The sequence below is a fragment of the Astyanax mexicanus genome, chromosome 6 (genome assembly GCF_023375975.1).
Source record: "Astyanax mexicanus isolate ESR-SI-001 chromosome 6, AstMex3_surface, whole genome shotgun sequence".
Lineage (NCBI taxonomy): Eukaryota > Metazoa > Chordata > Actinopteri > Characiformes > Acestrorhamphidae > Astyanax > Astyanax mexicanus.
The window spans coordinates 17,358,742-17,502,920 of record NC_064413.1 but is presented as its reverse complement, the minus strand read 5'-3'; the positions used below and the strand labels follow the sequence as shown (position 1 = coordinate 17,502,920).

General features: G+C 38.6%; 4 protein-coding genes across 5 annotated transcripts in view; 2 read left to right on the top strand and 2 right to left on the bottom strand.

Annotated features, from left to right (window-relative positions):
* Positions 1-38,466, top strand: part of lars2 (leucyl-tRNA synthetase 2, mitochondrial) — a 109,208-nt gene extending 70,742 nt beyond the window's left edge. Inside the window, exons 13-21 of the mRNA XM_007239512.4 lie at positions 7,526-7,624; positions 12,097-12,234; positions 13,542-13,645; positions 16,822-17,004; positions 19,280-19,449; positions 23,480-23,557; positions 24,733-24,844; positions 29,204-29,331; positions 35,152-38,466. Coding sequence (XP_007239574.3) covers positions 7,526-7,624; positions 12,097-12,234; positions 13,542-13,645; positions 16,822-17,004; positions 19,280-19,449; positions 23,480-23,557; positions 24,733-24,844; positions 29,204-29,331; positions 35,152-35,331 — 1,192 coding nt within the window. The 3' untranslated portion in view covers positions 35,332-38,466. The remainder of the gene's footprint in view (positions 1-7,525; positions 7,625-12,096; positions 12,235-13,541; positions 13,646-16,821; positions 17,005-19,279; positions 19,450-23,479; positions 23,558-24,732; positions 24,845-29,203; positions 29,332-35,151) is intronic.
* A 409-nt stretch (positions 38,467-38,875) lies between these two features.
* On the bottom strand, positions 38,876-43,510 carry LOC125802437 (piggyBac transposable element-derived protein 2-like). Its single transcript, XM_049480523.1, has 3 exons — positions 43,361-43,510; positions 40,319-42,052; positions 38,876-38,971 (listed from the first exon to the last, which is right to left on the bottom strand). The coding sequence occupies exons 1-3, from the start codon at positions 43,508-43,510 to the stop codon at positions 38,876-38,878; spliced, it is 1,980 nt and encodes a 659-aa protein (XP_049336480.1).
* Positions 43,511-65,852: 22,342 nt separating this feature from the next.
* limd1a (LIM domains containing 1a) lies at positions 65,853-131,382 on the top strand. Of its 2 annotated transcripts, XM_007239513.4 has the most exons (8): positions 65,857-67,824; positions 84,678-84,779; positions 109,031-109,098; positions 110,179-110,241; positions 113,767-113,897; positions 124,381-124,432; positions 128,507-128,575; positions 130,489-131,382. In XM_007239513.4, exons 1-8 carry the CDS (start codon positions 66,507-66,509, stop codon positions 130,603-130,605), a joined length of 1,920 nt encoding a protein of 639 aa, XP_007239575.3. In that variant the 5' UTR covers positions 65,857-66,506; the 3' UTR covers positions 130,606-131,382. The 2 variants fall into 2 exon arrangements, with proteins under 2 accessions (XP_022529856.2, XP_007239575.3); XM_022674135.2 differs by lacking the exons at positions 113,767-113,897; positions 124,381-124,432; positions 128,507-128,575; positions 130,489-131,382 and adding an exon at positions 111,350-113,760 and having other exon boundaries at positions 65,853-67,824.
* A 2,622-nt stretch (positions 131,383-134,004) lies between these two features.
* LOC125802436 (uncharacterized) lies at positions 134,005-140,298 on the bottom strand. Its single transcript, XM_049480522.1, has 3 exons — positions 140,190-140,298; positions 138,524-138,600; positions 134,005-135,064 (listed from the first exon to the last, which is right to left on the bottom strand). Exons 2-3 carry the CDS (start codon positions 138,550-138,552, stop codon positions 134,005-134,007), a joined length of 1,089 nt encoding a protein of 362 aa, XP_049336479.1. The 5' UTR covers positions 138,553-138,600; positions 140,190-140,298.
* Between the last annotated feature and the right edge of the window lie 3,881 nt (positions 140,299-144,179).

Below are 144,179 nucleotides of genomic sequence, written 5' to 3'. Positions count from 1 at the left end.
CCCTTGCAGTAAAAACAGCCAATCAGCTACTTGTATTCATTTCTCCATTAAAAGTCAAACTTGGATTAAAGAGCTGCAGTTAGCAGCGGTTAGCAGCTAATGCTAATGCTTATAACGCTGCACTTCAGCGGAGTGGCTTTACTGCTCCCTAATACCTGATTGGTAGAATTCATAGATAAAGTTTAAATAGAGTAGGTGTTAGAACTCTAGCAGTTGTCTATAGTAATGGCATGTTCATCTCTATTCAGATGATATTCAGTTTTAAAGTGGGTTTCTGGGGTAATACTTTCTTTTACACATACATCAGTGATTCATAAAAGTGTTTTTCTTTTTCTTCACTGAAAAATTGCACTCTATATTACTTACTGTGTGTTTTACTGGCTCAGTGGTGGTCTGATAATGTGTCAGTTTGAAAAACAACTCAGTGTTTTTTCCACGCTGATTTCATCTTGTTAGGAGAAAATAGGGCTTTTGGCTGCTGCTGTGTGCTGCAATTTGTCGTCTCTGAGAAAACGTATCGACCAGACATCTACCAGTAGATAGTAAAAAGGAAAATTAAATCAAAATGTTGTTGAATCTGTGCTTTGATCCACAAATGAAAGTATGAGCCAGCGTTTCTATTTTGACTATTTGGCTGTGGGGTGATTTTATTGCTGTTAGTAATCATTTTTGTTATTACAGATGTCCTCCAGAGAAATTAATTCAGTTCAAATAAGGGAATAGGGCTCTTTTTATGCCCTTTTTCATTCAAGATAATGTGTTATTCATGTTTCCTGTTTCCAATCTGACTTAACTCACTGTATTAAAAAAAAAAAAAAACATTTTGTTTTTTGCAACTTTTGGAAGAACATCTATTTTAATTGATTTCCATTGTTTGATGGCAACAATTTAACTTAGTCAAAGGCAAAGAAATGTTCCAAACTTCAACCATGAACGCTCCTTTAAAGGTGGATCTAAAGCTGGTCTAAGCTGGATTTTGATGTTCAAGATAGTTGAACAGCTGGTAATTCTAGTGAAAACATATACATTTTTTTTTATCTGCTCATTTATGCAGTTTTATACCAAACAACACTGAATTTTAACTGAGGAGAGCTGAGAAGCTTCAGGGAGCATAATAAGAGTCCTTATAAAATATTCTTTTATTTTATCTAGATTCATCTGCAGAAAGGAGACCACAATTGGAGGTTTTTTGAGCATGAATCGCCTGTTTAAGATCATGTCATAACATCTCAATCACACTTTGCCTTGACCACTCCAAAACCATTCAGAGGTGGACTTGTTTGTGTGCTTTGGATCATTGTCCTGCTGCAGAACCCAAGTACGCTTGAGCTTGAGGTCACAAACAGATGGCTGGACATTCTCCTTCAGGATTTTCTGATAAACAGCAGAATTCCTGGTTCCATCTATTACAGCACGTTATCCAGGCCCTGAAGCAGCAAAGCAGCCTCAGATCATCACACCACCACCACCATGTTTTACGTTCAGTATGATGTTCTTTTTCTGAAATTGTTTTTGAAATTGTTCCTGAAATCTTCTGTTTTTACACCAGATTTAACGGGGAACACACCTTTCAAAAAGTTCCACTTTTGTTACATTAGTCTAAAGAAATATTTACTTCCTTTAATTCATGGGGATCATCAAGATGTTTGTTGGTAAACATGAGATGAGCAATAGTGTTCTTTTTGGTCAGCAGTGTTTTTTATCTTGGAACTCTCCCATAGAGACCATTTTCACCCAGTCTCTTTCTTATTATTGAATCATTAACACTGACCATAACTGACGATCTGCAGTTCTTTAAATGCTGTTCTGGGGTTTTTTTGGACCTCCTGGATGAGTTGTCCATGCCCTTTTGGAATAATTTCAGTCTGCCAGCCGGCCACATTTAGGGATGGTTCATCAGTGTTCCATGTTTTCTTAATTTGTGAATATTAGCTCTCACTGTTGTCTGCTGGAGTCCCAAAGCTTAAGAAATGGCTTTGTAAAGTTTTCCCGACTAATAGATGATCAATGACTTATTTGTTGTTGATTTTCTTCAGCTCGGGGTATAAGGTGTTGCTTTTTGAGATCTTTTATCTGCTTCATGTTGTCAGACAGGTTTTATTTAAGTGATTTCTTGATTACAGATTTTCAGACAGTGTGATTATCCACAGTTCATTTACAGAAGGAGAAAACACTTTTTCACACAGGGCTAGATTGTTTTGGATATTTTTTTTTTCCGCTAATAAATAAGGTTCTAATTAATGATTATTTTGGTAGTCGACTAATCTGCTGATTATATCTTTGATTAGTTAACGAATATTTTTGCCATGTCCTCCATCTCTAAAAATGATAGAAACAGCTGAACATTAAATTTGAAAGGCATTTAAATGTCTGGATGTTGTTCAAACATGTAAAGTACTGAAATTTAGTAATTAAATATGTAATCTGTTGTCTTTGGGCACTTTGAGTGTGAGTGAGCACTTTTGTCTCCAGCACTTTGTTTAATGCGGTACTGTTACTGTTACAAATGATCAATTAGTCAACGATGAAATTTGTAGTCGATAAATAAAAAAATTCAACATTGTCGATTATATCGACAAATCATTGAAGCCCTACTATTGAATAAAATCGTCATTTTAAAAGTGCTTTTTATATTTACTCAGGTTACATTTGTCTGATTTTAAAGTTTGTTTGATAATCGTAAAAATATCAGTATGACAAAAAAGCAAAAACAATAGAAATCTGTAGGGGGGAAATGCTTTTCATGCCACTGTATGTATCTACAGGGGTCGGACAATGAAACTGAAACACCTGGTTTTAGACCACAATAATTTGTTGTCTCGACGGACAGTTCTGGTGGAAACAGGAGAGTTGAGGTGCACATTGAATTCTGCCGTGATTTGAGCAGCCGTGGTTTTATGTTTTTTTGGATACAATCTGGGTTAGCACCCGAGCATCCCTTTTAGTTAGCTTCCTCTTGCGTCCACAGTTAATCCTGTTGGATGTGGTTGGTTCTTCTTGGTGGTATGCTGACATTACCCTGGATACTGTGGCTCTTGATACATCACAAAGACTTGCTGTCTTGGTCACAGATGCACCAGCAAGACGTGCACCAACAATTTGTCCTCTTTTGAACTCTGGTATGTCACACAAAATGTTGTGTTCATTGCAATATTTTGAGCAAAACTGTGCTCTTACCCTGCTAATTAAGCCTTCACACTCTGCTCTTACTGCTGCAATGTGCAATTAATTTTAAAGATTGGCCACCAGGCTGCTCCAATTTAGCCATGAAACCTCCCACACTAAAATGACAGGTGTTTCAGTTTTATTGTCCAACCCCTGTAGGTCACCAGAACCAAATGAGTCTTCTCTCTCGTGTCGTTCCAACTTTCAAGATTTCAGCCATTGTAGTAATTGAAGTAAACTTTTCTCTCCTGCAGGAGTTTCTGCTTAAGTTCATCCACTTAGTGCTTGAGTAAAACTAGATCACTCTAAGACCAGCTTATCACATCAGATTGCTGTAATGAGTTAGAAAACGCTTTCGAGCAAACCCGTCAAAGCTGAATTTGGCTCACTCCATAGAAGCACCACTCCATCCAAGTGCAAGCAGTGTGGGCAGACACACACACACATACACACACGTACAAACCCAGTCTCACAATTGTTTCATCTCCTCTAGAACAGGCCTCAGCTGTTACTGGCTGTCTAATGGCTCTCTCATCTCCTCACTGGACAAATAGCGGCCATTATCACAGCCAGGTACCAACACAATGCTCCAGCGCCGAGCCTGCGTACAGTGAATCTATTACCGACTCGGATCTGAATTGGAGACCACTTACACGTTTCAGACGCTTCAGACCGGCTTAAACAAGAGACAGAACGACTCGGAACGAGATCAAGAGGAGATCAAGAAAAAGACCTGTCGCCACTTTTCCCACGGATTGTCGCTCTCGCACAACTCTCACGCAGCCGTCTCCGCCGTAAGGCACTTCATTATGGCTCGTATCGGGGGGTTTCATCCTCTGAAATGGCACCTGGCTTTCAAAGAATTAACCTGCTACACCTTAGCCTAGTTGCTAGGCAACGTTGAGGCGCTGTGCTCATCCTGTTGAGCGAGTGAGCACGAAAGCGCGAGAGCGGGCAGGCTTCTGTGTGTGAGTGTTGTGCTGATCATCAGGGCACCAGAATCCCCAGAGAAAATGACACGGCTGGCCACTCACTGCAGGCTTCCCTGCAAGATGGAGCAGAAATGCCAAGACCCTGTGGTTATATGCTTTCGAGTGTGTGTGTGTGTGTGTGTGTGTGTGTGTGTGTGTGTGTGTGTGTGTGTGTGTGTGTACGTGTGTGCGCTTGTGCGTGCTTGTGTGTGTGTGTGTCTGAGAGTGTGATCAAGGTCAGGTCGTTAATTTTCTATATTTATACGACTATGTTTCTAGGCCAAAAAGATTTTAATTTAGTGACACAATAAGAAGAAATCCAGGAGGAACCTACTAAGCTAGAAGCATCAAAAAAGTTCTGACCTTGTGGAGTGCGTACTTATTTTTTATTTGTTATTTTATTATTAAAGGACATGTTTTATGTTTAATTACTTTATTTTCTTTATTTACACAAATTGAACATAATAAGCAAAAGCGCACACAGCTCTGTACATCATATAAACTTAGAAATGAAGTCCAAGTCTCAGAAACACAAAAAAAAAGAAAAGAGGAAACACATTGATTAAGGCTCATGTAGTCCCTTTCAGAAAGACTTTTCAGGAAAAAATGTACAAAGATCCATTATTCAGTGACAATAAATTGAGATAATAAGGTGTACAAACATCTCTTTGTTCTAGTCACACAATCATGCTATCAATAAGGAGTGAGATTAAGTCCATTAAGTAATCCCAAATTTTCAGTTCTACCATCATCTATGTAAGATCTTGGTGAAAAATGAATGCAACACTGGACTGAAATAAATCTTGTAAGATTGTAGAAGCTTATTAAAACAATGCCACAGTGACTGGCAACCTTTTTTTGGCCAGGCAGTGTAAAAAAAAAGCGGCATATACCCTTAAATTTGGGCTTTAACCTCCCAAAAGGCACAAACAGGGTGACCCCGGTAGGGCTATTCCCACCCCAAAAACTTCAGCACATTGTGCCAAAAATAGTTTGACAATGGGGCATTCCCATATGAGATACAATTTTTTTTTATTTTTTATATACACTTCCAACATGAACTCCTAATTGTTTCTAGCCTCTCTGACATATTTGCAATTTCCTGCTATGATTTAACTCCAGGGATCCCTATTAATTTCATACTTAAGGTACCTTTGCCAGATCATTTCTTAATTATTCCATATGCTCCTAATTGAATAAATTGAGTTTTTATAATATGTTGATGCCTTATGATTGAGAGTTACCATATTTTTTGCCGCATTAGGCACAGTTAAAATCCGTTAATTTTCCAAAAAAAAAATGTCAGTGTGATTTATAATCTGGTGCGTCTTATTTATGAATTTTACCAATCAGGTTGTAAGGAGCAGTAAAGCCTCTCCGCAGAAGTACAGCGATATACAGGAGTTTCAGTTTAGTTCTCCAGCACAGAGACTCGAAACTCTTTTGTCTACTCAGAGCCAAGTATATCTTCCTGTAGCCTGCTACTAACCCCAGCTAGCACTGCAGGAGCAGTATTAGCATTAGCCGCTAACCACGGTAAGCATTAGCACTTTCACAGTTCAGAGGTTTATGCAATATCGAAAAGTCCACTAAAGTATCAAAGCCTTAGAAATGACTTTCTAAACCCAATGACTTTTTCTAAACTGATAGATGTGAATGACTTTATTTTCTCATCTGTTTTTTAATTTCTTCAGATCGCAGCATAATGGGTTGCATTTTTAAATCTTTTAGGTGCTTCATGTCGTCAGACAGTAATCAGACCTGGTTGTGATTAGTAGGTAAATTGAACTCAGCTTTCCAGAAAGTGTGATTAATCACAGTTAATTAATGGGGAGGCAAACACTTTTTCACACAGATCTAGCTTAGTTTGGATTGTTTTTTTTTCCTTTAATAAATATATTTTTTTAGGTTATACCCTGAAGCTGTGTGCGTACAGTGGCAGCTGTTGTGTTTTTGTTTTTTTTCTCGGGTAAGAGATGAAGGATGGCACTCAAACAAACGCATGGACACACATGCAGCATTTTGGGGGAGCATGTGGTAACCGCTGCTGTGGCCAGCAGTGGCCGGTCTGTAATCAGCACACAGGAGCAGAGTGGCAGGGACTGAGCAGTCCACGGAGATGTGCCATACAAGTCCAGCCTTCTGACATTTCAAACTGCAGGCAGGAAAGCCTTTATGGCTGTTAATGAGAAATCTTTGGTGTTGTACATTTCCTTACAGTGCTGTGCTCTAATATATACCATATTTGTGGCACTCTATGGTGCTTTGGATTACAAGGCGCACTATCAATGAATGTCTATTTTCTGGTCTGTTTTTATATATAAGACACACTGGATTATAAGGCGCATTAAGGCATTAAGTGACACTAATAAGGGACAGGGGTGTTGCCATGTTTTCCTTGTAATTCAGCAGGTCTCACCACTGAGCCGGGGGGGGGGGGGGTAAACAAAAGTGTGCTTAAAAAGACTTTCTTTTTTAGTCAAACGAGCGCTGGATGTTAATCTATACAGATTTCTCCCCTGAGTAACACTCTTTTGTTTATTTACAGTAAGCTTAGATTTGCAGATTTCCACTAAGGCTGGGTGCAACAGAATTAGCATTAGCGGCCTACCACTAGCGCTAGCCGCGCTACACTGAGGAACCTAGAGTGTTGTGGTAAGCCGGGGTGATATTAGCTAGCGGTTTGTCCCACGTAGCTTGTTTTAACACAGTAATTGCGCAAACTACAGTCCAATATTACTCACCATAGCAAAAGAGCTAGCTCTTACTGTGATTAGCGGCTAATGTTATTGTTGCTCCAACAGCCCTAGCAGGGGTTAGCAGCAGGCTGCAAGCCAATATACTCACATCTGAACGGTAAAAGAGCTAGCGCTTAGCATGGTTAGCGACTAATGCTAATGCTGCTTCAACAGTGCTAGATAGCTAAATTGGTTAATCAGATGTACAGTACAGTATTTTAGACTATAGTGTGAATGAATGAATGAATGAATGAATGAATGAAGTTACACTTTTGGTTGAATTTGCCCCCTCCGCACTCCCCTGCTGGCCTGCACTCGCACTACGTTTAAACAATCCGTGCCTGATCACACTTAAGTCATTACTCACTGCTCAGTGGGCTTGCCGGTGTTGTGCTGAATTCAACACCCCCACCATGAAAAGCACCCTCTTTCAGGAGCGTGTCTTCTTGATGAAATCTGCTTTAACATACTTAGACACAGATAGGGACTTGAACCCAGGACTAAGCCACCGTGCTGCCCAAATGAGTGTAGTTTGTTAGTAAAGTTTAGACCTGATATATGTGTGTTTTGGACTTATTCAGCCATATAGCTGTATTCATCCTTCCTCTACTGTACGCTTGACTTCTCTCATCCCACACTTTTCCTGCTCAGGTGTAAAGGCCCCGCTCAGAGAGAGACGGACACCATGGACACGTTTGTGGATTCTGCCTGGTACTATTTCAGATACACAGACCCACACAACAAGCTGAGGTAAGGACACACACCTGTGACTCCTCTTTCACCCTGTTCTCTCTGACTCTGATTGGCTGGTCTGACTCTGACTGGCTGGAATGTGTGTGGATTTATAGGGATTGTGTCTGATGGCTGTGGCCTTTCTGACCTGTTATGAAATAGGAAATCTCAGAGAAGAGGAACGCTCAGGACACACACACACACACAGAGTCCATCTGTCTACAGCTGCTGCTGCTGCCAAAATACAGAACAGATATTCAAATTATTTAAGTATTAGAAATGATATAATTTTTTTTCTCTTTATTTCTTTTTTTAACTCTTTATTTTCCTGTTTTGCTCTTTCTCTTGCTTTCAATTTTCAATCGTCTCTTTCCTCTTCTTCTTTTTTCTTTTTCTTTTTACTTCTACTTCACTGTGTAGCTGCATTTGTAAAGGAATATGCATTTAAGTATATTTTTTTAAAAGTATACTTAACGTGAAAAAGTACACACTTTTAGCATTAAAATTAATACATCCTTAAATACATGCTAAATGTACTATTTGTACTATTTTATTACAAGTTACAGCAACTTAGGTATGTTTCAGTTGTAATTAGGCTATATTTAAATACAGTATAAAAGCATTAGGTTGTGCTTTTAGTACTTTTTTCATATAAATTCTGTGAACTTATATAGAGTTAGGTATATGTTTTTTAAACATATTTTTTTATACAATTGAAGTATATTGTAAATGTACTACTTTGCGTATTGATGCAAACATTGTGCATACCTTAATGCTTTTGAAAAAAACTACTTTTTTCAGCAACCTTTTGTGTGTGTGTGTGTGTGTATATATATATATATATATATATATATATATATATATATATATATATATATATATATATATATATATATATATATTTGTTTACATATGCTGCTGTAACATCGCAAATTTCCCCATTGTGGGATTAATAAAGGATTACCTTATCTTATTTTATCTTAAGTAATATTTAATGCCAAGATATCTATTTCTATTAACAAAATGTGCAATTTAAAGCATATTGCTTAAAAATACATATTATGGAAATACAGAGAAAGTATATTTAATGTGTATTTTCATAAGGTATATACAATAGAAAATGTACTTTTAGTATTCTTTACCTAATTTAAACATACTTTTAATGCTCTTAAATATACTTCCTTTTCACAAGGGTGAAAGCCTTCCGACAGCCCGTGCACCAACAAAAATCTTTCACTTTTTATATAAATACACATGATGCAGAAACATTAAACTTTCATTTAGCTTCAGTGCCTTCAGTGAATTACAGCCTTAAATGGGAAAATGTAGATACAATCATTTCATTTTGTTAATAAACTGTAACTGTACAGCCGTTCTTGTGTTTCAGGCAATCAACACATTCCATAAAAAATGAAGATTTGGAACAATAAAGCATTTGCCCCTTTGTAATGTTGCCAGTCTTTCTCACTACACTTACAAGATGATTTGGAATCAAGGATACCAAGTGCTGACGTTTTTCAGGACTTATTTCAGGTGTTATTTTGCAGAAACGCTATGTCTCCAATAGGTGGCGCAGTGTATCACACAATCAGACTTTTAGGTGCAACAGATTTTAAGGCACATTGTCTGTTTAAGAAAATTAAAGGATTTTAAGTTCACCTTATAGTCCGAAACATACAGCATTTTCAAAACAGCAACTTAACAGGACTTTCAGTGGGAGTCAAAGTAAAGTAGCATTTTCCATACTGTCCAAACTGGTTAGCAAATTGTAGAAATGTATAGATTTGTACATTTTCTTTGGGCCAACACAACATTTCAACATTTTGTTCTCTTCAAAGTTATCAGTGGCAAAAATATATACTTGGACAGTTGAAATGTAAAGGTAGAAACTTTTCTCAAGGACATTTGGACAGTTGGAGTGTTTCACTGTGCTATTTTAGTGACATAATTACATTACAAATCAAAAGGGCCACACTTTGGTCCGGATTTATTAAATGCATTGCCTGATTTACTATGATAGTTAGAACAGGTAGCTTTACGTTACCTCATTTGCTCGTAATTATAGAAGGATTAACAGTCTCTCTATTTATCTCTCTGTATCTGTATCTCTCTCTCTCTGTCTCTGTATCTCTCTCTCTCTCTCTCTGTCTCTGTATCTCTCTCTCTGTATCTCTCTCTCTCTCTCTCTCTCTCTCCCTGTATCTCTCACTCTCTCTCTTTGTGGAGATTAGAGAGTGTTGGTCAGCACCTGCTGTGGCGATGGTGATACAGAGAGCTTGACAAAAGAGATTAATTTGGCAGCGGCGGGGCTCCGGCTCAGGCTCTGACCTTGCTGCGCCGCTGCGCTGGTGCTGTTGTCCCCGAGCCGGGCAGATTATCCTCCTACTGGAAAAGCAATTATGCTGTTTACAGTTCTGCACTGGTCTGTGGCCCGAGGCTAACAGACAGACAGCGATAGTTAAAGATAAGGGGGCTAAAAACTAAACGCTGTTATGAGCCTGTGATGCTTTGTGTGTGATTCTGTGTTATTGATGAGTGATAAATGATAACAGCTTAAATCAATTGTTCTACACTGAATTGATCAGAGGTTGTTGTGCCAGTAGAAGCTATAGGGAGCATTTAGAGGCTGATATTTCTGCAAAAGAAGGATCTACTAAATATTGATGTCATTTTTCTGTTGGGTTGCCCAAATTTTACACACTTTCTGTAAATCCTATAAACTTATTTTCACTTCTCGAATATCACTTTGTTCATCTGCTATATGATATATTTAACTGAAATTGCTGATCTGAACAACCAATGATTGTGCATGATAAAACCTTTTTTTTTTTTTTTTTTTTTTTTTAGGAAATTACACATCATGTATATCAAAATGCTTCTGCTGAATGCATTTAGCTACTTTAAGTTGCACCCACTGCTGACACAGATGGGCAAACACGCACACACATCATGTCTAGTCTCTGGAGAGAAGTACTGCCAATAGAGTAGTACTCTCAGGAGCAAACAAACATGAACCAATAGCATCCTCAGCACACTCAAGTCATCTAATCTAGGAAAAAACATATAATTATAATTATACAATAATTATAATATTTAGTTGACAAACCAGAATATGTTTTATGTTTTAGATTCTTTAAAGTAGCACCTCTGGCAGCTGGGCTGAACTTGTCAGGAGTTAATTACTTGAATTTATTGTCCTCTTAATGTGTCAATGTTCTCTGATGAGAGCATCAGTTGTAAAGCTATAAAGAGGTAGAGTTGGTATACAGGGAATAGCCCTGTCAGAGGAATGTTCTAATCCATATTATGGTAAGAACTACCGAACTAAGTAAAGTAAAAAAAATACTTGAAGGTCAGTCAGGAAAAAAAACAAAATCCACCCCAGGAAAGAAAGAACAAGAGTTACCTCTGTTGCAGAGGATATTTTGCTCAGTTTACTACAAGATTCCTTATGTGTTCCTTCATAGTCTGAATGACTTCATTATTCATTTACAAAGTGTTAAACAAACTAAAATACTATGTGAAGCATTTAGATGCTCTTATCTGGGGTGCCCTGTTAGCTTGTGGTTTCTGAGGCAGGTAACTCTAATGAACTTATCCTGTGCAACAGAGGAAACTCTTTCTATTGGTCTTTTTTTCCTGGGTCATCCCGATGAGAGCCAGTTTCATCATAATGTGATTTGTGACTGGACTTTGCGACTGGACTTGAGGATCCTTTTAAAGTTTTTGAAATGTTTTGGATTTACTGTACCTCCTTTCTTATAATATTTTTTTTCTTTACTTAGTTGAGTAGTTCTTGCCATAATATGGATTAGAATATTACTCAAATAGGTCTACTCACTGTATACCAACCAGCTCTACCTCTTCACAACTTCACAACTGATGCTCTCAAACACATTAAGAGGCAACAATTTACCTCTTGACAAGTTCAGCACAGCTGTTAACTGAAAACTGTGATTCCAGTTGACTCTACCTCATAAAGCTGCCTGAGAAAATCCAGCCAAGATGTGAAAAACTGTCATCTAAGCAAAAGATGCCTACTTTGAAGAATCTAGAATTTAAAATATAAAAACATATTCTGGTTTGTTTAACACTTCTTCATAGTTTGGATGACTTTAGTATTAGTCTACAATGCAGTCCAAACTTTTGACTGGTTCTGTATATTATATATATATATATATATATATATATATATATATATATATATATATATATATATATATATATATATATATATATATATATATATTTAATATATATAACATATTGTGGCCACTCCAATGTCCTTCTTTGAAGTGGACAGAGTGACCAAATTAGCCTAATGTGAAACAGTAATCCAGCATTCTTCCTCTCTCTCTAAATACTCTGAGCTCGAGATGGTTGTACAAGGACGCCCCCTAGCGTTGCTCCAGGTCTATGTTCACACTGCAGGGTGCTGTGTAGCTGAATGCTGTGTTTCTGATAATCTGACCCTCTCCTGTCTCCTGCAGGCCTTTCCAGCGCTCTCTAGCTGATCACTGGATGCCTGTAGATGTTTATATTGGAGGGAAAGAACATGCGGTCATGCACCTGTACTACGCTCGCTTCCTCAGCCACTTCTGCAAGGACCAGGGCATGGTCTCTCACAGGTTATTACACACACATACACACACACACACACACACACACACACACACACACATTCAAACACGTATGTGCACTAGGGGTGGAAATCACAGGGCATCTCACTATACAATATTATCACAATAACGATGATAACACGATATTTTTACTATGTGATACTCGATATATTGCAAGATATACTGATTTTTCAAGATGTACTGACGAAGGTAAAATACTCCCAAATAAGAAAATGCCAGAAATTATAGATTTATTGGTGTCCATTTCCCAGAACTTCACAACCAGTATTCTTCACTCCCGATTTACTATATTCATTTGATCAGCGCCACCATGTGGAGTAATGAAGCAGTATCTTTAGTAAGTCAAAACAGTACGATATAGCACAATATTAATATTTTGTCCCAACCCCCTCTTTTAATAACCTTCAATATCAGACAAAAATAACCTGAGTAAACATAAAAAGCACTTTTTAAATTATAATTTTATTTATTAAAGAAAAAAAAAATACCCAAACCAATTCAGTCCTGTGTGAAAAAATATTTGCCCCCCAATCCTAATAACTTGTTCAGTTCAGTATGACATTTTTTTTTAAATATTGCCGTGTTTTTTTGCCTTGGAACTCTCCCCTGGAAACCATAGGGAAACCACTATTTTTCTTATTATTGAATCATTACCACTGATCTGCAGTTCTTTAAATGCTGTTCTGGGTACTTTTGTGACCTCCTGGATGAGTAGTCCATGTCCTTTTGTATTAATTTCACCAGTCTCCGTTAGTGAATAATAGCTCTCACAGTGGTTCTCTGGAGTCCCGAAGCTTTAGAAATGACTTTATAACCTTTTCCAGACTGATAGATTATCAGTGACTTCAATGTTTTCTCATCTGTTTTTCAATGTCTTTAGATCGTGGCATAATGTCTACAGGTCCGGCAGTAATCAGGCATGGTTGTGTTTAGTGAAAAAATATACAGATTTGTATAGTTTTTTTCCCTTAATAATTTAAATCATCATTTAAAAAATGCTTTTAATATTTACTCAGGTTATATGTACTCAGGAAAATCTGACCTTTGGGGACGTTTCAGTTAAAATATCCTACATGAAACTAGGAAATTTAGGTTTAAATGGAGTTCCATATATATTTGTTTTTTTAATATAAATATTAAATATAGAGTGCAATATGTTTAGCTGAAAATATTGTTTTGAAATTGTTTATTAGCTCTAAATACTGTGTTACTACTTCTCATTACAAAAGCAGAGTGTGTCAGTGTGTGCTGTGTTGGGGGTGTGTGTTTACTGTGTGTGTTCTTTTCTCCTAAAGGGAGCCGTTTAAGAAGCTGCTGGTTCAGGGCCTCATTAAGGGCCAGACGTTCAGAGTGTCCGAGAGTGGACAGTACCTGAAGAAAGAGGACATTGATTTCACAGGTATGACTTTATTACTGCTTATCACTTCATCTGGCAGACCTCTAATTCTGAGACTAATCCAGTGTTAAGCTGAGCTAAAGGCTGGTGTTGCCATGTGGGTCAGCCAGACATGACTCTTACAGTACCAGTTTTCACCCGTTTCCAAGAGTCGTTTAAAGGTATAGGAAACAGTTCTCATCACTCTCTGGCTTCAGCTGTAATTTGTCTAAACAAAAGACTTACACTTTTAATAGTTACAGAGTTCTCTGTGTTTCTGTGTTTGTAGTTTTCTAGTTATTATCATGAAAGTGTGAATGTGCTGTGTGTAAGTGTGTAAATGCTGCAGTAAACACAATCTGTTCCAATATTGTTTTACTACTGACAAAGGCTTTGTAAATTGAAAGCAAGGTGGTGGTAATGTGAGTGGTAATAAGAGACCACTTCAGTTTCTGAATAAATTTCTCTGATTTTGCTATTTATAGGTATATGTTTGAGTAAAATGAACATTGTTGTTTAATTCTATGAACTACAGACGACATTTCTCCCAAGTTCTAAATAAAAATATTTATTTGCAGAAAATGAGAAATGGCTGAAATAAAAAAAAAGATGCAGAGCTTTCAGACCTCAAACAAGTTCATATTCATAAAGTTTTAAGAGTTCAAAAAGCAATATTTGGTGGAATAACCCTGGTTTTTGATCACAGTTTTCATGTATCTTGGCATGTTCCCCTCCACCAGTCTTACACACTGCTTTTGGATAACTTTATGCCACTCCTGGTGCAAAAATTCAAGCAGTTCATTTTGGTTTAATGGCTTGTGATCATCCATCTTCCTCTTAATTATATTCCAGAGATTTTCAATTTATATGCATTTTGACCCTCAGTTTTTGGTTCATTTATTTTTCTTAAAGGCTCTGGCAGTTTAGTGTAAAATGTTTGAACTGTATTTTGTACCATTTCTGGTTATTGACTGGACCTGAAAAGCTTCAATGGCAAAAATCAAGTGGAAAAATGGGGTTATCTTAAACATTAGACCTGTAGTGTTTGTGCAAATGTTTATGGACACTCATACTAATGAATGCATTTAGTTACTCTGCGTTGCACCTATTGCTCAGACAGATGTGCAAATGCCCACACAGAGCTTATCTAGTACTTATAGGGAAGTACAGCCGCTACAGTATGACTTTATGTATAAAAAAAACGTGAACCTCTGCATACTTGCACAATGCTTCAATGTCAGCACTAAGTTGTGAAACTGTGTTCTCTGGAGTTCTCTGAGTGATTTAAATACCGTGATCTCAAATAAAACAATCCAAAAAAGGGTGTCCCAATACTTTTGTCCCCATATTGCATGCGGTCTGGTTGAGCTGCTGTGAGCTGAGCCGGCTGTGCTTCACTTGTTGCTGAGCACTAAAATAGATCATGCCTCTCACTGCAGCTCGACAGCAGTCAGCTTAGTCACAGAAACCACTCGAGACAAATGCTCTACAAATCTCTCTCTCTCTCTGATTCCACCTCTCTTTCTATCTTTCTCTCTTTACCTCTTTCTTCCCGCTTTCTCTCTTCTGTTCTCACACTCTCTCTCTCTCTCTCTTTGTGTCTCTCGCTCTTGGTTTGTTGCCAGGCAACAGGGTAAACAGGGAGTTTCTGGCTGGACTTTGTGTGTTATAGGTATCAAAGGGAATCTTTTTAAAAGCTTTAGTGTCAGTGAGCACACAGAGATGATGACTAATTTGTGTGCTGGATATGTGTGTGTACTGTGTGTGTACTGTGTGTGTGTACTGTGTGTGTGTACTGTGTGTGTAGGGTTCCTTGACTGTGCCCACATTTTTCAGGGGGATTACAAATGGCCCCTCTTTCCCTCTTAGCTGTACAGCACATCAAAAGTTTGGGGACACTTTGCATTCTTGAGAAATCTGTTGTTATGGTTACACCTGGTTTAACCCTACTTGATTAAGAAAAATGTCTGCAAATATTGGTAAAATATTTAAATGAAAAAAGCTTTTCGTATATTTACTAATTCACTGATTAACTCCACTAATGTGACATTTTGACTATAATTGAGCAAACAGTAATAAATGTGAGTAAATCCCAGATTGACACACATTGGCAAGCAACAACTGTCTTCCTCTGTAGCTGATCAGTAAATACATACACTTGCACTAGTAGACACACTAGTGGAGCTAAGGTTAGCAACCTTTCTGAAGCTCAGTGATTACCTGTTCAGCAGAAAAATACCCAGCTCATTCATTTCCACAGCTGCAGCAAACTGTTTGCATGCTGCTGTCTATACCTGGGAACCCAGAGTGTGGAAATGTGACTAGGCAGTACTTGTGGGTGGATCACAAAAAAACCATCTGAAGCTCTGCTGACAAAAGCTGCCAGTGATTAACCTTAATAGGTTTCTGTAATACCTGTTGATACATCCTGATCATGTTATGAATTACTATTATTACAGAAAATATAATTGTATCAGTATCGGCCAATAATTGCTTTTTATTTTAGAATCATCAACATAATATTTACAGAAAATGTAATTGTATTGGTATCGACCGATAATAACTTTTTATTTTAGAATCATCAACATAATATGTGCAGAAAATATAATTGTATCGTATCGCCCGATAATTGCTCTTTATTTTAGAATCATCAATGTAATATTTACAGAAAATATAATTGTATCTGTACCAGCCAATAATTGCTTTTTATTTTAGAATCATCGACATCAGTTGAACTGGCCGCATTACTTTACAATTAATTGATTTAAGTTACTTTTAAGTTAGTAGTATTAGTTTTAAAGTTATGAAGTTATACCGGGGATTCTAGCCTTTCTGTAAGTTATAAATGTGTATATCGGCATCAGCAGATATATAAAATTGGTATCTGCCCAGAATTCCCACATCCATGCATCCCTGTTTTTCAATACAACTTTGTACATTATATTTAAAACATGAAACAAGAAATTTGTGTATGATAGATTTGTTTGACTGATATTTAATTGTTGTAATAAGGCTTCTTGGTAATAAGTCTTACACTGGTCTTTAATAAATCTTATAAAGGTGTTGTAGTTCATTGACAATTGGCAGATTTCGAATTGCTAAGTGTCCCCAAGGGTTTGATGGGCAATTTAATGTGTTTTAATGTGTTTTAATAACTAAATGATTCTTTAAGTAATGCTTTTTAATCCCACCCTCTACAGGTCCAGAGCCGGTGCAGAAGGACAGTGGGAAGCAGCTGCAGGTGACCTGGGAGAAGATGAGTAAATCCAAGCACAACGGTCTGGACCCTCAGGAGGTGGTGCAGCAGTACGGCATCGACACCGTGCGCCTCTACATCCTCTACGCTGCCCCGCCCGAGCAGGACATCCTCTGGGATGTGAAGAGTAAGTCACCTGTAGTTTATAATGCACCTGAAGGTCAGCTGAAGAGTGAACTAAAATAAAAAACAGCAACTAATTCAAAGCAATAGTCTGTGTTTTCAGTTGCTACAGCACTCCTATCTGACTGACAGCGGTACTGACCAATCAAAGCTTTTTAAAATGGCTTCTGCTCACGTGTCTGCGTGACCCTTCTCCTGATTTTAAGAAGGGTGTAGTAATGAGTCTATTAGCAAAGTCGCAGGACAATCTAACCAAACAGAATCATGATTTTCACTCCGGGGGCGGGTCCATGACTGTCTAACCCCTTCTCAGGGCTGTGCTGAAGGGGTACATGCTGATTAGTCGTAAAACAGCGCGCATGCTGAATTATTTCAGTAGTTAGCTAACTTTCACGGAAATCAGACAGATATTGTGTCACATCATATTAAAAAGCCTTTTTAAAGGCTGTTCTTCAATGTGAAACTAATTCACAATAAAAGGCTGCCTGACTGGTGAGTTTTTGTGTGTACTTAATGTTTTGGCTGCTCTGGCGTACTGTTGTCATACAAATGAGTGATATTTGTTAAACGCCTATACTTGTAGGAAAATTAAGCTTTGATTGTTGTGTTCTATTGTATATTTTTGTGTTTTGTAGCTGTATTTGTGGGCTGTTGATGTGTATTAAGTAAGTTCATACAACTCAGTCAAGACAGAGAATATGTAGTTATTGTAATGTTTATCTATATGTCGCTTGATGGGCGGTGGTGCTGCGTGCGGGTTGGGGGTGAGGTGGTCTTTGCAGAAGGGGTACCCACTATATTCACTGCATCCCACTGCCCTATTTCTTTCAGAGTAACAAGAATAAAACAGCAGCAAACAGCAGCAAGCATTGGATAACCTGTATGAAAAATGATAGAGAAGAAAGAGTAAAACTGTTAAGCTTTAATACCATACAGGCACTGGTTGGCCAAAAATTTTCCATACATCTCCATACATCTCCATCTGGCAGAAACATTTTTCCGCACAAAGTGAAGGCGGAAAGAACTGCTCAAGGTTCACTGCATTCCACCTTATCTGTAAAACGTGGTGGTGGGAGTGTTGTGGCCTGTGCCTAGATTCTCAATGCTACATATACTGGCTTACTCATCATCTTTGGTGTGATGTAAGTGACAAAACAGGAGGAATATCAGTTTATGTTCAGGAAAATGTAGCAGATTTTATGCAGTCATTGCATGCCAATAATCTGCAACAAGATATTAAACTTTGCAGTGTTTTCTCTGCCTTCCTAAAATATTTCTTATTTAGAGAAGTGTAGGTAGGTTACTTTATTTATATCCAAAGGTAAATTAGATTTACAGTATGTGAAATTAGCACACCGTTAAAAAACAACAACCAGACAAATAATAAATAAACATAAACATTTCTATGCCCTGTTAGTCCTGTTGAGTACTGGTTGCTGAAAACACTTCAACTGTTTTTCACACATGTATTGGCATGAGTGTTGGCTTATAAATCATTTTTGTCTTTAAAATCAGAGAATGTTAACTTTAACCATGTATTTTTTTTTTTATAAAAAAATAAATAAAAAGGCTTAAATAGGTAATAAGCTTTCCAGAAAAAGTCAAATATGCTTGTATCCCAAACTTTATTAAAGGCCTGTCATGGCTGGACAGTACTTAGACATGCACAGATGCAAGGAATGTACTTTATTAAATAAAGTAATGGGCAGAATAGCAGTCAAAGCCAGCAAGGTCAACACCAGTAAATGACAGCAAGAGGAAGTAAACATACCACACATAATAAACACAATAAACAGTCCAAGAATCATACACAGGCAATGCAGAATCAGGGTCGGAAAATACAAAAAAAATAGGTTGGGAACGAGAAAGTCAATACAGAAAAGAGAAAATGCTTTGTACAAGAAATAATCCGTCAATACTCTGCAATGAGTAAGTGCAGTGAGGGGGTATATATAGTGAGTGTAACAGGTGAAATCAATATTCAGGTGACTGACTTCCTGGTAATGCCGTGTGTAGTGTCATGATCGTAAACGTGAGTAATATCTCTGTGTGGTGCATTCTGGGTGTCGTATTGCCGAGGCTGGAGATCACAGGGAGAACTGAGTGTGGGGAAGACAGAAGCGCTTTCGGTGAAGGGTGTGACGAGGCCCTTTATATATTTTTTGTTGTATTTTAATTGTGATTATGCGTTCAGGCTAAATTAAGAGATCTTTGAGACTATTTTACACTAACTGTGTGTGTCTGTCTGTCTGTCTGTCTGTCTGTCTGTCTGTCTGTAGCGGATGCTCTCCCTGGCGTTCTTCGCTGGCAGTCTCGTCTCTGGGGTCTTGTCACTAAGCTGAGAGAGGCTCGGCAGGCCGGAGAGACCCCCAACCCATCCTTACTTAACAAGAAAGAGCGTTTAGAGGCCAAGAAGATCTGGGAGTACAAAAATCACACCATCATGCAGGTAAATATCAGCAGACTTAGTTTTAGATTTATATATTTGCGGATGTATTTTTTTTGTTCTCCTAAAGAAGACCTTAGTGTAAATGCAAAGGAATAAGCTTTGACAGATACAGTATAAACAACAACACATTAGCACACATTAACTGCTAATAATTTCCTTAATAATAATTGATATTAACTGTGGGGATAGAGATATGTGATCATAAAAAGACTCCTGTTCATGTCATTTGCACTTCTTTACCAGCTGGTGTCACTGTTGTAAGCATTCTTTAGGAACTAATCTTGGATTTTTGTTTAGGATTCATAAACAGTTTTTAATCATGTTTAAGTAAAACCTGAACTTCACAAAGAGAGAATATTCTAATTCTAATATAATCTAATATTACATATAAGTGTATGACAAAAGAGTGTGAATCTTAGTTTTCAGATTTTGGTCACCTCTAATCTTAGTAATATCCAGATTAAGGGATAATAAAATCTGGATGCAACGTTTTTGCTGTTTGTAGTAAAAGGAAGATTCACACTGTCCTAATTTCCCATTAAATATCTACTAGTCTTTTTTTTTTTTACTTCAATCCTGGATCTATCTATTTCTTTAAAAAAATATATTTTTTCTTTAAAGGCAAATGAGCACTGGATGTATATCTACAGAGATTTCTCTGTTTAACAGTTTATTTGGGTGAGTAAAGCTCTTATGTTTATTTACAGTAAGCTTAGATTTGCAGAATTTAACTAAGGCTAGCTGCGGTTAGCGGCTAATGCCAACCGACAGCGCTACACTGAGGAACCCTGAGTGCTGCGGTAAGCCAAGGCGATACTAGGCAGCAGTTCGTCCCACGTAGCTTGTTTTAGCACTGTAAACACGCAGCTTACATTCCAATATATACTCACCTTTGAACAGTGAATTAGTGTGGTTAGTGAGTAATGCTAATGCTACTCCAGCAGTGCTACCCGGGGTTAGCAGCAGGCTACAGGCTGAAAGAGCCTGAATAGGCTGAATAGACACTGAAAGAGCTAGCGCTTAGCGCAATATGCAGCTAATGCTAACACTGCTCTAGTCTCAAGTCTTTATTGCTCCTTACAACCTGACTGGTAAAATTCTTACATAAGACGCATCAGATTTATGGCGCACTGACGATTTTTTAGAAAAAATTAAGGATTTTAGGTGCGCTTTGACTGTTAAAATCTGGTGAAATGATTAATTAGGGATGTGCCATATCATATTAATCATATTTTTTTTGCAGTAGTATGTTTATTTTTTTTTTACATTTTTCTTATTTATATATATATAGCCCCATAAAAATTATATCTATTTATATATAATAGATATATAATTTTATGGGGCTAAATCGCCTACCCCTTACACAAAACAGAATGATAAAAGTCAAAGTAAATCCTGAGTAACATCGGATGTCGGATTTCTGTCAAAGCTAAAATTCCATTACATACATTTTTTTTACCCCATACTAGTTTGTGCATTTTTTTTTGTATCTTTTATATTAAAAGCAGTTATGTAATACATGTTCATTACTATATAAGAACCAGAATCACAGTCACCACCAGTGCGGTTCTTCCTTTTGACCTATGCTTAATGTGGTAGGTTAATGTGTTACAGTAACAGAAATGAGTGAAACCCAGGGACACAACTAAAATGTGTACTTAAATATTATGGATTTATTATGATAAAAAATATTTTAAAATCATAGATGAGATTTAGAGTCACACAACAATGCAAATACATCTCTGAAGGATTTTAATAATTATATTTCATGGTAAAGTTTATAGTTAGAAAGTAGGGACAAGTATTTCTTCTTCTTTTTTTTTTTAATTACATATCTTACTTTTGCAATTTTATTTTAAATTATTTTGTGTGCAGATTTTTTTTTTGTATCTTTGATATTAAATATTTTTTTGATATTCATTACTGTATCAGAATTAGAATCACAGTCACCACCAGTGCTGTTCCTCCTTTTGACCTATGCGCAGTAATCCGATCTGTCCTGATGCCTCTGGGAACAACAGAGGGGGTGTGGAGAAGTGATGGTAAATGGAGCAGCCGATGCTTTAGTGCTTTATAAATAGCGTTCTCCTGCATCTGGTAGTCGAGGCCGAGGTTGATTCCTCCAGGGGCCCGGGCTGGTTAAGGGAACGGGCCTGTGGTAGATCCATCCCGGAGCCTCTTAGCCACAGCGTCCCTTTGATCCACCATCTGGAAAATTCTCTATCATCAACCGTGCCCTTCCTTCTGACCTGCCACTGCGGGCACCTGCGTCCCTAACCCAGACCCAAACCCCAACCCCAACCCCGGTCTTACCCAACCCAGGAGAAGATGCCCTGCTCATGGCCCCTTTCTTCTCAGCTGGATTACAGGAGGAATGTTTGCATGCTCCGTGCTCTTTCATTAACAAAAATATCTCTAGCAGCAGAGCATCATGGGGCACGGTGGAATTATGCGTGCCATGCCCCCACCCACACTGTAACATGTGTTCTCCATATGTTTCATTTGAAGCACTATTTAGATGAAATGCGTTTTACAGTTAGAAGTAAAGTAGAGTAATGTCTTTATTGGTGGAGTAATTAAGTGATCTCAGTTAGTCCAGCATAATTTTACAGTGACGCGTTTTTCCCTTCTTGTGCCATACTGTCTGTACTGTTTGTATATAAATTTATGAAGATAAGATTGATTAATCATTTATTAAAGATTTAGTTTGTGAACATGCTTATAAAATGTAACCCCCTCAACAAGTCTCTAAAATTTTGTTCTTGGTTGTTTTTAGTTTAAGCACCTGGCTTATTGATCAGAAAAAATAATAGTATTTGGACGTATGGTTCAATATCATCATCATCAAAAAAAAATAAATAAATAAATAGTTGCACTCAGTAGGAAGTTTCAGATTGCAAGTCTTATTCATAGGGATCATAAAGGTTACACGGTTACCACAACCAGAGGTTTTAAAAAGGTTATGTTTCAGGTGACTTTTTACTTCTACATTACATTTTTACAAAATTATCTAAACTCTCTACTTCTTATATTTAAAAAATAGCTAAACAAGCTCATATTCATAACGTTTTAAGAGTTCAGAAATCAATATTTGGTGGAATAACCCTGATTTTTAATCACAGTTTTCATGCATCTTGGAATGTTCTCCTCCACGAGTCTTACACACTGCTTTTGGATAACTTTGACACTCCTGGTACAAACATTTAAACAGTTCAGCTTGGTTTGATGGCTTGTGATCATCCATATTCCTCTTGACTATATTCCAGAGGTTTTTAATTAGGTAAAATGTGATTAATCACAATTAATTAGTGCATTTCTTTGTATTGATGGGCATTTGATTTTATTTTGTGAATATTACGATATATAACTCTTCTAGTACCAGAGGTGCCAAATACTTAGTTATCTATACTTTGCTGGACTTTTTACTTGGTCTCCTTAAATTTCCACGCAATTCCCACACAAATCTGTAGTGCACTACAGGCTCCTGTGGATCGGCCCAAGCTTTTGTCCTAAATGGGATTTTTGTCTCCTTAAATTACTTTAACTTTTATGTTTTAGGTAGTTATGAAACCAGTACTTTTACACTTTTACTTGGGTAAAAAGCTTGAGTTCATTCTTCAACTTCTACAGAAGTATTTAAACCCTAATATCTAAACTTCTACCAGAACATGAGTATTTTTGACACCTTTGCGTGTGCACACTTTATGCTTCCCTCTGCTGACAACTTTTATAAAGATGAGGATTTCATTCTCCAGCAGGACTTGGCAAACTACCCACACTGCCAAAAGTACCAATTGGTCATTTTTTGGTGGGGGGATTTCATTGGCTCTAAGCCATGATCATAAACAATAAAAGGAATGCATGCTTAAAATAGATCACTCTGTGTTTAATACATCTATATAATATATATTATTATTAATATATAAGCATTTCCTATCAGAAGAGGGCAGCAGAATTGGACCACGGACTATAAATAACGAGGAAATCCATATTCAATGATATTTATCTGCTGTTTTTGTTTTTGTGTCAGGTCACCACTAACTTCACAGAAGACTTCCTGTTGAATGCAGCAATCTCGCGCTTAATGGGACTGACCAATACGCTCTCAGTGAGTCTCCCATCTCATATCATTTTAAACATGTACAGCTAAATTTTCTAGAATTCTTTTTTTTTTAAACAAGTAAGTGTTTGTTATTTGGTTTCTAAGCTGAAGATGGTTACAAAACTCATGTGACATTTAAAGAGCATGTTTCAAAGCATGACCACTAATTCTTTTGATTTTCTCTCAAGAAAGTCTTTATTTTAAAGAAATGATTGACTGCATGTTCAAATAATTAATATTTATGACAAAAAAAAATCACTCCTGTTACTGGCACTCATTCCTGTTACTTTTTATGTTTTGAGTAACAGGACTAAATTAACAGGAGTAAGTTTTTTGCATAGAAATTAGCAAAAACTTGAAAAAACTAAATGGAGGCTATGCTAATAGCATGAGGACACTGAGCACATCCTAATGATTTTCCCAAAGTTTGTATTTAACAAATGAAAAAATAAGATGTAAGAATTAATTTAGGTAACAGGAACGACTGTTGAGATTGAGCTCCTCAGTCTTAGTTACAATAAGATCAGATATACACAAAAACTAATGAGGGAATTTAGTTTTGGTCTTCCCGTGATCTTTAATAATTTATATAATTGAATAATTTAAAGCATAGATGGGATTTAGAGTCACAAAACAATGCAAAAAAATATTTTAATAATTATATTTCATGGTAAAGTTTATAGTTAGAGGGTAGAGACAGATATTTCTTCTTATTATTTTTTTTAAATACATATCTTACTTTTGCAATTAGATCAATGTACAAGACACTATGCTTATTAATAAAATTTATTTTATTTAAAATTATTTTGTGTGCACGTTTATACATGTAATTTTCTGATTCGGTGGAATGGTTTACCAAAAAAGAAAATAAAAAATCATTAATCATCCAAAAGTTCCCAATATATAGACAGCTCATTCATCAGTTATATATTTGTTGATCTGCACATTCTTAATTCTTTATTGCAGTTATTCCACAGCTTTACCTCACTGTTTTTAAGCTTAGTCCTTGCTCTATTTCTTTTAAATCTACCTATAACCCCTAAGATCATTGTTGCTATCTTTGGTTTCAAATTTCCCCTGAATACAGTTTCATAAGTGATAATAATATTTTGTCCTTAGTTGATTAATTTTGGGGTTAATGGAGCTTTATTCTGATTATAATCTCTGTTATATGATCACAGCAAGCATCACCTCGTGTGGTTCTGCACAGTGTGGAGTTTGAGCAGGCTCTGGCTTCACTGTGCCTGATGGCAGCTCCCATGGCCCCTCACCTGACCTCAGAGCTGTGGGCAGGTATGTATCAACCCGTGGTGTTGGGGCAAGTGATGAATGTGATAAAATAAAATCACAGATCTAATTAAGTGCATTTCAATGCCAAGTTGGAGGCAGTTTTGTGTAAATTAGATGATGCTGTATTCTCAGTTTTGCTAGATTTGTGTAGGGACAAACTTTTCCAAAGTTGTACAGGCATTTAACATCACTCAATCCGCAACATCATATCATAGACAATACCACTCATACTAGACAATGTGAGACAAAAATTGTGTCAGGTAGTGTCTTTTTAGGTTTGGCCAATGCAAAAAGGCAAGTGTCTGTGACATCAATCCCATTATACAGGTCGGTGCAGCGTTCTTTATTATTATTGTCTCATAAAAAGCACCGCTGTTGGACAAAAACATTCAAATTATAGCTTTTCAGGTAAAGGCAACATTTTAACTTCCAATAGTTTATTTTAGTTTATTTCGGTTTTGAAAAACATACACACACATACGAAAAGGTAAAAAAAAAAAGTCCTATATCTTGCGTTTAAACAATCAATACAAACCTAAAAAGTATATGCTGAGACTTTTTTTTTTTTTTTTTGCTTATTTTGCTTATTTTGCCTTCCCTTTTTACCTAACCTAATATATGTTTATGTTACAAAATGTAGTGACACAAAACAAAACAAAAAAACAAACAAAACTAAAAAAAATCAAACAAAACAAAATACACCCAAAAAGAAAATAAAAAATCATTAATCATCCGAAAGTTCACAATATATAGACAGCTCATTCATCAGTTGTATATTTGTTGACCACCCTGTTTTTAAACATTTTTTAAAATGTATAGAGCGACCTACACATTCTTATTTCTTTATTGCAGTTATTCCACAGCTTTACCTCACTGTTTTTAAGCTTAGTCCTTGCTCTATTTCTTTTAAATCTACCTATAACCCCTAAGATCATAGTTGCTCTCTTTGGTTTCTAATTTCCCCTGAATACAGTTTCATGTAAACATAAAGTAAACATAAAATATGAAGTAAACATAAAATATTGTATTCCAGTTTATTGGAATAAAATTTGTATTTATATACAAATGGTTTAAAAACGTACAATAGCCTACCAGGAAAAGTCACAAGAGTAAAGTCGTAAAATTAAAAGGTCGTAATATTACAGGGCTGCTGTGATTACCATCAGTTATCTACATTTATAACCTGCTGCTTATTGATGCTGTAGTGTCCAGATTTTGTGAGGTGTCACTACAGAAAGCCAAGCCTATATCGTGCTTTGACTTTGGCCCCCCTGCTGCAAGCTGCCGTGGCGAGAGAGGTTGCAACGCTTTATGGAGGAGTTTCGCTGCTTTAGTTTATTCATTGCAATCAAAGGAATGTGAATACAAACAATGTTAGTAATCAGTAAAGGAAATAAAGCTTTTACTGATGCAGGAGGACTGCCGTGTTATATAAACCATATCAATAACAAATATACTGTGCGTATCATGATTTTAAACTAAAAACAGTTATTCTTTTCATAGAATAGAAATAATTTGTAAGCCTAATCTAAATTTATAGGAGTTTAAGGGCGTTTTCACACCAGCACTATTTGGTCTGGTTAAAACAAACGGTCCGTTTGTAACTTTAGTGCGGTTCGATTGAGCAGGTGTGAAAACAGTAATCGCACTCGGGTGCGGATCAAAAGAACCGGACCGAGACCACCTCCTCTAGGTACCAAACGAACTCTGGAGCGGTTCGCTTGTGGTGAGAACGTGATCCGGTCTCGATCGGATCCAGCAATTAAATATAGTCCATTTATTTGAGCTAAACTGCTGATAAAGCAAGCACAGTTTAAACTGATATATTAGCCAGATAACGCTAATTACCACAGCTGTGAACAAACACTGTGTCCATGCACGCGCTGCATTCACTGCTCACAGCTGCGTGACTGTTTATTATGTAGAAATCTGCGCTGCACATAGAAACGCTATGTTTAAAAGCGCAACGTTTTAGCGTTCAGTGTAAAAACACATATATGCGCTGTAACACAATCTTCTCGCTATATTTACTTTTTTGTATATGTATATTTACTTCCACGCCAGACCACGCTCTGACCAATCACAGGACACAGCCTGCTCGCGTGTTTATTGGTGCGCATTTTGGTGCGTTTACATTTATGCCTGTGTGAAACCAGAACAAACAGAGGGAGATAACGCTCCAAGTAAACAAACTCATTAACTGATTCGGACCAGAGAAACGAACTACAGGTGTGAAAACGCCCTAAAAATGGTGCTTTTGAATGTTATTTCTTTAAAACCAGTTACAAAGAAAAAAAAACAAAAGCTAAACAGGTAACAGCAGAATACCTTTGCGAGGCACCGTACACTCTGCTGACCCGGGATATATATATATATATATATATATATATATAATACACATATGTATTAGCCATACCTTTAAATAAGCCGCCTGTTTAAAGCATGTCAAAAAATAGCAACTTATAGCCTGGAAATTATGGTACATATATTCAAATAGCTATTATTATAATAATAATACAATGTTCTGAAATGTTTGAATGAACAATTTATATTATACTTTCGATCAATCTGATCATTTATACCAATATATATATTTTTTAAATGTGTTTTAGATGTGACCGAATGTAATTGTAACTTGTAGGACCTTAATATCATGATATTACTCTAGAAACAGTTCATAGAATTTCATAGAATTATTTTGTAAGCCTAATATAAATTTATGGGAGAGTAAAACTGGTGTTGTTAATTAAAATTTCTTTAAAACCAGTTACAAAAAAAAAAAGAAAGCTCAAAAGCACCGTGCACTCTGCTGACCTGGGGTACTCTGCGCCCCACTTTAAATGCACGATTCGGTGTGATGTCAAGTAGCTGCAAATAATTCATTGTCCTGATGATCCCTGGATTAATCTACACCCACTTACAGTATCTCTCATGAAAACAGTTTATTTGGGTGTGTAAAGCACTTCTGAAGCTCATTAGCCCGTAAACAAAAACAAAACCTATATTAGCTGCACCTTTATATAAGCCGCAGTGTTCACAGCGTGTGCAAAAGGAAGCAGCTTATAGTCTGGATATTATAGGACATTTTGTATTTATTAACATGAATGTTAAAAAAAAAAAAAAGTATTGTGAAATGTGTGTTTGACAGTGAGACAACTCGCTCTATTTAAAAGTGAAAATGTGTGTGTCAGGAGTTAAGAGTTGTGGAAAAAACACGGGAAGAAGCAGAGGAAGCAACTCTCCAGAACTCAATCACATCCAGCTATTGTCAGATACACACACACACACACACACTATTTAAACTTGCTGTGTGGACAAAAAAGACCTGAGGACCTCGCAGGAGAGATGAAGGACGAGCATCTACCTCCTCATCCTCAAGCTGATAACACACAACCACAATAAGAGATTATAATGAAGAGAGACCGGACATGTACACAGGATATATGTGAGAGTGTATATTTATAGGTACTATAGGGTTGCATTACAACAACAACAAAACACACAAAACACACTGAGGATCATACTGTGAGCGAGACCTCTCCGAGGGTCCACACACACACACACAAACACACACACTAACACAAAGGCCTGGAGGAAACGCATATCCTTCCTGCAGGCATGTGCGGGTCATACAGCGATTGCTAATTTTACCAACTCCCAGGAGACAGTCTCTTTCTGTCTCTTTCTTTCTCTCTTTCTCTTTCTTTCTCCCTCTCTTTTTCCTCTTACTCTCTCTTTCTCTCACCCACTTTTTCCCACACACTCGAACCGATTGTTCTGATCTCCAGTTTTGTTGTCTTTAACTTCTTTCCCACATCATTTAAACATTGTATAAAAATAAGTCCAAAAAATGATCCAAAGCTGGAATAAAATGTTTTTTAAAAAGGGTTTTTGCGTGCCAGCAAAAATAAACAGCTTCAGCTATTCGTGGCATGGATTCCACCAGACGCTGGAAACATTCCTTTGAGATTGTGATCCGTGTTGACATGATTGCGTCACAGAATTTCTTTCATGCTGAGAATCTCCTGTTCTACCACATCCCAAAGGAGTCCTACTGGATTCAGATCTGGTAACTGGGAAGGCCACTGAAAAATAGATATTAGCCAGTGTAATCCTCTTTAAAGTATTTGTATTTTTCGCACTGGCACTGTAAGATGAATTTTCTTTATTGAGCCATTCTGAGAAAGTTCTAGAGACTGTTGTGCTGTAAAGCCAATGAGATCATATGAGCCAGCACAAATATTTTGCCATGCTCAATGCCGAGTATCAGCTAAAGAGGTTTATAGCCCCCAGCATTGAACTGTGGAGCAGAATCTTTATGCAGAATCACCACCACTTTCTCTGTATCTCTTGCTCTTTCAGGTTTGTCTCAAGTAAAGAATCCTCTCAGCTCTTCTCTCACGGCGGATGGAGATGTGAGGCAGCAGCCTTGGCCCACTGTAGACCCAGAGTTCCTGCAGACCCCCGACACTGTGGAGGTCACCATACGGGTGAGTGACAAACACCAACATTACAGCAGTTTCTGAATCAGTTTCTCTGATTTTGCTGTTTATAGGTATATGTTTGAGTAAAATGAACATTGTTGTTTTGTTCAATAAACTACAGACAACATTTCTCCCAAATTCCAAATACAAATCTTGTCATTTAAAGCATTTATTTGCAGAAAATGAAAAAATGGCTGAAATAACAAAAAAGATGCAGAGCTTTTAGACCTCAAATAATGCAAATAAAACAAGTTCATATTAATAAAGTTTTAAGAGTTCAAAATTAATATTTGTTGGAATAACCCTGTTTTTTAATCACAGTTTTTATGCATCTTGGCATCATGTTCTCCTCCACCAGTCTTACAGTCATATGAAAAAGTTTGGGCACCCCTAATAATCTTAATAATTTTTAGTTCTAAATTTTTGGGTGTTTGCAACAGCCATTTCAGTTTGATATATCTAATAACTGATGGACACAGTAATATTTCAGGATTGAAATGAGGTTTATTGTACTAACAGAAAATGTGCAATATGCATTAAACCAAAATTTGACCGTGCAAAAGTATGGGCACCCTTATCATTATATTGATTTGAATACTCCTCACTACTTTTTACTGACTTACTGAAGCACAAAATTGGTTTGGTAACCTCATTGAACTTTGAACTTCATAGCCAGGTGTATCCAATCATGAGAAAAGGTATTTAAGGTGGCCAATTGCGAGTTGTTCTCCTATTTAAATCTCTTCTGAAAAGTGACATCATGGGCTCATCAAAACAACTCTCAAATGATCTAAAAACAAAGATTATTCAGCATAGTTGTTCAGGGGAAGGATACAAAAGTTGTCTCAGAGATTTAACCTGTCAGTTTCCACTGTGAGGAACATAGTAAGGAAATGGAAGACCACAGGGACAGTTCTTGTAAAGCCCAGAAGTGGCAGACCAAGAAAAATATCAGAAAGGCAGAGAAGAAGAATGGTGAGAACAGTCAAGGACAATCCACAGACCACCTCCAAAGAGCTGCAGCATCATCTTGCTGCAGATGGTGTCACTGTGCATCAGTCAACAATACAGCGCACTTTGCACAAGGAGAAGCTGTATGGGAGAGTGATGCGAAAGAAGCCATTTCTTATTATGCAAAATATATATTCTCATTATGCAAAAGCATACCTCAGGCGACCTCATACCTCAGATGTTTGTGGCGTGCTTGCAGAAATGGCTTCTTTGGCATCACTCTCCCATACAGCTTCTCCTTGTTCAAAGTGTGCTGTATTGTTGACCAATGCACAGTGATACAGCAAGATGATGCAAGCAGCTCTTTGGAGGTGGTCTGTGGATTTGAGACATTTATCCTGCCTTATGTTTTCAGACAAGTTATTTTTAGGTGTTTTCTTGATTCTACAGGTAGTCAGCAGTAGTCAGGGCTGAGTGTGGCTGGTGATTAATGGGGTGCAGATTTGTTTGGATACCTTTTTTTCTTAATAAACAAAATCAAATGTTAAGAACTGCTTTTTATATTTAATTGAATTTATATTTGATGCACTGTTACAGTAGCAGGCTCCAATGTCCTCTCATGCAAGTGCCTTAAGGAGAAGTGACAGGCAGCGTCCCCGGGCCTCTCAGTACCAGTGATCTTCTGTCAGCAGTGTCCAGCTTCATCAGCGCTAAGCTACTGAATATATCTACAATCAGTCAGTAACTCAGGAGTGTGTGATTCTCCACAGAGACTTCTGGAATCCAGGAAAGGAATGTGTCTCCTCCTAACGAGAGTGTGCCTTCTTCCAGCATGTCTGTAATGAATCTGTATGTGTGTGTTTGTGTGTGTGCGTGTGTGTGTGTGTGTGTGGGTGAAGAGTCTGACCTTTGGCTCACTCTGACGGCTGAACAGCAATTAGAAGCTGTTTTAATGTCCTGAGAGACAGATGAGAGGATTCCTTTTACGCAAGACTCCATTTGAGGCATGCATATATTTTGGCGAGTGTGTGTGGGGGTATGTGTGTGTGTGTGTGTGTGTGTGTGTGCGCGCTGTGCGCTGTAGGCTGGTTTCTTGGGCGGTCCGAGAAAACCGCTTGTGTGGGTTGGTCAGTGAGTCAGCTGTACAAAGATCAAAGCTCCTCCATGAAGACGGAAAAGTGAATCAGTGATGCAATGATTCAAGAGCCTCCTCCTTCTCAAGACATTCTGTAGGGAGAAGATCTCAAGCGTCCAAAATGTACCAGTCACTCCTCAGTCCACACAAGGAAACAGCTGTCAATATATCTTTGGATTCATGTGTTTTATTGTTTTATTTAACAACAGATTGTTCAAGAAATACTCATATTGGTAAATTACATGTGTCTTAAAGTCAAGCTCTTGAGACGCAGCAGTATGTGGACGAGCATTGTCCTGTTGGAATAGTGAATCAGAATGTGCCTTCAGAAAAGGTAGGGTCACTGGTTATAGGAACTCATTAATTAAGCAGATAAGAACAGCAGTGCCAATATTACACGTTATAGCACGAACCTCGTGTATTATTGCGATTATACCACAGTTCCATTATTGCTGTTATTTGAAAGATTTTGAGTTTAAGAGGACAGGTTGTTTGGTTATAAAAACACAGCAAGTTATAATAGTTCCATTGGTGCCCTGTTTGTAGCTGCGTTGTTTGGCTTGTAAGCGCTGCATCGTTGCTAGGTTACCTGTATGCGGCAGAGTAATTTATAGAGAGCTTTGGTTACAGTGCATTACTGGCTGATAATGGCACTTATAGAACGCCTCTCAGCCAATCACATTGCAGTCAAATTGTCAAAGTGCCTCTAATAAACACCAATGGCAATCTTCATTGTACAGATTGTACCCCATAGTGCTGTTTTTAGACACGTTTACACTGGACAGGGCATAGCACTGGTGCTCTGATGGGTAAACAGCTACACGGTCCAATACATACAGCATTGTATCCCCTATATAAGAATTAAGGGCCCAATCACATTTGATGATGGTGAGGAAGAGGAGGAGCAGAAGGAGGATGATGACGTTACACAGCTTCAGAACAAAAATATGAGACCACTAAAAATGATTACTTGCTTTGATTTTACCAACTTCAAAACCTCTGCAATATAATCAAGAGGACGATGGATGATCACAAGCCATTAATCCAAACTGAACTGCTTGAATGTTTGCACCAGGAGTGAGTAGCATAAAGTTATCCAAAAGCAGTGTGTAAGACTGGTGGAGGAGAACATGCCAAGATGCATGAAAACTGTGATTAAAAACCAGGGTTTTTCCACCAAATATTAATTTCTGAACTCTTAAAACGTTGTGAATATGAACTTGTTTTCTTTGCATTATTTGAGGTCTGAAAGCTCTGCATCTTTGTTATTTCGGTCATTCCTCATTTTCTGCATATAAAGGCTCTAAATTACAATATTTTTATTTGGAATTTGGGAGAAATGTTGTCCGTAGTTTATAAAATAAAACAGTAATGTTCATTTTAATCAAATATATCCCTAAAAATAGCAAAAGAGAAATCAGAGAAACAGATTCAGAAACTGAAGAGGTCTCTTAATTTTTTGAAAGCTCTATATATTGTTGCACCTTTCAAGGAATCCAAAGAACCCAGTAATGATTTCCAACCCAAATCTGTGTGCAGGAAACCTGTACAAGAACAAGAAGTACATGGAAACTTCACCCAGATAGAGACTTGAACCCAAGACGCAATTCTTCACTTTACTGCTCAACATAAAAGAAAGCCTAGAAAGCAAGCATAGACAAACTCACCAGAGCTGAAAGACACAAACACTTCATTTTGATAGTGACCCACTACTTTTATGCTCTGGCGCACAACTGAGAAGCTTACTCTTCATCCAGATCCTCCAGATCAGCTCTACTCACGCCTACTCTTTAAAATAGAAACAAACATTTCAAAAAGTCAAATTCCACTGTGGTTAAAGAAAGATGGGTAAACAGTAAGGCTCTGTTCTTCACAGAGTGCCTCTATATCTGCTCAGATCACTGTGTGTGTGAGCATAGCTGTGTGACCTCTTCAGTTTTGATCAGATCAGCCGCTGTCTGTGTGCATCCTATATGTTAGGTTGAGCTCAAGGAGCCTCCCATCTTGGGCTGAGCCGTGTGGGTGAAACTCCACCCTGTTATTATGGTTCCCGAATTTCTCCAAGCTCTGCCACGAGGCAGGGGATTCCCAAAATACCGCAGCACACACACCCATCAGCCTCTGATGCCAGCTTACCTCACCCAGCAGGTGCCAACAGGGCAGAGTGCTGTGATGAGAAAGCTTTGAATCGAGCAAAGTGAAGGATTAAACATGCAGTGCCTTGCAAAAGTATTCGGCCCCCTTGAACTTTTCAACCTTTCGCCACATTTCAGGCTTCAAACATAAAGATATGAAATTGTATTTTTTTTTGTAAAGAATCAACAAGTGGGACACAATCGTGAAGTGGAACGAAATTTATTGGATATTTTAAACTTTTTTTTAGAAATGAAAAACTGAAAAGTTTTTCAGGTGGTGCTACAAAGTATTAACGCAAGGGGGCAGAATAATATTGCACGCCCCACTTTTCAGTTTTGTATTTCTAAAAAAAAAGTTTAAAAGATTCAATACATTTAGTTCCACTTCACGATTGTGCCTCACTTGTTGCTGTTTCTCCACAAAAAAATACAATTTCATATCTTTATATTTGAAGCCTGAAATGTGGCAAAAGGGCAAAAGTTCAAGGGGGCTGAATACTTTTGCAAGGCACTGTATGATTCCTTTCAGTGAATTAACACACATCAACCATTTCTCTGTTTTAGGGAAAATCACATGTTCTTTCTATTTTTGTATATTAAACAACCTTTACATATGACATATTTACATAATAATGGAGCTGGAAATATAACATTTTATTATATCATAATAAATTTGTTTAAAAAAAACATAAATGATAAGCATCTCTGAGAACCGCATTTTACTATTATTTGCAATAATGTGCACCATTATAAGGCACACTATCAATGAACGTCTATTTTGTGGTCTATTGACATACATGAGGCGCACCAGATTATAAGGTGTATTTTAATTTACAATAGTAAGGAAGGCAATGTTTCCAAGGGGGAGTCTAAGTAAACAATGTAAACTGTAATTCTTAAAAATAATAATAATTTTCTTTCAAAGTCAAACGAGCGCTGGATGTTAACCTACACAGATTACTCTCCTGAAAACTGTTTATTTGAGTGAATAAAGTGCTTCCGTTTAATTACAATAAGCTTAGATTTCCAATATTTTTGCAGCAGCACTAGCTGTCCGACAGCTAAGTGGGATGAATCGCTAGTGTATATCACCCTGACTGTCGGACGACATTTACTAGCGCTAACTGTGGCTAACCGCTTGCACTAATGCTGCTGCACCCAGCCTTAGTGTAAATCTGGAAATCTAAGCTTACTGTAAATAAACAGAAGCGCTTTACTCACCCAAATAAACAGTTTTCGGGAGAGAAATCTGTATAGATTTAGTCCAGCGCATTTTGACTTGTTTTTAGCTTTACTTAACTTATTTACCCCCCTACCACCCAGCAGCGAGATCTGCTAAATTAGAAGGGAAACATGGCGACACCCCTGCCCCTGATTAATTCATTGTGAAAAGTGAATGATTTACAGTAGGTACTGAATCTCTTTAGTGGGTATTGTTGATTTTTTATTTTTTTTTTAGTTCATAGGATAAGTCCAGTGCGAAAATATAAAAGCTAATTTCAATGACCAAACTGCCCATCAGCTGTGTGTGTAAGATAAATGTATACATTTACAGTATGTTTTTATTATTCTAGAAGTTATTTTTGTCTCTTCTCTCTTTCTTAGATTAACAATAAGGCCTGTGGAAGTGTGACGGTGCCTCGGCAGGTGGCTCAGGATGCTGAGAAGGTGCGTGAGCTGGTTCTGGGAAGTCCACTGGGCCTGACTCTCCTCTCTGACCGCGTCATAAAGAAAGCCTTTCTTTCCCCCAGGACTGCTCTAATAAACTTCCTGGTAGAAGAATGAACAGAGAGAGCACCTTGTAGCTGAACATTAAAAAAAAAAAAGAGCAGAGCTGGCAGGTCAGATCCAGCAGCAGGTGAATGAGAAGCTGAGGATGTCCTGCCTGGAGAAAAAAAGACAGACTCTTCATAAATACTTTTTTATTTATTTTTTTACATGTATGAGTGCATGTTTGTCAGTCTGAACTTTCTTTTTTGTGGAAAAAAACATCCTCTATCCTCGAACATCTCTATAGTCACATCAGCCTGTAACCCACAGGCTATTTCAGGCAAATTAAGGCATTTTCAGACCATTTCATACGATTTCAGGCTATTTCTGCACCTTTTGATGATATGTTCATCCCCAATGAACACACACACACCTTCTGCCAGTCTTATAATGGTATGTGTCCACTTACCATTTTTTTATTGACGCATCCTATATTCATTTTGATGGTGAGATCTGCCATACGCCATGGTGCATGACGGGTTGCATAGTGTTATGAGTAGCCTCCATGTTTCTCAATAGCAAGAACATAAAGAATATAAATATATACTGTATTTTTTGCACTATAAGGTGCACTTAAAATCCTTTACTTTTACCAAAAAACGTCAGTACAGCGTTATAAAGGAGTTTTAGTGACGTTTTTTTCCAACACCAAGACTGGAGTAGTATTAGCATTGGCTGCTAACTGCTATTTCCCCGTTCAGAGGTGAGTGTTATCGGCCTGTATCCCGCTGCTAACCCCGGCAAGCACTGCTGAAGCAGCATTAGCATTACACGCTAATCGCGTTAGCTCTTTCTTTGTTAAGAGGGGAGTATATTGGACTGTAGCGGGTGCGTTTACCAGGTTAAAACAAGCTACATGGCACGAACTGCTAGCTAATATCACCCTGGCTTACCAGAACACTCAGGGTTGGGCAGCATTAACCGCTAACCACTAGCGGTTAGCTGCTAATGCTAATGTTCCAGTTTTAATGCTAGAGAAATTTGGGAAACTAAGCTTACTGTAATTATACTGAAATGCTTTGCTCACCCAAATAAACAGTTTTCAGGAGAGAAATCTGTGTAGATTAACATCCAGCACTCTCTGACTATAAAAGAAAGTTTTTTTTATTACAGTTTTGTTTACTTAGCTTAGCTTTACTTAACTTAGTTAGCTACTTCCCCTCCCCTTATAGTGTCTCTTAAAATGCACCTTATAATCCAGTGCGCCATATACTGCGAAAAATACAGTAAGTGTATGTACGTTTACTATATACAGTATGTGTAATTTTGTGATTTCAGGTGATGTCAACAGATCATAAAAGCAGGTACACAAAAACAGTATCCATGAAAGACAAGAGTTTTTCAGAAGCAAAAATGATGAAAGGATCTCCAGTGTCTCAACAAATGTGCGAGAAAGCTCGTTAAAAAAACAATGTTCTTTGAATAAATAATGTAACAAATTTGTATATTCCTATTTCTACAGTGCATAGTATCCATAATAAACCATTCAAGGAATCGGGATGAGTTTTAGTGTTTAAAGGGAGAACACCCGTGATCTCTGATCCCTCAGAAAGCACTGAATCAAGTACCATGATTCAATAATAGCTGATAAAACCACACAAAGCTTTATCAAGAACAATGCTTATTTATATTCACAAACGCCACTTAAACTTTACTGTGCAAAACAGAAGCCTTGTGTTACCCATGTCTGAAATCAGGCTCCACCACTCTGGGCTTAAAGCTGACCAGAAAAAAACAACATAAAATCTCTTCAGTTCATAGGCTCTGCAATAAAAAATGTGTAAGAAAGACTGTGTTTTTTATTATTTTCATTTCCCTTTACAAACAGCAATAGAAAAAAATAAGATTTTGCTATTTATAGGAGTTCAATATTTGGTGGAATAACCCTGTTTTAAAGCAGTTTTCATGCATCTTGGCATGTTCTCCTCCACCAGTCTTACACACTGCTTTTGGATAACTTTATGTCACTCTTGATGCAACAATTTAAGCAGTTCAGCTTGGTTTGATGGCTTGTTATAACCATCCATCTTCCTCTTGATTACATTCCAGAGATTTTTTATTTGGTAAATTCATGGAAAAACATCATTATTTAGTGGTCTCTTATTTTTTGTCCAGAGCTGTATGTGTATATATACTCAGAGAACACTTAATTCTTATACTAGATCTGATTTTCAGGTTCTTTAACAGTACAAGTCAGTGTATTAATCTTTGTCAGATGGCCTGCTGTTCTGCTGACCAGTGCATTTAAGTCATGCGATTCCTGTTAGGGAGCATAAGGTAGATGATGAATATTTGTTTCACTAAATCCATTACCTTTAAGCAACATAGACAAAGGAAAATTGGCTTTGAAAAGGTCAGCGAAGTCTCTTAACTCCTGAAGGGCAAAGAGAAATATGATGTGAAATAGACTTGGATCGTAGTAAAACATCATAACGAGCAAAGGCGTAGGAGCGTAAAATGATGTGGGGCTGATGCTGCAGTTGGTCAGGTTTAGGTTCACCAACAGTATGTGCTGAAAGAATGAGGTCAGCTGACTCCCTGAATATACTGAATATAGACCAGGTTATTCCATCAATGGATTTTTACTTCCCTGATGGCACGGCCATATTCCAAGATAACAGTGCCAGGATTCATGGTGCTGGAAAATGTACTGTCTGGAGAAGACTTTGTGCAGCGGTTGGTCAGACTCTACCATCATCAATGCTGCAAGATCTTTGTGAAAATTTAATGCAACACTGGATTGAAATAAATCTTATGACCCTGCAGAAGCTTATTGAAACAATGACACGGCGAATGCATACCTCAATCAAAGCTAAAGTTGGTTCAAACGAAATATTAGAGTGTCTGACATTTTTTTGTTGTTGTTGGGGACTGCCAATGGGGTAGGATTTTTTTTTAATTGTTGTTAGTTGAATTGCTTAAGATAAGCGATTGCAAAATTTGTGAAGATAGATTTAAATCCAGCAAAAATCACTTTTGACTTGAATTCGGATATACGAATCAGAATAACTTAAAACGATTACAACTTTTACAACTTTAACTAATGACTTAAAATAAGATGAAAATTCTAAGTAGGACTTATTAAGATCACTATTCCCAAAATAAGCAAAATAATCTTAATCTTACAATTATTAGTAAGAATACTATTATAAGTCAGCTCATCATGATTAGCAGCGTGAGGACGCTGGCGCATTTTGGCTGCCGCTTCTCGCTGCTCTAACCTCCAACCTCCAACCTGTACCTCCTTTCCGCCAACAAACCTACCACCTACCTGGACTACCTGCCGTAAAACTTCCATCTGAGTCTAGGCTAAAGTTCCAGGAATCTCCTCTGTGATCTGTGCATGCTGGCTGGATTTCATCTTCATCTTTTCATCGCCGCTCGCCGAGGGTGGAGATCCGGGTGGACATCCATCTAACCCCGGTGCGGTTGGCCCTCGTTGGCTGGACCGCTACCCTCGTTTTTGAGCTGGCTTGGCTAGACAACCACGCCGGCTAGCCGCTACCTCGCTCCTCATCATCCACCTTCTCCACATGGCTTGGCTAGACAACCACGCCGGCTAGCCGCTACCTCGCTCCTCATCATCCACCTCCTCCACATGGAGCTTCACCGGTTTTTCCCCTTGTCCTCCGCGCTGCTGTTGCTGCTCTCCTTTCTTCAACAGTTAGACCTTCACCTACATCCAACACCACCACCCATCTTCAGGATCTGCCATTTCTCAGTATCGGCCATGGTTTTCCGTTACACACCAACCGAACTTCTCCGGCTCATTCCCACGCTGTCTCCTCCTGCTGAACTGCTAGAAAATCTGCGGAACTCTGCACTTTTACGCTGACTTCCCTACATGCATCGTGGATCTCGCCGAAAATTAATCTACACTCCAAGCACTGAGAACTCCATTCCAGCACTATGGACCGATCGCATCTTACACACTGGCTTCCGCACTTCCTCCCTACGTCATCAAAACAACACACGTCATCAGAACTCCTCCTCTGCGAACCTTTTCAATCTCCGGACTATCCCAACTTCCTCCTCAACTGCTTCAAAACAAAAGCTCCTGAAAATCGCCCTCTTCAACACACGATCTCTTAACAATAAAAGTCTTATTTTGAATGAATTCATTATTGACAACAAACTTGACTTGTTCTGCCTAAATGAAACCTGGCAAAAACCACAGGACTATTTCTCACTAAATCAAACCACCCCTACAGGATACTCTTATCTTGACAACCCACGTACTGAGGGCAGGGGGGGTGGCATTGCTGCTATTTTTAATCAAAAACTTAAACCCTGCGCGCTGTCCCTCCCCTTAGCCCCATCATTCGAACATCTGGCTTTTAAACTTCCTGGACCTAAACCTCTCATTTGTGCTATTATTTACCGCCCCCCCAAACCTAACCCATCTTTCATATCAGACCTCTCTGAGTTCATCACCGCACTTTTTTCAATTTCATCATCTATTCTGCTTCTTGGTGATTTTAACCCTCTCATGCATGAATTATAAAAAATTCAGTCAGGATTTTTTTACTACGTGTTTTTATACATCCTTAGGGATGTAAAACAAGTTTTGAAAAAAAAAAGTTTTTATCTTTATTCAGTAAAGAAATATTTATCTGTCCACTCAAATGTACTTCATGCATTTTTTATTGTAAAAAAAAAATCATCAATGTAATAACTTGGTAGTTATATAGGCATATTTGTAATTTAGTTATACAGTTGTAATGTGACATTCTGTTGAAATGGTGGTTCCTCTAAACTGAGGAGGATAGTGTGACACAAGTAACAGTCTCTGAACTGCGGAACCTTGTATATTCTTGACTGTAACTGGTATTTATCATACTGTATTCTTGGCAAGTCTCTGAACTGTTAAGTCTCTAAATTGAACATATCATCTCATAGTATCTGATAGCATGTGTCATATTTCCTGTCAAATCATGCTTGTTGCTCATTTCTGAGACTATTTTCTATGATAGTTGCCAAAGCATCCAGGGCATAAAGCTACAAGACACTGCATGCAGATGTACTTGGTTCTTCGTGTGCATGCTGCATCTTGGCATCTGCTGGCATTTTTTGTTTCCTTGAGCTGGGGCCAGTGGTTTCCATGGGCATACCGGATCTCGGGGGGGGCCTTAGACACTGCTCTCCGTTTTGCCGGTGGTGGAGTAGCACTGGGTCTTCCTCTGGTGTGTATCTTCACGGATCCTGCATTGATAAGAGCACGAGCTATTGACGCCTTGAAGTGCAGCAGATCCTTTGCTTCATTTCCAGACATTCTATAAAGGAGCCAGGCATTCACAGTTGTGACATCAAGGAAGTGAAAGAACACTCTGATGTACCACCGTTTGTTTCTGCGTCGGTGGGGATACATGGCAACACATTGATCCATGAGATCTACTCCACCCATATGCTGATTGTACAACTTCACGGAAAATGGCCTTTGGATGTTGAGCATTCGCTTTTCTTTTTTGCTCCATCTCTGTGCCACATCTGTTGGGGACAGGCCAGTGCAAGAAGAGGCCATGTGAATAACTGAACTATCCAACCAGCGTGTGATAGTGATGTTTTGAGCATTGGTCACGACAGAGACAGATCCTCTTCCTTCTTGCTTCATTTGCTTTTCTTTTTTCAGCTTTTCTTGAGCTCCATGGAGCCTGTTGCTTCTACATGTGCCAGTGCCATAGATCCCTTGGTGTTCCAGTGCCTGAAGGAGGGGAATAGTGCAAAAGAAATTGTCAAAGAACACCTTGTGGTTCTTGTCCTGAATGTCTTGACAAAGGCGCATGATTACATCTCCAGCCATTCCCAGCTGACTGATCTCACCTCGTCCTCCAGCTGGACCTTGATAGGGTTCAAAGTTGTACATGTACCCAGAGGATCCTGCTCGGACCCACACTTTAATTCCCCAGGGCTTGGGTTTTTTGGGGACATATTGTTTGATAGACAGGCGTCCCTTGTAGGGAATCATCATCTCATCGACAGACTGAAATTCTTCTGGGTCAAGTGCTGACTGGAAGGTTTCCTTGAGTGCATCCAAAACTGGTCTGATTTTGACAAACCTGTCAGCATTTTTGGGGTCCAGTGAGTAGTTGTCAACAAAGTGCATGTACCTAAGAATTTGCTCGAATCTGTTCACTGGCATTGCATCAGCTATCAGTTCAAGACGAAGTCCTGTCTCTGATGACCAGTACATTCTGGATCTAGGATATCTGACATATGACATTACCATATTAATTCCAAGAAATGTTTTGAACTCCTCTGAGGTCAATGCCAGCTTGTCTTTTCCTTTCTGGACAGCGTACAGGTTTGTATTGTGCACAATGTCATTGATCATATCCTGGGTGAAAAGATGCATGAAGAAATCTATTGGATCTGCTCCCTCAACATTCATCTTGCTCTCCCCTAAGAAAGGAGGCAGGTCTCCCTCAAACTGGTTATCCTTAGCTCTCCAGATATTTCTGACACTCTTTTCTTTTGCTTTTTTCCCCTGAGCCCTGGAAGGTGGTCCCTCAGGTTGAACAGCCTCATCTCCCTCATCAGCTTCATCTCCTTCCTCAGTCTCAACTCCCTCAGCAACATTTACAGACTCCTCAACTTCACTACCACTGCTTGACCCTACTTCTCTGCTTGCACCTGTCTGTACTGGCAGCCATTCCTCATCACTGCTACCAGAAGCACAGTCTTCCTCACTTGAGTCTGGAAACTCCTCTATTACCCTGTATGCCTGTTTTTTTGAGCTCTACAAAATATAAGGATTTAAAGAAAAAAAATCAAATTACATTATAAAAACATAAAGAAGTTGATTTACAGCCAAAACATTAAATGATATGAATTATTTTAAGAACAACATTGGTAGTAATTGACATTACATTGAAGTTGAAACATAGCTAGTGATGCATGATGTACAACTGAGTGGACACATGATTAAGCCGCATTTCCTCCAAATATAAAATAAAAAAATTGAAAATCTGTACATAATATGTCACCTTAGATGTTACTTGACTTAATTATATTTTTTTTACCTGCAATGGTAGCTTTTTATAGAAGGTAGAAACAGAAATAGCCGAGGTGTTTGGTCTTTCTCCCTGCCTGTCATCCATCTTGGTTTCACTGACTACTTTTTCCCATTGCAATGACCAGCCAATGGGATTTTTTTGTATAGGATGATGCAATAGCCTTCACTAGAGTGGACTATATGCAGCAGTGCCCAAAATTGCAAACATTTATAGAGAAAAAACACTTTTAAACAGCTGTACACTGTAGTGACCTCTATGCATGAAAGGGTTAACCTGCACATTGACTCCCCGGACTGTAAACATGCTATGGACTTCATGGACTTCCTAAATTGCTCCAGTTTCACTCAACACATAAATTTCCCAACCCATACTCGCGGACACATCTTAGACCTGGTCTGCTCTACTGGCGTCCATATCCATAACATTTCCAGTTCTGACCTTACCATATCCGACCACGTAGCCATTATATTTGACATTGACATTCCCACCCCAGAACCAAAACAAAATCGCACAATCAATTTTCGTAACTTCAAGTCCATCTGCCCAGTCGCTCTTTCTACCTGTATATCAAACTCTCTCTCCTGCTCCACTCTTCCTGAAAATCCAACCCTCACGGACCTTGTCAACACTTACAACAACATTCTGTCTACCTCCCTCAACACACTAGCTCCTTGGAAAACCAAAACAGTCACTTTTACCCACTCAGCCCCATGGTTCACCCCAGAACTTCATAAACTCAAGAAACAACTCCGACAGCTAGAACGATTATGTAAGAAAACTGGTCTCACCGTCCATACCCTCGCTTACAAAGATCACATGCAACATTACAAATTAGTCCTAAACAAAGCCCGTTCAACTCACTACTCTAAGATTATTCACGCTGGTTCCTCAAATCCACGCTCCCTGTTCTCTACCATAAACAAGCTCTTTAAACCCCAGGACAACACTTCATCATCAATCACCCCAGAGAAATGTGATACGCTTTTGACAATTTTCAATTCAAAAGTAGAAACCATCCACCATCTGCTTGCATCCTCCACCTCCACTACCCCACACCATGAGCCCACGCTTTTTTCTTCTCCATCTGACACTCGGCTATCAACTTTTTCACCCATAACCTCTGTCGACCTTTCCAAAATACTCTCCACTATGAAATCCTCTACTTCTCCCCTGGACCCCATGCCATCTCAGCTTATCAAAGACTGCCTCACCCCCCTTGCTCCACTCATTATTGACATTATAAACTCCTCCCTCACCTCTGGGATAGTCCCGTTACCTCTCAAACTTGCAGCCATCACTCCTCTCCTCAAAAAACCTGGTCTTGACCCCGAGGATCCGAACAACTACCGACCTATCTCAAACCTCACTTTTCTGTCAAAACTACTGGAAAGAGCCGTTGCAAATCAACTTAAGATCCACCTTCTCTCAAATAACCTGTATGAAACTTTCCAATCTGGATTTCGCACCCACCACAGCACTGAAACGGCCCTACTCAAAGTTACGAATGATCTCCTGCTTTCCTCTGATTCTGGTTCTCTCTCCATCCTCCTTCTCCTTGACCTCAGTGCTGCCTTCGATACGGTAAATCACTCCATTCTTCTAAACCGTCTAGAATCCATTGGCATCACCAACATCGCCCTCTCCTGGTTCAAATCCTATCTGTCTGACAGATTCCATTACATCACCATTAATCAACACAAATCCCACACTACCCCTGTTCTACACGGTGTTCCTCAAGGTTCAGTTCTGGGCCCCATCCTCTTCATTCTGTACATGCTTCCTCTTGGACATATCATCCGCCGCCATGGGCTAAAATTCCACTGTTACGCTGATGATATCCAGCTTTACATCACCACTAAAACCATCTCCCCTGCCACCCTCTCCACCCTCACTTGCTGCCTCATGGATATCAAAGACTGGATGAACCATAATTTTCTCAAACTAAACAGTAATAAAATGGAGATTATTATCTTTGGTCCAAAATCCAGCCTCTCCACCTGTCAAAATTTCACTCTCTGTATTGACGGTCACTCTGTCACTCCTTCCCCACTTGTCAGAAACCTTGGAATCTATTTGGACCCTACACTTTCCTTCAAATCACACATCAACCACATAGTTAAAACATCGTTTTTTCACTTACGTAATATTGCACGCCTGCGACCCACTCTTCCCACTCCTGCTGCAGAGACATTAATTCATGCCTTTATCACCTCCAGACTCGACTACTGCAATAGCATCCTGTATGGTCTCCCCTCTACTGCTCTTCAAAAACTCCAATATGTCCAGAACTCTGCTGCTCGATTGCTCACCCGCTCCCCCATTAGACAGCACATTACCCCTGTCCTCCGTCAACTCCATTGGCTTCCCATAAAACAACGCATACATTTCAAGATCCTCCTTATCACCTACAAAGCCCTTAACAACCTCGCCCCCCCATACCTGTCTGACCTCCTTCACCGCCACTCCCCCGCCCGTCAACTCCGCTCTGCTGATGCTAACCTCCTCACCCAAACTACCTCCACCAAATACCGGACCCGTGGGGACAGGGCTTTTGCCGTCGCTGCCCCCACCCTATGGAACTCCCTCCCCCTTACCATTCGAAACTCTGAGTCCCTGCACTCCTTCAAACGTCATCTCAAAACCCACCTTTTCAAGTTTGCATATGAACATTGACACATGTGCATATTGTACGTATGTATGTGAATTTTTCTGTAAAGCGGCTTTGAGTACCAAGAAAAGCGCTATATAAAACTGATTTATTATTATTATTATTATTATTATTATGACCAGAGGCAAAAAAATAGATATATTGTTTTAAAATGAGAATTTTACTGTTTATTTCAGAGATATGAGGTTTTTGAGGAAAAGCAAAACAATATACTTCTTTTTGCACATTTTTAAATATGTAATTTGGTGCCTGTTCTGTTGTATAAATGTAAGCTAGTGTTCAGTCCTAGAGTAGTTTTGCACTATCGGGTCCAGTGGGCTCAAGCTGTGCTCTTGCACAACAGCTATTTGCGAGTGCACAGATGTGGTTGTGCTTTTAGATCAGCTGAGTTCCTGTTTGTGAGCTTTGTGAAAGAGCATCAGCAGTTCTTTTTGTTGTTGGCAGCAGAGAGGCTAAAGTCATCACATTGCAGCAGCAGCAGTATGATGATTCAGTGTCACACTGTCACTGGCCCAGCGACAACCAGACCAACAGCAGTGGCGCCAGTGCCAGAGATCACCATCCTCACCGGAGCCGGTCTTCATCTCTTCAGCTCTTCAGCTGTCTGACTTCACTGACAGCGTATGAGAGTAATTCACTCGGCTGCTGCGCAGGACCAAAGTGGACAAAGCCGAACAAAAGCTGCGTAACGACATAAAGCCTGTCTTTCATCTCAGCAGAAGAACTAGGCCTCCTGGATACTGAAGTCCAGGGGGTTTGAGCATCTGACAGTGGGCCCATTGTGTGGGGAAGTTCCCTAACATAGCTGGATGTCATTCTCTGACCTCGCATAGCTTTCTCAAACCAGCAAATCTCCAGGCTCTGAAATCTACCCGTCCCCTGTGTGACACTGCACTGACTCACCCATCTAATTATGCTGAGTAATAGTGCTGAGAGCACCTTCACATTCCTCATAGTGTAGGGTGTGAAAGCTTGTGAACGCTTTACAATTTTCTATATTTCTGCATAAATGTGACCTAAAACATCATCAGATTTTCATCATAAGTCATAAAAGTAGATAAAAAGAACTCAGTTAAACAAATGAGACATACATAGTACACTTGCTCTTTTATTTAATGAGTAAAATTATCCAATATTATCGCTATCTACAACTATTTCAATTAGATTATGGTCTGGACTTTGACTTTTTTTATTAACTTTTTTTGTTTTTCAACCATTTTTGGTAGAACAATTTGTGTGCTTAGAGTCGTTGTCTTGCTACACAACCCAGTTCGTCCTGTCCTAGATGCAGCAAAACAGGCCCAAATCATGATACTACCACCACCATGTTTTTCATTTGTTTAACTAGGTTTTCTCTATCAGCTCTAATCTAATAATGTTTACGCTCATATACAGCTCTGAAAAAAAAATTAATAGACCAACATTGTTGTTTCATTCTATAAACTACTGACTGATGACATTTTTTCCAAATTCCAAATAAAAATATTGTCATTTAGAGCATTTATTTGCAGAAAATGAGAAATGGTCAAATTAACGAAAAAAGATGCAGAGCTTTCAAACCTCAAAATAATTAAAAGAAAACAAGTTCATATTCATTTAGAAAACAACAATATTACTAATGTTTTAACTAAGGGATAGTTCAGAATCAATAATTGGTAGAATAACCATGATTTCAATCACAGCTTTCATGCGTCTTGACATGCTCTCCACCAGTCTTTTACACTGCTTTTGGATGACGTTATGCCACTCCTGGTGCAAAAATTCAAGCAGTTCAGTTTGGTTTGATGGCTTGTGATCATCCATCTTCCTCTTGATTACATTCCATTGGTTTTCAATGGGGTTTAGGGCTGGAGATTGTGCTGGCCATTACACTGTCTTCGTCTGGTGTTCCTTCATCCATTGGACTCATCAGAGAAGATGATCTTACTCCAGTCCCCTATAGTCAAATTCTTATGATATTTTGCTAACTTTAGCCTGGCTCTTTTTTGCTTCTCATTGATGAAGATCCTTTTTCTAGTGAGTCCTGCCTTCATGAGATTGTTTTGAGATGTTCTTTCCATGCACTTCACCCCAGCTGCCTTTTGCCATTCTTTAATAGGTCTCTTGATGTCATCCTGCGGTTGCTGAATCACATTCAAATAAGTTGACGGTCAATCTCCAGACCTGAACCCTATTAAAAAACCTCTGAATGTAATCATGTAAGATGTAAGTTGAATGGTGACAAGCCATCAAACAAAGCTGAACTGTTTGAATGTGTTGTGCCAGGAGTGGAATAAGGTCACCCAAAAGCAGTGTGAAGGACTTGTGGAGAGCATGCCAAGATGCGTAAAAGCTGTGATTAAAAATCAGGGTAGTCCAACAAATATTTATTTCTAACCTTTTACAATTTTACCATTGTTGTTTCTAAATAATTATGAACTTATTTCTTTGCATTATTTAACCCTTTTGTTGTGTTCGGGTCTGTGGGACCCATTTTCATTTTTCATCAAATGATACTAAAAAAAATATTTTTTCTAACTCAAACTCATTGCCATTGGCTTATTTTTTGTGAAAAACATATATCAAAACACTTTTTCGATAAACACACACTGTACACCCCCACCCCCCACCCCCCCCCACCCACACACACACACACACATTTATATCACATACAGTCTGTTAGGCCAAGGGCTAATAAACATTGCTTCATTTGTAAATTTAAAACTAAACAAATTTTCTACTCATATCTTCAGTTAAATTAATTTTCTTTTACATTTTATTAAAAACTAATAAAAAAAAGAGTAGCACTTCTTGAAAGAAATGTAACATAAGAAAGGTAAAGGGCAAATATTAACCATGTAAGCTGTTTATATTGCTTGCAATGTAGGTGAAGCAAGCATGTGTAAAGCATTTTAATGTAAAATTACTTAATTTCGCTGAATTAAATACAAGTAACAAAGTAAACGAGTAACAAAAATATGAACACCACACAAGGGTTAAGGTTTAAATGCACTGTTCCTTTGTGGTATTATTATGGCTATATCTCATTTTCTGCAACTAAAAGCTCTAAATGACAATATTTTGTATATTGTATATTTTGAAGTGGTCTCATTTTTTCAGAGCTGTATATGCAATAATATAGAAAATTCTAAGGGGTTCCCAAACTTTCAAGCACCACTGTTCTTTCCAACTTCCCTCTTCTTCTTTAATACACTTACTGAAAACCAGGAATCTGACCGGGCCAGCACTGACTGTTCTCCTAATGTTACTTATTATATCCTTTCCTGGGGATGGTAATGTATTTATGTCTCCACATTTTGTACTCTGTCCTTTTCTCATTTCCTTTCAAGGAAGTGTTTCCATTCCCCTTTTCACCTTTTACAGCTTGTTTTTTTAAGTTCTGTTCCTCTGAATTGTAAGTTCAGGTTATTTACAGCTGTATCTGGAACATGTATGTATTTTCATGATGTTGTTTAATTAACATATATATGTGTATGTGTATGTGTATGTACTTAGAGAATCTGGTACTAGACAAGAACCCCATGCTCTTTAACAGTATATGTGAATGTATTAATCATCATCTTTGTCAGATGATTTCTCAAACAGATGGCCTGCTGTCCTGCTGACCAGTGCAATTGAGTCATGTGATTCTGTTTGGAGAGCATAAGGTTGATGATGGATGTTTATTTCCCTCCTTCCTTGACCCTTAAACAACATAGACAAAGGAAAAGGCTTCCAATGTCTTTTTCTTAATTCTGAGACACCTAACTTACAGGGGTCGATACTACATACATGTGCAGTTCTTTTAGGTGAATACTTAACCCATTTGTACCCAGTTTGGGGGTTCAATTAGCCATTCCCAATTCATATAAACTCCCTTTATCACTTGTGATGCCAAGGCTACGGCCAGCGTGCAATATATGTGAAGTCATTTACCTCGTTTTTTTCACAGGGTTTGTACGGTCATGAAAAACTTGAAAAAGTTATGGAATTTGAAACTAGAAATTTCCAGGCCTGGATAGGTTTTGAAAAAATAAAAATACCCAAAAAGTTTTGAAAAAGTAATGGAAATTTGGCCTTCAGATCTTTGTGTTTCCGTTTATCGACAAAGAAAGCTAACAAATACCTCAGGTCAGAGTTAATTCAGTAATATAGCTCTACACAGTGGAACTCTCAGAATCTGACACACATTTTATCATTAAAGATTGTGTGTCAACATTTTTATTACATTCATTTTGGGCCTACTATAATACATTTTGATTATAGTTTTAGTTGATTTTTGGTTTTATTGTCCTTGTTTTCACTGATTTTTAACAATCGTATGGTCATAAAAATGTATTGGCTAAAAAGTGTATGAACGCTGTTTTCAACAGCATCACTAAGCAGCCAATGCGATTAGAGGAAAGTGCTGACTCCCCAGCTTCAAAATATCAGCCAACAGATGCCTGTGCTGACCAACATCACTCTAGAAATGATACGCTGAGGAAGCAAAGCTGATGTCTGCTGATGGAGCACAATCCAGGATTCAAACCAGCGATCCTTAGATCATAGAGACATAGTTCCTTAATGAATTACAGATACTTGAAAGGTTCTTTCTCTTGAGCCATGCCATTAAAAGTTGATAAAATACAGTTTTTACTCACCCACCCACTCACTAGAACCCTGGGCCTTGTACACTCTCAATGTCAGTGGGCCCCTATCCATGCCAGTACACCAGGAACGTGAGCGAAAAAAAAAATCGGAATTTTCATGGGCCCTTCTCCCTCTTTGGGCCTTGGGTAGTCAGGTCCACTTCCCCCCCCCACTACCACGCCTATGACTAGGACTCCTCAATCACATAAATGTTCCCAACATTAAGAAACCGAGCTTCACTAGGCCTTGGGAAGAAAGTGCTGGATCCCCAGCTCTGATAGATCAGCCAACAGATGACTGTGCTGGCCAGCATCACAATGGGAGTGATGAGGAGCTAGAGCTCTACCCACCGAGAGTGATCAAGGCTAATTGTTAAAAGCACAGTCCAGGTCCTTGGACACCATGCAGCACCCAAAAATTCTAAACCATTGTTTTAATTGAGACACAATGCTTTGTTCAGTTCTTTGGCATTTGTTTTTAATTTTCAAATTAAAGCACAAACAAAACTATACCGTATAAATTATTAAGTAGTGACTCGTGAATTGAAATGTAAAATCCCTTTATTTTTAGGAGAGTTTTTATTTAGTATAGGCAATCGATGAGCAGAAACTGATCAACAAAGTGATATTTTAAAATAATAAATATACTTTTTATCTTCACAAAATGTTGCCGGATTGCTTTATATAAATGTCTTCAACATAAAAAAAAAATCGATATGGCGCCTTTACTTCAGTGCTTTATTATTTTAGTGTGTCTAGGGTGTGCTGGTTGTTTTAGCAGGTTTTTTTAAACAGGTTTAATGAACCTAAACTTTTTGTCTAGTTCTTTAAAAAGCTAGTCACAATTGCTTCGTCTCATTTATTTGCATTATTTAGTCATTTAGAGAACAAAATTGTACCAATTAGTCATAGCTTGAACGCAAGGCCTGTTTGAGTATTGGTGCTGACCATGTGCTTCCCTTCATGACCACAGTTTCTTAGTATCATTTTCTAACAAATACTTCCAGCAAACTGGTTTTATTCTGATTCCACAGGGTCTTAAAACAATTGAACGTCTTTGGGATGTGATAGAAGGGGAGTTTCCCAGCATGACTGTTTGCAATGACGTCAACATGGACCAGAATCTCAAAGGAAAGTTTCCAGCATATTGTGGAATCCATGACAATAAAAACTGAGACTGTTTACACATAAAACAGAAGCTTTACCCAGTATTAGTGCAGTGTTATCAATAAATTGCTAGGTGAGTGTGTGTGGAAAACAGATGAATCTCTGCCACATTAATGTAGTAATCATCACGAGTGTGTTTTGGTATCTAGACTCCGTAATGCACTGTTTGTTTTGGTTGGGAAGAACACAACATTAGCTTAATCCTTTTCTCAGCACTGCTGGCTGTCTGATCTAGTCTCTCATTTCACAGCTTTAGCTCCCATCTGATCTGAAGCCGTAAATCAGCTTTATTCCAGCACTGAGAAGATGCTGGAGTCAGAATAACAAAGACAGAGGATAAGCAAGTGTGCGATAAAGTTAGGATAAAGAAAAGTGTGTGTAAAACAGCAGCTAGAGATTCATTAATATAATCTGTCAGAAAAATAGGTATTTTACAGATTCTCCAAGGTAAAAACAATGTAAATATCTTCTCAGTGGTACAAAACAGCAATTAAGGTTTAATTTGGTACTTTTTGTAATATGCACAATAATAATTTTCTTAGGGAAAATGTTCTAAAAACAAACACATTCTCTCACTGACTGTAGCTAAAATTCCTAAAAACATGGCATTGATTATCATCATTAACACACTGACAGGATATTTCACTACAGCTGCTCCCCTGTACTGTCCCAGCATATTGTGTACTTTCTTTCATTTGAATCGATCCTATTTATTATCACACTTATCATAAAAAAATTGTTTTCCCCAGAAGGCAATAAATGATAAAAATGTATTGAGGTTAATAAATATTGCCCATATTCATCTTAAATATGAATAATTTATTAGCACTGCAGTCATGTATATAATAATCAAATTTTCTGAGACACTGATTTTTGTGTTTTCATTGGCTGTAAGCCATAATCATCAACAATAAAAGTAAATAAACTCCTAAAATAGATGACTCTGTGTGTAATACACCTTTTTAATATATGAGTTTCACATCTTAAAATCCTTTAATCTTCCCAAACATCATCAGTGCGTCTTTTAATCTGGCGCATTTTATGTATAAATATTACCAGTCAGATTGGAAAAAGTAGTAAAGCCACTCCACTGCGTTGAAGTTTACTTCTCCAGCTAGAGAGTGGAGCAGTATTAGCATTACATGTTAACTACGCCATTTAGCTCTTTCACCATTCAGAGCTGAGTATATTGGAGTGTGTATATATATGTAGCCTGCTGGAGCTACCTGCTAAGCACTAGTTAGCTGTTTTGCCATTCAGAGGTAAGTATATCGGACTGTAGCCTGCTGCTAATCCCGGCTACCACTGCTGGAACAGCAGTGCATTAGCATTACCTGTTAATCGTGCTGTTTTGCCGATCAAGAGTTGAGTTTATCTGACCGTAGCCTTCCCGTTTACTTTGTTAAAACAAGCTACGCTGGACGAACCGCTAGCTAATATGACCCTGGGTTACCAGAACACTCAAGGTTCCTCAGTGTAGCACTGTTAAGCTAGCCTTACTGGAAATCTAAGCTTACTGTAGATAAACTGAAACGCTTTACTCACCTAAATAAACAGGTTTCTGGAGAGAAATCTGTGTGGATTAACATCCAGCACTTGGTTGACTTTAAAAATAATGTGCCTAGATGTTTATTGATAGTGCGCCTTATAATCCAGTGCGCCTTATAGTGCAAAAAATATGGTAATTGTAATGTGTCATACCACCATATTTTCTATATGTAAAACTACATGCACTGTGCAAAGCAGCACGATGCATAAATTGCTGTATATAAGCTATTGCACACCTACACCCCCTCCCCCGACACTTGTCAGTAAACGTGGACCCCTGTCTGTGAGCAGTGAGTTTATGAAGCTGCTGGGAAGCTGCATGCATGCGTTGGTGTGCTGTGTGCACTTTGAGTGTGTTTTATCACAGGCAGGCATTCCAGCCCTCCTTCACTCAGCAGATAGTGTTGCTGCAGTGGAATGTGCGGCGCGCAACTGGAGCGGAATGTGTTTTCTCACACACGGCATGCGGGGCTGGAGTGATAACGGGGGGAACATGGGCCAAAGCCATTATTCGCCACCCAGCTCTCCTGCAAACACACACACACACACAGTCCTATGCTTGTTTTTTTGGTTGTTTCTCTAGGAACAATTCTGAGACCCGGACTTTTGCTTGGTGTGCATGTGTACACTGCAAAAAAATCCATTGGCAAAAACTAGACAAAATATAAGACAAATATATGTATATTAAGCAAAAAAAATCTGCCAATGGGGTAAGCAAAATTTTCTTAGTAAGATTTCTTACAAAAAGCAATGGCAAAGTCTCAAAATGAGTGAATTAACACCTAAATCAAGCCAAAAAGTCACTGTTTTTGGACACAAGAATCAGAATAACACGATTGCTGCTTGATTGTGCTTATTTTAAGTTCAAATTACTTAAAATAAGGTACAAATTCTAAGTATAAAATGATTAAGATAATTATCCCTAAAATAAGCAAAATAATCTAACACTTACAATGCTTAGTAAGACAAAAAGTCTCATCAGAGAAGAAAATACGTTTTATTGCCTTAAATGTAGAAAATTTTCACTTGCTAAGATTTAGTTTTTTTGCAGTGTAATTTATCATAGCTATTTGGGATTAGTAGGACCTAACAATTATAAAAGGGCAATTTCACCGAATGAGTGCCATTTGCTTGTTGTAACTCTTCCAAATTAAACATTTATTTAAAAAAATCTTTTTTCAACTCTGAATAATAATACATATATTTAACTATTCAAAACATGTACAGGTCAATCTCACTCCACTTTACTGAATTTTTTACAGGTTTCTAAGCCGAAGATGGTTACAAAACTTTAAAAGCAAGTCCACAAAGTGTTTATTTCAAAGATATTGTTGACTGCATGATCAAATAATATATATTTATGACCAGTGTTCTCAAGTCTCACGCTTTGAGCGTGTGACACACGCACCTCAGCAATTCACGCACCACACATGGTATTTCTCACGCTTGCCAATTCATCGGCTGTATATTATAATGTACTCTCGTTGAGCCAATCAGAATATAGATCGCTCTGTTTTTAGGCAGACCTAGTCAAAGAGGGTGGAGTTTCAGCCAGAGTGTCAGGCACGAAGAACTGTCGGATTCGAAAGTTCTGAAACACACGTCGGTGAAAACTGAATAAGAACTGCAGGGTTGTTTCACAGCTTTGATGTAATATTCAGTTTCTTCATGGGCATTAATTTACAGAAAATCAAGCTTTATTGTTCTCCAGCTAGATTTATTTAACTTGTTCCCACAACTTAATAAGTTGTGGCCACTCCTTAATTATTTTGTTTTCACACATTAATTATCTTGTTCCTACGCCTTTGGATCTCGTTCCCACGCCTTACTAAGACGTGACCATGTTTTTTTTATATATATATACTTGATGCCACCTTAGAGGCTCCGTATAAATGTAATGTTTTAGTGGTTTTGCATTTTATTTTGGCACATATTCTACATAAAAGTGAGGAAGGAAAAGCAATGCATCTTGTGAATTGCATTTACATTTTTCCATGGTAGTGTTTGCTTTTTAATTTGGCACTAATTCCTCTACATATTTTAGAACACATATTTAAGTTTTCTTTGTCCTTCCATCTGATCTCAGTGTTGTCTAGAAGAAACTACAGAGATATTAAGGTGTTCTGCTTTTTTCCTATTGGGTTCTTTTAACATGTTTTAAATGTCATATACTGTATCTGTATATTACAATTGTGTTTAAAGGCTAGAAGAACAGAAATAAACATTTCTAAAGAATGACCCGTTTAGCAAATGTTCACTTCAATGTTTGCATTACTTTTTTTATAGCTTTCAGACCTCAGACCTTTCAGACACATTAATGAGGGTGAGCTCAGCAGTAGCATGTCTGTTGTCACTGTGGCTAAAGTTAGAACAGTCTGGATTGTTTCATAGTTAGTAAGCTTACCTTACTTACCACAGGCCAGACTAGACTGCGGACTAGAATAAAAGAACTGGGCAGGGTGGTTTTAGCTCAGTCACTGAGTATCTCACAGTTAGGCTGCCACAGTGATTTAACTGGGTGGGGGAAAATGCAGCATTATTAGAATGGAGCCACATCTAAGCTGGGTAATTTGGCGAGTTTTTCAGAGACGTGATTGCTCAGTGGGAAACTGTAATGGGAAAACAGGCTGCTGTCTAGCTGGCCACCTTAAAGGAAATTACGCTTTGTGACATAGTGATATTGTTTTATTACTCATATGAGATGTTTTCCTGACAGCAGTAATTTTTCATCATGTTATGATAATTATTAATAGAGGTGTGCCAAAAAATCGATTCACATAAGAATCTTGATTCTCATTTACTACGATTCAGAATCGATTTAAAATGTCCCAAAATCGATTCTGAGGGGCGGGTTTTAGACTGATTTTGGGCTGGGTATTTTTGTTGGACCTGGCAACCCTGGGGATAGCGCTTGTCCTTTCAAACGGAGATCTTCCAGACACACACAGAGCGTAGGTGTTTGAGAATCACCGGTAAGATGGCAGAACAAGCACTATATTACATTAGATTAACGTGTAGTTTCAATGTTTTATGGCAGAATGCTTCATAACAAGCATAAAAAAGATCGCTAGTAGTTAGTTTCAGTAACTGTTAGCTAGCTAACTAGCTAACTTTCCAGTTCCACCTTAAATAACGCTACAGGTGGCAGCGGGCTGCAGCATTTAAGGCGGAACGGAAAAATACAATAAGCTAATCAGAGCTAATTTCAGCTCCTCATCACAGAGGAATTAAGGAATGGACCATATGAATTAATTTCTCCACCTCCTGCCCCCTTTCTGAAGAAATACAACGACCTTAAATTAACTAGTTAATCAGCAGCTGCTCCTGAACTTTAGCGCTCCACTGCTATCATCACATCAGCCCAGCAGCGTCACCTACACACCACCGCTAGTAGCCTGGTAATAAAGCAGTGTTATTTATTATTTATTTATTGTTCATTAACGTCATTGTGATATCCCAGTGATTCCTCTGTCACTGAGGACCCACATTCCTGCACATTTTATTGTTTTTGTAACACATTACCTGCTCCAGGACCAGTGTATATTATGGAGGGTTTTTTTTCAATAAGATTCATAAGCCAGAAGCAGAAATTTTTATAATTCAAATCGTTTTGAATCAAAAATCGATTTTGAATCGAATCGTGGCCCCCAAAATCGGAATCGAATCGAATCGTGAGATAGTAAACGATTCCCACCCCTAATTATTAAGCTATTTATTTAATTGAATAACCATGAGCTTTTAATTTAATAATGCTGTGGCAGAACATCAAGTATCCTCCATTACATACAGTACCCCAGTTTTTTATGCTACGTATTCAGGTATTTGCTGAAGTGCAGTTGGGCCATGCAACAAGATATTGAACCATATATCCTAATAAAATGTTGTGGCAGAACCAGAGATATGCCTTCTCTTTCAGCTGAATTGTTCACAGACACTGGGTGATGGAAACACACTTAGTGTTCTCAGTTCTAGCAGAGATGTGCAAGTTGCTTGTATTAAAATGATGCTTCTTTTTTTTACCAAAAACAAACAAAATGCCCTGTTTTCTCTTATGTATACAGTTGCAAGAAAAGCTATGTGAAGCCTTTGGGATTACTTGGATTTCTGCATAAATTAGTAATTAAATGTGTTCTGATCTTCATCTAAGTCATAACAATAGACAAACACAGTCTGCTTAAACTAATACCACACAAAAAATATATATGAGTCCAAACCTGGAGTCCAATCAATGTGATGAGATTGGATGTGTTGGTTAAAGCTGCCCTGTCCTACAAAAAACACGCACCAGTTATGAGTTTGCTGTTCTTAAAGCTCACCTTCCGCGAAAATCCGATTTTTCTTGTTTTTTTGTGGAATACAGTAGGTCTCTCCGAGTTGAATGTGTACACCTGCACATTAAACTGTTTTGCAGCCCCCATTGTCTGCAGGAGCTAAGCAAAGAAATCCTCCCTCCCCCCCTCCGAAAAACGGGTGAATTTTGAATTATCTTTCTGCCTACGTAGGCAGAAACTCACAGACCAGCCCACCTTGGCTCGAGAAACTCCCAGAGGCGGAGCTGAAGCGACGCAACATCACCGCTCATCAGTTAGGAGGTGGGAGGCAGTGAGCCGCAGAGCGGTGGAGGGGTGTCGCAGTGCTCCTAGCCAATCAGAGGAGAGATATTTGCATGCTGTTTGCATGTATGAATATTCATGAGCAAAGCTGGAATCCGGTCATTTTGGACACACCCCTAAAACAGTCCATTAAAAAAGAGCTATACAGAGACACCTGAGCACTTTTTTTTTTACAAAAACGGCTCACATGTCATTCATTCATACTAGAGACCCACAACTAGATATTTTAAAATGAAAGAAAAAACGACGGAAGGTGAGCTTTAAAAAACATTGCTTGATGTGAATCATGATCTCTCAGAAGACATACGTTCAAGAATTGTTGACTTGCATGAAGCTGAAAAAAATGACAAAAGTATCTCTAAAAGTCTTGATGTTCATGTGTCCACAGTAAGACAGACGTGGACAGTCTACAAATGGAGAAAGTTCAGCACTGTTGCTACTCTCCCTAGGCGTGGTAAAGTCCTGTAAAGATGACTGCAAGAGCACAGCCCAGAATGATCAATGAGGTGAGGAAGAATCCTAGAGTGTCAGCTAAAGACTTACAGAAATCTCTGGCACATGCTAACATTTTTGTTGACAAATCTACAATAAGGAAAACATTAGACAAGAATAGAGTTCAACCGAATGGCTTCATCAGAAGAAAATACACCTTCTGGAGTGGCCTAGTCAGAGTCCTGACCTCAACCCAATTGAGATGCTGTGGCATGATCTCAAGAGTGTGATTCACACCAGATAATCCAAGAATATCGCTGAACTGAAACAGTTTTGTGAAGAGGAATGATCCAAAATTCCTCCTGACATTTGGTTTCTAGCATGGCAGAAAGTGTGCTAATGCTCAATTAAAGTTGGAAAAATAAATCAATAAAATGTAAATTAGTGTAAATTACTAGGTAAAACAAACTTATACCACATTTCTCTCTTGCTGACTCAACTTTTTGACAACAATACCTATTGTTGTTGAGAATTTTGTTAAGGATTTTAGCTAAAACAACTTGATTATCATAGTCATTCAAACTATCTTAAGTTGTATTTAGTTTCTTTACTGACACAATACTCTTCCGTTCTGCTGTTTGGGCAACAGTGAACTCATGATCTATATGTCAAACTCTGTTTTTCCAAGTAAGAACCTCAAATCAGCTGTGAAGCATGGTGGTGGTATAGTGTGCTGGTTTGAACCAAATCTATTAAAATGTTGTAACAGAACCTGAGATATGCCTTTACTTTAAACTGAATTGTTCACAATCACTGGGTGATGGAAACACACTTTGTATTCTTAGTTGTAACAGAGATGTACAAGTTGCGTGTATTAAAAAAATTGTACAAAATGCTATGATCCCTCTTATGTACATTCACTCTCTTACTATATTTATAAACCTGACAGGAAGCTAAAGATGATGACACTGCAGTCATAAATAACTCTTAGGTACTGAGCTGGGAGGAAAATGTGGCTAACTAAGTCAGGAAGTGTTTCTTTCTGGCTTGTTCTCTACTCTCTACTGAACATGATCACATGTGCTGGCACAAAGCCCAGAGCCATCAGCTCTAGAATAACGCACAGGAGCTTAGAAGAAGCTGTGTAGTGCCCTCCATAAATATCTGCTCAGCAAATGCACGGTCTGTTTGCTAAATATTATAGCAGGTTTGATTAAAGATGAAAAGTGAAATATAAGGCAGACATAACGATTTGGGAATAAAAAAAAACACTATTTTGTGCAGTTTCTGCATTTTAGACGAGTGAACTCGTCAGTGAGCAACACTGCAGGCCAAAAAAAGCTATAAGACTCATATTGCATAAAAAAACACTAAACAAATGTGTTGTAGGTGAAAAGAGAAGGCTATACTAACAGCATGTGAAAATTGTTAGTAAGACTCTCACACAAGCTGTGAAGCATGGTGGTGGTAGTGTGCTTTTTTGGGGGGAAAGCTGGTTTTGTTGGTTTGCTGCATCACGATCTGGATACTGGCTACATTAATGGAACTACAGTATGTATTCAGCTCTTTTGCCGAATCGCAGTTGGGCCATGCAACAAGACAATAATCCAAATCCTATTCAAATGTTGCAACAGGACCTGAGATACAGCTCTGGCAAAAATTAAGAGAACACTTTAATTTCTGAATCAGTTTGTCTGATTTTGCTATTTATAGGTATATGTTTGAGTAAAATAAACATTGTTGTTTTATTCTATAAACTACAGACAACATTTCTCCCAAATTCCAAATAAAAAGTATTGTCATTTAGAGCATTTACTGTATTTGCAGAAAATAAGAAATGGCTTAAATAACAAAAAAGATGCAGAGCTTTTAGACCTCGAATAATGCAAAGAAAAGCAAGTTTATATTCATTAAGATTTAAGGGTTCAGAAATCTATATTTGGTTGAATAAACGTTTTAATCACAGTTGTCTGGCATCTTGGCATGTTCTCCTCCACCAGTCTTACACACTGCTTTTGGATAACTTTATGCCACTCATGCTGCAAAAAATCATGCAGTTCAACTTGGTTTGATGGCTTGTGATCATCCATCTTCCTCTTGATTATATTCCAGAGGTTTTCAATTTGGTAAAAATAAAAAAAACTCCTCATATTTAAGTGGTCTCTTATTTTTTTCCAGATCTGTATGTATCTTTTTTGTCTGAGTTGTTCACAAACAGTAGGTGATGGAAACAAATTTTGTGTTCTCAGCTGTAGCAGAGAAGAGCAAGTTGATTGTATTACAAAAAATATTTATACAACATGCATATTTACAAAATGCATTCTTCTTTATTATGTATTGTCAGAAAAAAAGTATTTGTAAACCTAAAGATGATGACACTGCACTCATAAATAACTTTAGAAAAACTAAGTCGGGAAGTGTTTGTTTCTGGCTTGTTCTCTACTCTCTACTCAGCTCTAGAATAACACACAGGAGCTTAGAAAAAGCTGTGTAATGCCCTCTATAAATATCTGAAGAGCAGGTTTAATTAAAGATGAAAAGTGGAATATACAACACACATAACGGTTTAGGAAAGAAAGCACTTTTATGTGCAGTTCTGCATTTTAGACGAGTGAAACTAACTCACTGCAGGCCAAAAGAGCTATAAGACTCACTCTCATCGCCCACACACTAAACAAATGTGTTGTAGGTGAAAAGGGAAGGCTTGTACTAATGGCATGGGAAAAATATATAAGAGCATGAAAGCTTTTGGTGAGTCATGAAAAGCAGTGGTGGGCAATATTACTAAAAGTTAACGTCATGATATTCTTAAAATATGTTATGTTGTCACAGAATCAGAGGATAAGTTTGGTATTAGCGCAGTTAATGATGCTGTTCTTCCAGAGTGCTGCTACTTCATGGTAAAAGAATGTCATATTTGCTTTTCACACGTGCACTTTTACCAAATTTAGACAGACGGGGTTGAGCTGGAATCAAAATCATTGTCAAAAAATTATTCCTATGATGTATTGCTGGGCAGTATGACCAAAAATGTATATCAGTCTATATTTTTCAAAATTATGACGTTTTAATAGAATAATCAGGGTATTTTTATTGTTATTATTATTTTCATTTTATTTTATTTGCATGATTTGGCTTTTATAGGTTTGTGACTTGATGTACTGTTAGGAGTACATATAATATAAAACACTAAGGCTTTAAATTGAGGCTTTGATTAGTATTGGGTTTACTTTTTCGCACAAATTAACACAATATATGAAGAAATTAGTATTATAAGTAAAATTCAAAGGAGATATTTCTCAAATATTCTATTGCACAAGAAAGACACATGTTAAAAATCATTTATTTACAATATGTTATTCTTAAAGCTATTAAAGGCATTAAAGTATTCAAATCAGCAACAATTCCCTTTTTTGTTTAAATATAAAAATAAAAAAAATAATTATCTTTAGTGTGCATTAAAATTATCCTTCAAGCTACATTATTAATATATATTGTAAAGGGCTATAGTTACTGTTATAGTTACTGTTCTTGAAGCTTTTTTGTACCACACATCCAGTGTTTTATAGAGTTTTATCATTTGTGCTGAAAAATTACCCAGGAACGATTGTGGGCTCGTCTTGGGGAAGAGAGGAACTTTTTTGTCTGAGCTGTGGATCAATTGCGCAATTCCATTTGTCACTTTTCTGAGTGAATGTAAAATATAATATATAAATATAAATAAGCTGTTTGCTGTTGTTTTTCTATTTTACTCGGACACAAACACTTACAAAGTGAGAAACAGCAGCAGGGGCTCCTCAAATAAACCACTGTTCTCATTTTTCTCCAGGCAGGACACAGCATTTGAGTCTACAGTGCTGAGCTGCCATCGTTGCAGAATGTTAGCTTGTTATGCTAACTGGTTAGCGTTAGCTAGTGAGCTCAGCCAGTGTGCTTCTTTGGCGGTGCTGTTCTACACAGCACTCCGCAGCACCTCTAGTGGTGTGTTGGTATGTGAAAAATGCATACTTCTCCAGTTTGGGGGATGAAACGTATACCGCCCAGCTCTATTATGGCAATAGGCAATAAGTGCAGATTTGAGGGACAACATTTACATGTGAAACAGAGGTGAACACCTATTTTACCACATCAAGAAATGTATTGCTTCACATGTCAAAAGTGAAATAAAACAATTAATAGTATTAATAATATTATTATCAGCAATAATTACGATATTACTGCTTAAAGGACCATTAAGGAAATATCTGGTAATCTTACATTAAATAGCATGTGAGGATGAATCTCTTTGTCAAATGCTTGGCATAGAATGGAATACCCAAGGTTCCATGGAAGCCACATCTCACATTTTGGAGGACTTGTTTAGGATTTGTTGCTAATGTCTCACAAGATGAACCTACTAACTGAGCTGATCTAAACATTGATAAAGCTAAAAAAAAAAAAAAAATCTAAATATCCTGCTGTTGGATCAGTTTTCTTACATGCATTTTTGTAAACCTTCAGACTACTAATAGTCTGAACCATAAACTGTGTATAGCTAGACAGAGCATCATCTCTCAAAAGTGAAGCCATCACAAGTCGGGCGCCCCCTGCTGTTCGGTTGCAGAAATCTGTGTAACCCCACCCATCCCCATAGGTTTCAATGGCAAAACAGACAACTTTCAATCACATTTTTTTCTAATATACTGTAATTCTACCTCCATTATTTAAATGCAACAGCTAGTGTAACCTCTGCTTATATTGTCCAATTTTTATATCCCCACAGAATTCGTTTTTTAAAATGTTATTCAGCTCTATTCAAAAAGGTGTGGTTATTGTAAAAGGGCTGGTTATGGGCGGGACCAATAACAGACCGTCATGAGGAAGATTTTGGCTTCATTTTCATTGAATGAATGGGAACGGAGACACGGCGTCCATCTTTTTTACAGTCTCTGGTCTGAACTAATTATAAACATTTTCCATGGAAAGTGTGATGTTGTGCACTACGGCTGACTCTAGAAAATGATTGCAATGATTTTCTATGTGTTTTTTGGAACAACACAAAAAGACAAAACTGATACAATTTCATGCAAAAGTCAAACAAATGGATCAAACTAAATTAATGGCACCTTATTGACTTATTGCTGTAAGTGCCGTGCTCAGTGTCACCTCAGCCCTGATTGTTGAGGGACGGAGAATGAGCTATTTCTCCATTTTACCCCCACCCCCCCAGCCCCCACTTCCTGCCGGTCCAGGGGATCAAACCATTGATCTTCCTGCATGAAGCCAAATTCCCAGGAGTTTGCAGTGGTTTACTTTCATTGTGTGCTGAGCAATACTCTCCATTGTTGAGGCGTCATTGTTGAAAACCCAGGCTAGCACCACAGATCTAAGAATTTTAAACGAAAACAGTTCAAGATCCAGAGCTAATATGGTCAAAAAGAGTTCCCGTGTAGAAAGTTAGTTTATATGTTTTTCAGTGGTAAACACAGCTCTGGAAAAGAATAAGAGACCATTTAAAAAGATGAGTTTATTTGATTTTACCAAATTGAAAACCTCTGAAATATAATCAAGAGGAAGATGGATGATCACATCATCAAACCAAGCTGCTTGAATTTTTGCAACAGGAGTGGCATAAAATTATCCAAAAGCAGTGTGTAAGACTGGTGGAGGAGAACATGCCAAGATGCATGAAACCTGTGATTAAAAACCAGGGTTATGCCACCAAATATTGATTTCTGATTTTCTACAATTAAATGCTCTAAATGACAATATTTTTATCTGGAATTTGGGGGAAAATTGTTTGTAGTTTATAGAATAAAACAACAATGTTTATTTAACTAAAACATATACCAATGAATAGCAAAATCAGAGAAACTGATTGAGAAACTGAAGTGTTCTCTTATTTTTTTTAGGCCTGTATGTATATTCAGGAGTGGCTTTGCTGACTTTTTATGAGTGGTAAAACTGTAACTGTCTTGCTTTATTTTGCTGTTTTTTTTACCAGTCAAAAGTTTAGACACAGATTATCATTCAATTATGTGATTTGTTTTATTCTTTTCCAACATTGTAAATATATAATGACTTCTTCCAGACTATGAAAGAACACATAAGGAATCATGTAGGAAATTTAAAAGTATTAAACAAACCAAACTTCTCTGTAAAGCATTTAGGTGGCTCTTATCTGGGGTGATGTTAACTGATTAAGTTAACCTGTGCAACTAATGTAACTATTGGTCTTTGTTTCTTAGGGCAGTCCTGATGAGAGCCGGTTCCAATTAAACAGTTTTGATGGTCTTAGCAATTAACCTGAGGATACTTTCAAAGTTCTTGAAGTTTTTCAGATTGACTGACCTTCATTCCTTAGAGTAGGTTTTTGGCTTATTTAGTTAGTTCTTTCATAGCAACTCTACCTCCCCACAACACAATGATCTCAAACAAATTAAGAGGAAAAGATATTAAAGCAATTAACTTTTGATAAGACACTGTTTACTGAAAGCCATTGTAGATAACTACCTCATAAGGCTACCCTTACCTTTATAGAATGTAAAACATATTCTGGTTTTGTTTACTAAATAAATCCATATGGTTTTCATAATTCAGATGACTTTACAGTTAATCTATAATGCAGAAAAAAATGAAAAAAGAAAAAAACACCGAATTTAAGATGTTTCCAAACTTTTTGACTGGTAATATGTATTAGATTATACACTGGAATTATACTATTCTATAATACTATTCTGTTTCTTTTGTGCACATCCCTAATAACAATTTCACCACCCATTTTGTATTTAGAGAATAAAATAAATGCATCAGGTTTAAATGTAGATAAATAAAGAGGGGAGCGTACTGTATGTTATGTTATATATATAAAGCTTTAAACACATCATATGATTTTAAAATAAATATTTATAATTAAAAAATGATAAAAAAGTATAAATGAAAAAAGTATAAATTTCAAAGTATAAATGAAAAAATATTTGACTAGTAAGTAACTCACATGGTCCAGTCCATCAAATGGGTGCCATTTTTTAATGTTTTTTTATTTTTTTTTTTTTATCTTTTTTTCAACTCTGAATCTAATAACACATATATTTAACTATTCAAAACATGTACTGGCAAAACTTTTACAACATTTTTTACAATGTTTCTAAGCCTGTTACTGGAAGTCACTCCTGTTTCTTTTTATGTTTTGAGTAACAGGATTGAAAGTAACAGGAATGAGTTTTTAGCATAGAATTAGCAAAAACATAAAAACAAGCTAAATGGGGGCTATGCTAATAGCACAATTCTGGTGATTTTACCAAAATTTGCATTTTAAAAATCAACAAATAACATCTAAGAAGTATTGTAGGTAACATGAATGAGTGTTGAGATCGATCTACTCATAGTTACAATAAGATCAAATATACAGAAAAATAAATTAGGGAACTTAATTTTTTTTTTCCATGAACCTCAGAACAAACAGCTGATGTAACTTCCTGTTGTAGATGTGACTTGTAGAATGTTCCAGATGTTTCAGATGGGGTAATGTGTTACAGTAATAGGACTGAGTAAAACTCGGGGACACAACTAAAATTTGTATTTTAACTTAAATATTATGTACTTGTTATGAAAAAAATATTTTTATAGAATAGATGGGAGTTGGAGTCAAACAACAATGCAAAAAATTACATCTCTGAAGGGTTTTAATAATTATATTTAATGATAATTTTTATAGTTAGAGAGTGGGGGCGGGTGACAATTTTTGATCAGTGTTCTAAGTTGTTTTTATATATTTTTTTTATTACATATCTTACTTTTGCAATTAGGTCAGTTTAGATTATAAAATGTAATCATAAAATTATTAGTATTTTAAAGTTATTTTGTGTGCACATTTATACGTGTAATTTCCTGGGGACAGAAATGGCACAAATAAAGATTTAAGAGTTCAGAAATCAATATTTGGTAGAATAACCCGTTTTTTACTGGCAGTTTTCCTGCATCTTGGCATGTCCTCCTCCACCAGTCTTACACACTGCAAAAACTTTATGCCATTCCTGGTGCAAAAATTCAAGCAGTTTGGTTTGATGGTTGTGATCATCCATCTTCCTCTTGAATGTATTCCAGAGTTTTTTTAATTTGGAAGATCAAAGAAACTTTTTTTTCCAGAGCTGTATATAATAATAATAATAAAAAAAAAATTAAAAACAAGTATGAATAAAAAAAAATATTAAAGTAGTTAGTAACTCATACATCACCCAGCAGCAGTATACAAAAACTAGACTAATGGGCATGATAAATATGTAGGAACACAAAAAGTGTAGTAAGAATAAATAAATGTGGTGATTTGTGGAGCAGGCTGGAGTTATTATTAAACAGTGCCGCTGTTTTAAATGTAGGCTACAGGATGTGTGTGTGTGTGTGTTTGGAGGCAGTGTGTGTGGGGGCAGTGCTGGTGTGTGTGAGCGCGCGCTCTCCGCGCTGTGTTTTTGGGTTACTGTGCCTTTAAATAGAGAAACTCTGAGGCGGTGTTGCACTGCGTGCAGCTCGCGCCCAGCTGCTCAGACCAGCAGCCTCCTCACCGGCCCGAGAGCGGAGCGCGCGCTGAGCGGACAGGCACGAACCGCTTATAAACTTATTACAGGAGTTGTTTGGGATTGTGTGTGAAAGTGTGTGTTTGTGAAAGTGTGTGTGTCTGTGTTGTGTGGTTGTTTCGCGAGCGGCAACTGCAGCGCGAGGAGGATATTTGAGGAAAACCCGCAGTTTCTTCAGTTTTTCTCTATTTTCTCAGTTTTTCTCCACTCGAGCCGGACTTCACCGCTGTAGAGGACGTGGTTTGACGATACTTTTTAACGATATTTTTGGCGATACTTGTTTGACGATATTTTTCACAGTAGAATTGGAACTTTAACAACGTTTCTGAAATATTTTTTACCTCAAAAAAACAAAACAAAACAGTATTGGATAAAGCTATGTTTTGGTTGCTGGTCTATTTTTTGTAGACGTGTTTCCTTTTTAAAGTCCCGAAGTCCTGAGATTTGTATGGATTTTTAACATGGAGAAAGTTCAAGTTTTTAAGTGACTATTTCTTTTTCTTTTTTAACTCAACTGTGCTTAACCCAACAGTGCTCTAAATAACTTAGAAACCTGGAAAAATAGACCTTCTTAAAACCTTCCAAACATGGATAAATACGAAGACCTGGGACTCGAAGCGAGTAAATTCATTGAAGACCTCAATATGTACGAGGCGTCCAGAGATGGACTGTTCAGAATAAAGAAGAAGGACACTGGAAACAACCCTGATTTTGAGGAGACCCGGAGAGTATTCGCCTCGAAAATGACCAAAATCCACATGCAAAAGCACCAAGAGGAGATGGCCAAAACTAGCCTGGCGGCCAGACTGAATGGAGCCCACGGGAAAGTGTCAGACAGCACGTTTTACACCAAAGACAGACCACCTATCAGTTCCTTCAGACAGGGGGGTGAAGCAGCAGCTAAGCCACCCATACTGTCTGGGCCCATGCCAAGCATGGCCAGCTATAACCAGTATTCATCCTATGAGGGACAAAAACATCATCCATCCACTCAGCATGAAGCTCCCGGTGGCAGAGCTTATAGCTGTGGAAACAGTTACGACCATAAGGAGATTCTGGATTCTTTCCATCAACCACCTATCAGCCCTGGAAACTCTTACGTCCAAGCTTCGCCTACCCATGCTGCCCACCCTCCCAGTCCTTCTGGTGCTTGGGCCCCTAGGAACAGTCTACCCAGTCATGCATCATCATCACCGTCGTCATCATCACCATCCCCATCACTAAGCAACAGTTCCTCGAGCCCAAGTTCACCAGCTGCTGGCCAAACCCGAGGAGTCACGCCTCCACTTCACCAGAACTGGCCCTCCCAGGCATTACCAACTGCTGGAAAGCCTGATTCTGTGCCCCGTTCTCCCACAGGTGCCTACAGAGCTACGACAGACTTCTATCAGACACCTCCTCCTCCTATTCCACCACCACCACCACCTCCACCTGCAAGTGCATTTCAACCCCAACTTCATGGGATTCCCTCTCAGCACTTTGAACCTATCTTAGAGGTTCAGAGGCCACTCCATGGAGAAGCAAGACACAATGGGGTTCCTCAAATCGTGGGGTCTACCCAAGTTACCCCACCAGCCCACAGCCAGCCAGAGGCACAGCAGAGCCAGCAAAGCCAGCAGAGCAGTCCTAAAGCAGGTCAGATGCCAGGCCACGGTCAAGTGCAGGGGGCCAGTCCAGCCTTGCCAGGCAGCCAGGCGACCCCTTCCGCTCAAGTAGCTGTAGCAGCAGAGCAGCAGGCCCACACTGAAGCCCCCAGCCCCCCGCGGTCTGCCCCACTCAAACTGCCATGCCATACGCTCCATATACAGCCCGAGCTTGGGCCATCTGTGGCTGAAATAAAATTAGAAGCCCTGACCGAACGGCTGGAAAAAGAGATGGACGCCCAGCCTAAGGCTGACTTCTTCGGTAAGCCCGATGCAATCACTACCTCGTGCTCTTTTCTCTTAAATGTTTTCTCATCTGTGATTTTTGAGAAGCAAACGGTATTTGACAACCCGGTGATTGAAAAACATGCTGCCTGTTTCCACTTGACCTTCGCTGTTTGTGTGAGAGTGTGTGTCTGTAAGGGAGCGAGTCTGTTGCCAGCTTTAGTTGTACTGCCAAGTTTGTGAGTGTGTCTGTGTGTGTATGTGTGTGTGTAAATGATATACTGCTGCTCCCCACTGCTGGTCTGTCTCCAGCCTGTGGAGTCATGGCTCAAGTGTTAATCATCTGTCTCATTTGTTTCATCTCATCATCCTTAAATTTCCCAAGCCAGTCCCTGGACTTCTGTAATAATCCCAGGACTGGGAATGCTTTTCAACGTTCATAAATCATCTAAGGGGGTTATTGGTGTTATGAGATTAAGTGAAAAGTTGGTAGAAGAGTCTGAACTCATATTCAGGCCAGAGTATTGTTTCTGGAGTGAAGTAATGACTTAAGTGGGCAGCAAAGACATCTTCAGTAGAAAGGAAAAGTAGAGATGTGTGATAACATTGGAATTCTGCTTTAGGGGCAGCTGTGGCCTAAAGGTTAGATAAGCAGGCTTGGGACTGGAAGGTCACCTGTTTGATCCCCTGGACTGGCAAGAAGGTGGGGGTGGGGGGAAGTGAAGGAACAGCAGGTTCTTCTTCTTTAGTATTTGTAACTCAGTTGCCCTTGAGCAAGGCACCCAAACTCCGATTGCTCCTCAGGTGCTGAGGTGGCTGCCCACTGCTCCAAAAGTGTGTGTTCTTACAGCTGCAAGTCAATAGTGTGTGTGTCTTCACAGTTGCAGATGGGTTATTCCAGAGGTCAGACTGGATTGTATGTCTATTTATTTATTTCAGAATTTCTGTTGATCAGCATCAGCAAATACCGATGTAAATTCAAAAAGGTATTAGCTGTTAGTTCCAAATCCCAAAGTAATGAGTCACTCAAAGAACTGCAGTGCACCCCCATCATCTGTAAGACGTTTATTGAGTTTTAGTCTGAAGTGAAATTGTAAAGGTGGAAAGCGAGAAAGAAAATTAGACCAGCAGAAAAGACTGAAAATATATAACTTGAAATTAGTAAGCAAAGCACAGATCCTATGTTTAACAGATCCATTAAGTTAAAATGTAAAACTGAGAACTTTTCCTTATACAAAAAAAAAATTATTATCTTTTAGGCAGTTGTATGGAAATAGTAAGTAAGTGGTATTCACTTTTACTCCACTGCTGTAAATACAGATCAAGTTACGACCTCAGGTATCCTTATGGACAGCTGTACACATGAATTTGTTAAAAAGCTAAAGATACAAAAGTGAAAGACTCCATTTTGTGTCTCATATTGCTCCACCAAAGTTAAAGAGTGCAGTTATCAATGAAAAATACGCCATTCTCCCTGTTAGAGCCAGGGCCAGTGTACCATTAATATGAATTTAAAGCTGTAATGTTAAACTCAAATTGTTGCACAGTACAAATAAATTAAACAAATAGAACAATAGTGGCAGCACATTTTTAAATACTATAAACACTAGAAACAAAATACTTTTATTTAATGTTAAAAACGCACTCACAAACACACTGCACTACTGTGTGCTACTTCATAATGACACATGCACTTGGAATTAGTCGTTCAAAAAAGCGCAATGTGGCTTGCTGTGATATGGGTGTAGTTTTACTCTTTATAGACTTTGGTTAGTTAATAAACGTGCAGCTTATTTCAAAATAGGCTCTTTTTACAGAAACCTTTTCAACAAACAGCCATTGTTACGCAGCTATTACCAAATGCACATGCTTGCTAAATGAAATGGAGTAATTCAGAAAATAAATGTGGCCTGGGAGGAGCAGCATGGGGTTTGCTCACTGATCTGACCAGCAGATGAGGAATTCATTATGAGGGCAGGGCAGGTCACTGTCAGCAAAAAAAATGAGTGAGTGTGTAAACCAGTATTGCCTCAGTTTGTGGTTCCGTTTATGAATGGTTATTGCAGACGTCTGCATTGTGCTTAGCTGTATTGTGTTTGCCGGATCGTGGGAGTGTGAACTTTGATCCTGTTTACCAATCTGCTTACCTCTGAGGTTTTTCTGTTCCTGATTCTGCAGCTTTTTTTTGTGGTGTTCTGATTTTTACTTGGTCTTGACATTTTTTTTTTCTGTCTGAATCCAACTGAAGTGATGACAATGGCTGACAGTAGTAGAAGCTAGTATAAGAATTCTGCATAATAATCCACAGAAAGCATGTCAGAAACACTACAGCCCCAAAAGACCTGAACTTCAACTATTATTGGCTGATTTGAAGAGTTAAGCAGATGACTGCATTAACCTTTTCACAAGTGCAGTAACACTGGTGGGACTTGGTATTAGCCCATCTGTGACATTTGAATGTTCAGCAAAAATCGTGACTCAGCAGTCAGTTTTTGGTCAACCACTTCCCTGAGCAAACTGAGGTCCTTGTAAATGAGATAACGATTCCAGATTCCAGATGCATAAATCCTGATATTTATAGCTTTGCATTTTTATATGTACAGTACTGTGCAAACATTTTAGGCACCAAAGCAAATTACACTAATCTATTTATCTCAGCAATATGAGTGTTTTAACCTGAAAAAAGCACCACATATGATTTGAACAGATGCAAATAAACATAAATACAGTAAAACAAGCCATGGAATTCTTAACTAAATATTTTATATCCTGTCAGCCAAGCGGAAGAACAAAGTGTACATCCAGATTTCTCCTGGATGCTCCTCAGTCAACATGTGTATATATTCAGTTCCGTCAGCAGCTCACCTGATTTACCATATTTACCAATTTACCAAACCAGCTGTTGATATGATGAGAACTAGAAATACCTCTATTAAACTCAGATGAGGAGAGATTATGAGATGTTTTAAGGAAAACAGGGCTGTAAAAGCTCTGCTTTTTGTAAAATTGCTGTTTGTATTTATTGTAGTGTTAGTGTTTTACTGAGCTAATAAACACGTACTGCCCACACTTATTCTTTACTGAAATTCCCACAGGTGCCAAAACATTTGAACAATACTGTAGTCTGTAACTATAATACTATTAAAAGAATTATTAACTGCACATGTAATGTTCAGTATGTCCTTTGGTCCGGACCAGGGCTTGTGGCCCTTTTCACACCTGCTACTTTGGTTTGGACCAAATTGAAAACTCTGATTGTCCAGCAGTGTAAAAGCAATTATCTGGATTGTTTCAACCCCCCTTGGTGTGCAGCGCGTTGCGAAGCAGTATGGACACAAAAGCTTACACTGGGAATTAATGTATTTACTGTAAAAGTAGATTAACCCTTATTTATAAACATAAACGAAAATAATCTGAGGATAGTCTTTTATGCTCATTCTGCTGCGGGATGCAAGAACTTTCAAATTTTGACAGAGAGATAGAACACGCAGAACTAGTTTATCGAACTAACATTCTATAAACCAATTAATATGAGAGATCAGAGAGATCTTACCTATAAATAGCAAAATCAGAGAAACTGATTCAGAAACTGTAGTCTAAAGTGCTTATATAATTTCAGCATATGCAATAGTCACATTACAGGATGTGACTTGTCATAAAAGGCAAATTATCACATCAGGATACAATTTTGTGTAGTTTGGAACAAAAATAAATTTAATACTGTTACTAGAGACTATATATTATATACAGTGTCTGAATCGATTTCTCTGATATGTATAGGTAGATGTTTGAGTAAAATGAACATTGTTGGTTTACTCTATAAACTACGGACAACATTTCTCCCAAATTCCAAATAAAAATATTGTCATTTAGAGCATTTATTTGCAGAAAATGAGAAATGACTGAAATAAAAAAATGATGCAGAGCTTTTTAGACCTCAAATAATGCAAAGAAAACACGTTCATATTTATAAAGTTTTAAGAAATCAATATTTGGTGGAATAACCCTGGTTTTTAATCACAGTTTTCGTGCATCTTTGCATGTTCTCCTCCACCGGTCTTACACACTGCTTTTGGATAAATTTATGCCACAGATGGCTTGTAATTATCCAACTTCCTCTTGATTATATTCCAGAGGTTTTCAATTAGGTAAAATCAAAGAAACTAATCATTTTTAGGTGGTCTCTTATTTTTTTTCCAGAGCTGTATATTTATATCTATTCCTATGGGTTGTCCATAAACTCAGCGTGCAGCCAGTAGTGCACAAAGTTTCTGGGAAATTGAGCACAGTGCCAGAGTAGTGCGCCGGGGGATGCTGAGGAATGTCTGGAAAATTGGCTTTGGAATTTACAGAGGGCCAGGGCCACGGCCAGGGGATGATAATAAATATAGAGGAGCAACAATAGGGTCCGAGCGTGAGGGGGACACTGCTGTTGACATCCAAATGGAAAAGTGCTGCAGTGACCTTCCTTCTGTCTGGAGTCAGTTAAGCATGGCCACTCCCTGTTGGTGCCTTTTGTTTTGAGAGAGACAGTGGATGAGATATGAGGAGGGGGTGAGCAGGGAGCAGGAAAAGAGAGGGGGCCCGGGACTGCAGACGCTAACGCACCAGAAGTAGACAATTGCGCTGGTATGTTCAGTTGTTTGGATTAAGGATTAGTTCATCTGTCTGTCTACCAAGTGACACTATCTTAATTCTCCCTCAAGAGTTCTTGGCTTCCCCTGTCCACAGTTGGGCTGCAGCCAAGTAAAGCTGATCTGAGCTGCTATAGTGTGTGTATACATTCTGGATTTGTTAATAGAAATAAGTGTTTTTTCCTGGTTCCTGCATTTTAAAACTGGTTAATCCACCGGGATAGATAATGCCTTCACAGAGCCTCCAGATTCAACATGGGATTTGTTTTTACACAACTGATGCCAGATGGTCCAAGCTGTCAAAGAGGTGTATTGTATTCTGTTAACATCTGAACATTAAAGGTGCTTATACTAAACCTCCCCCCTCTCCTCTACAAGCTGTTGCTAATTACTGTCATTTCTTATGAAACCTGCAACTTCATTTAACTGCTATTGGTCCTAATCAAAGAATCATTCATTTTAAAGACCTCCCTCTAAATGCTGGTTGCACCAATTGCCACATTATTTGTTCTAAGACCTTCTTCTATCTGTTATTACTTCTAAACACTACGTCAGTGGGTCTGACGTCTACCTCTAGTCAGTACATAAAGGGCCATATTTAAAAAAATGTAAACTATTTTGCTATATGAGCCAAACTCTTCATTGTTTAGTCAAAATATGCCAAAAACTGCAGCATATAAGAATATAAGCACTTGAAACAAACCTTGGAATATTAAATTAAATCTTAACATATTGAAACTAAAAGCGAGTAAGGGTATGCTGGGCAATTTGGGCTAGAGGTCTGCACTCCCGCCAGACTCGCGGGAGCCGTCAGAATATCTTGCAGCAGGAAAGAGAATTGAATTGCTATTGGTGGGAGTGGGAGTTTAATCAATCCAGTTGATGCAGGAGCGGGACCATATATACATGCAGAATAGTCCCATCAATTAATAAGTAGTCTATAAAATTATAATAATCACGCGTTGATTTCCATGCATAATAAACAGAAGGAAAACTCGGCCTGCAGCTTCGTGCCTACGCCGCAGCACATCAGTGCCAATATAACACATTATAGCACTCCCTCTTGTGTATTGTTTCTTAAACAAACACATCTGACTCCACAATGCTCTACAGCAGGGGTGTCCAAACTTTTTTTGTTGGGGGCCAGAAGGAGAAATATATTTGAAGTCACGGGCCAAAGACTCTGTAATAAAACAAATAATGAAATATACCACTTTAAATAATACTTTTTTCCTGATTATTTCATTTACACATCATTTTACTTGACTTACTATCTTTATCTTTGTCACGGAGAAACACCTGGGGAAGGGGCGGAGCTACAAGACGTGACCATCTTTGACAGTGTTGTGTAAACTAAGATTTTTCAAATTGATGTTTAATTTCATGATGTCTCTTGAAACTTTTAGACTCTTTTGCCCCGTTTTTCTGTGCTAGAAACGCGCACTCTCTCCGCTTTTATACTCTTTGGCCGTTTTTCTGCGCTAGAAATGTGCACTCTCTCCGCTTTTAGACTCTTTGGCCCATTTTATCTGCGCTAGAAATGCGCACTCTCTCTGCTTTTAGACTCTTTTGCCCCGTTTTATCTGCGCTAGAAATGCGCACCCTCTCCGCTTTTAGACTCTTTGCCCCGTTTTTCTGCGCTAGAAATGCGCACTCTCTCCGCTTTTAGACTCTTTGCCCATTTTTCTGTGCTAGAAATGCGCACCCTCTCCGCTTTTAGACTCTTTGCCCCATTTTTCTGTGCTAGAAATGCGCACTCTCTCCGCTTTTAGACGCCCGTTTCTGACACCTAGCGTTCAAACTTTGAATCTCACATTATAAAATCCTGCTTAACAGCGGGCCAACTTTCATTCTATTTCTAAAATACCTCACAAATGGCCCGCGGGCCGTAGTTTGGACACCCCTGCTCTACAGTCTGTCTTTTCTAGTTCTGTTCGCTGCACAGTTTGAATACTGACTTGTATATTACCTGTGGTGAGTTAAATGACTGCAGAGAGCTGCTGAGGTGAGTTTAAACGGACTAAGTGTTTAACTGACTAAGTGTGAGGGAGATATTGTACTCTGTGGGTGATATGGAACAATATTTCAGGCTATAATATCATTCAAGAATGTTGGTGACGTTATTGCATTCAATATGATATGGCACATCCCTACTATTGAGCTGCTTTTTTTCTAAATCTGGGCAACAGTAGATAAGCAGAGTACTATACAGTTGTTAAAAAATTAATAGCAATTTCTTGCACAAGTCCCAAATTACCAGTAATGCATGTTTTGTACCTAAGACCTTCAGATTTCTTGTTCTACAGTTCCACAAATGAAAATACTGAGAGGACGTCCTCAAGACCCTCAGCACCTTTTTAGGACGAACCATTAGAGCTGAGTGTATTAGTGCTATTGACGCAGAGAGCAGTTCATTGAGTCCAGAGGCTGAGCCTGAATAAACACTCCCTCCTGACTAAGGCAGGACACAAACTGAAGATTTCCTCTTAGCGGGAGATTTTACTACACAGGAAGCTGATTTTCATTCCAGGAACTCGCTATTTTGACATGCCATCTAGGGCTGTCCGATACGAATGAAAGCCATGTTTGCAAGAGTTGCGTAACCATGCTAAGTTTAGCTGACTGTATGAAGCTACTTTAGGGTGCTACAGCGGTTTTAATGAGGCTTTATATTCAAGATATTAAGGTTTTCTTGTCAACAAAATCTCATAATCTACACTGTAAAAATAACAGCAAAAAATAAGTTATTTTCTGGCTCCTCTGCTGCCAGAACGGAACCATTTTTATGTATTTATTTGTCTGTCAACAAACAGACAAAGACATAACTTACCTGTTCAATTAAGAAACATAATTAGCTTTTCAAAATGGGGATCAACTGTACATTAACTATATTTCACTGTTTATGTACAAATATAAACTGCAAACCCCCCACATTAAACTTGTATATACAATACACTACAGTAGTACTCACTATAAAATAAATAAATACTAAAATTTCCTTAATATTCTAAAATAATCACACAAAAACAACATGCAACAAAATGAAAGTTAAAATGTATTATTGCATCCGATATCATATGAGATATATATAATACCCTAACTGAGATATTTAAAAAAAATACAAGAATTTTATCAGATTTCTAACAAAAGTCAATGATCCAGAATGTCATAATACTAAAAATACACTCCAAATATCTCCATATAGCCAGGATTAAAGTTAAATAAATGATACTGGACAGATATAATCAGTCTCTAGTAGTTATATAATGGGATATGAGAACAGTGTGAATTTTTCTTTTGCTAAAAAAAGGGAAAATAAATAGTACCTTGATGTGATAATTAAGGGTGGGTGATATGATACAATATTTCAGGGTATAATATTGTTCACGCTATTCAAAATTGTTGGCGATATTAATGTGTGAGATACAATATGCCACACCCCTAATGGGACCTATTGTCAATGTACTCAAAAATGATTAACTATATTATGTTCTATAAAGTTTATTACTTTAATAATAGGGAATTGTGTTAAATATTTTTTCAGATCTAAACTGTGTTTGATAGTGATATATCTGCATAACAACAGTCTGCTAATGAAAGATGTTGATCGTTACCCAATAAGAAACGTTCTTAGCGGTTTAAGAATGCCAGTTTTACCCATTTTCCAAGTGTGATGTGAGACAAAAAGTTCGTAAATCAATATCAGTGGGTCAGAATTCTCTTAATTGTAGGTTAAGTTAAGAACTACATAAGTAACTAAGTTTTCGCAAAGCGCTTGTCATTTTTAAGAGTGGTCTTAAGCACAAGGTTATGAAATTCTTAACCTTAATAGCCTTAGGTTGTTCATGTGTTCTACTTGTATTGATTTTTTTTGTGAGAGCACAAAACATTAATACAGTCTATTCTTGTGATTTTAAGGTGATATTTCACAGTATTTTTTTTTCACAGGGCAAAAACTGTAAAGATTTACTGGGAAAGGCCTGTAAAAACATTTTTATCCTGTAGTTGTTAACTGTATTTGACAGTGATATATCTGCATTAAAACAGTATTTTTTGTTACAGAAATTACAGGAATTGTGCCTAATTAAAAAAACACCAAGAATGATATTTTATGATTAGTTTCCTAGCAGTTAAAAATCAGAGTTTGGAAAATCTTCACAGGAAAATACTGTACATGAGGTACTAATGAGAAAAGCTTTATTTTTTTTTTGTTTACTGCGCACAGAGTCTTTAATATAACAGACTACACTTGTAGTAAGTTCCCTACCCCAACCCCAACACAAAATCTGCTGCATGCTCCAGTGGCAGTGGCCTGTTAGCTGCATGTCAGCTGAATCAGTCAGTGTGAAACAGCATTAGAAAGCGTGGTGTTGTTGTGAGGAAAGCACAGGGCCGGCAGTGTGGGTGTGGTAATGTCTTCCAGTAGTGCTGAAAGCTTAAGTGTGGTTGGTTGCTTTAAGTCAGGCTTTAGAGAGAGTGGGTAGAGGCTGGCTGCCTGATGTTTGCTGGATACCAGAGGAAACAGAGGCTTCTTTGTGAGGGCCGGTTCCAGCTCCTCGCTGGCATGCTCTTCCTCTGAGCAGACTTGCTGTGGGTAATGCTGTTAGCTCAGTGGGATGCTGTTGATCATGCCGTTTCTAATCTGCTGTGAGCACTCTGTTAACTGTGCACATGTACAGAAGGAGCGTTGTTGGCGTCGTTTCTCAAAGGAAAGTCTTTTGTGTTGTTTTCATCAAGCGGCACGGCTACGAGTCTTGTGATAGTCATTTAACTGATCTCCTTTCATCTGGATGACTAGAATGTTTTTTTTTTACAATCACAGATCCTGTATTTCAAGTGTCTGCTCACATATGACCAGCTAGAACTAATGTACAAAGAAGTGCTCACTGTTCTCAGTGCGAATTGCATTATACAAATGTGTATTAAGCAAAGGTTTAAATCGTATTCACAATCATTATTTAGGTAGAAGTAAAGATAATAAGGTTTAAAATACTTAAAAGTGTAAAAGTATTGGATTTAAAACTACTTAAAATATAAAAGTAAAAGTAATGTAAATGGGAAAAATGCCATTAAGGAAATATTACTTACTGTATATTTTTGCTTTCCAATAAAGAACTCCAATTCTGTTGATTTTTTTTGTACTTACTATTTATTTTTTACATAGTACAATATAATGAAATACAAATACAATTCTATACATTCCTTTTTCCAGTATTTTGCATTATTCACATCCATTTTACGGCAGTATGTAAAAAAGTACTAGATAAATGCAATAAAAAGATATGATAAAAAGATGAAAAAAAAATAATAATAAAAATCCACTCCTGAATAGTTCACAGTCACATACAGACTGAGCGTTCAAAAAGAAATGTACAAATAAGAGATGGACCACAAAGAACACCAATAGTACCGCTAACACACATAGTAAAATTCCTTATTTTATGATTAGTTGCTCAACAGGGCCCCACTGCTTGGTAAAGGTCCGTTTTTGAAGCCTTAGTTTATATGTTATTTGTTGCATCTGATAGACATCCCATAGCTTTTGTATCCATAGATTGTATGTTGGGGGGTCTGGGTTCATCCATTTAATTGTAATGCATTTCAAAGCTACTGTAAATAATATTCCAAGTAAATATTTTTTGGACCTCCCGACCACACCATCGGGAATAACCCCCAGTAATGCCACTGTAGGATCCTGTGGGATATCCTGTTGGAACACTTCTTTAAGAGCATCATACACATCCTTCCAAAAAATCTGTAGTTTAGGGCAGAGCCAGGCATTCTGTTGATTTTTAGACTTCTATGCAGTTTGAATGCACAAACTCTCCCTTAGTGTTGTAGTACTTGAGTCCGGTCTCGGTCTCGTCTCGGACTCTACCTTGTTTGGAAATGGTCTCGGGGTGAGGTGGACTCTGAGACTGTGGACGAGACCAGCCGAGTCTGAGTTCTCTGAGGTTAAGTTAATTAGAAACTGAACCTTTTTTCTATTGTTACTGAACCAAATCAGTCCTTAAACTCAGTGTCTAAAATCTGCACACAGATTGACTAACAGCAAAAACAAGCCACTCCAGCTTTCATTCAGTATCCTATCAGTGAACACTCTTCATTTTGAAATTAAAGTGTCAAATATGCCATATATTTTATGATATACCTCAAGCTGTGTGTTTTCCAGTGAAAGTACACGAATGCAAAATGTAACAACACACACTTATATGCAAATATTATTATTATTATTATTATTATTATTGCTGCTTAAATGTATTACAGAGTTCAAGATAGTTGTCAGTTTTTTCAGCCATTCTTATTATCTTTTAATAAATAGAGAAGATACTTTTATGTGCACCCAACCCCGACTAATAAAAAGTCTATAATGATGAAAAAAAAAAGTCTATAATGATGAAAATACAATTTAATGATGAAATGATGAATGGACCAATAGAAATTCTTCAAAATTATCTGAAATAAACTACTTTTACATTGAAATTTAAGAAAGTTTTATGTCTCTCCTGTAAAGTTAGTGTTTTGGAGTTAGTGTTTGGACATTGTTTGTCATTAGACAGAGATGATATGTTTATTTGCATGATTTGGATATATCAAAATCTATAAAAATATAGCCCAGGCTATTAAATAGTAATAATAAACCTAAAAACTCATTTTTTTTTTAAACACAGCATCCCAGTGTTTGTTATTTAACTACAGTATGCTTAAACTATCAGGTCTTTTTTTTACTTAAAGTTACAGTACAAATCTGTATCATTTGGCAACATATGATTTTCTGTTATTTTTTATGCTTTATTGCTTAAAACTGTGGGCCACTGATTTAAACTCACTAATCCATTTCTATGGGTTATTAAAATAAACAAGGTAAAAAAAAAAAGTACAAAAATAAATCAATAATAGGGCCTATTGAAGACCTGATTTTTTATTGCATTACTTTTCTCGTTCTTTATTATGTTGTAAGAGAGATTGTTTCTTTTTTTCAAGTTTTTCATAAGTTAATTTTGTGAAATGGACCCAAAAATGCAATAGAATCATGGTGCATTGAATCATAATTTTATGAGGCACTTTTTTTTTCCTGAAGAGTCTTAATCTGAATGATTGAAAGCTCAGACAAGTACAAAACACAGAGCTCACACACAGCGAGGAGCGACAGTCTCACTTTGTTTCAGAAGTGCAGTTCTGCATTAGGCCTGTGTTTTCTGTGCTGTCTGTACTGGTTGGCTGTCACCTGAAGGGAGGCTGAATGCAGCACATTATAAAGGGCTCAGTTTCCCTTTGCTCTCTTGGATGGTTTCACTGAGCACTAAGTGAGAGTCATTATTGTGACTGGGCCGTAATTACATCCCTGCACCAGTCCTGTGGAGCTGTGGAGGCTGAGTTGGCAGAGGAGGCGGAATAGAGGGACTGGAGTGAAACGGCTGTAATCAGGCCTGTCCTCTCACAATAAACAGCGTGATAGGAAATGTCACAACACACAAGTCTGTCACACTGCACTAGTGTGTGTTGTTGTACTGGATTATGGTGAAAGGCATACCTACTCTTTCATTCTGTCTGTTTAGTTCTCTCTGTTTTTCTCTCTCTAAATGTCTTTTATTTCTTCTCTGCATTTTCTTATACAAAACTTGTGCTTAACTTTCAAATACTTTCCCACATCATGTTGATATTGAATGTGTGTGTGTGTGTGTGTTGAATGTTTGGCAGCGTTTGGTGGGACCCATTCATAGTGTGATTACTCTGTACATGAGGCAGAATTCTCAGCATGTGTGCCAAAGCAAACAAGCAGATTGGTTTAAATTACCATCTATAATGATACGGTGTGTTATCAGCCTGTTCTGCCTCTCACCTCTCCCACAGCTTTTCTTCTCCTTTATATTGATCTGACATGTGGTTTTGTATCTAGAACATTTTAAAGAGAGATTGGAACACATGTGCCTGGTGAACACAGTTTCTGTGGTACATGTGTGCAGAAAGAAAATGAACACATGTATGCAATGCACATCGCAGGTGTTCTGTTTTTGACTATATATATATCGATACTAAACAAAGCAGGGCCCATGTCCTCCCCAGCCACGCCCCCACCCGTGCACTGTCTCACGTCTGGAACGATCATGAGCTAAGTCATCACTGAGCTCTCAAAATTGGAGGAAAACAGCAAGACAACTGTAATCAGCCCTTTAATCAGGCATTAAAATGGCTTTTTAAAAGGTAAATAAACGTTTTTTTCTGGAATTAAAACATGAATTCAGCTGTAACTGAAAATATCTGCACAAAACTGTGCTGGACTGAGGTGCACAGCTTCCGACACATGCGTTTACAACCATGCGGCCATGCGGTTACCTCGTGTTTACTCCTGCCCAGGCAGCAGCAGCATGTCACTCACACAGACACAGAGACAGAGCTGTGTATCTACTTCTTGTGTCAGGAATTAAAACATTGCAGCAGACGTGTTTGATTAAATTGCCTTAAGAGACATTGCACGTCCTGTGATGTAGCAGGGGATGTCCCGATTACATTTTTTTCCCCAGAGTCATTTGATTTTGAGTATTTTGTGATACTCATAGTCCTGATCTGATACTTTGTCAATAGAGTAAAAAAAGAAAGAACACATCCAAGTTGTCCCAAGCTTTTTTTATTAATTATTATTGAAACTATGATATCAAAACAGCCAATTTTAGCACACAATAAATAAGTACTAAATAGCCATATAAATTACTTAAATTTAAATATACATAATTTCTTAAACAAACTTAGTTTAACATTACACAGCAACAATTCTCTAATTAATCTACATCAGGGGTCAGCAATAGGCGGCTCGTAGGCCAGATGTGGCCCGCAAGCATGAAACATCTGGCCCTTGAGGTTGCTTGAACTATAATGAACGATAATGAAAAAACTAAATAAATTAAATGCTTCTCTGGCGAGTTTTTGTTTACATTTGTTTCCATTCGTTCTCGTTTTTCTGCCCGTTCTTGGGCTTCCCATCTCCTTATAAGGGCTTTTTCCCTGGCCGTGTTCCAATTCACTAGCCGGGGCAGCGGTAGTGTATTGAACCGTGACCCTGACAACACGGGTTCGATTCCTCAAGGAGCAGTGTTTATTTTTCTTCTTGGGTTCACCTGCTTTGAGATCAACTGTTCTGCAATTGGGTTCAACAGCTCTCTGGGCTGAAGAGCTACTAGTCTGTTGCACTCCATCCAATTACACTTCATTTTCCAAAACAGCCAAACTCAATTCCCCACCCCCGAACTAGATAATTAATTTAATTCATTTAGAGCATAAAGCATCTTTTTAAATGCTGGGAGTTCTGTTTTTTTAGGGAGGGAAATAGTAATAATTGTCACTCTGGCCAAACACATGACAAACACACACAGATACCAAACAGTTTATTAATAAAAGGGTCATAAATGGGATATCCAAACAGGTAAAAGGGCGAGGCAAAAGGAAAAGACTAACAACAAAAATAAGGGTCGGCAATGGTAAACAATAAGAGCAAAGGGCAATGCAAAAGAGTAGTCAAAAATGCTAAAAAAAAAAGTCAGTAACAAAAGAACAATAAACTAAAGAAAAGCGAGGACCAGGGGCCTCATGTACTAAGACTTGCGTGGACTTCCTACTAAAATGTTCCGTACGCTCAGATCTGAAAAGTTCCGTACGCACAAAAAAATCCGGATTTATGAAACCGTGCGTAGGCAGAATTCCACGTACTTTCTCTTAGTACATCACAATCAACTTGAAATCAAGCGCAAATGCACGAAAGCATCACACTTGCCACGACTCCTCCCTCAATTACGCAGAGTATAATGTTATATTATTATTATTATTATTATTATTATTATTATTAATAATAATAATAATAATAATAATAATATTATATACGCATAGCGTATAATTACCCATGTTTTAAGTTTTATTATTCTAAGATAAATGCTTTCATTTAAATGCTTTAAATGAGTTGCCTACCAAAAAGACACACGTCACGCACTCAGCTTGTTTTCTTATGCTCTTGGAAATCTAAAACTGCTTATAAGCCAGTCATCATCATGGGCCAAAAAAACATAATGGTCACGGAAAATGCGCGCTCAATGAATTCGGCCATTAGCAGTATTTTCCAGTAATGCCAACGCTGCATCTCCAACAACTCCAGCGCAAACCTGATCTAGGCTAAGTGGAAACACGTTAAACGATTATTTCTGTAAGACAATGAAACTGTCTGATTAATTTACTTTATTTTACCCAATAATGGCTTACTTCAATGTGTGCATAAAGGATATCTTAATAGTTGTAATTTCAATGCATCGCCTCTAAGTGTCGCCAAATGACAAAAACACAATACATACGCACAAAAAAAAGGCGTACGCCCAAAACAAAACTTCCGTGGGGGAACGCACTTTCACACGTTCAAGTCAAATTTAGTACATCAGACCGTGAGCGTGAAATATGGCGTACGCAATGTTTTTGTGCGTACGCACCTTTAGTACATGAGGCCCCTGGTGTGTGTAATTAGAAGCTTGGCGAGTTAGAAGGCTATAGTGTCACATGATCAGCAGAGTCTGAAAGGTCCGGTGCTAGTGCATGCTGGGATTTAGAGACTTTCGTGTGTCTATCAAAGTTTATGAGAAGCAGACTGACAACATCAAGACTGACAATAATAGTGGAGTGTGGTTTAGACCTGGCAGACTAGGGTAGTATAATAGGGTAGTTTTGATGCTATATGAGTCTATAGTGAACTCCTGGAGTAACAACATAAGGTTGCAGTTTTCGTAAATCAGTGATCAGAGTCTTTTCCACCCGATTATGATCAATTTTTATGTGATCGGACACGATTTCTGTTTAAATCACTACCAGCAGCATAATGGGTTCATGTGGAGGGCCGAGGGTTTGAGGTGGTTTCTACATGGTATTAAACCCACATCCCTCCACTGTCTAGCCTCCTGCCCTTGGGGGTGCTTTCCCATCTACATTGTTTTGTCTGGACTTTCAGACTTTTTAGTTTGGTCCCAACCAAAACAGCTTGTGTGAAATGTGCTCTGAACCAGAGTCCAGATCTAACAGATCAAAAGAACAAAATAATTTGTCTTAGTCTGGTTCAACTGAACCATGGTCTGGTTCATCTAAAGTGTGAAAGTGCTTTTCTAGATGAATTGAACATTCAGAGCCATTACCTGGAGATAAGGGAAGGCGGTCATCTCCCATTAATCAATAAAAGAAGCAAAATAACCTCTGCTGCGCCAAAGTCTGACTGTTGTTCACATGCACTCATGTCACACAGTATGAGCACAAACGCTTATGCTCATGACTTCTGTAACTGTAGATTAACGATTATTCATAAAAAGGAATAAAAGGAATTTGAATACATTCTATTAGGTTCATTCTGCTGCATGTAAAAATTTGACACAACAACTAAAAAAGGCAACTGAACATTGTCAGGGTAGATTAGGCAGGAAGACGTGGAGGCGGACGTAAACGCAGGTAATTATTAATTATTAAAGAAATAACAAATAAACAATAAACGAATAAACAAATAACCAAAGAATTAAAACAAAACAAACAAGGGATAACTATAACATGCAACAGGGAGGCTAAACAAAGAAATAAACTAATAATTAAAACTAAATAACAGAAAACAAAACAGAATAAGGAAATAAACAAGGAACTAGAAAAAAAACAAGAAATAAACAAGAAGATAAATACTGAACTAAGGACAAGGGCTATGAAAACAAAGAAACGCTGAGAGACAAAAACAACAGAGGTTAGTGCAAAGACCGACGAGGACAAAGTGACATAGGAGGACTATATATACAAACAGGAAACACACACTAAACACGAACACCTGGGGTAAGGCCGGAGCTACAAATGTGACACACATGTGACGGAAAATTTCTGGGGAAGAAAGGAGCACGGGTCACGTGGGCCAGGACGTGACAAACATTCGACAAATCAGTCAATGTGAATTATAGGGCGATGCATCTCACATAGGTGATGATAGGATGTAAAAAACTTTTTTTAGTGTACTGATTACACTGCAGTTTAAAACCAAAACTAATCCGACCAAATATATAAATGTATAAAATGAAAAACAAATGAAACTAGCTTAGATTATGGTCCGAATTTTAAAGAGCTAGAAAGAAATGCCTTTCAGTTTTTCCTTTTGGTACAGATAAACAGAAAAAATGTGCTTTGTGAAGTTGTTGTAAGTAATAATAAATATAATAATTTGGGGTTTAGCTGATGGTTCTGTTGTGCTGATTCTTTGCAGGTAGTTGTGTGAAATGCAGTAAACCTGTGTATGGAGCCAGCCAAGCGTGCCAGGCCATGGGCAGCCTTTACCACGACAACTGCTTCACCTGCAGCGCTTGCAGTAAGTACCTTATCCATCCATTAATCCATCCATCCATCAACACATCCATATATCTATTCACGTATTCATCAGTTTGGGGTTCTTCATAAATCATAGATTGTTCCTTTGAAAGCCACAACATTAATAGAGATATGTTTTCAGTAGGGGTCCACGATAATATTGGAATATTGACTGATATGGCCACTATTTCAAACCAATACTTATTAATTAATTATTGTTTGAAGATAAAGGAGCAAGTGACGCTGGCCGTACAACAGCAATTGGCCAACAGTTAAGGCCAAATGATACTTTAGAGCTCAGATTTGGCACAGCTTTGGCACAGCTGGGAGAGTGATGCGAAAGAAGCCATTTCTGCAAGCACGCCACAAACAGAGTCGCCTGAGGTATGCAAAAGCCACAAGAAAGAAGCCATGTTTGTGGCGTGCTTGCAGAAATGGCTTCTGTCGCATCACTCTCCCATACAGCTTCTCCTTGTGCAAAGTGCGCTGTATTGTTGACCGTTGCACAGTGACACCATCTGCAGCAAGATGATGCTGCAGCTCTTTGGAGGTGGTCTGTGGATTGTCCTTGACTGTTCTTACCATTCTTCTTCTCTGCCTTTCTGATATTTTTCTTGGCCTGCCACTTCTGGGCTTAACAAGAACTGTCCCTGTGGTCTTCCATTTTCTTACTATGTTCCTCACAGTGGAAACTGACAGGTTAAATCCCTGAGACAACTTTTTGTATCCTTCCCCTGAACAACTATGTTGAAGAATATTTGTTTTTAGATCATTTAAGAGTTGTTTTGATGAGCCCATGATGCCACTCTTCAGAGGAGATTCAAATAGGAGAACAACATGCAGTTGGCCACCTTAAATACCTTTTCTCATGATTGGATACACCTGGCTATGAAGTTCAAAGCTCAATGAGGTTACCAAACCAATTTGTGCTTCAGTAAGTCAGTAAAAAGTAGTGAGGAGTATTCAAATCAATAAAATGATAAGGGTGCCCATACTTTTGCACCGGTCAAATTTTGCTTTAATGTATATTGCACATTTTCTGTTAGTACAATAAACCTCATTTCAATCCTGAAATATTACTGTGTCCATCAGTTATTAGATATATCAAACTGAAATGGCTGTTGCAAACACCCAAATATTTAGAACTAAAAATGGTTCAGACTAATAGGGGTGCCCAAACTTTTTCATATGACTGTATATATACTGATTTGAGTATCTGGACAGAAAGCAGGTACAGCAGACTAAAGCTACTCTAGAAAGAGCCAGAGGGACAGATGTGAACCTTGAGATCTGAGTTCATGCAGCTGCTGGAACTCTGGCTCACAACTGTTAAAATCATTCTTTCATCAACCTCTGCATTGGCTCAGAGGTGAGTGGAGAAAAAGAGCTTACTGGCTGCAGAAATGATCAAGAGCCACGTGGCATAAAATATCTTAAAGGGAACAGTGGTCACCTCAAAATCAAAACAACCGCATAGATATTATCAAGTCAAGTAGTTTTATTGTAAATACTGCATATGAACAGGACATACAGAGAATTTAAATTACGTTACCCTCCTTCCCAAATTACAGCCATTACAGATAATAGATATATAATATAAAAGAATGAGAGACACTATATGTACAATACACAAATAGACATACTTAAGACAGAAGACAATAGTGCAATAGTGATGGGGGTGATTAAGATGGGATGACAGTACAAGTATAAGCAGAACCCGTATAAACAGTAGTGCAAATGCTATAATAATAGCTTCAGGCTGGTAAAGTGAATGAGTGCATAAAGTTCTTAAAGTTCACAGTTTACAGTCAGTTAAAGTCTGTATGACAGTGCGAGTATAAGCAGGAGTGCAGGTATGGGTTGTGTAGTGCATGTCCGTTTAAAAAGGTACAGTACTGTGTGTGTTTTTTCTGTTAGGATTAAAAATGAATTAAAAGTGATTAAATTAAGAGTTCAGAATGGAACTGCTGCAGAAGTCTTCATTTTTATACTTTATTTAAATAAAACCCTCTTTAATTTAAGATTTGCTAATGTTAGATTGCAATGTTACTTGGAAGGAAGATGGAGGTTACCAGGAACAATAAATACATTTGTTTGGAAGATATACTGCTCCAAAAATAATTGTGAAAAACAGTATTATTATCATATTAAAACTTATGCTATTTTATGTCAGTGATATTATAATAAAATAATAGCATAATATATAGCATAATATAAGCGCACTCGTTTAAAATACAATATTTTTTTAGAATACTTCAGCGTTGGAACTAAATGAATGTCCCAAATGAATAAAATAACAAATAAAAAGGAACCTGTGCTCTTATTACTAGATCATTGTATACTCTTGCACTTTTATTAAGAAAAAATTATCTGCACTGTCACGTCTTGGCCTCGTCTCGTGTCTCTGTGTGTCTTCCCCACGTGACCTGTGCTCCCCTGTGTCTCCCGTCTCAGTACTTTTCCACCTGTTTTTCATTTGTAGCTCCGCCCCTTCCCCAGGTGTTTCCTATTCTTGTGTGTTACATGTTACTATATATAGCACTCCTCTGCCACTTTGTCTCCGTCGGTCTTTGCACCTTCCAATGTTGTTTTGTCTCTCTCAGTGTTATCAGTCCTCTTAGCGTTTCTCTGTTCTCTGTTTTTGCCATATATATATATAGTCTATTTCCTTGTTTATTTCTTAGTGTTTTGCTTCTTGTTGTTTCCCTTGTATATACTATATCCCTGCCCTGTTTAGTTTTGGTTATTTCTTGGTTATTTTTGGTAGTTTCTAGTTTCTTGTTTATTTCTTGTTTATGTTCTTAGCTTTGTTTGTTTCTTTGTTTATTTACTCCCTGTTTGTATATATATATTGTGGCGGCTCTGGGTTGTGTGTGTGGCTGCCTGTAGGCATGTTTCTGTTCTTCTGTGTGTGTGGCCTTATGTGTTCTGTTGTGCTATGTGTGCTGTGTTGCTCTAGCCTACGTAGTTGGTACCTCCCCCGTAACCTAGGGTATGGGGAGGGGCCATGCAGATGGGTGCTGTTTAGGGCACTCACCATAAAGTAAGTGAGTAGTGAGTTTAGTCACTTGGTTCTGTTGGTAGCCTATTTGAGATAGAATGGTTTTAGCTCTCCTAGTCTTGTTAAAGACTATAAGTGAGTGGCAAGCCTGTTTAATAAAAGAGCTTATGAGCATTCATCATGAGTCTCACGGGTCTTCCTTCCTCTTCCACGCCACATTTGGTGTCAGAAGTGACCCTGCTGGAAGATATTGAGCTGCTGGCAGGGGAAATCGAACGGCTGAGGAGGAAGACAGCTGACCAACGGACTAGAGGCAAGGCTCTCCAGTGGAGTGGACTCGGACCTGAGCGGGCTGTTCGGAGGTCGTGGCCGGGGAGAGGACGACGCGAGCACGGCGCCGACTCACAGAACGGACGGCGCTATGATGGCGGCGCAAGCCTCCGGGATGGCGGGCTTGACGGCTCAACCCCGCCTTACCCCCTACGACGGCAGCGCTGACTGGACAGCCTTCGAAGCTCAGCTTGAGATTGTGGCGGGCGGTGCGGGCTGGACGGACGCCGAGACGGCAGCCAACCTCTGCCTGGCGCTGCAGGGCGACGCGCTGAGGGTACTGATCGAGCTCCCCGCCGAGTGCCGCTGCGAGCTGCCTGAACTGACGCGGGCGCTGAGAACACGTTTCAGCCGCCAACCGTCGGAGGCGGCCGCCAAAATGCTAGTGGCGGACAGAGGCCGACAGCAGGGAGAGACACTGGGCGTGCTGGCATCGGAGATGGCCCTGCTAACCCGCCAAGCTTACCCAACGTTTCCGCGAGCGGCCCAGAGGAGGCTCGCGTTGGATCACTTTCTGCTCGCCCTCGAGCCGAGCGAGCTGCGCAAACACGTGAGGCTGGCCGACCCGCAGACCCTGGAGTCCGCGGTGGAGGTGGCGGAGCGGTCCGAACTCATCCTCTCAAGCCATCCTGGACCGTGGGGGGCGTCGCCGGTTGCCCGTGATTCGCAGAGGTGGGGTCGGAGCCGGTCTGATGCCCAACTGGAGTGCTGGCGCTGTGGGGGGCGTGGCCACAAGCGAGCGCACTGCAGCCGGCCGGGAAACGGAGCCGGGACCACCCAGTGAGGGTTACGGTGGCCCCAGGAACGCTATGCTTACCCTCGGGATCTGCTTCCGGAACTGCCGGACTCACCGGCTACTTCCTGAGATGCACAATGAATGGTGTGACGGTGAACGCGCTGGTGGACACGGGCTCGTCAGTCTCACTGATACGGCCCAAGCTCGCGACGGAGGTAGCGGGCGAGTTCGTGACTGACAACAGCCAGCGCATCGCTCTCTCTTCAGTCACTGGGGAGCCTATAGGTCTCCTAGGATTAAAGGAGTTGACGATTGATGTCGGCAAGGGGCCCTTTCAACAACAGTTCTGGGTAGGACGCATCAACGACCCGTGCATTCTGGGCAAGGACCTGCTCTCACGCGTCGGAGCTATCATTGACTGTGCAAGGGGCTCGGTGCTGGTGACTGGACTCCCCGTAGAGCTACGCGACGAGGTAGGGGTGGGAGGGAATGTGTGTGATTCGGTGCGTGATACGGTAGAGGGTCCGCTGGATGCAGGGTTGAGTGTAGATCCGATAGAGGAGATGCTGGAGCGCAGTTGTGTGGGTTTATCTGGTCCCCAACAACTCCGTTTGCGCGAACTGAACGGCCGTTTTCGCACGAGTTTCGCTGTGTCTGAGCGCGAGTGTACTAAAAATAACCTTGCGGTTCATTTGATAAACACGGGTGACGCCCAGCCCATCAGGCTGAGGCCGCACCGTCTGGCGTTAGCAAAGCGAGTAGCGGCGGAGCAGTTAGTCCGCGAGATGGCGAGTACGGGCATTATTGAGCCTTCGAGCAGCCCGTGGTCGGCCCCGGTGGTCCTTGCGAAAAAGAAGGATGGAAATTGGCGCTTTTGCGTGGATTATCGGCGACTTAACGCTGTCACGAAGCTTGACTCCTACCCGCTCCCCAGGATCGACGATACGCTGGACCAGCTGTCTGGCTCAGCCTGGTTCAGCTCGTTAGACCTGAGGAGCGGATATTGGCAGGTGCCCCTCGTGGCGGGGGATAGGGAGAAAACCGCTTTCTCGCTCGGCTCAGCCCTATGGCATTTCACGGTGCTTCCGTTCGGATTGTGTAACTCGCCGGCTACTTTTGAGCGTCTTATGGAGCGTGTTTTATGTGGGGTTCCGCGGTCGTGCTGCGGCGTTTATTTGGATGATGTCTTGGTGCACGGAACCGACTTCGACTCCGCACTGTCTCACCTTGAAATGGTGCTCGGCGCGATTCAGGCGGCTAACCTGAAGCTCAATCCGGCAAAGTGTAATCTGCTAAGGCAGCGCGTGAGCTTCCTGGGCCATGTAGTGAGCGGTGCTGGCGTGGAAACCGATCCCAAAAAGACGGAGGCGGTCCGTGACTGGCCCACACCGCGAGAAGCAAAAATGGTTCGCAGCTTCGTGGGGCTCGCCTCGTATTACAGGCGGTTTATTAGAGGGTTCGCGGACGTGGCAGCGCCGCTTCATGCTCTGACTAAGCCTAGTGTGAAATTCCGCTGGTCTGACGAGGCGGAGCGGGCATTCGAGGAGCTAAAAAGCCGCCTGTGCAATGCTCCAATTCTAGCGTATCCAACGGTGTCTGTGAGTTTCATTGTGGATACTGATGCGAGCGACCACGGCCTCGGAGCAGTCCTGTCGCAGGTTCAGGACGGCTCCGAGCGCGTAATAGCGTACTATAGCCGCCGCCTGGACAAGGCGGAGTGCAACTATTGCGTAACGCGCCGGGAACTACTCGCAGTGGTCGAAAGCCTTAAACATTTCCGAGCGTACGTGTATGGGGTGCCCTTTCTGCTGCGCACCGACCACGCCTCGCTACAGTGGCTCATGCGTTTCCGCGAGCCCGAGGGCCAACTCGCGCGCTGGTTATCTAGACTCCAGGAGTTTCGTTTTGAGGTTGTGCACCGCCCGGGCCGTGGCCACAGTAACGCGGATGCTTTGTCGCGCCGGCCGTGTGTGGCCGCCGACTGCAAACATTGTGCTCGTGCTGAGGAGAAATCTGCTGAGACTGCGCGCTGCGCTGCAATCTCCGGGGATGTTACTGGCGCTGTCGGGGTGGCTCAGGTGTCCGTAGAGCAGATCCGCGATGCGCAACGGGCGGATCGCGAATTATCGTGGGCAGTACACGCGCTCAGCGCGAACGTCACACCGTCGTGGGGGGAGGTGGTGTCGCTGGGCCCGATTGCTAAGGCGTTGCGCTCCAACTGGGCTAGTTTTAGTTTGTCCGACGGCGTGCTGTGCCATACCTGGGAGGATCCGGCGAACGGACGGCGCGTGTTTCAGGTGGTGGTACCGCGGGCGCTTAGGGGATCGGTTCATGGGTCACCTGGGGCTGGGCACTTTGGTGTCACCAAGACTCTGAAGCGCCTGAGGCAACGCTTCTATTGGCCTGGGTGTAGAACCGACGTGGAACTCTTCGTGCACTGCTGTGACGTGTGCACTGCCAAGAAGGGCCCCTCGAGGGCGCCTCGCGCCCCACTTCACCCTTACCAGTGCGGCAGCCCGATGGAGCGGGTGGCCGTGGACGTGCTGGGCCCCTTTCCGGTGACGGACTCTGGAAATCGCTTTGTTCTGGTGGCGATGGACTATTTCACGAAGTGGCCAGAGGCCTACGCGGTGCCGGACCAAGGGGCGGTCACTACTGCGGATATCCTGGTGCGGGAGTTCTTTTGCAGATTCGGGGTTCCGGAAGAACTGCACAGCGACCAGGGGAGAAATTTCGAGTCGGAGGTCATGGCGGAGGTCTGCCGCATCCTGGGAATCCATAAGACCAGGACGACGCCCCTTCATCCGCAGAGTGACGGACTGGTGGAATGTTTTAACCGCACGCTGGCGGCGCAGTTGGCCATGGTGTCGGACAAGAACCAGCGTGACTGGGACAGGCACCTGCCGGTAGTGCTGCTGGCCTGTCGCTCCGCTGTGCAGGAGACGACGGGATTCACGCCGGCTCTGCTTATGTTCGGGCGCGAACTGAGGACGCCGGTCTCCCTGGCTTTTGGGGCGCCTCCTGACGGGGGCGGGTACGCTTCGGACACGCCCACTTTAGTCTCGGACCTTATGTCTTCGCTGGAATTAGCGCACCGTCTAGCGCGCTCCAACCAGTCTGCTGCCGGGCAGAAGCAGAAGCGTGCGTACGACACGCGCTGCTTTGGGGACCCATTGGCGGTGGGGGCGAGGGTTTGGCTATATAACCCTCAGCTGAAGAAGGGACTGTGCCCGAAGCTCCAGTCGGCCTGGGTGGGTCCGTGCTTGGTGCTGTCCAGGCTGGGAGAGGTGGTGTATAAGGTCCGGTGGGGCAGATTGTGCACCGTGATAGGCTGGCCCCCTATAGGCCGAGACTGTCGGACACTGTGGATGGTGGTGCGGAACCTGCCGGCCTTGCACTCATGCCTGATCTGAACTCTGGCTCTTCGGAGCCGCTGGCAGGCGGTGCCATGCCCGGCCCCTCCAGGCTGCCGCGGGCACGGAGGCCGCCCGCCCGCCTTAATGACTTTGTTTGCGACTGATTGTAAAAAAAAAAAAAAAAAAAAAATGTTTTGTTGTTTTGTTTAGTTTATGTTCACTAGTTCCTCTCGTTTGTTTTGGTTTACTTTATTATTACGTGTTCTTTGTTATTTGTTATCTTTGTTATTTATATATATATATATTTATTTAATTATTCGTTTCGTCCCTACCTGCACTTGTGTCCGCCTCCTCGTCTCCCTGCCTGGGTTTTCCTTGACATGCACACTAAAAGTAAAACATGGCAGCATCCCAGCTAATGACGCAAAATATATTTTTTTACTATCATGTGTTTAGTGGTACTGCACAAAGATGATTTGCGACATAAAAGAAGTTAAATAAAAGTTATATCGGATAAAAATGTTAAAAAATATATATGTTTTATTAATTAATTTATTTTATTATTATTTTATGAATTTATCTGCTGAATCTTGTTTGCATTTTCTTTCATTACTGGAGCATAATTTAGTTCTGAAAGGGTTAATGGACTCTCTATATAAATATATTGAGCAAGGGTGTAGGAGCGGGCTTGATATTGGGGGGACACATTTGCCAATATAAACCCAAGCCCACCCTATAGTTTCGTAGAACAACATTTGTGGAAATTACTTTTAATTAAAAGTAAATTATTATTATAAGGTGACGTTACAGTTACTGTTGTTAGAAAAAATTATGCATGCAATGTCTGAATTATATACATATGACAAAAATGATCAGTTATCACCTAATATTTAAAATAATATAACAGATTTGGTTGTTATTATTATTATTATTATTATGTATTGGCATGTCAATTCTGTCGTATATTTACATTTTCTCCTGCGCTTTTATTTTTTTTTTCTACTGTCCTTTTATGTAAAAGAATGTAACTTTAAGTTTCATAGAGATTTGTATAAACATCAGGACATGTGGTCTTACTGTGAACTACAAATGAACAGAAGTCAGGTTAGATCAGTGTTTCTCAACTCTGTTCTTACATGTTCTACTGCATATTAACACTGTTCTGCATATTCTACAGCTTCCTCTGCAATAAAGACATTTAATAAAGTAAGTGGTGGTATGATGTGTCTAATAAACTGCTGGACATACATAATTAATGTAGGCTCTATAGGGGGCTAAATAATTTTAACAGGTAAACTCAGTAAATTACTGTTTATTAGCTGATCAGCTGGATCAGGTGGAAAGCACTATTTTAGGGCAGTGATCAGGGTTAAGAAACTGCTTTAAACTACAAACATAAAGTACTGTACTCCATTCTGGCTATCCACTACATCCAGCTTCTAGATAACTAGTTATCTAAATGAATTTTCTTTCATTATAGCTCATAGTAAGTACTGTAATACTAAATTAATAAACCCAGTTTGAAAATGAAATAGTGATTAGCTGATCAGGTACAGGGAAAGTTGAACATTACATATATAGTTTTTTTTTCTTTAACCCTGACTCCCAATCTAGCTAATCCAAAACTAAACTAATGACTAACACAGCTGCAGTTTATTAATCACAGTGGGATTAAACTGTGTGCTGATTCAGAGACGTGTATTTTTATCCAGCTATCAGAAACATATCATCACAGTTGAAGTGGTTAGCCTATCGTTACCTTTCTTTTAGTAAAATCTCCGTATATCCAGATCTGTTTTAAAATCAGCTGAAGCTGCTGCACCCCGATCCCGCTGCTAAATCTCACAGCGAGGGGGCGGGGCTTCCCCCACCAGCAAACTACCTATCCTCCGCGCGCCGCAAAACCAGCAAGCTTGTTTGGCTGTTTCTACTGAGAGGCGGGACTTAATACCTGAACCGGCTCCGTGATTGGTCCGGTCTGTCTCCTCATTAATAGTATAGCTGATCTGAGCGAAACGATATAATTTTTGGGGGGGACAAATCCACCTGTTTCTAATATATCCCCCCTGGTTCCTACGCCAATGATATTGAGGTCAGCTAAATTTATAGAGGACATCAATAAATCGATAGTGTGACACATTTAAAATCAGGGATAGGCCTGGGTAGTGCTGGGCGATATGAGAAAAATCGTATATCACGATAGGGAATTTTTTATATCACGATAACGATATATATCATGATATACAACATTTATATAAGTCAATTATAAATAAATTAACAAACACGAAAATGAGGGTATTCAATCTGTAATTTCAGTTCGTTTTAGTTTTTTCTTTTAATTACCGTTTTTATTAGTTTCAGTTCAGGAGAACTTTCACTTTCAGTTTTCGTTATTTCCTTCATTTTCGTTAACAATAAGACTTGGTTACTTAGCTATATGGTGATTATCATGCCATAGCTTTTAGAGGTGTGCCAAAAAATCGATTCACATAAGAATCTTGATTCTCATTTACTACGATTCAGAATCGATTTAAAATGTCCCAAAATCGATTCTGAGGGGCGGGTTTTAGACTGATTTTGGGCTGGGTATTTTTGTTGGACCTGGCAACCCTGGGGATAGCGCTTGTCCCTTTGGAGATCTTCCAGACACACACAGAGCGTAGGTGTTTGAGAATCACCGGTAAGATGGCAGAACAAGCACTATATTACCTTAGATTAACGTGTAGTTTCAATGTTTTATGGCAGAATGCTTCATAACAAGCATAAAAAAGATCGCTAGTAGTTAGTTTCAGTAACTGTTAGCTAGCTAACTAGCTAACTTTCCAGTTCTACCTTAAATAACGCTACAGGTGGCAGCGGGCTGCAGCATTTAAGGCGGAACGGAAAAATAACAATAAGCTAATCAGAGCTAATTTCAGCTCCTCATCACAGAGGAATTAAGGAATGGACAATATGAATTAATTTCTCCACCTCCTGCCCCCTTTCTGAAGAAATACAACCACCTTAAATTAACTAGTTAATCAGCAGCTGCTCCTGAACTTTAGCGCTCCACTGCTATCATCACATCAGCCCAGCAGCGTCACCTACACACCACCGCTAGTAGCCTGGTAATAAAGCAGTGTTATTTATTTATGTATTTATTGTTCATTAACGTCATTGTGATATCCCAGTGATTCCTCTGTCACTGAGGACCCACATTCCTGCACATTTTATTGTTTTTGTAACACATTACTTGCTCCAGGACCAGTGTATATTATGGAGGGTTTTTTTTCAATACGATTCATAAGCCAGAAGCAGAAATATTTATAATTCAAATCGTTTTGAATCAAAAATCGATTTTGAATCGAATCGTGGCCCCCAAAATCGGAATCGAATCGAATCGTGAGATAGTAATCGATTCCCACCCCTAATAGCTTTATATAAAATGAAAATAGTATTAATAAACAGATGACTACATCACAGGCTATTTTCTGGAGCCCAACCCGACCCGAGGAAAAGCTAAAAGAAATATAATTTAACGAATTCTAAAAGATCAAAACGAAATATTGAACACTCAAAGCAGTAGCTTAAACAGAATATAAAGCTTTACCAGCGCTATGAGACGCAACACCTGTATAACAAAGGAGCAGTGGCAGCGTGTTGGTTCTAGGGAAATAATTAAAATGTAAAAATGCATAACAGAGCGCTGTGTACCACATAAAATCGGTCCAAGATCCTCACCAAAAATAGAAAACCATGATAGAAACTCAACCCTAACACTTTTATCGTAGCCTACTTTATATATTTACATGAATAATGGATGAAATTACTGTAGAAACGATATTTATTGTCATATCGCACAGCACTAGGCCTGGGGATGCAGCTGGCAATTGCATAGTATGCATGTGTGTATTTAGGGCGTGTTCTTGAGATGGCAGCAGTGTGTGGACGAGCATTGTCCTGTTCGAAGGTGACCTGGTATTATACGGAATTGCAGTCAATACCACTCCGTCTGGACATGTAGCAACTTCCATCACTGTAGATAAGTAACTGTCTTGCATTACTACTACTACCAAGTTTAAATTCCTGCCGATTGATTCCTAATAGGTGTAACTATTTTTTTTTGTATTCAGTTAAATAGTTATTTTTTTATTCATCAATATGTCCAGCAGACCCTGCTCATCCTGTCCTTTACTCATCTCTACTTCCCCCCTGAATTTCTCACTGTGCTATTTCCCTTGGCCTTTTGTGAGCATGGTAAACTGGTTGCACTCACTTATTTGGTTTCAGGGAGTGTCTGCGTTCAGGCAGTGCCAGGAAGGTGTAAAGAAAGGTCTGAATGGAGGTGCAGTGCGGAAGTTCAGGATCATGTATCCTGTGAATATGGATGGTGTTTGGGATTTGGGCTGACTGTGTTATACATAGCAGACACTGGATATCATGTCATGGCTGGATCACCTCTGAATGACTGCTTTATGTGCCTGCAAGGGGCATTGTGCACAGCACTGCCAGGTGTGTGCGTGTGTGTGTGTGTGTGTGTTTGAGTTGCAGTTTATATGGGTCAGGAAGCTGCAGGTCAGGGTTAAACTTGGTGTGGAGGTGTCAGGGTTAAACTGTCTGTTGGCTGCATCGTGTGAGGGCTCATTGGTCACACTGTGAGGTGTAGGACCAGGTGTTGTCCAATCATGAGCCACATGTGTGAGTTCAAACAAACATGTCAAAAATGATTGAACGCCACGTTAAGCTTGTATACAGCAGCCTGTATTATTAGATTCATCCAACATAGGCCTGCATAAGCCTGTAATGGCAAGTACTTATGATACGATATGTATCACGAGACAGGGGTTATGATTCAAAATATCTCAATATATTACAATACTGCAAGCAAAGCAATATATTGTGTTTTTTTAATACAATTTTAGGTAAACTGTGATAGTACCTGTGCATTCACACTGTGAAGGTGCACAAGCAGGTTAAGTTATTTTATTTTCATTTCTGTTCTAATGCACCGAGTGCACCTGCATAGCCAAGATAAGAATGAACATTTGACTGATGACTGTTGTCAGGGTTTTAATCAGTCAGTTGCACCCCTGTGTCTTCTATTGCCAAGATAGCAATATCCTAGAAATTAACCTGAACATACCTCCCTTCCAGACCACCACATCCACCAGCGTATATATAATTCATGAACTTTATGTTTCTGTTTAAACGATGTGGGCGCAATATATTGTTGAAGCATCGTCATTGTGAGGTGCCCATGCGCAACAGTGACATCACAGGACGTGCAGGTAATGAAATCAAACATGTCATGTTGCAATGTTTTGATTCTTGACACAAGAAGTAGATACACAACGTTGTCTCTGTGTCTGTGTAAGTGACAGGCTGCTGCTACCTGTGCGAGAAGCTTGAGAGGTAGGGGGAGCGCAAGGAAGGGCAGGAGTAAACACGAGGTAATCGCATGGCCTTCATCCACATGGTTGGGCACTTGCTTGTAAACGTGAGCACATGTCAAAAGCTGTGCACCTCAGTCCAGCTAAGTTTTGCACAGATATTTCCAGTTACAGCTGAATTTAACAATTTTAATCAGAGAAAAATGCTCTTATTTACCTTTTAAAAAGCCATTTAAATGCCTGATTAAAGGGCCGTTTAGTGTTCTATTCCTGTTTTCCTCGGCTTTTGAGTTAGCTCTTGATCGGTCCGGACGCAGGACAGCGTGCGGGTGGGGGTGGGACTGGTGACGTCATGGGCCCTGCATTGTTTAATATCGCAATATATACTGTCAAAAAAAGAACATTTGCAATGTAATTTTTTTCTAATATTGTGCAGCCCTAATGTTGGGCCCCACATTTGATTGTCAGTGATGTGTTTCAACAGGGTCAGGGAGGCCCAACTGAATCCCTGTAAGAACACATGTTATATTGTGTACAGTGAGTCCAAAAAGTATTTGATCCCTTGCTGATTTTCTTTGTTTGCCCACTAATAAAGACACTATCCTTCTGCACTTTTAATGGTAGATATATTCTAACATGGAGAGACAGAATATCAAGACAAAAATCCAGAATATAATTTTAAAGAATATATTTTAATTAATTTGTATTTCAATGAGGAAAATAAGTATTTGATCCCTCTTGCCAAACACACTCAATACTTAGTGGCAAAGCCTTTGTTTGCAAGCACAGCGGTGAGACGTTTGTTGTAGTTAACCACAAGTTTAGCACACACACCAGGGGGAATTTTGGCCCACTCTTCTTTGCAGATCCTCTCTAAATCATGAAGGTTGGTGGGCTGTCGCTTGGCAACTCTGACCTTCAGCTCCCTCCATAGATTTTCGATCGGATTGAGGTCTGGCGACTGGCTGGGCCACTCCATGACCTTAATGTGATTTTTCTTGAGCCAATCCTTTGTTGCCTTTGCTGTATGTTTAGGGTCGTTATCATGTTGGAAGACCCAACCACGGCCCATTTTCAGATCCCTGGCAGAGGGGAGGAGGTTGTCCCTCAGGATTGTGCGGTACATGGCTCCATCCATCTTCCCAGTGATGCGGTGAAGTAGCCCTGTACCCTTGGCAGAGAAACACCCCCAAAACATTATGCTTCCACCTCCATGCTTGACGGTGGGCACAGTGTTCTTGGGGTCATAGGCAGCATTTTTCTTCCTCCACACATGGCGGGTGGAGTTGAGGCCAAAAAGTTCAATTTTGGTCTCGTCTGACCACAAAACCTTCTCCCAATAACTTGGTTCATCTTTCAAATGATCATTGGCATACTTGAGGCGCGCCTCCACATGTGCTCTCTTCAGCAGGGGTACCTTTCGGGCACTGCAGGATGTGAATCCATTGTTGCGCAAAGTGTTGCCAATTGTTTCCTTGCAAACTGTGGTCCCAGCTGCCTTCAGGTCATTTGCTAACTCCTGCCGAGTGGTTGCAGGACGATTTCTGACCGTTCTCAGCATCATTGCCACCCCACGAGGCAAAATCTTCTTTGGAGCACCGGGCCGAGGTCTGTTGATTGTCATGTTATACTCTTTAAACTTTCTGATAATTGCACCAATAGTTGTTACTTTCACATCCAACACCTTACTAATCTTTTTGTAGCCCATTCCAGCTTTGTGAAGGTCAACAATTCTGACTCTGAGGTCCTGTGACAGCTCTTTGGTTTTACCCATGTTGGAGACTTGAAATCTGTGTGATCTGTCTGATTCTGTGGACAGGTGTTTTTCACACAGGTGGCTTCAGGTCAGGTAACAAGTTGATTGGGAGTGTCTAACTGGTCTGTAAAAGCCAGAACTGCTAATGAATACTAAGGGATCAAATACTTATTTCACTCCATGAAATACAAATCAATTAATATATATTCCTTAGATTTATTTTCTGGATTTTCTTTTTAATATTCTGTCTCTCCATGTAAGAATACATCTACCATTAAAAGTATAGAATGATCATGTCTTTATTAGTGGGCCAACGAAGAAAATCAGCAAGGGATCAAATACTTCTTGGACTCACTGTATATGCCCACCTGAAACCCACCTAACGCACAGTCCAACCATGAGAAAGAAGGGCTAGCATAGTGTTACTTGATGGCATAAGCATGTTGTTTATTATATATATTAATATTTAGAGATACTTAGTCCTTTATAGAACATCTCTCAGCCAATAACAATGCAGTTTTGGAATTAATTGTGGTATAAATCATATTAGGTCACCTGTTAGCTAGAATAAAAAATGTGATAATAATGGTCTTAATATGTTAATGCATCTGAATACTGGTGTCTATGGGTTTGGATAAAATAAATCCCTAAATGAATGATGGGGTTCGCTAAACGAGTTGGCGGCTGGGGTCTGTGTGTTAACCCAGGGGAGAGGGGCCCTGCTGGAAAGGAATGCAGTCAGTGAGAATAGTGCTTAGTCTGTTGGTGTGATGAGCAGATGGAAGCATGCTTGGTGTGTTATGTCAGCTGGACCCTGGGAGAGAGGGAGGCACTAAGAAGAACGAGTGAAGAGGGAAGGGTGTCTGATCTATTGGCCGCATTAAATGCACAAACACTAGAGCTGTCATATGGGATGAAAAATGCAGTTGAGGTTTTCCTTTTCAAATGTTTTGAATTTAATTTCATTAGTTCTCATCCACATATTATTCCTTCATTTTTCTGACACTGTATCTTTTTTGACTAGCAGCTTTTGAACATGTCACTGTTCACATATGAAGGCAAAAACATTAAGTGTTGAGGCAACACATTAGGCTTATTCAGCTTGTTTATCCAAATCTTTCTTTGGTTCTTGATGACCTCCCACAATTTTCTAAGTCTAGGTTTAGGTCTAGCGATGACATTGTGTCTGAGTTTTCAAAAAAAGCTTGATAGGGCTTTTCTTGAAAATGTATAATAGTATATGGATGAGCATTGTCCTGTTCAACTATTGCACTGAAGTGTGTGTTCAGAAATCATAGGGCCACTGGTTGCAATAAAGGCCTAAAGTGATCTGGCATTATACGAAACTACACCCCACAACTTGACATGACACTAGGCCTTCTGGATGTGATGCATAACAAAACAATCGCTAATCTTGCTACTGACCTCATGATACACGATGATATTAGTTGTTGATACACAAAATGCAAATTCATTTATGCACCTTGATTACCTCGATTACAAAAAATGATTGAGGAATGTTCTCTGCTTCAAGCAATTGTTTATTTAAATGTAAAGCTTAAAACACAGTATTTTGTACTGACTATATGTCATAACGTTAAACAAAGAAATAACACCTTATTGTTTAATTCTTGAGATTAATAACTCAAGCATGTCTCAACACATCAGCATAAACCATATGCAGATCTGGAAAAATTAAGAGGTCACTTAAAAATGATGAGTTTCTATGATTTTACCAAATTGAAAACCTCTGGAATAAAACCAAGAGGAAGATGGATGATAACAAGCCATCAAACCAAACTGAACTGCTTGTATTTTTGCACCAGGAGTGGCATAAAGTTATTTAAAAGCAGTGTGTAAGACTGGTGGAGGAGAACATGACAAGATGCATTTAAACTGTGCTTAAAAACAGGATTATTCCACCAAATATTGATGTCTGAACTCTTAAAACTTTAAGATTATGAACTTGTTTTCTTTGTATTATTATTATTCTTTGTACAAAATCAGAGAAACTGATTCAGAAACTGAAGTGGTCTCTTAATTGTTTTCCAGAGCTGTATATGGTTAGAAAGAAAATCTACTCTTTCTGAAAATTGCAGCGCCATTGCTCTCCGGTGAAGATCTGTGATTAATCCATTGTGGAAAACACTTAATTCACACTTAAGTCACAAACACTTGTTCTGAGGTATAAGTGTCTGAGAAACCAATTGGTCATGCATTATTATGTGAATTATTATCTACAATATTTTCTCTTGTGCATTTATAATTGTTCATTAACCAAGTAAAAATATGTTTTATTCCATTTTGAGTAGAATACTCGATAACCAAAATATTCGATGGCTGCCGCTGTAGACCTGACATATAAATATGGACAAGCCCTGTATGTTTTTTTTTTTGTTGTAGTATTGATTACTTTTACCTTTGCTGGTATTATTATATACAAGCTCTGCGTACTTATATATGGCATAAATAGGGTGATAGCCAATCCCAGAGGTAAGCGAAGAAAACAAAGAAAGCAAAGCAAAGAAAGAGATTTAGGCAGAAAGCACATTTTTGACAGAGGTAAATACCAGCAGGCACAGAGAGGCACTTCTGGGAGATTATGGCCTTCCTTCTCTAAACATACCAGGCACCCGAGAGCGGCACAGGAAGTGTGTTAGGTACAGGCCGCTGGTCAGCAAGGCATGCTTTTAGCATCTATATTTACCTCCAGCTCTATGTCACCCCCTTCACAGGGTTCACTTTGTGAACAGAGTCTAGGCTGGAGACGCAGCGTGTGGGTAAAGAGCTCCTGTTTTCCCACCTGTGGATCATCTGTCACCTTTGGCTATTCTAGATGTGCCCTTTTAAACCCAATTTGGTGCTATTTGAAGTTCTTTATGGGTTGACTGTTAGCTCCTCAGGTTTGGCAGCTGTTTCACTGCTGGTTTGTTGGGGAGAACAGAGTGTCGATTGTTTGAACGCTCTGAGGAGGGCGGCCAGGCCGCTGGTCAGAACCAGACCCCTCAGTATCACAGAGATTTATCAGTCAGGCTTGGGCACTCAGCTGAAGAAAGCCTGCAGTTTGACTTTGAACTTATTTTTATGAATATTAGATAAATCATGTGCTTGTGCTGTAGGCAAATACTGATAGTACATTAAGCCACATTAGCAGGAAGTCAAGCTGTACTGTGCTGTATACAAAAAAGTGTGTATTGGGCTGGTTTGCAAAGCTGCTTTAACTTGTTCCTGCCTAAATTGACATTTTTACAGAATGCTTTTGTATTTCATCTTTCAAAAAAGCAAGGAAGGAAGGATGTATGTCTTGAGAAAGCCCCCAAACATTTGGTTTAGTGCAGTGGATAACACCAGCGCCTGACAGTGAGCTACTCTGTGGTCTGGATACCTAAGCTGTAAACACCAATAAGAGTCCTTGGGCAAGACTCCTAGTGCTACATCCTATAACTATATATAGAAACCACTTAGCAACACCATAGCAACCACCACAGATACTATAGCAACACCTCAGCAACCACCTAGCAAAACCTTAGCAACCGCTCAGCAACACCTTAGCAACCACCTAGCAACCACTTAGCAGCACCATAGCAACCACCACGGATGCAATAGCATTATTGTCCATTCCTTAATTCCTCTGTGATGGGGAGCAGAAATGAGCTTTGATTGGATTTTATTTTATTTTTCCATTCCACCTTAAATGCTGCAGCCCCTGCCATCTGTTGCACCATTTAAGGTGGAACGGGAAAGTTAGCTAGCTAGATAACTACTAAATCAAACTACTACTGATCTTTGTTATGCATGCATGCACAAAAGAGAGGGGTAGGGGTAAGGGGTAAGGCCAAGGGGAGAAATGGGATTGAGCCTTAGTGTAACATGCCTTTTGTCACAGCATAGTTATCTAAATTTCATACAAACGCTGTGTAACAATAATTTTTCAAGATTTACTGAATGAACACATTATTACACAATATAGAGGAATACTAACCTTCACTTTCAATATTTTTTGTATATTTATACATTTGCAATGTATATAGTGTTGCCTGGTTACGTTACATTATAATACTTTTAGTGGGTAAATCGTTTACAACGGTATATATGAACACTTGTTTTTAAATAATCTAGACTTTTAATTATTTATTTAACTATTTAAAATAAAATCCCCATTCACCCTATCATACTTAGAATAAAGAAAGAAAAAAGAAGAAAGTAAACTTTGACAACAGTGGCATCATAACCTTCACACTGTTTTGTTGTCAAGGGATTGAAGTTACTTGCGGAATGTTCAGAAATGCATATTTAATATAATTAATGTCACCTGATTTCACCTGTTTATCATATCGTCTTCATACTTAGCTGAGGAAAGGCTTAAGCAAGAAATATTTTTTAATGGCGATATATTGTCCCACAACTAATTATGTTGTAATTTTAAAACAATTTCATGCCACAAATATAATTATATAATAAAGAAACGTGTTTATATGGGAACGTTTATGTGAAAATGGTTTCGGTTTGCCTCGCATTTGAATAGAAGTTACAGATGTCTGTGTTTCTCTTGATTAAATAGTGTGAAAGACTACAGCAGTAGTTAAACTATAGTGTATAAATGTTTGTGTGTGTGTGTGTGTGGAACCTGCAACTTATCAATGTCATGTTAATTTATCAAATGATAAGTCAGTAAAATAATTATAGCAACAGGCCTAACAGTCATTATAATTATTTTAGAAAATCAAAATGCATTGGGCTGAGCATTGTCTGCAAAGCAGTCTTACTTTTCCTGCCTGAGCTGACATATCCTCAGAATCAATTTTGTTTTTCATCTTTCAGAGACAAGCGGATTAGTGGGATTTATGTCTTGAGAAAATCCCCACAGTCACACTCACCAGTTCTCATCAGATCAAGGAAAAATTCTTCTGTGTTATGAGTTGAAGCATGATGATGTAGTTTAAGTTTTAGAGGTGATATTACTCCTGGCTGACAGTGTGTCAGACTGATGGGATTAGTTCAAGCCTGTAAACCTCGGAGACTTGATGATATTAAAACATACTGTGAGGAATTCTGGAAGGACAATGAGTATCATTTTATTTGTCTTTAATTAAACACAGCTTTGACTGGTCTTCTCCTCCCTGGAGACTGTGGTGGGGAAGGACAGGGCCAGAGGAATGTGAGATTGTGAGACTTTAGCCATCTCTTTCTTCATTTGAGAACTGAGGAAGGACAGAGTTCATAATAATTAAAAGCATAGAGAAATTTGATTTATTGAGTTGCTTCAGTAATAGGAAAGTCATTACCGTATTTTTCGGACTATAAGGCGCACTTAAAAACTTTTAATTTTCACAAAAATTGACAGTGCGTCTTATAATACGGTGCGCCTTTTGTATGGATTTTACTCGTCAGGTTGTAAGGAGCAGTAAACACACACTCCGTGCAGCGTTATAGAGAGTTTCAGTGCTATACAGAGTCCAGAGCCGTGCAGCTCCGAGGCTGAGCAGCAATAGCATTAGCTAGATGCTAACCGCTAAGCTAGCTAGCTTATTCACTGAGATCAGTATTATCTAAATTTTACTCGTCAGGTTGTAAGGAGCAGTAAACACACACTCCGTGCAGCGTTATACAGAGTTTCAGTGCTATACAGAGTCCAGAGCCGTGCAGCTCCGAGGCTGGAGCAGCAAATAGCATTAGCTAGCTTATTCACTGTTCAGAGATCAGTATTATCTAAATTTTACCCGTCAGGTGTAAGGAGCAGTAAACACACACTCCGTGCAGAGCAGCAATAGCATTAGCTAGATGCTAACCGCTTAGCTAGCTAGCTTTTTCACTGTTCAGAGATCAGTATTTTCTAAATTTAGCACTTTTAATACTGCTGGAGCAGTATTATTAGAGTTAGATGCTAATCGCTAAGCGTTCACCGTTCAGAGGTGAGTTATCGGCCTGTAAGTCTGTGCTGCTTTGCCTGGCTAGCATTAGCTAGATGCTAAGCGCTAACTCTCTCAGAGGTGAGTTTTATCAGCCTGTAATCTGCTTGTTTACAGTGTTAAAACAAGCTACGGGGGACGAATCGCTAGCTAATATCTCACTGTCTTACCAGAACACGCAGGATTACTCAGTGTAACGCTGTCGTTTAAGTTTGGGTTAACTTTACTAGTTTAGGTGACTAGCTAGCGTGCTAGCGGATAGCTATGCTAACGCTGGTGCAGCAAGCCTTAGTGGACATCTGGAAATCTAAGCTTACTGTAAATAAACTGAAGCACGTTACTCACCCAAATAAACAGTTTTCAGGAGAGGAATCTGTGTAGATTAATATCCAGCACTCGTTTGACTTTGAAAGAGCTAGATTTGTATACTGAGACGCTCCACCGGCAAGCGACCACCCCCGGTGGGGGAAGGGAAACATGGCGCCACCCCTGTTCACTTTGATATAGGCACCCTTTCTAGTGTCACTTAACGCGCCTTATAATGCGATGCGCCCTATGTATGGAAAAATAGCAGAAAATAGGCGTTCTTTGATAGTGCGTCTTATAATACGGGGCGCCTTATAGTCCGAAAAATACGGTATTTAAAATATACCATCATAAAATCTTCACTATTACTAAATGTGGTCAGGGATCTTTAAACGTAGAGGTACTGCAGGGGACAGCTTGGGAATCCATAGTGTAATGTACCTGGAATGCATCATAGAAGTCATTATCACCTACAGTGGACAGTGCAGTAGGAGGTAAAACGTGTAATTGGCGTTGTCTGTCTAAAATTGTCCATGCAGACAGACACAATCAGTGTAACCCCATATAAATTTGAGTAAAATGATCATTGTTGTTTTATTCAATAAACTACGGACAACATTTTTCCCAAATTTCAAATAAAATATTGTCGTTTAGAGCATTTTTTGCAGAAAATGAGAAATGGCTGAAATAACAAAAAAAGCAGAGCTTTCAGACCTCAAATAATCCAAAGAAAATTTTTTTAAGAGTTCAGAAATCAATATTTGGTGCAATAACCCTGGTTTTTAATCCCAGTTTTCATGCATCTTGGCATGTTCTCCTCCACCAGTCTTACACACTGATTTTGAATAGATTTATGCCTTTACTCCTGGTGCAAAAATTCAAGCAGTTCAGCTTGGTTTGGTGGCTTGTGATCATCAATCTTCCTCTTGATTATATTCCAGAGGTTTTCAATTTGGAAAATCAAGGAAAAGAGCTGTATATTTTATACATTGATACTGTAGTGATGGTGTATGTACTGTGAAGTGTAGAGCAGAACGTACATTTCATTTTGAACATCTGGCTGTAGCCACTCGTCCCTCCTCTGTATATGTTAAGTTTCCAGCTTTAGGCGTTAGTCAGTGGACTGACTGACCTCACAGAAACATGCCTGTAAATATAATATATTTAAGGCTGAAAATGTTGTGTGTGTGATCTCTGTAAAAGCAGTATATTGAAAGCAAGTAGATGAAGGCTTCTATTGAGCATTCATATTTTTTTTCTTGGTGGTTTGTATGGGTTAACTACATTACCCTGCTGTACCCCCCTCCTTACAAAATGCGTGGAATGTTCCCCTTTCCTGTGGGACAGGGGTTGTGAGTGGGAGGGGAATTTTGTGTGTGTATGTGTGTGTGTGTGTGTGTGTGTGTGTGCGCATCTGCATTTATGTTTATGGAAGAGCCGAGAGCCAAAAAAGCCCTGATTCAGACAGGAAGTGCTCACAGTCAGCTCCAGTCTATGGACTGATGGATAACAGAGATGAAGTTTTCAGCACAATTTTCATGCTTCAGACTCACACATTTACTGCCTTCACTGTACATACAGCTGTATTTACATCTGGCTTCAAGTATTTGATCATTTAAAGTAATCAAAATGTGATTAACGTGTACTTTATCTAAATCAGTAGTTTAATTAATGCTGAAGTTGCTGCCAGTATTACGAAGTCACTCAATTGTAATTGGAAAAACTAACATAATAAATAACAGGATTATGTTTACTACCTGAAAGCAAATCATTTAAAGGACTAATTTAAGAACTGCCTAGACCCATGGACAGCAAATTCTAATTTCCTGCTTTTACACACTTTCGCAAGGACCTGCAAAAATAATTACTGCAGGTTTTCAATCAAGGATTTGTCCTCTGTAAGTAAAAAAAAACCCTGATCAGTTCTGGTTTCATAGGACTCCATATTCTGGTTTATGCAGAACCAAACAGAACCAAAAATGTGCTGGCGTAATTAATTGCATTACAAAAATAAAAAAGCTTAGCAGTTACTGATTTCAAATTAAATGTGTGCGTTAGCGCTTTAGCATTAACAGCTCTAAATTAAATATAGTGTATTTTAAGCTAAAGAAAACTGATATTTTTGGTTTGTAGTAAAAGAAAAGGTCAACATTTCCAAAATGTTACACTGTTCTACAGATTGGTAGCAGTCTTTCTGGTCTATATTTGTTGATTAGACATTTAATTATGTTTATTGAGCTTTGAGACCATTTTTAGCGTGACAGAAAGTATAGAGGTTTCCATCATATATGAGCATTCAGCCTGCTGCTTTTATTATCAGTAGTGTTGTAACAACAGTTTGGGACACAAATGAACCACAGATTTACCACCAAAGTTCAACCATAAAAGTGTACAATACACTTTACTGCTGCTGTTACTAAAGTTTTTACTCAGAGCTGCAGAGAAAACATACAGACTGAGCAGCTGTTTGTCACATAAACAGAGAGTGTGGATAAACAGACAGAGAGAGAGAGAGAGAGAGACAGAGAAAGGCAGTCGGTCCACATATCCAAAGCCCCACAAACACAATATGTAAAAGAAAAAACAAAACCCTGACAGACAGACTTTGTCAAAATAAGTCACTTACACCAACAAACAGACTGTCAATATACATCACATACATAAACAAAGCATTAACACAAAATTCCATCTGCATCTGTCATCTGATCTGAAGCATGAGTTTAGATTCAGTTTTAATAGTAAAAGCCATACATGCTTGTTTAACAACAGTGACTCCACCATGTTTAACAGATAATATAGTATAATATCGATCACTATTCCTTTCTTTCTCTCAGTACTTCACATCATTGTAGTACATGTCAATCTTGATTTCATTTGTCCAAAGAATGTTTAATAATAATTAATAAACAACTAATATTAATTTCAGATTTGTTAACCCCCTGTATTTATTGTATTTGTAACAGTTTTAATGGATAAAAACATAGTTTCATGGCTTGTATTTCATGTGATGGGTGCATCAGATGTTTAAGAATATTTCAGAATGCAATATTAAATAATTGACATTTATCCACTAGTGCAATTGTTAGAGAATCAGAAAACAGGAAATGTAATTATTTTTAGTCTAGCCCCACCTAGGAAAAAGTATTATTTTACTTAGGCATATCCAAATTTGAGATTTACTTTGAAAATATTGTCGTATTGAATTGCACTAAAATAACTTTATAACTTCTAATAACTTTAGATACATTTCGGCCTCTTCTGAAACTCATTAAACATGATTTGTAATTGTATATTAAACTCTTTCATCAAAGGTTTCCATCTAAAGGATTTCCATCACAGACATAAATGTCAGTGTGAAGTCTTGGTGTTTTCCCAGGCGCAGCTGTAATGAGAGCAGATTTAGGGGCTTTACTGTGAGCTCCTGCTCAAGCTGTCTGGAGCTCGGCTGAAGTGATATTAATTGTTGTGGATTTTGTGTCTTGCCTGCAGGTCGGAAGCTCAGGGGGAAGGCGTTTTACTACGTCTGTGGGAAGGTGTTCTGTGAAGAGGACTTTCTGGTAAGCCGTCTGACCCTGGCTTTGTTTATAGAGCCACATACAGGGGCCTGAACCTCTTTAATTGTGTTTACAGTTGAAGTTTATTTCCTACGAGGGTTTTTTTTTTATAGTTTCCTACTTAGACATTTGTTAGCATTTAAGTAATTGGAAAATATCCCACACTTACTTTAATTCAAACTTACAACCAACCTTTTAAAATGTTTAGAATGTTTGGAAAGTGTTGGACATGGTAATAATACGAAGAAGCTCTGAGCACTTAGAAAATGAATAAACAATTTTAAAAAGCCCAATCTGGTTGGTCAGCCATTCAGAAGAGCATATTAGCGCTCATTCAAACTAAAATCTAAAAAAAAACATTCTTGTTTTATTTCTTGATGTGGCTTTGTAATACGTTTTAATTAAATGGCTGTTTGTGTTTTTATATAACACACACACATATACAGCTCTGGAAAAAAATAAGAGACCACTTAAAAATGATGAGTTTCTTTTGATTTTACCAAATGTGTGTAAGACCGGTGGAGGAGAACATGCCAAGATGCATTAAAACTGTGATTATTATTCCACGTATTTGTTTGAACTCTTAAAACTTTATGAACATAAACTTTTTTCTTTGCATTATTTAAGGTGTGAACTTTGTATATTTTTTGTTATTTCAGCCATTTCTCATTTTCGGCAAATAAATGCTCTAAATAACAATATTTTATTTGAAATTTGAGAGAATAGTCTGTAGTTTATAGAATAAAACAACGATGTTCATTTTACTCAAACACATACCTATAAATAGCAAAAACAGAGAAACTAAGAGAAACAAAAACTGAAGTGGTCTCTTTATTTTTCTTCAGAGCTGAATATATATATATATATATATATATTTCTTTTTAAAATGTTATATTTAAATTTATACAAGAGTTCTGTCTAATAAACAGAAGATGGATTGTTTCTGACATAATGCAGTAAATGTAAAAAGTTTATATTGTAGTAAACATAGTAAAGGTGAGAAATGTAAACTGTGAATCATCTTCAGTCCTTTCTCTCTTCCTAATGTTCTGCCTCTGCTTTCTCTCCTCTCTGATTAAACAGTACTCCGGCTTCCAGCAGTCTGCAGACAAGTGCAATGTGTGTGGCCACCTGATCATGGACATGGTGAGTTTATACACATCCTAGGAAACGTTGAGTAGAAACTGCCAACCCAACCCAAAACCCAACACTGAGTCAGTACTGGAAAAACACGGACATGGGTTTGTTCTGATCCAGCATGATGTGTTATTATATAAACCAGCAATTTGGAGGAAGCCATTTAACTTAAATGTTATATAATTTCAACTTGAATACTGGGTTTAAAAAAACTAAAGTTTGGGTTGTCTTTTATTTAGCATTATATTTTAGTTTTCTGACACTACTTTAACACCTGTTTTACACAATACTAGTACATGTCCTACAATACAGAGAAAACATCCAAATTCAAGCCCTGTTTTTTTACTACTAGGTCAAGTTGACCAGAGCAGTATGTGTATAATACAAACATCAGCACAAATATTAATATCAATATAATATTACATAAAAAATATATAAAAAACTTTAAATTACCGTAATGTCCAGGCTGTAAGCCAATACTTTTTTCACACTCTTGGACCAATGTGGCTAATATAAAAATGCGGCTAATATACGTTTTATTTTATTTTTTTTAAATTAACAACTCATGTTGCCAAAACAAGCCAGTTTAATCAAAAACATCAGAAATCTAAGCTTACAGTAAATAAACAAAAGTGCATGTAGATTAATCCAGGGCTCATCAGGACAACAAAGTATTTACAGCCATTCGTAATCAGCGTGAATTAGGGCTGCGCGATATATTGTGTAAGCATATTTATCGCGATGTGCACATGCGCAATAGTCACTTCGCAGGGCGTGCAATGTCACCTAAGACAATTAAACCAAACATGTCATGTTGCAGTGTTTTGATTCTTAACACAAGAAGTAGATACACGGTGAGAAGCGCTGTCTCTGTGTCTGTGTGAGTGACGGGCTGTTGCTGCCTGAGAAGCACGAGGGGGGCATAAACTCGAGGCCTCCAGATGGCTGGGCACGTGCTTGTAAATGCAGCGGCTGACAGCCTGTTTGAAAGCTGTGCACCTCAGTTTCACACAGTTTTGGGCCTTTAAACCCAAAAAAACAGTTTTATGACCTTTTAAAGGGCCATTTAAACGCCCGATTAAAGAGACAATTATTGTTATTTTGTTGTTTTTCACAGGTTTTGAATGATCGGCTGACTCTTGATCGGTCCAGATCTCTTGACGCAAGACAGCGCGCGGTGGGGGTGGGGCTGGTGGCGTCACAGGTCCTGCATTGTTTAATATCGAGATACATATCATCAAAAAAAAAAAAAAAAAAAAAAAAAACAATGTTACACTTTTCCAATATCGTGCAGCCCTAGCGTGAATCTAGCGTGCATTTAAAATGGCGCTCCTAGCTGAGTGGAAGGCTTGGATATAAAGTGGCAAGAAATAATTTACCACTTTTCCTGGTAGACTGTATGCCGCATCACTGTTCATGGTATATAAAGTTATTTGTGTATGTAGCCTAATTAATTAAAAGTTTCTGTAACATCTTTCAGTGTAAATATATCATGTTTTATAACGTGGACAACTGCGGCTTATAGTTAGGTGCAGCCTATTTTTGTACAAGTTCTTTTTCCTTTTTAAATTAGTGGGTGCAAGTTACATACAGGTGATCTCAATAGCTCTGTAATTACAGTAGTCATCTGACATGTTGACATGTTTATTACTTTAAATAAGCCTAGCTAAGGTTAGGGTTCATGGTTTATGCTCTAAAAATTATTTTGAATATTTTTCCTCTACTTTACAAAATTTAAATAGGTCACTTTGACCTGTAGCATGACAGAAGGTTTAATTAGCATATCACTGTCCTGTTTAAACTGATGGGCAGTAATTTGTACATTTGTACAAGCTAAGGATATTATAGATTATGAACTACATTATTATCATTAACATTAACTTTCAGCATCGTTTTGATCATCATCAAATTTTTGGATAAGACCATCAATTCAACTCAATATTAAAATATATATTTATTACAGGCTGGAATAATTTAGTTGAGCTTATACTTATATGGAGCTAAAAAATGAATTTTATTTTATTCAATCCCTGACATGGTACTGTTTTTGTAACCCTGTTCATCCAGGTTAATTTAGCCCTAATTTTTACTATTAAAGTTTATACATGAGTAGATATTTAGATAAAAAAAAATATTACAGTGTAATATAACTTTTAGATCACTCTTCCCATATGAATAAAAATCCCTAATAAAATTACATTTGCATATATTAACATACTATACATAAATAATGTTCCAAAACATGTTCATTCTGCATTTACTGTATGTATAGGGTTTTTATTTTTGGTCAAAAGAACACATTATAAAAAGCTTTTCTATAAAAACAGTTTATCTGGTCTGTGGGACGGTAAAGGACAGGTCAAAAAAAGCCACACCCCACATTTGTTGGTGTGTTTTTGTTTTGCTAGTCTGTAACAGTCTAAAAGACAACAGTATTTAGGTTTTATGATGCGTAGTGGATGTTCGAAGAGCATATTTAAACTAGGAAAGACACTTTTAGGCATTTTCCCATGAACACGCCTTTGTTTACATTCATATGGGTGGCACAACATAAAACCACACTGCATTTCCCCTGGAGACACATCTGGAAGCGGATTTGGGAGGAAATGATTATTTCTGTGCCTCAGAGATGCACCACACGCACACACACGCACACACACACACACACACACACACAGCCTCAGAGTTTTAGTGAGGACACTGCATCACATCTGTGTCCATCTAGAACGTAGGCTATGATGTGGGTTTCCTTCAGCACAAGCCACATTTTTTAATTGTTTACACCCACAGCAGAGATGTGATAGAGATGTCCTTTTTGGGAATTGGGACACGGCCGGGATAAAATGCCCTTATAAGGAGATAGGGAGCTCAAGAACGGATGGAAAAACGAGAACGGAACGGGCGAAAACTAAAGTTGCGCTGAGTGCGACAGAGAAACAGGCGAGGAGTGTAAACAAAATCTCGCCAGAGAAGCATTTTATTTATTATTTTTTTCTTTATCATTCATTATAGTTCAAACAACCTCACATGCCAGATGTTTCGTGCTTGCGGGCCACCTATTGCTGACCCCTGCCCTACTTTTTATTGTTTTCCCAATTAATCGATGAATCAGTTCATCATCTCTGAAAGTAGGAACAAATTATTGAGATTGTCTCTTCTCAATGGAATTTCTTTTCCTATATTGATATTAAGCGAATGTAAGTATGATAACCATCAATTTTCATACCACAGCATCCCTTTCAACAGGTTTTCCACTGCAACACTAGTGTGAGTACACAGTGCAGTGCAGTCTATGCTGCATTATCTGTTAGCATAAACTTTAAAGCTAAATATTTAGACAGACTAATCTCAGCTTAGATTTAACAGTTATATGTAAATAGAGCAGAAAATGAGTGTTATATGGGTTCAGTTCAGTGCACTCCTGTACGCTATGCTGATTCAGCAGTAAACCGTGCTGTCGCTGGTAGATGCTTGAGCTTTGATTAGTTATCCCGGGGTGTGTTTATAGAGCAGTAACATGGCACTCATCCACAGATCCTGCAGGCGCTGGGCAAGTCCTACCACCCAGGCTGTTTCCGCTGTGTCATCTGCAACGAGAGCCTGGACGGAGTGCCTTTCACTGTGGACACCGAGAACAAGATCTACTGTGTCAAAGACTACCACAGGTGTGTATGAATTTAGGAGGAGGGTTTAAAGATTAATGGCATTAACCACTTTAACCCTGCATGTGAGTCCATATTTTCATTTTTTCTGTCTCGAAACTCTTTAATCTTACATATTAAAGCAGCACTAGGTAGGATTTCCTTGATTTTTGATCTTTTTAAAGAAGTAAAATTACAGCTTGAAACTCACTGCAGCGCTGCATTGAGGTGTAATAGGAGGAATAGTGGTCCTCTTGTGTCTGTGCCGGAGCTCCTCTGAGCTCAAACCAGACTCTGTAAGTTTTCCGAGGCGGCCGCGACCAACGCTCGCGAGAACTGCGACCTGCTTTCCGACCTTTAGTTCTAACAGTTCTACAAGGACTACTGGTTCATTCTTTACAAACTAACATACAGACACTCTGGCAGAAGCTGGAAAGAGACAGAATATGTCTGTGAAAGCCAGAAAACGAGAAAGAGAATCTAATCCGCCTGAAACATTTATTACACTCTACAACTGTAGGGGGAGCCCACGAGCACAAAATCTCAATCCTACTAGTGGAGCTTTAAAACATGGGTTCTTATTACAAGGAGAACTTATATCATTGCTGTCCAATAAAATACTTGTATCTCTAAAATGTTGACCTTTTTAAGAAAATGTTTGCCTTATCATCAAGTTAGCATATTGGAGATAAAAATTTCCATACATAATGTTCTTAAAGGAGAACTCTGGTGTAAAATGTACTTTGAGTGTAGTAAAACATAATAAAGAGTAGTTACCTTTGTTAAATAGCCCACCTCCGCTTTCCGAGATCCAGTAATTTTGTGCTTTTTGCCCAGCACTCTTTACAACGCCCACTTCGGGGCATATTTTGCCCCTGATAAATTTCTTTTTCCACTGTATTCCAGGCTCACTGACATTTAAAACAAGGCATTAATAACTTTAAAAGTGCACAAGAAGCTTATTAAAAACCAATATTTGCATCCCGTAGTGCTAGCTTTAGCTCAGAGCGCTGCCATCACTGTACTAATCATGACCATATACATATTATACATAGATGCTGCATAGGCTGCCTCCTGGTGTAGCAGCCGCCTGCTATATTGGAGGAGTCAACCATGCGCCCCCAGAGCATTAATTTACACTTAGGAATGTGTTTAATACACCTATAATAAGCACAACTCTACCAATTTTTACCCACTTTAACAAAGACATATGGCATCCTTTAACTGTAAATGGAAGTCAGGCTCTTGAGTGGTCCAGTGGACTACGGCTCTATTCTGAATCCCGGGTTATGCTGCTTGCCATCAGCAGCTGAAGTCTGAGAGAGCACAATAGGCCTTGCTCTTTCTGGGTGGGTAGATGGTGCTTTCTTCCAACATCACTCCTAGTCAGCACAGTCAGCACAGATATCTGTTAGCTGATGTAGAGAGCTGGGGTTCTGCACTTTCTTCCAAGCGCGCCGGCGACTCAGTAGTGCTTCATAAGCGGCAGTTCAAAAAAAGACAGAGGGCCCTACCCATGATTAATTAAGAGAATAAGTACATGCCTTTGGCGCGTTTTGAGCTGTGCAAAGTGTATTTTTTGCACCCTCGCGATACCAAAGACACCGAAACGCACCTTAATTCAGCCCTAAAATTGACTGATGCGCTATAGATTGCAAAAATAGGGCCCAGAGTCTGACTTCACATGTTCCAGAGGAGGCATGTGCTAGTCTTCACTCTTCTAGTCTTAGGGGCATTACTAGTGAGTCCTAGTAAGTGGGTGGGGTAATTGGCCTACTTAATTGTGGAGATAATAAGACAAAAATAAGGATGCATTTTTTTTACTTGGCGCACTTTTTACCACGTTAATCTGAACAAATACAAATTTGCAGTTATTTTGTTAATTATGACAAGACAATGTGTTACATGGTTAAAAATAAAGAGGCAATTATGGCCAAGATTAAGTTTATATAGAACAATAATATTTTATGTTTATTTGCCAATATCTTTCCATGGGAATGCCTTAATGTTTAGTCCTTTACTTTTAATTTTTTCAGGAATGCATTACTGATGCGTTACAGACATACTGACAAAAAAAACACAGTAAAAAAAAATTAAAACCTCACTACTATTATCATTTGTCATTACTGTTACAACCAGTTTTGAGATTATAATAATGTGTGACAATAATGAAATGCTTTTTTTTACTCCTTTTCAAGAGGTTGAGGATTTCAACAGCTATACACAACAGCTAGTATAAAAATGTATGCATGAATAAATCAACCCTTATATTTAGGAGGAATACAAAATTGCTCAATTTTACAGGAATCTAATGACTGGCATCTGCTTCCCTGTCAGTCTTTGTTTACATGATTACAACACAAACAAACGTAACCTTACTGTTACTCAGTAAATCTCAGGCTGTTGTGATGATAACATAAATGTTGGTACCAATAATTTAGATAGATATGAACAACAATAATGAATTATGTTTAATTATGTTTTTTTAATGTTTTTTTTAAGTTAAAAAAAAATATGCATCCTGATTTTTGAATGACATGATCACTTTTGCACTATTGAACGTGAGAAATTTCAGTGTTTGGGTTGGGGCGATTGATATTTAAAATTAAAAATCATAAAATTTGTAATGATTTTGATTCATAATATTTTTTGCTGTGCGACAAATATTTCATTTAATTACATAAGCTATGTTTTTTCTAATAAAGTATTTTATTAGAAATCAACTGTGATCAACTCAAATGAAACATGTTTAGTTGTGTATTCCAGTCTGCAGGCTACTGTGCCTCCTGCTTGCTATAAGAAAGGTGTGCGCGCATTTTTTGGGTAACGTTTATTAAATGATGCATCTGTGTCCTAAACCTTTGGCTTTTAGATTGATCAGGAATGTTGTTTACGCCCCTGGGGCGGGCACTAAGCCCCACCCCTCACAGTGTGTTTTTGCTGAAGTAAGGAAAACACAGGCATGTGGAGGCTGTTTGGCCCCTGCCATGTCCCCAAGCCCAATTCATGTAATGCCAGCACAGAGGATTTGGTCCTCATTGTGGGCCTGTGGTGAGGACACAATGACACAGGTCTGGTGGAGTCGGTTCTGTGTTGGTTTGTTTTTGTGTGTTGTAGGACTGGAATCCAGAGTCAGTTTTCTCTTGTTTGTCTGCAATAATTGTTACATAATGTTACATTGTTAAGTTTATAAAGATATAGTAGTTACAGATTATAAGATGAGGCTGTGATTAGTGCAAAACACCACAATCCTGCATATTTGCTTATGAGCTAATGTATTAATATGTATCATATTAAATGCAGTTTTGTAATTGCTTTTGCTTTAAAAAGCTAAATTTACAATTAAAAATATAAATATAAAAGTGATACAATTAATAAAAAAACTTTGTTCAGTTATCATTTACATTTCAGTACATCTCTAATGGGAAATGATGGCCAGTATAATCTGCAAAGAAATGTTATGATTAGACCACTATAGCAGGAATACACAGCATTTTAAAATTTGGAACTGTTTTTGCCATATTTTGAATTTATGGTGAAAAAAAACATCACTTGTGTCACGGAGATGACCCAGGCAGGGTGACGAGGAAAGCGGACACAAGTGCAGGTAAGGGCGATATATATAAATAGTTTATTAAATAAATAACAAAGAAACAAGGAAGTGAGGAACAAGTAAACATGTAACAAAGAAACACAAATAACCAATAAGAAACGAGCGATGATAAACGTGAAAACAAGAAATAAACGAGAAACAAATGACTAAGGTTAAATACAGGGAACATGGAGCTAAACAAACAAGAAGTACTAAATATATATATATATATATATATATAAACAGGGAATAAATAAACTAAGAATAACCAAAAACCAGTAACCAAAAATAAACAGTGAAACAAAATAACATAAACCTAAACAAACTAGAGATACAAGAAAGAGACTAACAAGGCTAGGGAAATACATACAAGGGAATAAACTAATAAACACAAAGCAGGGGTATTTACAAGGAACTAGGGAATAACTAAATAACTGAAAACAAACGAGAGGCACTACAGAACATAAACTAAACCAACTAGAGATAATAAAATAATAAACAGGGAATATATATATATAAGAGAAGGACTAGAAATAAACAAGGAAATAAACAAGAAGCTAAACTAGACAAGGAGAAACTAAACTAAGCAGGGCAAGGGAGAAAACAATGGAAATAAAAAGGAAACTAGAAATACCAAACGAGAAATAAACAGAGATAAACACAGAGCAAGGACTAAGGCTTAAGAGACGCGGAGAACACAGAGAGAGACAAAACAACAGAGGAAGGTGCAAAGACCGACGGAGACAAAGTGGTAGACTAGGGCTATATAAGGAAACAGGAAACACTATAATAAGAAACACCTGGGGAAGGGGCGGAGCTACAAATGAGACACAGGTGGAAAAGTACTGAGACGGAAGACACAGGGGAGCACAGGTCACGTGGGGAATGCACACAAAGACACGAGACAGGGCCAAGACATGACAGAAGCCTCCCCCTAAACGCGCAGCTCCCGAGGCGCGTAAAAACGAACCCCGGGGGCTGGCGGCGGGGAGAGGCCGGGGAAAACAAGAGACGAAACCGGGGACTGAAACGGAGACAGGACAGAGGACAGAGACTGGACGGGAGACTGAACGGGGAACTGAACAGGAGACGGAGACTGGACGGGGAACTGGACAGGAGATGGAGACTGGACGGGGAACGGAGACTGGACAGGGAACCGGACGGTGGACGGAGATAGAACAGGGGACGGAGGCTGGACAGGGAACTGGACGGTGGACGGAGACTGGACAGAAGACGGAGACAGAACAGGACACTGGACAGGGGACGGAGACTGGACAGGGAACTGGACGAAGGGTTGGACAGGTGACGGGACCGAAGACTGGACACTAGACTGGACAGGTGACGGAGACTGGACGGGACCGGACATAGGAACAGGGACGAGAACATCAACAGGGACAGAAACGAACACTGTAACTGGGACGGGAACAGAGACAGAGACAGACACGGGTACAGGGACGTAAACAGAGACAGGGACCAAAACAGGGAGAGACATGGGGACCAGAAACACGGGTGGGTGCCCAGGACTGGCAAATGTCTGAAGGGAAGTCCAAGGAACCAGCCTGGGCACAGTACTGGGGACAAAGTCAGGGGACCTCGGTGCCTGCCTGGGTACGTGGGACCTGGGGCCAAACAAAGTTCTGGGAGCAGGAACCGGTGGGGTAGTGACTCTGGCAGCGGGAGCTGGGGCTGGCGGCGCGGCGACTCTGGCAGCGGGAGCTGGTGCTGGCGGCGCGGCGACTCTGGCAGCGGGAGCTGGTGCTGGCGGCGCGGCGACTCTGGCAGCGGGAGCTGGTGCTGGCGGCGCGGCGACTCTGGCAGCGGGAGCTGGTGCTGGCGGCGCGGCGACTCTGGCAGCGGGAGCTGGTGCTGGCGGCGCGGCGACTCTGGCAGCGGGAGCTGGTGCTGGCGGCGCGGCGACTCTGGCAGCGGGAGCTGGTGCTGGCGGCGCGGCGACTCTGGCAGCGGGAGCTGGTGCTGGCGGCGCGGCGACTCTGGCAGCGGGAGCTGGTGCTGGCACGGAGACTTGGGCAGCTGGCTCTGGCACGGAGACTAGGGCAGCTGGCTCTGGCACGGAGACTTGGGCAGCTGGCTCTGGCACGGAGACTTGGGTAGCTGGCTCTGGCACGGAGACTTGGGCAGCTGGCTCTGGCACGGAGACTTGAACTGCTGGAGCAGACACTGAGACCGGAACTGCTGGAGCAGACACTGAGACTGGAACAGCTGGAGCAGACTTGAAGGCTTGAACAGCTGGAGCAGACTTGAAGGCTTGAACAGCTGGAGCAGACTTGAAGGCTTGAACAGCTGGAGCAGACTTGAAGGCTTGAACAGCTGGAGCAGACTTGGAGGCTTCAACAGCTTCAGCAGAGACGGAGGCTGGAGCAGCTTCTGCAGACACGGAGGCTTCAGCAGCTTCAGCAGACACGGAGACTGGAGCAGAGACTGAGGCTGGAGCAGCTTCTGCAGAGACGGAGGCTGGAGCAGCTTCTGCAGACACGGAGGCTTCAGCAGCTTCAGCAGACACGGAGACTGGAGCAGAGACTGAGGCTGGAGCAGCTTCTGCAGAGACGGAGGCTGGAGCAGCTTCTGCAGACACGGAGGCTTCAGCAGCTTCAGCAGACACGGAGACTGGAGCAGAGACTGAGGCTGGAGCAGCTTCTGCAGAGACGGAGGCTGGAGCAGCTTCTGCAGACACGGCAGGAGTCCGGGGGCGTGGCTCAGCAGCCGAAGACACCTCGGAGATGGGCGTGGCCGCCGAGAGAATTTCGGAGCTGGGTGTGTGCAGATCCAGCGGAGCAGCAGCAGGGCTTGAGACTGCGGTTGAAATAAAAACCCGGACCGGAGCTGCAGCTTCGCCGGCAGAGACTGTAGAAGCAGAAAGCGCGGGGCCGCCGGTAAAGTCCGGCGCGGAGAGAGTTCCAGAGCGCGGCTGATTTGCCGCGGAGATAGTCCCAGAGAGAGGCTGGTTCGCAGCGGCGGAATCCAGCTCTGCAGCCGCCATGAAAACCAGCTCCTCAGCCTGAGGTGCTGGCGCTGCAGCTGTGGGGCTTGAGAGTGCGGTTGCCACAAAATCCCGGACTGGATTCGTACTCTCTCCGGCTGAGTCAAGCGTGGGGAAAGTCTCTGCTCGCGGCTGGCTCACTGGGTAGGAGGTCCTGTAGCGCGGCTCGGCTGCTACCGCGGAAATCACGGGGCACGGTTCGGCAGCTACCGCGAGGAACACGGGGCGAGGTTCGGCTGCTACCGCGGGGATCTCGGGGCGCGGTTTCACAGCCGTCACAGAAGTCACGGAGCGTGGCTTAGCCGCTGAAGACGCTAGCTTGAGGGGCGCCAGGGATGCTAGCGCCTTAGCCACTGGAGAAGCTAGCTCTGGAAGCGCCAGTGAAGACAGAGTCTTGGCCGCCGGAGGAGCTAGCTTTGGAGGCGCCGGGACGGAGCGCGCCTTGGGAGGCGGACGGACGGGAGTCGGCGTCTGGAGAACCGGTGCTGCTGTAGTTCTCCCCGGGGTGGATGCCGCTTCCTCCAGGAACCAGGGTGGACACATGTGTGCTGGAGGCAGAACAGCCCCTGGAGGCAGCGGCAGACGAGCTGGTGTAGGGAGAAAGTCCTCCTCCTCCTCAGAGCTGCTGGGAGCGCACCCGAGAAAGTCCCACGGGTCCCGCTCCTTTAGCCTCGGGTACACGGAGGCACCGAGGCTAACCGCACCAACCCTTAGCGCCCCCCCAAGAAAATCCTCCCCGAAAAAGGGGTCTTCTTCCGGCTGGCGGGACCCCTTAGAACGCCTACCCCGAGGCCTGCGGCGTCCTTGAGGCCTCGAGGTGTCCTGCGCCGGGGTCCCACTAGGAGCACGGCGAATCGCCATTCTGGTGCCAGTCCACGCAGAACCTGCTGTGTCCATGTTGTGGTCGGTCTTTCTGTCACGGAGATGACCCAGGCAGGGTGACGAGGAAAGCGGACACAAGTGCAGGTAAGGGCGATATATATAAATAGTTTATTAAATAAATAACAAAGAAACAAGGAAGTGAGGAACAAGTAAACATGTAACAAAGAAACACAAATAACCAATAAGAAACGAGCGATGATAAACGTGAAAACAAGAAATAAACGAGAAACAAATGACTAAGGTTAAATACAGGGAACATGGAGCTAAACAAACAAGAAGTACTAAATATATATATATATATATATAAACAGGGAATAAATAAACTAAGAATAACCAAAAACCAGTAACCAAAAATAAACAGTGAAACAAAATAACATAAACCTAAACAAACTAGAGATACAAGAAAGAGACTAACAAGGCTAGGGAAATACATACAAGGGAATAAACTAATAAACACAAAGCAGGGGTATTTACAAGGAACTAGGGAATAACTAAATAACTGAAAACAAACGAGAGGCACTACAGAACATAAACTAAACCAACTAGAGATAATAAAATAATAAACAGGGAATATATATATATAAGAGAAGGACTAGAAATAAACAAGGAAATAAACAAGAAGCTAAACTAGACAAGGAGAAACTAAACTAAGCAGGGCAAGGGAGAAAACAATGGAAATAAAAAGGAAACTAGAAATACCAAACGAGAAATAAACAGAGATAAACACAGAGCAAGGACTAAGGCTTAAGAGACGCGGAGAACACAGAGAGAGACAAAACAACAGAGGAAGGTGCAAAGACCGACGGAGACAAAGTGGTAGACTAGGGCTATATAAGGAAACAGGAAACACTATAATAAGAAACACCTGGGGAAGGGGCGGAGCTACAAATGAGACACAGGTGGAAAAGTACTGAGACGGAAGACACAGGGGAGCACAGGTCACGTGGGGAATGCACACAAAGACACGAGACAGGGCCAAGACATGACAACTTGCTTATGGTGGTAGAAACACATCGCATTGTCTTTGTGCACAATTCAGCCAATGATTCTGTTTTAGAATTTCATTCAATGTAGGAATTAATGCTGGTTTTATTGTATGCAAAATACTGTGGAAAATAAAATTCATGCAAATTTGAATTTCTTTACATCAACGATCAAAATAGGAAAAAAAAATCTGAGAGATTTTAAGGGTGGAATGCTTGTTGGTGCCAGATTATAGAGTTATGGTAAAAAAAAAAACATGTGCACAAGTCAGAATTTCTAGTGATAATATTAATATCTGATTTCCTGAGGTCCTGAGGTGACCTTTAAGTTTTTAAAACAGCAGTAAACAACACAGAATAAGTATTAGATGGCATATAATCCTTTGTATTAACAGTGCAGACACTATTAATGGTTGTCTGTGCACATTATTTTAATCTGTCGTCTATGTGTATTTAACCTAATGTGCAACCAAAAAATGCTATTTATTGTTCTGTCCATCACAGATAATACATAGAATTGGCCTGGATAGACTGATGTATCGCAATGCAGCTTAGATTTGACATCGGCTATAGAGAATTGGGCCGCGAATTCCCATATTATACTCTGCATCCGGGGTGTTGGCACATGCAACACTCGGACCGGATGTAACCTGAGCATTTGGGCCAGAATCAGGCCAAGATTCCACTTTTCTTAGGTTGGGCATGGGATATTTGACCTAGAAATTACAGAAATTAGACAAACAGGCTACTCTGCTAGCTCGGTTTTCATAAGAAGCATGAGTATTTCTAGAAGCTAAAACTAAAGCCAAAACTCATAATAAACAGTCATTTTTTTAGCAAATACAACTCAAAAGCTCAAAAATAACCTGAATAGTCACACAATCTCTGTACCCTTTCCAGAATCCTGGAATTGTGAGAATGATTTATAGCTTGAGCAAAATAAATGGATAAAAATAAAATAAGGAAATACAGAAAGTCTATTATCTCTAGGATATGTTACTGTTACTGGGGGGCACTCATTCACCCCCGTTACTTACACAGCAGTTTGGAGTTGATGCACTCCAATGTTTCATTTTGCTCGGTAATTGTTGCATCGTGTTTCTGTTTTTCGGAAGCAAAGGAAGTATGCCATAAATGTGTTAGTGTGTGTGTGTGTGTGTAAGTGTCCGGATAAGTGTGCTTTACAGTGTACTTTGCCTCGAGTAATGAAGTTAGTGTCATTTTAAAAACCTCAGACAATCAGATGGCGGCCATATGCGGAAAAAAACATCCAGGCATGGAATGAAAAGGAACTTTTCTTCTGGTCTGTTTTTCTGCTCTTTTCTGCTCGGGGTTCTGTAATTCACGAGGCAGCAGGGGAAGAGCCAGCACATCTGCTGCTTGGCCCACCACCTCTGTTTCCTACCCCCCTTCCCCCCTCCTCCTCCTCTTCTTCCATCTCTGTTTTTCATACCTAGACTTTTCTGATTACCTTTTTCATACCTTTAAATACAGCTCTGGAAAAGAAAAACCTCTGAAATATAATCAAGAGGAAGATGGATGATCACAATCCATGAAACCAAGATAAACTGCTTGAATTTTTGCACCAGAATTGGCATAAAGTTATTCAAAAGCAGTGTGTAAGACTGGTGGAGGAGAACATGTCGAGAACTATGATTAAAAACCAAATATTGTTTGTATTCACTTTATGAATATGAACTTGTTTTCTTTGCATTATTTGAGGTCTGAAAGCTCTGCATCTTTTTTGACATTTCAGCCATTTCTCATTTTCTGCAAATAAATGCTCTAAATAACAATATTTTCATTTTGAATTTAGGAGAAATGTTGTCCGTAGTTTATAGTTTACTCAAACATATACCTATAAATAGCAAAATCATAGAAACTGATTCAGAAACTGGAGTGGTCTTTAATTTTTTTTCCTGAACTGTATTTGTATATAACTTATATATATTGAATAAAGTATTTAACATCTTTTGAAAGGGTTATTTAATAACTCAACTGAACTTTAAGGGGTTAGGTGTTCAAGATATATTTCTCTTCTCTCATTCTCAGGGTCCTTGCTCCTAAATGTGCAGCTTGCAACCAGCCGATCCTGCCATCTGAGGTGAGTCACCTGACTTCCCACAGTTAAATACAGCCAGTATTTTCTATTTTTACCTCTAGCTGGGTTTGCACGCCATAGTGTGGAATCTGTGGCTCTCAGGTGTTTCTCCAGCTCTGAGACTGGGTCAGTGTTTGTATAGAGTAAAGTAGAGTAAATGCTCTTCCGTGAGTTTAATCATTAATCTATGTTATCCTGCCCTATTTCTCTACAATCACTGCTCTGATGAGAGGGGTGTGAACTGCGAGCTCCTGCAGGTGATGAGTCCTAGAATGGTTCTACTGTCTGTTTAGTTTGGTGTATTTCTAATATGAGTTCGACAAATCCTAAAATGCCCAAATTAAAATTGAAATGCCCTTAAAGAACAGGTATTCCTGTATATCACCCTCTCTAATCATGTCCTCTAGAAGGTGAAACAGGAGGCCTGGACATGTGGCTAATGACTGAGTGTCAGTTTTCAGTTAACTATTTTGATGCAGACTTCCATAAGCACCGCCAACACATGGCACCTCAGCTATTATCACCCATAGAGTAATGTAGATATCTTTATAGTATATATGTTATTATCCCATCCATAATTTTGATATGTTGATGGAATGCTAATAAAGCATAAAAGTAGTCATTTGTTTTTTAAGTACGTAGTTGATGCTTCCTAAATCTACTGTTAACACGCAATTTGACAATATTTTTTAATACACTGCCTGGAAAAAAAGGTTGTGTGTGACCGCCTTTAGCTTTGATTGCAACACACATTTGCTGTGGCATTGTTTCAATAAGCTTCTGAAATGTCACAAGATTTATTTAAATCCAGTGTTGCATTAATTGTATTAATAAATAAGGCGCACCGTATTATAAGACACACTATCAATGTATGTCTATTTTGCTGTTCTGTTTTCATACATAAGGCACATTTTAAGAGACACTAGTAGGATTTTTTAATTCAGCTGGTCTCACCGCTGGGTGGTGGCTAACTAAGTTAAGCTAAGCTAAGTAAACAAACTGTAAAAAAAAGACCTTCTTTTAAAGTCAAACGAGCGCTGGATATTAATCTACACAGATTTCTCTCCTGAAAACTGTTTATTTTGGTGAGTAAAGCGCTTCTGTTTATTCAAACACTAAGGCTGGAGCATTACATTAGCGGCTAACTGCTCCAACAGGGCTAGCTGGGATTAGCAGCAGGATACAGGCCAATTATACTCACCTCTGAATGGGGAAATTGCAAGCGTGATTAGCAGGTTATGTTAATGCTACTCCAGCAGTGCTAGCTAGGGTTTGGAGCAGGCTAGAGGCCAATAATACTCACCTCTGAACAGGGAAAAAGCAGTTAGCGGATAATGCTAATGCTACTCCAGCCCCTACTGCCACTACTCCAGAGAAGTAAACTGAAACTCCTGAGTGGCTTTACTGCTCCTTACAACCTGACTGGTAAAATTCATACATAAGACGCACTGGATTAAAAGGCGCCCTGGTGATTTTTTATTGCTAGGCAGTGTATATGATCAAATTTGTTAATGTATTAGTGATACCCAGTATGATTTTTTAGCATATTGTGGATGTCATAAGTGCTTAAACAAAAATAGAAAAAAGACATTCAAATTTCATTTTTCCAGTTAGGAAAGCATCTGGGAAATGAGAAACCTGCTGTAAATATGAGCTTCTGGATATATTGTTCTTTTGAGCTTTGGATAGCTTTGAATAAGGTTATTTGAGTTGGCAGGAATTATTTTTTGACATATCGTGAATCTGGCAGTTAAATGTTCCAACATGCTTTGGAATAAAATCCTTCTGTATTGATTTTTTTAAGTTCTATTTTCTTCTCCTATAAGGTCGCCGGTTTAGAGATACAGCTGTGAAAAAAATGAAGAGACCACTTCAGTTTCTGAATCAGTTTCTCTTAGTTTGCTATTTCTAGGTATATGTTTTGAATAAAATAAACATTGTTATTTTATTCTATAAACTACGGACAACGTTTCTCCCAAATTCCAATTAAAAATATTGTAATTTATTTGCAGAATATGAGAAATAGCTGAAATAACAAAAAAGATGCAGAGCTTTCAGACCACAAATAATGCAAATAAAACAAATTTATATTCATATAGTTTTAAGAGTTCAGAAATCAATATTTGGTGGAATAACCCTGGTTTTTAATCACAGTTTTCATGCATCTTGGCATGTTCTCCTCCACTAGTCTTACACACTGCTTTTGGATAACTTTATGCCATTCCTGGTGCAAAAATTCAAGCAGTTCAGCTTGGTTTGATGGCTTGTGATAATCCATCTTCCTCTTGATTATATTTCAGAGGTTTTTAATTTAGTAAAATCAAAGAAACTCATCATTTTTAAGCATGGCAGCAATAATGTATGTACATTCAGTTACCCATTTGTTAAACCAAATTATACAGAGACCTTTTAATGTGCCCATTGTACTGTATGTATTTTTTCATGCATGCAAAATGCGTAAATGCATTCCTAAAATAAAAGGGAATCCTGTATAAGCAAAATTAGCCATGTGAGTTCAGAATATTTTTTAAAATAAAAATTAGTGCATTAAGTTTTATATAGTATTCGTAAAGTGGCTATAAATATTGTGATTACTTAAAAGTTAAGGTGCTACAAAAGGTTATATGTGCAGTGCCATAAAATAACTCTTTAGACTCTTTATTAAGGGAGCTGTGAGTATGAAGAAGCTTTAAAGTTTTAAATCAACACTTATTAGTGTTAAACTTTACACTCTCAGTGTTAATTTAACACTAACAGTGTTAAATCAACACTAACAGTGTTGATTTAACACTGCCAAATTTCCTGTGTACATATACGTATATTACAAAACTGGTTCTTTATTGAACCAACATTGGTTCATCTGTGTTATTACTCAAATAACCCTCTGTATTATCCCTATTATGTGTGTTTTTTTTTGTGTAGCTTGATTTTTAATAAAAAATATATATATATATTCTCAAATTCTTACTATGGAATTTGCTTCTGCTGCTTTTCCAACCTTTTTGGAATCCCTCAGACCATCATTAAACATGGCCCCTGTGGAATGTTGCCCCTTCATGAGGACCCTTGGGGCAAGAATTGAGAGCAGGGGTCAGTTTATCCTGTACCTGATGAGAGCACAGGACAAACATGAGTGGAATGTCACGCTTCCCTCTCCCCACTGAGAGCATTTATAACAGGCAGTCGGTTGGTTCCTTTCAAGACAAACAAACACATTGAATAAAACTAGAATTTATATCAATCTGAAATCATACAGATATATGAAACATTAAATATCTTCAAAAAACAACTTGGTTTGAGAAGAACTCATTTTGGATTTAGGGTCCTAAAAATGAACTCTGCTCATTTGTAAAAATAAATAGCGCCCCACTGTGGCCTAATTATGCCAAATGATGTCAAATTTCAGTGCATTGTATAAATGGAGAGCCTAGGTGGACATAATATTTAAACATTGTGCCTTTTAAACAGCAGCTATATTGTATAGGTTTAAATAATCATCCATAATCATCTATAATACCTGTTTTACCTGTTGAGGTGGAGTAATTTAACTGTTGGATGCTGTAACATTTATGACCAAATTGGACAGGATAAGCAATCTGTTTATAAATGACTGAAATTGTTATACAGTTTAGTTTATATAAAAAAGTTTACAAATTTAATAACGTATTCATTAATAATAAAATTATAGTTTCATAGAGCAACTACATGTTCATAACATGTCTATAGTAGGGGTTGGCGATATGGCCGTAAAATAAAATCATGATATTTCATGGTATTTTCATGATAACAATACTCCTAGCGATATGACAAAACACTGAAATAAAAAAAAAAAAACAAGAATACACTACTGCAACAAAATAAAAAATTTAATAGTACTATTGCATACGAAATTATATGGCACACCCCAAACCGAGATATTAAAAAATACAAGAATTTTAAGATGTGTGAAATAAGCTGGATAAAGGAATAATAATCATTTTTTAAAACCTTTATCTGACCATGACTGTGGTCATCAGATATTCTCTTGGTTCACTGTGTGTGTGTCTAAATCCATTCCCCCACCTGTCTTTCTTCCAGGGGTCTGACGAAACGATTCGAGTGGTCTCTATGGACAAGGACTATCATGTGGAATGTTATCACTGTGAGGTGAGTTAAACATCATAAACATTAGTACTTTGCATTAAGTCAATACCAAACTTTATGTCTACAGTTTACTGCAAGTCAGTGTTTCATCTCTGTATGGAAGATGATCCCTCAGGTTAAAGTAATAAATATTTCTGACAAGTCGTTTACAGTCTATTTTCGCCTTGTAAATCTAGTCACTCGTGCAGTAATGCAGAGAGAGGGAAGAGCATGTGAGTGTTTGATCCTCTGTGATATTTCTATCTTGTCTGGCTTAGCTGAAGTGCTCTACAGCTGTGCCAAGGGCTGATTGACAGTCAGTGATCAAAGCAAGCCAATGCAATCAAAGGCCACTGAGCATGCAGTGGAGTATACCCATCAAGCCACTTCGCTGCTGTGGCAACATTAAACATCAAATCTTAGAGGAGCCTTTTAGCTGCTCTTGTGTTCAATCAGCTGATTTGTGCTTTTGATCAGTGACATGAAGTTGAATTGAAGGAAAACCGCCATCCACTGAATTCAGTATAACCTCAGTAAGCCAGTGACATCAAGCTATCGCTTAAGATCAGAGATTTCACTAAAACTGATCAAATATCCATCATCCTGTTATTTTTGTAAATCAGATGGCACAATATAGCTGCACAGATGCAGCTCATATCTGCCCAGTATTATTTATTTTACTCTATCTTAAGATATATTAACATCTTACACTATGCAGAATGCATTGGTGTTTCCAGTCTTTGTTCTCACTGTAATTACTTAGAATGCTAGAGTATTATAAAATTCACAGAGCTTAAGTTGTTAATATCATGAGGTTCTGAAAAAAATTGTTAAAAATTCCTGTGTCTTCACAATACGTGTTGCGAAACAACCAAATATTGCAATGCCCTTTTTCCCAATATGGTAAAAACAAATTAATGTGTAGAATGCATTTATTGAGTATTTTAGTTGTTATTTTTTGAAGAAATATTTAGTGTGTTATTTTGATTAGTATGTTTAGAGATGTTTTTGTTTAGGCCTGTTTAGAACTTTCTTTAAAAGCTTTATATAAAGAAAAAACAGAAGAAACAATGAGGGATACATATGTTACAATGACCAGTAAAGACAAATAAACAGCAGAAATGGAGAGCAAATAGGGGAAATAAAGACACTATATGAAAAAAAGAAAAAATATATTAATGTCTTCTGTTAAGAAGACCAAAGATGTAAGATACCCATCTATGCTTTAAATATGTACTTGCACACTTTTGACTTTTTTTAATTAAATGTAAGAGAAACATTAGTTTGGATATTTGATAGCTCTAAATGGTGCTGTTTTATTATTTATGTATTGTATTAGTTGTATTATTTTGACACGTCTACAAACAAAAAACTGAACAATACAGTTTTGTTAGTTTTTTATGTAACTAGTGATAATTTTCTCCTTGCGCGTGACTGTTTCACATCTTTAGGGGGTTAACTAAAATAAGTCAAGACTTTGAAATTGACCTGTTTTAGTTATGCTATATTTTCTTTTTAATATAGAATGAAATACAACAGCATTTTTTGGGTCATGGTTTTGTCATTTCTGTGTAATGAACTCTTATTATTTAAGTATGACAAAATGAATGCAAGATTCTATTCTAGGGCACCTTTAAGACTAACCCAAATCAACAAAATAAGGATCTTGTCAGTGCTTTAAGGATACTGACCTAACTTTACATTTCATCACGGAGAGTGTAAAAAATACTGTATAATTGGATGATTTGAAGTGTAAACTGAATAAAAAACACTGTATTATGCATGGAAGAGTTCTTGAATAACTGATTTGGCACTGCTAAAAACATTACCACAAATATTGTGTTTTGTTGTCGTTAAAGATTGTCATATAATATTGTCACCATATCTCCCAGCTCTACCTAGAACTGTCACACTAATGTGCCTGTTTTTCTCTGCAGGACTGTCAGATGGAGCTGAATGATGAAGAAGGACACCGTTGTTACCCACTGGATGGTCACCTGCTGTGCCACACATGCCACCTCAAACATATTGAGTCAAACTGTGCTTCAGTTTGATACGGCCAACGAGGAGAACCAGCTCTTGGTGTTGTTTGCTGCCCTCTAGTGGGTGTGAAGAGACTATAATAATACCAAAACCACACACCTGAATAGCTACCAAAACAATCTTCTGATCAGTGAATGAGTCTCAGGTCACCCGGGGTCACAGGACTGTCTGTGTGTCTGTCTCTGTCCGAAGATGTTTAAGATGTAGCCCTTTTTTTTTTTTTTTTGCCATTTTTCATTCTTGTCAGATACCTGCAGATATTTTCATCTTTTGAAAATCCTCCTGCATTTAATGCCACTGCTTTAATGATCCTATATTGCATTTATAAAATCACATGACTGGCGCAGGTTTGGTAACTAGACACCTTTTTAGTATTGGCCAGAATAAAAATGTGTTTTAAAAAATTATTTTAAAGATTTTATCAAGCCCTGTTCCCTGTAGTTTGCTTTTTTGAATGAATTTATAAGCTGTTTTTGAGTGAGCTCAATAAAAACCAGAAGGAAAATTGCTTTATTTTAAGGAAAAACAGCTGTTCTTATTATGATATATGAGTGAAAAATGAGTGACAAATACAGTTTTTGTTTTCATTTTGAACTTTGATTTGCATACATTGCCAGCTTTATTTGTCTTGTACGTGTATTTCTGTTATTTATCCAATCAGTTGTTACATAAACCTAGCCTACGATGATGATGCTGATGATGATGCCGACAATGCCACATATGTTGATGCCAGAGAGAATGCCAAAATACAGTGTTTTATTCTTAATCAAATACATTATTTTAAAATAGTTGTCGTTCTTTGTTTTTCTTTTTTACATTTTATTCTGACTCATCAAACCTTGTCCCATCAGGTAGCAGCCATGGCCTCCCCTAAGCAGATGCACAGGGGTCTGACAAGTAAAATAACAAAACCTACGACAAACTATGATATGATATTGATAAGATATTGGTTGTTTATGTATATTTTTGATTTCAGAGCTGCTTTACATGTTCTCTGCACTGGCAGTGTTAAAATCTGACTGAAGTGGGAGTTGATGGTTAGTGTTGTAAGTAAATAACACTCTTTTTTAGAGTTTAGCCTGACAGCCTCACAGCCTGACAGAAGAAGCTGGAAGCCATTTTCTTGTGCGGTTTGAAGTCCAGTTAATAAAATCCATTAAAATACTAATTTCATAGAATATTCTGTTGTTAATATAAATTTTAGCAAGTGTGTAGTACCTAGAAAATGACAGGATGTAGTAAATATATTGTATGAGAAACTGTTTTGTTGAAATACCAGCTGTTATCTGTTTAACTAGCGTTGACTAGCTTAGCTTTCCTGTCAGGTGCCATACAAAGTCTTTGTAAAGCCTTACAAAGTTTATACATACATCTTTAAACTAGAGATCAAATGTAATAGGAGATTTTTTTTATTATTATATGCTGTAATTTTCTATATTTGTTTTAAATATTAATCATAGCATTTTTCTTTTACACTTTATACAACTACTTTACACTCTACTTTTACATGTCTATACAATGCTGTTTTAGAACAACACCATTTTAGGGTCACAATTTATATAAATAAATATATACAGCTCTGGGAAAATTAAGAAACCAGATGTTTGCGTAAAATTAATATTGTTGTTTTATTTTATAAAATACTATTTGGATGTATAAATCCAAATCTCTTGTATAAACACAGTAATACATAAACCCATCAAGAAATAAAAAAAAACAGCACACCGATTCTCAAATTTGTAGTAGAAAATAATCCAATGTCTTTGTGTGTATGATAAATGAAGAATTAACGTGTTATGTAAAAAAGAATCTGTCTAATTATACATTCTGCATATATTATATTTAATTCCATTACATTATCAGGAATAAGTAATAAAACATAATTTATTACAGATAATTGTGATTAATTTGATTAGTTCTTTCTATGAATAAACAGTATTGTAAAATATTCCTCAAAATTAATTTAATAAAATAACAAATATAGTAAATATTTGAAGTATTTAAAGTATCTGGCAGCAGCTCAAAGAGTACACTGATTGTGTTAAACTTAATAATTTTAGATACAATCATGAAAATAAAAACAACAAAATAAGTGTTAATAAAAATTTATCCTCTTAAGGCCCTAGTCTAAATACAATATCAGTAGTCCTCTATTGTGTCCCAGTAAATGCCTTTTCACTGCTTCCATAAATATATACATCGATATAGTGCCCACTTAAGGAAGCAACATACAAAATTTCTATTGTCCAACAATCATGGAGAGAAGATGATGAAGGATCTTTTCTTGCACAGGCCTGATAATCTTGTTTGACTTGTTTAACACTATATTGTCCAAAGTATCGCCCGCCTTCATTGTGTTTGGTGATGTAAAGCTTGGGTGGAGCTGCTCAACCATGTAAACCCATTCCAATAATCTCTCTATGCTCTACTGTTCTTGAGCTAATCTGAAGGCCACATTAGGTTTGGAGGTCTGTAGTGATTGATTGTGCAGAAAGATGGTTCCTCGGTGTATTTTGCTCCTCAGCATCTGCAGGCCCCACTCTTTTTTTTTACACTGACAGAGCGAGTTGCTGTCGTTCCCAGTCTCCTCCACTTTGTTATAATATCAATGTGAGTTGGCTGTGGAATATTTAGTAGTGAGGAAATTTTAGGACTGGACTTGTTGCCCAGGCAACACATTCTTTCATTAATGTTTGTAGAAGCAGTCTGCATGTCTAGCTGCTTGGTTTTATACACCTGTAACCATGGAAGTGATGGGAACCAGAGTTCAATGATTTGGATGGTTAAGCGAATACCTTTGGCAATATAGTGTATAAAGCAGCTGCATTCTCCCTTCATATGGAATACCACAACTGCTTTATGCGACCCAACCTTCCTGGGTTTTCCACTTCAGCTCTTTCCTTCAGTTCTTCCAGTTTCTGCACTTTCTCTTCATTCCCTGTTTCCCTCATTTTTTCTATGAGGAAGTCTAGATGCTGAAGAGTAGAAACAGCAGTGGGATTTAAAGCAATCTCTTCCAGACTGATGACACACTGATAAATCTCATCCACCAGCTTGTTCTTCTCTCTTTCTAGAACTTTTATTTCATTCTCCAGTCTGCTCATCAGACTCATTTTCTCTCCAGTCTCTTTCTCGTATTTCTTTTTCAGATCTTTAATGGTTTTCTTCACCCTCCGTGTCTTCAGAACATACATTTTCCCCTCTTTAACATGTTCAGTATAATCACATTTACCAGTACACACTGTGCACTTTCCATCTGACATCACACTACACCACCGGAGATCTCTGACCCACCAGCATCCAGGATAATGACAGTTCTCCTCACACATTTTGCAGCAGGTTGCTTCCTTACTTAAGTGCCACCACTCAGATTCTATGAGCACCTTTTCTTTGTAGGGCTCATCAACTTCTTATTCAAAGTCCTTATTGTCCTTCTTTTCTTCCTCATGTTGCTTTAGAGCAGCTTTTGTCTGTTCCAGCTCAGTTTTTCTGAGTTCTATCAGTGTGGTTCGATCTTTTAGGTTGCTGATGGATGCCTTCAGTTGTTTGCGTTTTCTCAGAACATGTTCAGTCAGCTTTACATTTATAGGGCTGGCTTTGCTCAAAAATTCAAAAAATCTTTTCATGGATTTCTTATTTTTTTTCCACTGATCTTGATATTTGTGGGGTTTCTTTTTAGAATATGTCTCCTCATCATCATCATTATCATCGTCATCATCATCCTCATTATCACCATCATCCTGAAGTTGTTCACAAAGAGAGTTGTCAAAGCAGAAGTGCACAGGCTTGCCTTCAGAAGTTTTAGCACATTTGACCTGAGATGCTTTGATGGCCTTTAGGGCATTAACTGGCTTGTCCTGGGCGTGTGTAATCAACACAACAATGTTTCTCTCTACATCAACACCAAATAAAGACAGAACGGCATCAAACACATACAGCTGTGTGTCTGTGAGTCGAGTGGTGTTTGCCGAAACCACAAGACAAACTGCATCAATTTCCTGAACTCCATCCTTGGATCGAAATAACTCGTGTAAACTTTCAGCGATTTCTATATCACTCTCAGCTCCTTCTGTGCTTCTAAATCCAGGTGTATCAATGACTGTGAGAGAGAATGGGCTCTGCTCAGTAAAGATATCATACACATTCACTGTATCTGTTTGAGAATCATGCTGGTTTTCTTTTGTCTCTATGATCTCACACCAGATCTCGTTTTCCCACTGGATGTCCAGCATGTAGTTGACGATGGAATTAATGAGAGTAGACTTCCCTGTTCCTGTTTCTCCAACCATTAAAATGGTTTTATGAGGTTTGCCCTCGACTTTTTCTCCAAAAGTCTTTCTCTTTAGTCTTTCTGCATCGATTACAGTTGCTGTGTTTAGAATGTATCTTGTGAAAGGTCCTTTTATTGATTTGCTGTCTTTTATGATTTCCTTCAGTTGGTTTCCCATTGAAGTGTATAAGTCCTCACTCCTGCAGAAAAAGAAAATTCAAGTTAAAGTTTCTGTGCTTTTGTTCTAGGCTAGTTTATATTCCATGGATTTGTTATGAAGACAGATTTGTTTGTTATTAGGAGTATTTTGTTTATTTATTAATGTAATGTAATGCAAAGCATTTAGTTTGTAAGTAATATCCAATATTCAACAGTGTTAAATATAAAGATACTAAAACGGGTTTTCTTTATCACAATAGATTGTTTTTAAAAAGTGTGCTTGTCTGAGACATCGATCATACCTTGTTCTCCCATGTTTAGTACAAGAAAAGTAACCACTCTGCTAATCATCCAATAATTGCTCATAAATGTATATTTTTAGTGTGAGATTTGTAAAGTTATTGTTATTTTAAAGACGTTCCATGATGTTCATTCTATTGCAGCAGTTTACACAAAGAGAGCCATCAGACTTTATTTGTTACTTTGAAAATAGGTAATTTCATTACATTCATTAAAATGCTAAATGTATTAATTTTAATGTATTAATACTTTATTTAGATTTGATTGTGAATAAAAGGGGTTGTAAAATAGGCCACAAAAGTAAATACAGTTTGGGCACCCGTGAATATTTTTATGATTTTTCTTTATTAATCATTGGTTGTTCGGATCAGGAATTTCAGTTAAATATATCATATAGCATATCATATAGATGAACACAGTGATATTTGAGAAGAGAAAATACGTTTATAGGATTTACAGAAAGTGTGCGATAATTTCCTTAAACAAAATTAGGCAGGTGCATAAATTGGGCACCCTTGTTGTTTTAATGATTTAAATAACTTTACCACTAATAATTACACAGGCGAATCCGATTATGAGAAAGGGTTAAGGTGACCAATTGCAAGTTTTTCTCCTCTTTGCATTTTCTCTAAAGAGTGGCAACAAGGGAGCCCAAAACACAACTCTGACACAACAAATGACCTGAAAACAAAGTTTGTTCAACATCATGGTTTAGAGGAAGGATATAAAAGGCATATTGAGGAAATGGAAGAACCACAGGCACAGTTCTAGTAAAGGCCCAAAGTGGCAGGACAAGAAAAATCTTAGATAAGCAAAGGAGAAGGATGGTGAGAACAGTCATAGTCAACCCACAGACCAGCTCCAAAGAGCTACATCATCATCTTGCTGCAGATGGAGTCACTGTGCTTCGTTCAACTGCACTTTGCACAAGGAGAGTCTGTATAGGAGAGTATTGCAGAAGAAGCCTTTTCTGTGCATACGCCACAAACAGAGTCGCTTGAGGTATGCTAAAACACATTTGAGTCTTGTTAAAGTTGAGGGTCACATGGATTTCAGTCAATATCAGCAGATTCTTGAGAACAAATTTCTCAGTGAAAAAAGTTGAAGTTGGGCTAGGGCTGGATACTTTAACAAGACAACAACCCTAAACACCTAAACACTGCTCAAAATCTACTAGGACATTCATACAGAGGAACAAAGACAACATTCTGGAATGATCATCTCAGTCCTCAAACCTGAATGATATAAAAAAAAATCTGTGGTGTGATTTAAAGCAGCAGTTCATGCTCAGAAACCATCAAACCTGACTGAACTGGAGATGTTTTGTAAAAAGGAATGATCCAAAATACCTTCAACCAGAAGCCAGACTCTCATTGGAAGCTATAAGAAGCTTCCAAGTTTAGAGGCTGTTATTTCTGCAAAAGGAGGATTTTTCTGTTAGGGTGCCCAAATTTATGCACCTGCCTTATTTTTTTTTTAAAGAATTATTGCACATTTTCTGTAAATCCTTAATTTCTTAAAACTTCATTTTACTTCTCAAATACCACTGTGTTCCTCTGCTGAGGGCTATCTCAAAAAATTTGAAGATCTTTGAAAAGTTACTTTATTTCAGTAATTAGTAGTTCAAAGTAGTTCAAAATGTGAAACTCATATTATATAGATGTATTACAAACAGAGTGATCTATGGTACCACTTTAAAATAAGACTACCTTTATAAAGGGTTTATAAATGGTTTACAATTAGTTTATTAATGTTACTAATTAGGTTGTTAATGCCTTAAAAATAATTAATAATCAGTTATAACACATACGTAGAAAGGGCAACAGTATAAACGGCTGTGGGTTCACTATTTGGGAAACAACAGGTCATTGTTGCCGTTTCTACGTATGTGATTATTAATGATTTTTAAGGCATTTACAACCTAATTAGTAACCATTACTAAACTAATTATAAACCATTTATAAACACTTTATGGAGGTAGTCTTATTTTAAAGTTGTACCTGATCTATTTTAAGCGTTTATTTCTTTTATTGTTGATGATTTTGGCTTACAGCCAATAAAACCCAAAAATCAGTGTCTCAGAAAATTAGAATATTATATAATACAAATTGATACTTTTGGCAGTTAGGGCAGTTTGCTAAGTCCTGCTGGAAAATGAAATCTGCATCTCCATAAAAGCTGTCAGCAGAGGGAAGCATGAAGTGCTGTAAGATTTTCCAGGAAAGCAAAACAGCACTGACTTTGGATTCGATATAATACAGTGGATCAACCCCAGCAGATGTCTCTCCAAACCATCAGTGATTGTGGAAACTTCACTCTAGACCTCAAGCAGCTTGGACTGTGTGTCTCTCCACTCTTCCTCCAAACTCTGATCCCTTGATTTACAAATGACAAGAAACATTTACTGATGATCAGTGATGGTTTGGAGAGATGTCACCTGCTGGTGTTGATCCACTGTGTTATATCAAGTCAGTGCAGTGTTTTCCCACACAATCTTACAGCACTTCATGCTTTCCTCTGCCGACAACTTTTATGGAGATGCAGATTAATTTTCCAGCAGGACTTGGCACACTGCCCACACTGCATATAATATTCTTATTTTCTGATACACTGATTTTTGGGTTTCATTGGCTGTAAGCCATAATCATCAATAATAAAATAAATAAACGCTTAAAATAGATCACTCTGTGTGTAATACATCTATATAATATATGAGTTTCACAATTTACAACTAAATTACTGAAATAAAGTAACTTTTCAAAGATATTATTTTTTTTTTTAGATAGCCCTGTATAGGGGTATACAACTGAAATTGCTGATCTGAACAACCAATTTATAAAGGAAAATCATGAACAATAAACGTTTTCATTTCACTGTATATCATATTCCTGCAAAATCCATCATCCTTAATCCACATTACATTTTTACATTTTATTATACATATTGTGTTGTGCAGATCTATTGTATTGTATTGTGTATTTTTCAGATTATAAAACAGCAGAACCAGTTTTCACCTGGTTCATTTAAATGATTTTCATAACTTGAGATTTAATCGTCCATTAAAAGTGTCTTTAGGGAAGATCTTATAGAACTGTTTAAAAAATGTTTAAGTGTGTTCCAGTTACTGTTTACTGAAAGATTATTTCTGAATTAAGATATGATTGCTGTGGCATTGATGGTTCTTGTTAATGAAGCCTTACCCGAAAGAGAAATGCTGACACTCTGCCATGACTGACTGGACTGGTTTGGAGAAGCTGCTCAAAATGTAGAATTTCTACTATATATAAAAGAAAGAACAAAAAGATCATAAAGCAAGAACATTTTTGAGAAAATATACAATATACCAAACTACTGACTAAAAAAGAGACTTGTGGAAGCACAGTCTAAAAAAGTAAAACTAATGTCCAGCATCTGTCATCATAGGAATATGTTTCATACTGTAGTTTAGATTCTTACACAACAGATGCATGTAGCCATACGGAAGAGACTTGAGAGAAGTGGAGCGAGATGTCTCACTCCAAATTGAGACCCATTGAGAAAAAATTGGTAGCAAGGAAGACCCCAATTATGCGTTGCCAGCTGCAGTGAGTGCCGTCTCAGAAAACCAGCCAAACCTACATCCCTGGCCATACCTGGAAGAATTTTCTAAATGGTTGGATGCAAAAACAACTCTTTTTGGATGCGCTGCAGCTCTGTGCACCCAAGCACCATGAGGTAATGGCCTTTAAGAAACATCTAATTTGAAAAAGCATATTGAGGTGAACTGAATTTACTTTAATATTAATCTCCAACAAATGTACAAAAAAATGAGAAACTTTTGACTGGTACTTTATATTATTGCTATATGCAATATTTGTAAGTTCACTGTGCAAAGCTACAGTCTACAGATGGTTGGTATATTACATAGTAAGGACAGGTATGATGCTGTCTGTGTGAGTTTGTCTGGAAAATATTTTTATAACATCCCTCTGAAGTTTGACTTTTTTTTTTTTTAGCACCATTTCAGTACTTACAGTCAACTAGTCATTGGGGGCAGTGCACTATATAGGCCCCTGTAGTGCGGCCTAGGCTTCTGTTTATAAAGTCATTTTCCCCCTCAAATTACTTTTACTTTTTAAACTTTAAGTAGTTTTAAAAGCAGTACTTTTATACTTTTACATAAGTAAAAAGTTTAAGTTTAAGTTTAAGTTTAACGTCTACAAAAGTATTTTTAAACCCCAGTATCTGTACTTCTACCTGAGTAATGAATGTGAATACTTCTGACACCCTTTTTGTTCCTTCTTAGTCTGGATGACTACACTATTAATTTACAATGTAGAAAAAAAATAAAAACATTAAATAAAAAGGTGTGTCCAAACTTTTGACTGGTACTGTAAGTAGTACCTGTTTAAGTACTTGTTCAAGTAAAAGTATCATGATTTGAAAATACTTAAAAAAAAATGTTCCTAGCTACAACACACCTCTGATATGTGTAGGTTCTCAGGGAGGATAAAATAAACTTTGTTTGCAATAAATGTATTAAACTGAATTAAATACACAAAAAATATCACAGAAACCTTAAGCCTTTTAGTAAGCATTATAGTCCTAGCTTTATTAGACTAGTTACAATCTCATCCAGCCACTTTCTTATTATTTTTGAGTACACAGTCTTTAAAACAAGTCTCAAAATAATTATTCATTTACACAATCAACCTAATCCAACTTCCTCCCTGAGGCCAGCGTACTGTTTGTTTCACACAGATGTTAATTGAAAAAATGCATTTCAAACAGAACGTTTTGAACTGGATTGCATTAAACTTAACGTAATGCACACAATGATTGAACATCAACAGTATGATAAAACAAGAAAATTGAGACATTTCCTACCTTTAGATACAGGAAGTATGGTGATTCTGTGTTGTCCGGGCACAACAAAGTACTGGTTACACAGGTTTGATGCTTATACTTAAAAAAACACTCCCACTGTAAAGATCATGTGATCTACAGTAAACCACGGAAGCAGAATTAGCAAATATGTCATTTGTACTCACTCCCAGTTTTACACCAGCAAAAACATGCCCTGCCTATTTCCCATTGTAGAACACTGCCTGATGAAGTTTTTACTGAATCAAAACGAAAACCCGTCTTATAAGTTCATGGACATTATCAATATTGCTATTATTATCATATTAATTTAACAATAGCTGATAGATACACATGGACAATAAATTATTTTGATCAAACCTTTGTCAATCACTATAGTACTACACACTATAGTACTATAGAATTACACAATTTCACAAATGCCACTTAAAACTGTACTGTGCAAAATTAAAACGTTATGTTACCATGTCCATCCCAATAAAAGTAATGCTGTGTTTTCTGTCTAACATTTTTAGAACCTTCAGGGGATGGATTTAAGACATTTTAAGACAAAGTAAGACCCTATTTTTAGATTATTTATTATTAAGTCTTTTTAAGGATGTATTTTTTTTTTCAGGGTAAGTAAACTACTGACAGATTTAGATTTTTGGTTTGATTTTAATGTAACAGGTACAGGTCTAGATTGTGTATGGTAGCAACCAATAGCATTGTGTGTTGATTAGCTGTATATTTTACTGGTATCAGGATATGGTTGCCTGTACCTAGATAACAGTGAACAAAAAAGGGAACCGGACATGTTTTAGTGTGGGAAGATCTGGAAAGAGTGTTTTATTACTTTTATTTTTCTTCAAAATACATTTTATTTAACTTTTATGTTTCATTTACAGGTTCAGTTCATAATAATTTTTTTCCCTTTTTTCCAGGTATCAAAAGTAGTGATGTGCTTGTAAACAACAAAATAAAAGTAAAATGATCAAACACAAGTTTTTTTCTCACACTATTATTACTTCTGTATAATTAATAACATGTGACAATAGTAACAATTTACAAATTTACAAAAGCAAATTTACTCAGGCTTCTCTGGTTAAGGACTCAGCACCGTTCAGCAAGTACACTACCCAATCACACAATAGGTGTATCTGAACTGCAGTACACTTTATTCACTACTCATGCACCTTGAACAAGGCTTACAACAATATATTTTAAATTGCTTAAAACTATATTCTTTCTCTAAATTACCAGTTCAAATGTGAGCTACACTGCTTTTTGCTGGTATATTTACAGAGAAGGCTATTAAGAGTAACCCTAGCTTAGTCTAGTTAGCAGCAAGCTAGCATTCACCAGGCTCTATCAACACAATATATTAAGGAAATATCATTAGGTTCAACTTTTATGTTTATAAACAGTTTTGGATTACATTAAAACATTTAATCCACTGTTTTATACCAGTTTTTATTACAAATAAGTACCATTGTTTTGCTCACCTGCAAACAAGAAAGGGAACCAGACACATTTTACTGTTTAGTTCATTTCTACATAAGTTCTCATCGCCCCCTAGAGGTTCCAGAGTCAAACAGGTACAATAAAAGCCAAGGCATGAATATCTGGATCTAATTTGTTCTTGTCCTGGATCATGTTTTCTCTATATATTGTGTTGAATAACTGCTTGTTTGAGTAGAAACTTGATTGAAAAAAAAAACGAATAGTCAGAACCAACATAAAACACAACAATAAACTACAGAAAAATATAGGGGTGCTCTCATCTCCCATTATTTCAGTTATCTTTTGTTACCAACACATTTATGCTCCTTAACATGTTTTGTTTATGAATCTTGACTAGAACATTAGCTAGTGTAATAGATTTTTATGTAAATACTCTATACAATACACTAAGTAAAACAGACAATGTTAGGATTGTAAGACTTCAGTTTCCTCTAACATGCACTTTACTGGTTTCACTTCACATCCTGAAGAAAAACTTGACCCCAGCATTGTAATTGTAAAATTCACAACTGCACCAACAAAAGACTGCAAAGTTACTTTAGTCTATGTCTTTTTTTTAACAATGCTCTCTATATATTCAAAAATAAATAATTGATTAGATTTGATAGACATTGTTATTTATAATACAGTAAATGCTTTGTATTTATTAGGTATAGCTGTGCAGTATTGTTAGTAGACTGGATAGCAGCAGATAATTGAAGGCTCATTACAACCAGAAGAGACATGAGACTTTTATTTAACCAAATACTCCTTAACCAAAGACTTGAGACTTGACCTTGCAAAACATAAGACTTGTGAATATTTCTGCTCTAAGGTATTTTACATTAATAGCTTAAATATGTTTCTGTGTAATAATAAAATATATCAGCAAGAATTTAGATATTTTAGCATATTTTGATCAAAGTTTGAAAAATACAATAATCAAAATAAAATGTATTTATTGTTCCTGGTGTACAAGTATAAGAATACGAGCTGGGCTGAGGACTTGTATTATGAAACTCACAATAGCAGATAGCTACAGTGGCTAGCAGCTAACAGGTAGTGCTAACCATAGACATCATATACATAGACACCGCATCAATTTTTTTTTAACATATACAAAATAACTTTAAAATGCATTTTATTACTACACATAGTGTCTTGTACATTGAAATAATTGTTACCATCTCTTTAAAAGTAAGATATGTAATTAAAAACATTAATAAGAACTACTTAAAACATTGAAAAAATAGCATTTGTTACCTGTCTCCACTCTCTTAAATATAAACTTTACCATAAAATATATTTATTAAAATTCTTCAGAGGTGTATTTTTTGTCCAAATCCAATTCATGTCCAAATCCAATTCATTTTTTAAATCCAATTCATGCTTTAAAAAGATATATTTTTTCATTATAAATCCATAATATTTAAGTTAAAAAAGATTTTAAAAAAAAAGTTTAAATTGGAGTTTCAACAAGCAGCTGGCACCCATTAGGTGGAATAGCCCATATATGTATATGTATATAATATAATAAACAGTGTACGTTGCACTTTAACAATATATGAACAACAAAAAAAATTGATTACCCCCCCCCCCCTCCACACACAAGAAATAAACAAATATTATTTTCATTTATTTTTTGGCCATGTGGAGGCAGCAAAAACCATTTTAAACACCACACATTAACACAGGTTATGTACACTATTTTTACATATATATATAAAATGTGTGTATTAATGTGTATATATGTACATATAAATATAAAATTAATTTATAAACCTTATTAATATGCTATATCATATGTCTGTCTTTGTTAGAGAGCTTAATATAAAGTACTTCAACATGAAAGCTCATATTTGTAATGTGTAACAGCGTCCTGTATCATAACTACATCTCTGCTGTTCGAAACAAACCAAACCGTGTGAAAATCGGGTACAAATTGGTGGATTTGTGATTATTATTGGTGAATTTTACACGTTCCTCAGTGTAAATTAATGCACTCGGGAGGCTGGGTTGCCTCCTCCAATATGGCGGCCACGCAGGCACCTCAGGAGGCAGGGTATGCGGCATCTACGTATAAGATATCTATGGTGCTAACGGTGTTTCTAAAAACATATTAATGTGTTTTTGCTGGTTAGAGTAAATAGATCCTGTGGTTTGATAAATGTTGCTTTAGGCTTTAGTTTACTTAAATCTTTACTTATTTCCCCTAACAACACTAAAATGCAGCTGTTGGCTCAATGCCAGCGAGGCTAACAGACTGCTGGTGGTAATGGGAATGGTTAAGGGTTTCCACTTTTAATGTTCAAACACTGGTATGTAGTTACTGGTTAATTACGGTAGCTACCCTCAAGCATTGTAAAGACAGCAAGATTAGAGAGACAAGTCCAATGGCAACTGGAAGTGCCCAAGTGGTTAATACATTTTCAGGTAATAGAGAGAAAATGCATTTTTTTAAATCCTATATATACTAATATTATAATAATTAATATGTTGTAAAATAGTGTA

Excerpts from the sequence above, each read along its gene's own strand:
- LOC125802437 (XM_049480523.1), bottom strand. The coding sequence starts at position 43,510 with ATGGGGTCCAGGGGAGAAGTAGAGGATTTCATAGTGGAGAGTATTTTG. Across the intron at positions 42,053-43,360 it reads GGGTAGTGGAGGTGGAGGAT|AGCTCAAAAAAACAGGCATA; the intron begins GCAAGCAGATGG and ends TATATTTTGTAG. Across the intron at positions 38,972-40,318 it reads ACATCTGCATGCAGTGTCTT|AAAGGAGAGCAGCAACAGCA; the intron begins GTAGCTTTATGC and ends TAACTGTTGAAG.
- limd1a (XM_007239513.4), top strand. The coding sequence starts at position 66,507 with ATGGATAAATACGAAGACCTGGGACTCGAAGCGAGTAAATTCATTGAA. Across the intron at positions 84,780-109,030 it reads CTTCACCTGCAGCGCTTGCA|GTCGGAAGCTCAGGGGGAAG; the intron begins GTAAGTACCTTA and ends TCTTGCCTGCAG. Across the intron at positions 128,576-130,488 it reads TGGAATGTTATCACTGTGAG|GACTGTCAGATGGAGCTGAA; the intron begins GTGAGTTAAACA and ends TTTTCTCTGCAG.
- LOC125802436 (XM_049480522.1), bottom strand. The coding sequence starts at position 138,552 with ATGGCAGAGTGTCAGCATTTCTCTTTCGG. Across the intron at positions 135,065-138,523 it reads TGTCAGCATTTCTCTTTCGG|GAGTGAGGACTTATACACTT; the intron begins GTAAGGCTTCAT and ends CTTTTTCTGCAG.